Source organism: Sturnira hondurensis, unplaced genomic scaffold (genome assembly GCF_014824575.4).
Source record: "Sturnira hondurensis isolate 20B ecotype Veracruz unplaced genomic scaffold, ASM1482457v3 Scaffold0005543, whole genome shotgun sequence".
Lineage (NCBI taxonomy): Eukaryota > Metazoa > Chordata > Mammalia > Chiroptera > Phyllostomidae > Sturnira > Sturnira hondurensis.
This window is the reverse complement of record NW_028078174.1, coordinates 1-121,248: the sequence shown is the minus strand read 5'-3', so window position 1 is coordinate 121,248 and position 121,248 is coordinate 1. Positions and strand designations below refer to the sequence as shown.

Sequence of the window (121,248 nt, the reverse complement as noted above, 5' to 3'; positions counted from 1 at the left end):
CCAGCATGGGGTGGGCTGGGAGCTGTCTTGCAGGACTGGGTGGGGAGCGGGCTTCCAGGGACAGACCCCCTTCAAGAGACCTTTGGTCCTTTCACTCAGAATGCTTTTCAGAAGATTTTGTTCACTTGGGCAGAGTCAGTGGGGGCCTCAGATAGTGTGTCCTCTGTGGGTGGTCCATCCACCACTGGGTAAGTCATGTGGTCCACGGGGTCCCTGACCAGGGCTAGAAGACGCTTTCAGGACCTCTGGGATGGGGCTGTCCTTCTCGTCTGTGTGGTCAGCTCCCGAGAGGTCTTGGAGTCAGAGTCTAAGTGACCGGCTCAGGGATGGTGATGGGGAGGGGGAAATTGTTCCTTCAAAACCTAGTATTGCTTTTCCTTTTGCTCTTTATGCTGCTGTGAGTCAGACTCCCCTGGGTCCATGGGCATTACCAGGTTATCCTGACCTAGGACCCCTCACTGCCCTGGGGGACTGTGGGAGACACAGTGGCCTTGCTAGATGCGGCCAGCCTTCAGGACCTCCTGGCCGTGTGGACATGTGAGGTGGGTCCCACCCACCTGTTTGTCTCTGGACCAGGGTCCAACTGCTTTGTGCTCAAGTATGGAGAGAGACAGGACATTCTGCAGGGTGTCCTACCCCTCAGATAAGTAGACACAGAGAATTCCATCTGGCTGTCCTCACATGTCTCTGTGCCCTTTCCTGGGAGTCCAGGGAGGCTTCCTCAGCAGTGAGAAGTGCAGAGAAAGAGTCCAGGTGTGGAGGCTGTGGGAGCTGCAGGGCCAGGCTGAGAGGGACGGGCCGAGGAGGAACCTGGGCTCAGGGCTTCTCCTGCCCCCTCACAGGAGCCCCTCCTGGGCTGGGGAGTGGAGACCTCTGCTTGGGACCCCCTCTCTGGGGGCTTGGTTGCAGAGTGGACAATGGGGTTGCAGTGGGGAGGGGTCCTGCTTTTCTCCTGGGGGTAGACCCTCAGCAGGCAGGGACAGTTTGCATCCTCTAGAGCAGGAGGCTTGTTCAGCCTGGGGGTGTGAGAGTCAGGAGGGAAGGAGGGAAGACTCATCCTGGATCCCTGAGCAAGTCTGAGTTTGCACTGGGCCCTGCAATGGGGAGCTGTGGCTGACTGGTAGTGAAGCCTGGGGGTGCAGACCGAGGGGCCTGGAGGTGGGGAGGGCAGGGGCTGGGTGCTCGCAGGCAAGGGAGGATCTTTGCAGGAGATGAACACTGGTCCTTTCTGACTCCCAGGAACAACCCCTGAAATCACCTCCCCCCCCCCACAGGACCAGTCTCCCAGACAAGCACATTACCAGGGCGCTGGGCCAGGGCAGTGCTGGAAGGGTCGGGCCTGCCCAATAAAGAAGGAGCTCATGTCTCATAGACCCAGGGATTGGCTGATTCTTCCCCACCTGTCAGTGACCCCCTGTCCTCTGCTTCCAGCTCCTGCCTCCCAGAATTATAAGGTGGGGAACTCCGTCCGCATTGGCCTGGCTGTCGTGGTGTTGCTGATCCTGGTGGGGATTCTGGCAGAGGCTGGGCACAGCTGGCACAGGTGGCCACACGGACCACAGGGATGGGCACAAGGGAGCTCCTGCCAGAAAGATTAGTCCCCAGGTCCCCAGGAGGGGCCTCCCCCAGCACCCACTGATCCCACTGGAGCCCAAAGACCAAGAATCACGTCCATTCTGTGAATATCATGGTGCACCTGGTGAGGGTGCCCTGTGCTTAGAACTCTGTCCTCAGAAGTGTGCAGGAGCAGCGGGGACCTGCCCCCCTGTGTGGTCCGTCTTCTTCTCCCGGGTTTGGCTCCAGGTCTGACACTCACCCCACTCACAGCCCAGCCCCACTCCTGCCCAGGTCTCCTCCCTTCCCTCCTGGTTCTCAGTCAGGCCCCAGGTGCCTGCAGCCTCTGCCTCCCTCTTCCTCCTCCTGGAGCCCTGAGTTCTCACCTGCTTTCTTGGGACCAGACATATGCTGCTCAAGACTTTGGTCTCTCCCACACCTGTCACCTGTGGGACTGCACCTGCCCTGGGCCTCCGCCCACCCACCTCTGTCCCTGGAGTGGTCTCTGCCTCCTGCATCTGAATCCTCACTTCCTCCTGACTTGGATCGAAAACCCAGGGAAGGGACACCAGACAGAACCACAGTGAATATCAGTGCACACTCCTCAAGATGACTACTGCAGACATTATTTATAAAGGGGGGGGCACTGGACTCGCTGGGGGGGGGTCACTACATAAGGTGTGTGAATGTCTAACCCCTGTGCTGTACACTTGGAATAGCATACTGTACGTCCACTGTAACTGAGGAATAAATTAAACGTACTGATGTAAACACAGCAAGTGTGCAAGGCCCTGGAGGATGGGGAGCCCCTGGGCCCCCTGGTGGAGACGCAAAGTGGTGCAGCCTCTGAGCGGATCTGCAGGCTGTTCCTCAGAACTTGACAAGGAACCTCCATCCACCCAGCAGTCCCAGTCCGGGTTCAAGGGCAGGGAGGTGAGAACAGGGAGGTGAACACTTGTCCCTGCGCCCCCAGGACAGGGTGACTCGCAAAGGTCAAGGGCATCACAGGCTCCTGAGAGGTGGGGAAGGAGGCAGACACTGGGTCCCAGAGAGGCCTCCTGAGAAGGACCCACTGCCTTTGAAAACAAGGGAGGAAGTGGCCCGAGTCACAGCACACGGGGTCTCTAGACCTTGAAGGACAAGGGAGCGACCCTCCCCGGAGTCTCCAGGAGAGAAGGCAGCCCTGCACACATCTCAGGGTCAGCGGGTTCGCACTCCTGACTTTCTGGATCTCAAGATCACACATCCCCAGGCTGTGAACCTCCATGCCCATGCGCATTTATCACAGCAGTGCTCAGAGTCTCCGAAGCCTGGTCTCCGACTCTCTGGGGTCTCAGGACGCCCCCGAGCTTCTGGAAACTGGGGCAGGGGTTCCTGACAAGCCTCTGACCTCACCCCTGACACTTCACCCAAACTCGGCCTCCAGAGTTGAAGCCTAGCCTGGCACTCCGTGGGCGCAGGCGTGGGGGACGCAACTTGAATCTGACACGCCGGGTGGCTGCGCTGCACCCGCGCTGGATCCCCGAGCGTCTCGGACACAGGACAGGAGTCACCTGGTCTCCTGAGAGCAGGGGTGGGCAGGGACATTCCCGCCCTCCCCTGTCCCCTGAGGGACTGCACTGGGGGAGGGGCGGCTCCCTTGGCTCTCCCTGGGGCTCCTCCTCTCCAGGGAAGCGCAGCCCCCTCTCTGCTGGGATCCGAGCCAGTTTTGGGGAGGAAGGGGCTGTCCTCCAGGGCAGGCGTGCTGCCTGCAAGGTGCCTGCGTCCTTCTGGGAGCTGGGCCTCCTCCCTGTGAGGTGCTGCTCATGCCCTGGACCTGTTCTCGGAAGGTCCTTTCCCCCTGCACTTTCTGAGACATCCTTGCTCTCCTTAGATGGGCCCCGCCCTGCTCTGGAGATGGACAGGGAGCCCAGGCCCTTCTATGCTCCTGCCCTGGACAAGGGGCCCTCACACTCTCGGGTCCCTTTCATTTGGAACAATATTTAGAAAGCGTGACCTGCAGTTACGTGAAGTCAGGGCTACTGGGGTTTTGTCGTGTATGGACCCCTTAGTATCAGGGAAGACGCACCGTGTCCATCCACACAGGTGTTTCCCCCTGCGGTAAGGGTACAGGTTCATTTATGCTGGACCCTCATTTGAAAACCCACTTCCTAGCAACTTCATAGATTTTCCTTTTTTTTCTGGGTTCACCATGTAACTGTGGTGAATGAATATCAGTAAGCTCATATTTCTTTATATTTCTGTCAGAGTGTGATAGTTTTTCTTTTATGACTTTATTGTGTCTGGAATACATAGAGTGTTTTCAGGTTTCAGATGTTAGAGCTGCAAAAATAGTTCACTCGGAGACGAACACTTGATTCCCTCCCTTTTCCCTTGTCCCTCCGCACATCGGAGGGGAGGATTCTTGTTAGTTTCTGGTTTGCAGAATGAAATAAATGGTATGTGAAAAATAGGTAAACAGACACAAGATCATATTTTACTTACTTCATCGTTGTTAAAATTTTTATTTATTCATTTTCAGAGAGAGGGTTAATGAGGGAGAAAGATAAAGAGAACCATCAATATGTGGTTGCCTCTCACACGCCCCCTACTGGGGACCTGGCCTGCAACCCAGGCTTGTGCCCTGACTGGGAACTGAACCAGCGACCTCTTGCTTCACAGGTGGGCACCCAATCTCCTGAGCCACACCAGCCAGGGCCATGTGTATCTTCTTGATCCATTGATGGGCACGTAGGCTGACTTCTTAACTTGGCTCCTATGAATAACGCTGCGATAAACATGGCAGGAGTTTTATCTGTTGAGTGTCCTGTTTTCATTTCCTTTGGATGTACACCCCGAAGTGCATTGCTGAATGCTAGGATTGGAGCATATTTTTAATTCTTTGAGCGTCCTCCATACTGTTTTCCACAGAGTCAGGAAACATGACAGGTAATCCCCACACCTGCTCTTGACAAGTGGCAGCCTTTCTGCCTTAAACACAAGGCTCAGGAGAGTGCTGTTATCTGGGCACCATTTAGGGAACAGAGACCATCAGCATCCCGCCCTCCCCTCCCCAGCACTCACGGGAGGGCCGCTAAGGGCTCTTGTCTTCCAACTGGGGGAAGGAAGGTCTAGGAGACACGTTTTACCTGTTTCCCACGAGTGAGAGGAGAGGCCACAGGGCCGTCACGTTTCTCTCCTGCCACAGGGAATGCAGCCCAGGCCGTCCCCAGCTCCAGGACACCACATGGGTGTGACGTCAAAGCCACTTCCCTCCTCACGTTCCCATAAAGGCAGCGTTGGGTGCAACGCGATAGAAGAACCAACAGCTCCTTGGAAAACAAAGACCACAGGCCTCACGACAGCTTGAACTCCCAATGGTGCTTCATTCCGCAGGAACTGTGTTGGAGCTCGGCCTCCATGCCCCTCCCCAAGAGGACGGATGTTGGGAAGAAAAAGGAAGCAGCCGGGGGCTGTCCCCAAACAAAAGGGGAGAGAAGTGGACTCTGCCCATCACTTCCCCTTCCCCAAACCAGTCCTGGGTCTTCTGCATAACTGAGCTTCTGTGTCATTTTAAATTAAAAACATTTACTTCAGTTAAAAATCACCCATGAACTGGAAGGATAACGCACATAAGTACATGTTTACTGATCTCCCCTTGCTTTTCCTGCTCAGTGAGGACAGAGAGCACAGGTTTGGGATGGGGCGGCGCTGCCCAGGGGGCAGAAGGAGTCCCCGGGGAGGATTCGGGAATTGTCTAGACACTTCCTCATGTCCCGGTTCATCGGTTCCACCCTCGGGAAAGCCACGGAGGCCCTGACTGGTGCAGCTCAGTGAGATGGGTGTCGTCCCGCAAACCAGAGAACCTCATGTTCCAGTCTCCATGCTAGAGTTGAAGGCTGGGTCCCCGTGTGGGGACGTGTAGGAGGCAAATGATGCATGTTTCTCTCACATATCCATGTTTCTCACCCTCTTTCCTCCCCTATGCCTCTCTCTAAAAATAAATAAAATCTTTAAAAAGACCCACAAACAAACAGGCACAGAGGAGACATTGCCAAAGTACAAGTCCTCTTCCCCCTTGCTGACCTGATAATCTAGCTGGTCTTTAACCTCAGGAAACCCCGAGGCCACCATGAAGCTGAGACTGAAGCTTCTGGAAGAAGATCATTCCCTAGAGAGCGCTCTGGGGTCCTGCAGACAGGCCACCTAGTGACCCCGTTTCTGCTGAGTGAGCCCCGCACATGGGTGCAGCACCCACCAGTCTCTTTCAGTGTCTCACACGTGACGTGCCCGACCTTGACTGAGGACGGTCTGGAATTAGCTCTTCCCCTTTGCATGGGGCCATGGATGTGGCAACCCCGGGAAAACCCCTGACCCACACTTCCTGGCCACGGCCCCAGCTGCAGGCTCCATCCTTCACCATCCAGCTCCAGGGCGGTGCAGGCTGCAGGGTGGCCATGGGCGTCCGTCCCAGCTCCCTCCTGGTCCTGGGTGAGTGCTGGAATGGAGGGGCAACATCTCCAGACAGAGGGGGTGATAGCCTGGGAGGTGTCTTCACCCTTTTTGAGTCCTGACTCCAGCCCAGCAGGTTCCTACTCCCTCCTGCTGGTCTGATGCCTCAGCTCTGGCCCCGACCCAAGTCTGGGCATGGAAGGTTGAGACCTGGGAATGGGAATAGGTTCCAACTGAGGACCTGTTTGGGAGAGGGGACTGGGGCTTCACTGAAACTCAGAGCCAGAAGAAGGTCTGTGCTCAGAGGTGAAGCTGAGGAGGGAGCTGGACTCTCGGGGGCTGAGCCCTGCCTCCATCAGGGCCCCTGACTGCAGCCCCTGGGGGTGGGGGGAGGCGGGTGCTGGGCGTTTTTCTCACCACAGCTTCTCCCCCAGGGCTCTGCCTGGGCCAGGCCGTCCACACGCAGGAGGGTGAGTCTACCGTTTTCAATTCAATTTTTCATGAATGTTGTGTTTTTTGACCAAGTATTAATGTTTCTTAGAGTCCTCTGATGGCTCATCTTCAGCTCAGACGAGAGTCAGGCCCTTCTCTCTCCGTCTGGAGGGGTATGTTCTCACGCTGTCTGACCCGCTGATCTGGGGAGACCCAGCCTTTCCTGCACTTCCTCAAACCCTATGTCCTGCTCCCTTCACCCGTCCCCTCCCTGACTGACATCTCCTCTCCCTGGGCTTGGCAGTCCACACTTGGCCTTCCGGTATCAGCTCAGCGCCCCTTCCCTCTGACCCTCAGAGGAGGTCAGTTGTCAGTCATCTGCCCTGAGACTCTTACACTCACAGGGGCTGCCTGTCACCCACCTCGCGTGGCTGTGGGGTTGCCCGACCCCTTCATCTGCTTCTCTGCTCCCTCTACCTTCCAGTCGAGGAGGCAGGTGACTGTGTGTGTGAGTCTGGTGTTTGTGGGGCCAGTGGCCCATGGAGCGCCTCTGTAGATGGAGAGGAACTGGGATGTGGATGAAAGAATAAGCTAGGTGCTGACCCAGGGAATGAGAGGGGAACCTTGATCAGCGTCTGCCTCTCTCAGGCTTGTGTGACCTGGGTGCCATCTTCCTGTTTCAGGGATAGCAGCCCTCTCCTCCCCCCTCCCCAGCCACGTGGGACACAGGGGGCTTCAGGACCCTCAATACAAGACAAGTAGAACAGGCTGCAAGGAAGTTACAGAATGCCCTGGGAACAGAGGTTAGTGCTGCTCAGAGGATTGCCCTGGAGACAGGAATCCCCACCCACTGGGGTCATGTGACCAGGTCTGGGCGGAGCCTCCCCCCAACCCCCCCCCCCCTTCCGAGAACTTCCAGTGGAGCTCTGCAGTCCCCCTTGGTCCCCACGGTGTCACCCAGCCCAGGTCAGGTCCGGGCCAGGTCACTCCCACATCTCAGACGCCTGCTTTCCTGTCCCCACACGTGACGCATCACCCTCACCTTCTGCCCCATCCCACAGTCTCTGTGCCCTAGACAGCAGCCGTCAGCAGGGGGATGTGCCCAGGACCCCTGTCTGCTTTGACCCTTCCCCTGTCACCCTGAGAAAAGCCCAGCTCGTGAGCAGGAATCCCTGTGAGGATTCACAGTCACTTGGAGTGGTTGTCGGGGGTGGTGTTTGGGGAATAGAGGGTGGGAGGGTCTGAATTGGGTGGTGGGGGTGGTTGCACAACTGTGCAAGTTTGTTCAAAGCACAGAAGTGAACCCAGAAAACAGGGGGCTGTGATACCTGGGGACTTCCTCCTGAGTGATCCTGAGATCTGCTGTGCTCCCTCCCAGGGGCCCTGTCCAAACCCTGCATCTGGGTCGAGCCGGGCCCTGTGGTCCGCCGGGGCCGGCCTGTGACCATCGTGTGCCGGGGCCCAGCTCGGGCTGACACATTCCGTCTGGAGGTCAAGAATAGAGCAAAGGATCATAAGGATGAGACAAATGTGTCTCAGTGTGGTGCTCACTGGGTAGAGGCCAGATTTCACCTCAAAGCAGGGAATGAGTTGTCTGCTGGGCATTATTTCTGCCGCTATCTCAGTGGGCGCAGCTGGTCTCAGCCCAGTAAGATCCTGCAGCTGAAGGTGACAGACGAGGACGTCTCCACTCCACCCTCAGGTTTGCCCCCGGTCCCTGCACCCTGTCCCCACCTTTGTTATCTGTCTCAGGCTCCCTGTCCTACTTCTGGCCCCCAGCCCTGTGGCTCCCCTGCCCCTCTGCACTCCTGTCCCTCGGTCTTCACACCTGACTGAGGGCCCTGGAGCCCTGGGCCCTTCCTGACACCACCATGGCCTAGAGACTGAGCCCGGCATTGTTGTGGACACAGAGCTGCCCCTGCAGGGCTGGGTGGGGTGTGGCCTCCCAGAGGTCAGGTGGGGACAGACCCTTCTGAGGAGACAGGTGTCACACCCCACAGGATGGGGTGTTACTGTCTTTTTCTGCACCAGACTTGGTGGGGCCCCAGGAAATGTGTCCTGTAGACTTCATGAAACTCATGTGCTCCAGGGGGCCACGACCAGGGCTGGATGCTGCTTTGCAGACTTTGGGGCTCGAAGCTGTGCTTCCCCAGTGTGCTCAGGCCTGAGATGTCCTGCACTCAGAGTCCATCGGGGACACTCGGGCCCCTTCATGTGCTCCTGGGTTTCACAGGAGCCATCATTCCATGCTGACCCTGGGGTCACGAGCAGCACGGTGGTGGGAGGTGAGAGGAGGACCACTTCCCCTCAGCAGAACAGAGCAGGGGGCTCTCCCTGACTCCTGCCCCCATTTCTCAGGAATGGGAGGGGTCATCTGGGACTGAGTGATGGACTGATGTGGCCTGTGGGTGGACGATCAGGGTGAGGAGGGGTCAGGCTGAGTGGGACAGATCTCAGGTAACCCCCACAGAACATCAACCTTATCCTGCCCTGCTCACAGGATCCACCGGAGTCGTCACCTCCACCCTCCTCACACCCACAAAGCCCCCCTCCACAGCTGGTGAGTAGAGACCGCAGCCTGGAGGGGTTTCGGGGGGCTCTGTGCTGGGGATCAGGCTCTGGGGTCCAGCCCTCTGCCCTGGGCTTAGAGAGTCAGAGGAAGACAAATACCACGCGGTCTCACTTCTATGTGGAGTCTGATGAACAACATAATGTAACAAATGAAATAGAAACGGAAGCACAGATACAGAGAACAGAATGTCAGCTGTCAGAGGGGAGGGGGTTGGGGACGGGGTGAACAAGGTGAAGGATTATTTTTTAAATTTTTGTATATGTGTATATACACACGTACACATATCTGTATTTGACACATAGACACATTTATTTCACTTAAATATCAATGGATTCAATCAGATGCGTGGGTACCAATTTGGACAGGACTGACCTATGGTATCTCCATCCGCACAGAACGTTCCAACAGCAGAGCAGCACAGGAGGGAACAGGTGAGGGTCCCAGAGCCAGAGAGACCCCCTGGGTGAGGGGCAGGGACACTCAGAGCCTCCTGGGCGCAGCTCTGGCCTTTGACAAGTGTCCTCCTGATGCCTCACTCCTAGGACACACACAGACAAATTCCCCAGACACTAAGGCCAGCACTGAGTGATGGGGTCAGAGGGCCATGGACCTGGAGCTGGCCTCCTGAGGGGAGGGAGAAAGAATGGGCTTTGGTATCCCTCACATTCCAGCTCCACCATCTTCCTGTGACAGAGGATGTCCCCACTCAGGACCCCGGTTTTGTAAAATAGGGGTGATGGTCCCTGTGTGGCAGGATTATGAGGCACGTGAGAGATTATCAGTGTGGGTGTGAACATGCCAAGCACCCAGCACAGGCATGGTATGCAGTAGGTGCTCAGTAAATGCACGCTGCTGACACCTTGGTTCCATCTCCCCTGCTCTCCCAGGCCTGTCCACAGACCATCTTTATATTGTTGTTGGGATCTGTGTGGCTTCTCTGCTTTGTCTCCTCCTCCTGGCCCTGCTCTTAGTCCACCGCCAACATCAGAAAAAACAGGGTAGGTCTCAGGGTCAGGGCGGGGTGAGGTGAGAAGGTATTTGGGGTGCTGGGAAGACAGCCTCCCTCCTCATTCACACCCCTGACTGTCCTCAGGGCCCCCCAGCAGCAAGGGCGAGGAGCCGAGGCCCCAGGAGAGGTGAGGCTTCCCTGGGGAGGACTGGGAACCGTCTCCCCATTCTCTGCCTCCAGGTGGCCCCCTTGCTCACCTGTTCTTCCTCCTCAGGCTCAGCCCCACAGTTGACATCACAGAGAGCCCAGCAGGTAAAGGGACAAAGACGGGGGCCTCTTGGGAGAAGGGAAAGGGCATTCAGTGCCATTCTGGAGGCAGTGGGGGTGGGAGGGTGTCTGGGAACATTATAGGCTGCTGTAGAGGAGGAGGGTATGAACTCTGACCCTGTGAACTCTCAGGCACATTTGGCTTCAAAGGTCCCCCCCCAGCCAAGGACTGACCACTGTTCTCTCCCCTCCAGATGTGGCCACCACAGTGGGAGCATTTCCTGAGGAAAACAGGGAGACACACAGTCCAGTGAGTCCTTGTATTTGCCACTGGTTTCTGGGTAACAGCACCCCCACCTTAACGGCTTCACAAAATCATCCCAGCATCCTGGGTGAGGATTTGGAAGCAGATCGAATGTGCTGGGTGGTGCTGGCTCAGGGACCCTCACGAGGTTGCTGTGCAGATGACCAGGGCTGCATCCAGCTGAAGGTTTGCCAGGGCTCGGTGGTCCACTTGTAGGGTGGGACCCCCGCAGGGCTGGGGGCGGGAGGCCTCAGCGCATCTGCAGGCACGTGGGCCCGTCCACGGCAGCAGCCTCCCCAGAGGGAGAGATCCCAGAGTGGATGGGTCCAAGCCGCAGGGTCTTTTGTGGCCCCTCCTTGGAGGTGACAGGCCCCCACTGGTGCCATATTCTGTGGGTCACACAGACCCACTCTGACTCTGTGTGGAAGGAGGCTACCAGTGGAGATTCTGGAGGTGGCATCACAGGGGCCACGTGGAGGCTGGCTGCCCAGTCTTTCCTTCCCACAGCCCCCACCCCTCTGCCTGGGCCACACTCACTTAGCCTGGGTCTGTCCCTCAGAGCCCTGCTGCAGAGGACCCCCAGGAGGTGACCTACGCCCAGCTGGACCAGCGGGCCCTCACACGGGGAGCAGCTCGAGCTGAGACCCCACAACCCACGGAGCCCACAGCCGAGTCCAGCATGTATGCAGCCCTCCCCAGACACTGACGTCAGGACCACCTGGCCTCTGCACCTCAGGACGCAGGGTGCCACTCTTGCAGAGGCCGGAAGTGGCCACTTGGGGGACTTCCCTATTAATCTATCTCCTTCCTGAAAGTCATCTACACGTTTCTCCTGGAGGCAAGACCTGGACTTCGGGGATCCCTACTCAAGATGCAGGAGGTTTATTATCCAAGAGGCCCCTCCTACAATGAACCAGCTTGGTGAAGCGCACTTGTAACAGTTGTATCCAGAGACCCAGCTACTGGCACCTGGCTGTTTCCAGAGACCCAACTAGTGTCCAGCAGTTTCCAGACACCCATCCAATGTTGCCCAGCTGGTGTCTGCAGACCCAGTTTATGGGGTCAAACTGGCTGCCCCATCGAGTTAAAAGGAGTCTCTACCCTGATGACCACTAGGGGGCGAGAGCGTGTTGTTTGGATTAATTCAGCTCTTTTTTTTTTTTTTTTGAATAGGAAAAAAAAAAGAAAGTTGCATACCTGGTACAGTCCTGGAATATAAAATGTTATTCTATATTAAAAGAATATTTTAAAACTTCAACCAAAACTCAGCCAGGTTTTGTAAGAGTGTAGTTGCTACTTCGTTCCTGTGAAACATCAGCATACTGAATCCTGGGTCAGACCCTCCCTAGTACCTGCAGTCTTTCCTCTGTTTTGTTGTTTAAAAACTAGGGACTGAAACACTCCCTAAGCTGCCCAAGGTCGGCTACCTCTGACCCCAGGAGAGGAAAACATCTCAGTGGGCAGGTTTCAGTCCTGGCTCAGAGAGGGTGGGTGTCCAGCCTTCCTCCTCACTTTTAAATTGTGCTGATTTTAATGTGCCTTTTCCACCCACGGTTAATTTAGCTCCAGAATTGTGCTTTTCAGTTCTCTATTTTTGTCTTTATTTTCTTGGGGTTCCATCATATATTGAGTTTGTACCTTTCCATCTCTTTATTGTTTTTGATCTATTAGTGCGTTAGTCTGGGTTCTCCAGGGACACAGAACCAGTAGGTTCTGGTTTATACATCACCTGGAGATACAGGAGTGTAAGGATGGATCCAGTACAGCAACAGGCTCACAGGTAACAGCACCTGCAAGCCCCACCAGCTGCTGTCTGCACACTGGACACTCAGGAGAGATGGTGCTGTAATTCTGACCACAGGCGCTGGGTTCGCTACACACAGGGACGCCAACCTCGGTGGCCACACCACCCTGAATCCACAGGTTCACCTCCTGGGTTCTTCCCCAGGGCAGAGCCCGTGGTCTGAACCTTCTGTTTTTGGAGGTGCTGGGTGACCGGGGCTGGGGAACATGGGGCCCTGGGCAGGGGGGTTGAGGCCAAGGATCCCAATGCACAGGGGCCTTGGTGTCCAGAGGGAGGGCGCACTCCCAGAGCCCGATGCTCTTCTCCCTGAGCAGCAGTGACCACGGGACTGGGTGCCCCTGGGCTGAGCTCCAGGTCTGGGGAGAGCTGCAGGTCTGTGCCCTTGGAGAGGCTGAGCCACACCTGGTGGATGAGGACGGGACAGCCAGCATTGCAGATGCATCCTCTGTCTCCATCAGAGCTCACCTGGCTGACCCAGGACCATGAGGAAGTCCCTTCCCGATGACCCCAGCTCTGCCTGGTAGACCGCCTGCCTGGTGCTGCGGCCCAGCAGCCCCTCCCTGGTCTGTGACCCTGAGAAGTCTCAGGTCTCTCCCTCCAGCTCCTGATTCTGCTCTGCCTCCTCCTCATTGGACCGGGCCCTCCTCTGTAAGGTCATGATGATATGACTCCGCATCGTGAGGGGCAGAGGCTAGGAGTCCCCCTTCTCTCCACACAGGGCCTGTGATCTGTGCCATAAGTGGACCCAGAGACGCCCACAGCATCCAGTTAAAAATCGAGCCCCTGACCCATGTGGTTCTTTGCAAACAGAACCTTCCATGAAGCCCCGCCCACCCACCTTTGGACAATGTATCTGTCTCTGTAGTGCATTTGCTTCCTTAGACTGAGGGGCTTTTAGTTCAGAGAGAACCCAGCCAGCTGGGAGGCAGGTGTGTGCCAAGCACAGTCCAGGGTCACAGGAAAGAGCAGGGCACAGAGACAGGGGCATCGTGACTCAGCAGTGTGCCACCTGCCCTGGAGAGCATGTGGGGGGTACACTGAGTGTTCTTCTAGTGTGACACTCTCCTCTGTGTCCCACCCCAGTAATAACGTGAAGGGCTCAAGAGAGTCGTCTGGTTCACCTTCTGCACGTGGGAAACCAAAGTGTTTGCATAAGTGTGTTGTTGGGCACAGTCAGGCTGTGGGACCTGAAGCCAAGCCAATAAAAACAGAGAAGACAGTGAGAGGCTGGTGAGGGTCCCCAATTCCACCACCCTCCTGGACTTTGCTGAGTTGGGAACCAGGGGCAGAACCCCAGGGACAAAGGGGTGGCATTCTGGGAGGGGTCCTGACTCTAGTCCAGGACCTCCTGGGCCCTGGGAGAGAGACACTCAACAGGCCCCGCCCACTCCGGGGCACCTGGGCCTGAGCCTCGAGGAGAGGGACTAGGTCTCCTCATCTGATCTAGGCCCTCGGAAGGGCAGGTCCCATGGAGAAAGGCAGTGGGGTGTCTGGGGGGGTGGTGCCTGGGATCTTGAGTGAAATTCACTGCAGAGGGAGGAAGCTGCTCCCTGGGAGTCACGTGGATGAGGGTGGTTTGGAGGTTACAGTGGAGACGAAGGGTTTCCCTGCAGCACACTGACCTTGACCCCCAGTTAAGGGGACTGAGCAGTGGACATTTTTACCCTGGGCCTTCCCTTGCCGCGCTCTGCCTGTGCTGGGCCATCCACACCCAGGAGAGGAGTCATTTTTACACCTCTAGCCTCTGTCACCCCAAGAGCAGCTCTGACTGGAGTTCTGTGGGTTCCGGGAGGGACTGAACCGTGGTTACCCCAATAAATGTCCCTCCAGAGTCTCTCCTGATGGCTGCAAACACCACCAGTCGTCAGCACTGGTCTCCAGACCCCTCAGAGCCAATAAATGCAAAACTGGACCCCTGGTTCTCGCCCACTCACACCTGACTCCTCATCAGTCTGCTCCTGTTTTCTCAGTGAGGGTGCAAGTCCAGGACCAGGTAACACAGTCACCCTTGGGTCTCCAAATGTCCTCCTCATGTCCCTCCATCCCAGATCCCTGCTGGTGTCCCTCCACGTGTCCTCACGTGGACCCACGTCCCTGCTGGGCACTGAGTCCCCAACCTGACCTCCCTCACCCCTGATCCACAGCAGCTCCTGGGGTCTCCAGGGGACTGTCCCTGCCACCTTTGACCTGTCCTGTCCCGCAGGGGAAGGTAGAGAAAATATTGATGACTTTCCTTTCCACCTGAAACCCTCAACCTCTGGCTGGATTGCAGGCACACCAGATCCCTTATCCGCGTGTGTGTCCTCTGGCCGTGTCCATCTCCAGCCGCCTCCTGCCCTGCTCTGTCCAACTCTCTGATCTCCAGACACGTTGGGGTTCTCTTGTCTTTAATTGAAAAGATGCATTAAAAATATGCACACAAGGACCATAATTGAAGAGAAAAAGCAAGAAAGTGGGCGTTTTTTTCGCAGCTGGATACATTCCATGGCACAGCGGCTGAGTCTGGAATTTCATCTCTGAGGCGCCGTCTCTCTCAGATGCTGCCTTACACCAGTCACCTGTCGTTCTGCCAGGGGTCTGGTCCTGCCCCTAAGAAGATGCAGGAAGCACTCTTTCCTTTAGAGGCAGCCCCACTGTTGCCACCTGAGGTCAGGCACAGGAATGTGGGGACACAGGAAACAGGGCCCCAAAGCCACAGTGGGTGGCGTGTCCTGAGGAGGAAGTGCTACCAGGGGAGAGCCCCTCCCTCAGAGGACGCTGTCCCAGAGCCCAGGGCGAACTGCTGCTGAGGGTCCTGCTGTGTATGGGGGAGGCCTCTGCCAAGCGCTCACCGGTCAGGGGGCTGGCTGGGCGGGGAGGTGACAGGTCAGGCAGGAGGTGGCACAGGGAGCCGACAGAGAAGCCACTGGCGTGGGTCATTTGAGGGAGTGTCGGGGGTGCTCTGGTGGCGGTTCTCTGTCTGCCCAACAGAAAGGGAAGTTTGGGCGCTTGCTATCGGGGGTACTAGGCAGGTTTACTGTGTTCACGGGGCCTGATGAGAAAGGGGATCAGGGAGACGCCCCTCTTCTCTGTCAAAGTGACTGTCAGGAAGCATCACGGGGGAACCCCGCACCTGCTATGGACCAGGCGTGTCCTTTCTCCAAGGCTCACCAGAGTTCTGTCTTCTCAGCATCATTCAGAGAACAGAGACCATCCAGCGTCCCGCCCTCCCCTCCCCAGCACACACGCAAGAGGGGCTCTAAGGTCTCTTGTCCTCAAAGGGGGTGCAGGAAGGTCTAGGTGACCAGGGGAACCTGTGTGCACCTCTGCCAGCACTGACCAGAGACAGCGCCCGAGATCTGGGGCCACAGTCAACACCCAGCCCCGGTGGGCACCGCCATCGGCCTCTGCTGCAGCCCCACCAGGGTTCTGGGCCGGGAACAGCCCTGATGCTGTTCCCTGGACCCTGGGCGTTGGCACAGCCTCCGGCACCCAGCAGGGCTCCGGTCTCTCTGTGTGTCTCACGTATTGTGCTCAACCCGCACTCAGGACCCTCTGCACTGGAGCTTCCCCTTTGCAGGAGGACTTTGGTGTAGCAACTCCCGGAAAACCCCTGACCCACACTTCCTGAGCATTGTGCAGGCTGCAGGCTCTGTCCTTCACCAGCCTCCTCCAGGACGGTGCAGCCTGCAGGTCTGCCCATGGGCCCCCGTCCCAGCTCCCTCCTGGTCCTGGGCGAGTGATGGAATGGAGGGATAATGTCCCGGGACAGAGCGGGTGGGAGCCTGGGGAGGCGTCTGCATCCCTCTTCACTCCTGACTCCAGCCCAGGAGACTCCTGGTCCCTCCTGGGGGTCTGACCCCTCAGCTCTGGCCCCAACCCAACTCTGACCATGGAAGGTTGAGTCCCAGAAGTGGGTACCTGGGAGTGGGGACAGGTTCAGACTGAGGACCTGTTTGGGAGAGGGGACTGGGGCTTCACTGAAACTCAGAGCCAGAAGAAGGTCTGTGCTCAGAGGTGAAGCTGAGGAGGGAGCTGGACTCTCGGGGGCTGAGCCCTGCCTCCATCAGGGCCCCTGACTGCAGCCCCCGGGGGTGGGGGGAGGCGGGCGCTGGGCGTTTTTCTCACCACAGCTTCTCCCCCAGGGCTCTGCCTGGGCCAGGCCGTCCACACGCAGGAGGGTGAGTCTACCATTTTAGATTCCATTTTCCATGAATGTTGTGTTTTCTGGCAAAGTATTAACATTCATTCCAGTCCCCTGACGGCTCATCTCCAGCTCAGACTGGACCCAGGCCCCTGTCTCTGTCTGGGTGGGTCTGTTCTCACGCTGTCTGACCCGCTCATGTGCGGAGACGCCACCTGCTCTTCACTTCCACACACACCTTTGTCCCGCTCTCTGCACCTCCTCCCAGGCTGACTCTCCTCTCGCTCGGCTGGGCTGGTTCACACTTGGCCTTTGGGTCTCAGCTCAGTGTCCCTTCCCTCTGACCCTCAGAGGAGGTCAGTTGTCGGTCATCTTCCCAAGCCTCTCACACTCACAGGGGCTGCCTGTCACCCACGGCCCGTGACTGTGGGTTTGCACGACCCCTTCATCTGGTTCTCTGCTCCCTCTTCCTTCCAGTGAAGGAGGCAGGCGACTGTGTGTGTGAGTCTCGTGTTTGTGGGGCCAGTGGCACAGGGGCGCCTCTGTAGGTGGAGAAGAACTGGCATGTGGAAGAAAGAATGAGCCAGGGAGTGACCAAGTGACCGAGTGACGAGCCCGGGCCAGTGTTTGCCTCTGTGGGAGATCTGGTGCCATGCGTGCCATCGTCCTGTTTCAGGGCCAGGTGCCCTCTCTTCCCCCCTCCCAGCCACGTGGCACACATGGGGTTTCAGGACCCTCAATACTAGAAATGGGAACAGGCTGCAGGGAAGGTAGAGAATGCAGTGGGAACAGAGCTGAGTGCTGCTCAGAGGATGGCCCTGGAGATGAGAATCCCCACCCTCTGGGGTCATGTGACCAGATCTGGGCGGAGCTCCATCCCCCCTGGACTTCCAGGGGAGCTCTGCAGTGTCACCCAGCTGCCCTTCCGACCCGCCTCATGTCACTCCCACATCTCAGGCTCTTGCTTCCCTGTCCCCACACGTGACCCATCATCCTCACCCTTTGTCCCCCTCCCAGGTCTCTTCCCCCTAGAAAGTAGCCATGGGCAGAGAAACATTCCCAGGACCTCACCCTACACTGACCCCTCCTGTGTCACCCTGAGAAAAGCCCAACATGGGACCAGAACTTGGGGTCCTGTGTCAGGGGGGTCAGTCTGCAGTGATGGGGATTCTCAGTCCCCTGGAGTGGATGTGGGGGGTGGTGTTTGGGGAAAGGATGGTGGGAGGTTCTAAAGTGGGTTGTGGGGATGGTTGCACAACTCTGCATGTTTGTTAAAAGCATGGAAGTGAACCCAGAAAACAGGGACTGTGAATGTGGTGACATCCTCCTGAGGGACCCTGAGATCTGCTCTGCTTCCTCCCAGCGGTCCTGCCCAAACCGTCCATCAAGGCAGAGCCGGGCCCTGTGGTCCGCCGGGGCCAGCCTGTGACCATCGTGTGCCGAGGCCCAGCTGGGGCTGAGCTCTTCCGTCTGGTGGAGCAGAAAAGATCTTTCCTTTGGGGTCAGGGACGCGTGTCTCAGAATGGTTCACAGGGGACCCAGGCCACATTCCACATTCACTCAGTGAATGATAGCACTGCTGGGAGCTACTTCTGCCTTTATCACAAAGGGCCCCTCTGGTCTGAGCGCAGTGAGATCCTGGAACTGAAGGTGGCAGACGAGGAGGTCTCCACTCCACCCTCAGGTTTGTCCCTGGTCCCTGCACCCTGCCCCCAGCTGGGTCCTCTGTGCCCGTCTCCCTGCCCTTCTGCTGGCCCCCAGCCCTGTGGCTCCTCTGCCCCTCTGCACTCCTGTCCCTTGGACTTCACACTCAACTCAGGACTCTGGAGCCCTGGTCCCCTCTGGACACCAAGGTGGCCTGGACACTGAGCCCCAGCATGGGGTGGGCTGGGAGCTGTCTTGCAGGACTGGGTGGGGAGTGGGCTTCCAGGGACAGACCCCCTTCAAGAGACCTTTGGTCCTTTCACTCAGAATGGTTTTCAGAAGATTTTGTTCACTTGGGCAGAGTCAGTGGGGGCCTCAGATAGTGTGTCATCTGAGGGTGATCCATCCACCACTGGGCAAGTCTTGTGGTCCATGGGGTCCCTGACCAGGGCTAGAAGACGCTTTCAGGAGCTCTGGGATGGGGCTGTCCTTCCCGCCTGTGTGGTCAGCTCCGGAGAGGTCTTGGAGTCAGAGTCTAAGTGACCAGCTCAGGGATGGTGACGAGGAGGGGGGAATTGTTCCTTCAAAACCTGGAATTGTCTCTCCCTTCGCTCTTTATGCATCTGTGAGTCAGACTCCCCTGGGTCCGTGGGCAGGTCCAGTTCATCCTGACCTATGACCCCTCACTGCCATAGGGGACTGTGGGGGACAAAGTGGCCTTGCTAGATGCGGCCAGCCTTCAGGACCTCCTGGCCCTGTGGCCAGGTGAGGTGGGTCCCACCCAACCTGTTTGTCTCTGGACCAGGGTCCAACTGCTTTAGCTCAAGTGTGGAGAGTGACAGAACATTCTGAGGGATGTCAAGGCCCTCAAACATGTAGAAGCAAGAATTCCATTCTGGTGTCCTCACATGTCCCTCTTCCCTCTCTGGAGAGACCAGGGGCGTCCTCAGTACTGAGAGGGACAGAGAAAGAGGCTGGGTGCGGAGGCTGTGGGAGCTGCAGGGCCAGGCTGAGAGGGACGGGCCGAGGAGGAACCTGGGCTCAGGGCTTCTCCTGCCCCCTCACTGGAGCCCATAGAGAGCTTAGTCACCCCATTAGGAGCCCCTTTGGGATTGGAAAGTGGAGACCTCAGCATTGGGGACTCCTCTGTTGGGCTCTGCTGGGGAGTGGACAATGGGGTGGCAGTGAGGACGGGTCCTGGTTCTCTCTTAGTGGGTGGACCCTCAGCAGGCAGGGGCATCTTGCATCCTCTAGAGCAAGAGGCCTGTTCAGCCTGGGGGTGTGAGAGTGAGGAGGGAAGACTCACCCTGGATCCCTGAGCAAGTCTGAGTTTGCACTGGGCCCTGCACTGGGGAGCTGTGGTCGACTGGTAGTGAAGCCTGGGGGTGCAGACCGAGGGGCTCCGAGGTGGGGAGGGCAGGGGCTGGGTGCTCCCAGGGAAGGGAGGGTCTGTGCAGGAGAGAAACACTGGTCCTTTCTCACTCTCAGGAACAACCCCTGAAGTCACCCCCCCACTCACAGAAGTCACTCTGGTACCCACAGAAGTCACTCTGGTGCCCACAGAAGTCACTCTGGTGCCCACAGAAGGGGGCTCCCAAACAGGTAAGTCACCAGGGGACAGTCCCCAGGCGGGAGGTGCTCAAACAGACAAATCCTGTCCAATGGAGAAGGAGCTCCTGTCTCATAGGCCCTGGGATTGGCTGATTCTTGCCCACCTGTCAGTGATCCCCTGTCCTCTTCTTCCAGCTCCTGCCTCCCAGAATTACACGGTGGGGAACTGTGTCCGAATCAGCCTGGCTGGTGTGGTGTTGCTGATGCTGGTGGGGATTCTGGCAGAGGCTGGGCACAGCTGGCACAGGTGGCCACACGTACCACAGGGATGGACACAAGGAAGCTCCTGACAGAGAAATTAGATTCCAAACCCCCAGGAGGGTCCTTGCCCAGGGCCCCAGGCTCCCACTGGAGTCCAAGGGACCAAGAATCATGTATGTCCATTCTGTGAATTTCATGGTGCGCCTGGTGAGGGTGCCCTGTGCCTGGGACTCTGTCCTCAGAAGTGTGCAGGAGCAGCGGGGACCTGGCCTCCTGTGTGGTCCGTCTCCTTCTCCAGGGTTTGGCTCCAGGTCTGACACTCACCCCACTCACAGCCCAGCCCCACTGCTGCCCAGGTCTCCTCCCTTCTCTCCTGGATCTCAGTCAGGCCCCAGGTGCCTGCAGCCTCTGCCTCCCTCTTCCTCCTCCTGGAGCCCTGAGTTCTCACCTGCTTTCTTGGGACCGGACATATGCTGCTCAGGACTTTGGTCTCTCCCACACCTGTCACCTGTGGGACTGCACCTGCCCCGGGCCTCCGCCCACCCACCTCTGTCCTTGGAGTGGTCTCTGCCTCCTGCATCTGAATCCTCACTTCCCACCTGACTTGGATCGAAAACCCAGGGAAGGGACACCAGACAGAACCACAGTGAATATCACCGCACACTCCTCAGGAGGACTACTGCAGACATTATTTATAAAGGGGGGGCACTAGACCTACTGAGGGGTCACTTCATAATGTCTAACCCCCGTGCTGTACAGTTAGAATAGTATACTGTACGTCCACTGTAAGGGAGGAATAAATTAAACGTACTGATGTGAACACAGCAAGTGTGCAAGGCCCTGGAGGATCGGGAGCCCCTGGGCCCCCTGGTGGAGACGGAAAGTGGTGCAGCCTCTGAGCGGATCTGCAGGCTGTTCCTCAGAACCTGACAGGGAACTTCCGTCCACCCAGCAGCCCCAGTCTAAGTTCAAGGGCAGGGAGGTGAGAGCAGGGACCTGGATATTTGTCCCTGTGCCCTCAGGACAGGTGACTCACAAAGGTCAAGGGCATCACAGGCTCTTCAGAGGAGGAGGAAGCAGACACTGGGTCCCAGAGACGCTCCTGAGAAGGACCCGCTGGTTTTGAAGAGAAGAGAAGAAGGGATCACGTGTCACAGAACGCGGGGTCTCTAGAGGCTGGAAGACGAGGGAGCGACCCTCCCCGGAGCCTCCAGGAGAGAAGGCAGCCCTGCACACTCCTCAAGGTCAGCGGGTTCGCACTCCCACCTCCTGGTACGCTAGATCACACTTCCCCGGACTGTGAGCCACCACGCTGGCGCGCATTTGTTCCAACAGCGCGCGGAGTCTCAGGAGCCTGGTGTCCGACTCTTTGGGGTCTCAGGACGCCCCGCAGTTTCTTGAAACTGGGACAGAGGTTACCAACAAGCCTCTGACCTCACCCCTGACACTTCACCCAAACTCGGCCCCCAGAGTCAACAGCTCAGCGGGTCACGCCCTGGGTCCCCCTGCGTCTGGAGACGCGGCTGGGTTCTGAGACGCTGCGTGTTTGGTTGCGCTGCACCCGCGCTGTGTCCCTATGCGGCTGCCACGCCAGACAGGACCAGGGCCAGTCACCTGGTCTCTTGAGAGCAGGGGTGGGCAGGGACACTCCCTTCCTCTCCTGTCCCTACAGGGACTGCACGCGGGGAGGGCCGGCTCCCTGGGCTCTCGCTGGGGCTCCTCCTCTCCAGGGAAGCGCCGCCCCATCTCTGCTCAGGGTCTGAGCCAGTCTGGGGAGGAAGGGGCTCCTTCAGGGCAGACGCCACTGCCTGAAAGGCGCCTGCGTCCTGCGGGGAGCTGGGCCCCCTCCCTGCGACATGCCGCTCAGCTCACCAGAGTTGTCTGTGGAAGGTCCTTTCCAGTTACGCTTTCTGAGACATCCTCGCTCTCCTTGGCAGGGCCCCGTTGTCACTCTGTGTAGACGGGTAGGGACCCTGGGCCCATCTGTGCTCCTGCCCTGGACAGGAGGGTTCCCGAGGTTCCTGGACCGAGGTTCCCCCTCGGTCTCGGGTTCTTTTAATAGGAACAGTATTTAGAAAGCGTGACCTGGGGTTACGTGAAGTCAGGGCTACTGGGGTTTTGTCGTGTATGGACCCCTTAGTATCAGGGAAGACGCACCGAGTCCATCCACACAGGTGTTTCCCACCTGGGGTAAGGGTACAGGTTCATTTATGTTGGACCCTCATTTGAAAGCCCAATTTCTAGGAAATTCATAGATTTCCTTTTCGTTTGTTTGTTTCATTGTGTAGCTGTGGTGATTGGATATCAATAACTCGTATTTATTTTTATTTCTTTTTAGTTATGTCAGAGTGTGATATTTTTTCTTTTATGACTTTATTGTGTCTGGAATACGTAGAATGTTTTCAGGTTTCAGATGTTAGAGCTGCAAAAATAGTTCACTCGGAGACGAACACTTGATTCCCTCCCTTTTCCCTTGTCCCTCCGCACTTCGGAGGGGAGGATTTTTGTTAGTTTCTGGTTTGCAGAATGAAATAAATAGTATGTGAAAAATAGGTAAACAGACACAAGATCATATTTTACTTACTTCATCGTTGTTAAAATTTTTATTTATTCATTTTCAGAGAGAGGGTTAATGAGGGAGAAAGGTAAAGAAAAACATCAATGTGTGGTTGCCTCTCACGCCCCCTACTGGGGACCTGGCCTACAACCCAGGCTTGTGCCCTGACTGGGAACTGAACCAGCGACCTCTTGCTTCACAAGTGGGCACCCAATCTCCTGAGCCACACCAGCCAGGGCCATGTGTATCTTCTTGATCCATTGATGGACACTTAGGCTGACTCCTTAACTTGGCTCTTATGAATAACGCTGCAATAAACATGGCAGGAGTTTTATCTGTTGAGTGTCCTGTTTTCATTTCCTTTGGATGTACACCCCGAAGTACATTGCTGAATGCTAGGATTGGTGCATATTTTTAATTTTTGAGGGTCCTCCATACTGTTTTCCACAGAGTCAGGAAACATGACAGGTAATCCCCACACCTGCTCTTGACAAATCTCGGCCTTTCTGCCTTAAACACAAGGCTCACCAGAGTGCTGTAATCTGGGCACCATTTAGGGAACAGAGACTATCAGCATCCTGCCCTCCCCTCCCCACACTCACGGGAGGGCCGCTAAGGGCTCTTGTCTTCCAACTGGGGGAAGGAAGGTCTAGGAGACAGGTTTTACCTGTTTCCCACGAGTGAGAGGAGAGGCCACAGGGCCAGCACGTTTCTCTCCTGCCACAGGGAATGCAGCCCAGGCTGTCCCCAGCTCCAGGACACCACATGGGGTGTGACTTCAAAGCCACTTCCCTCCTCACGTTCCCATAAAGGCAGGGTTGGGTGCAACGCGATGGGAGAACCAACAGCTCCTTGGAAAACAAAAGACCACACGCCTCACGACAGCTTGAACTCCCAATGCTGCTTCATTCCCGTAGGAACTGTGTTGGAGCTCGGCCTCCAGACTCCCTCCCCAAGAGGATGGATGCTGGGAAGAAAAAGGGAAGTAGCCGGGGGCTGTCCCCAAGCAAAAGGGGAGAGAAGTGGACCCCGCCCATCAGTTCCCCTTCCCCAAACCTCTCCCATGACCTCTCGGTACCTGTGAGCTTCTGGGTCTTTTTAAATTATATTTATTTTATTAAGAAATAAATGGGGGGCAGGGCTGGGAATATAAGACAGAAAACTGTACTCGAACAAGAATTAAATTTAAAAAAAAGAAATAATCAAGGAACTGGAAAAATGGCAGGTATAAACACGTGTTTACTGATCTCCCTTTGCTTTCATGCTCAGTGAGGGCAGAAAGCACAGGTTTGCTGTGGGGCGGGGCTGCCCAGGGGGCGGGGCTGCCCAGGGGGCGGGGCTGCCAAGGGGGCTGAATGAGTCCTTGGGGAGGATGTGGGAATTGTCTAGACACTCCCTCATCTCCTCGTTTATCGGTTCCATCCCCAGGGAAAAGGGTGGAAAACAAACCAACAAAAAAACAGACAGGCACAGAGGAGAGATTCCCAAAGTACAAGTTTTGGCCCCCTTGCTGACCTAAAAAATCTAGCTGGTCTTTAACCTCAGGGGACCCGGAGGCCACCATGAAGCTGAGACTGAAGCTTCAGAATGAAGATCATTCCCTAGAGAGCGCTCTGGGGTCCTGCAGGCAGGCCCCCTAGTGACCCCGGTTCTGCTGAGTGAGCCCCGCACATGGGTGCAGCACCCACCAGTCTCTTTCAGTTTCTCACAGGTGACGTGCCCGACCTTGACTGAGGACGGTCTGGAATTAGCTCTTCCCCTTTGCATGGGGCCATGGAGGTGGCCACCCCGGGAAAACCCCTGACCCACACTCCCTGAGCACGGTGCAGGCTGCAGGCTCGGTCCTCCACTCTCCACCTTCTCCACCTCCACTCTCCACGGTGCAGGCTGCTGATCTGGGCATGGACCCCCGTCCCAGCTCAATCCTGGTCCTGGGTGAGTCCTGGAAGGGAGGGATAACGTCCTGGGACAGAGGGGATGGGAGCCTGGGGAGGCATCTTCATCCTTTTTGAGTCCTGACTCCAGCCCAGGAGACTCATGGTCCTTCTGAAGGGTCTGACCCCTCAGCTCTGGACCCAACCCAACTCTGACCATGGAAGGCTCAGTCCCAGAAAGGGTACCTGGGAGTGGGAACAGGTTCAGACTGAGGACCTGTTTGGGAGAGGGGACTGGGGCTTCACTGAAACTCAGAGCCAGAAGAAGGGCTGTGCTCAGAGGTGAAGCTGAGGAGGGAGCTGGACTCTCGGGGGCTGAGCCCTGCCTCCATCAGGGCCCCTGACTGCAGCCCCCGGGGGTGGGGTGGGGGGAGGCCGGGTGCTGGGCGTTTTTCTCACCACAGCTTCTCCCCCAGGGCTCTGCCTGGGCCAGGCCGTCCACACGCAGAACAGTAAGTCTACCTTTTTAGACTCAATTTTTTTAGATATGTTGTGCTTTCTGGCAAAGTATTAGTATTCCTTTGAGTCCTCTGATGGCTCATCTTCAGCTCAGACGAGAGTCAGGCCCTTGTCTCTCCATCTGGAGGGGTCTGTTCTCACGCTGTCTGACCCGCTGATCTGGGGAGACACAGCCTTTCCTGCACTTCCTCAAACCCTATGTCCTGCTCCCTTCACCCGTCCCCTCCCTGACTGACATCTCCTCTCCCTGGGCTTGGCAGTCCACACTTGGACTTCAGGTCTCAGCTCAGCGCCCCTTCCCTCTGACCCTCAGAGGAGGTCAGTTGTCAATCATTTGCCCTGAGACTCTCACACTCACAGGGGGTGCCTGTCACCCACCGCGCATGGCTGTGGGTTTGCACGACCCCTTCACCTGGTTCTCTGCTCCCTCTTCCTTCCAGTCAAGGAGGCAGGCGACTGTGTCTGTGAGTCTCATGTTTGTGGGGCCAGTGGCACATGGGGCGCCTCTGTAGGTGGAGAAGAACTGGCATGTGGATGAAAGAATGAGCCAGGGAGTGACCGAGTGACGAGCCCGGGCCAGCATTTGCCTCTGTGGGGGTCTGGTGCCATGCGTGCCATCTTCCTGTTTCAGGGATAGCAGCCCTCTCCTCCCCCCTCCCCAGCCACGTGGCACACATGGGGTTTCAGGACCCTCAATACTAGAAATGGGAACAGGCTGCATGGAAGGTAGAGAATGCAGTGGGAACAGAGCTGAGTGCTGCTCAGAGGATGGCCCTGGAGATGAGAATCCCCACCCTCTGGGGTCATGTGACCAGATCTGGGCGGAGCTCCATCCCCCCTGGACTTCCAGGGGAGCTCTGCAGTGTCACCCAGCTGCCCTTCCGACCCGCCTCATGTCACTCCCACATCTCAGGCTCTTGCTTCCCTGTCCCCACACGTGACCCATCATCCTCACCCTTTGTCCCCCTCCCAGGTCTCTTCCCCCTAGAAAGTAGCCATGGGCAGAGAAACATTCCCAGGACCTCACCCTACACTGACCCCTCCTGTGTCACCCTGAGAAAAGCCCAACATGGGACCAGAACTTGGGGTCCTGTGTCAGGGGGGTCAGTCTGCAGTGATGGGGATTCTCAGTCCCCTGGAGTGGATGTGGGGGGTGGTGTTTGGGGAAAGGATGGCGGGAGGTTCTAAAGTGGGTCGTGGGGATGGTTGCACAACTCTGCATGTTTGTTAAAAGCATGGAAGTGAACCCAGAAAACTGTGGGTTCACAGTTCAGAGGGACAGTGAGGTGTGGTTACTTCCTCCTCTCGGACCCCGAGAACTGCTCTACTTCCTTCCAGGGGCCCTGCCCAAACCCTCCATCAGGGTTGAACTGGATCCCATCATCTGCCCGGGACGGCCTGCGACTATCGTGTGCCGGGGCCCAGCCTGGGCGGACACATTCCGTCTGGTGGAGAAGGGGAATATATCTGCTTATAGGGAGGAGAAATTTCCTTCTCAACACGGCTCAGAGCGGGCAGAGGCCAAATTCTGCATCGAGGCAGTGAGTGGCGTCACGGCCAGGAGTTACTTCTGCTTCTACAGCAAAGGGTTCAGTTGGTCTGAGCCCAGTGAGCCCCTGGAGCTGAAGGTGACAGATGAGGACGTCTCCCCTCCACCCTCAGGTTTGCCCCAGGTCCCTGCACCCTGTCCCCACCCATGTCCTCTGTCCCAAGCTCCCTGCCCTCCTGCTGGCCCCCAGCCCTGTCATTCTCCTGCCCCTCTGCACTCCTGTCCGTTGGACTTCACACCTGGCTCAGGACTCTGGAATCCTGGTTTCATCTGGACAATACAGTGGTCTGGGAACTGAGCCCCAGCATGGGGCAGCCTTTGAGCTGTCTTGCAGGGTTACAGAGAGTGGACTTTCAGGACAGACCCCCTTCAAGGGACCTTTGGTCCTTTCATTCAGAATGGTTTTCAGCCGATTGTCTTCACCTGGGCAGACTCTGTGGGGCCTCAGGCAATGTGTCCCCTGTAAGTGGTCCATCCACCACTGGACTCCTGGAGTCCCTGAGCAGGGCTAGAGGTGCTTGGGGGTCCTCTGGGATGAGGCTATCCTTCCCTATTGTGTGGCCAGCTCCCGAGAGGTCCTGGAGTCCAGTTCAAGTGACAGGCTCAGGGAGTGGGGCAAGGAGGGAGGACTTGTTCCTTCAAAACCTGGAACTGTCTCTCCCTTCGCTCTTCATGGCGCTGTCAGACTCCCCTGGGTCCGTGGGCAGGTCCAGTTGATCCTGACCTATGACCCTCACTGCCCTGGGGGATTGTGGGAGACACAGTGTCCTTGCTAGGTGCAGCCAGCCTTCACGACTTCCTGGCCATGTGGCCAGGTGAGGTGGGTCCCACCCACCTGTTTGTCTCTGGACCAGGGTCCAACTGCTTTGTGCTCAAGTATGGAGAGTAACAAGACATTCTGCAGGGTGTCCTGCCCCTCAGATATGTAGAAGCAGAGAATTCCATCCAGCTGTTTTCACATTTGCCTGTCCCCATTCCTGGGAGTCCAGGGGCGTCCTCTGTACTGAGAAGGGCAGAGAAAGAGGCTGGGTGTGGAGGCTGTGGGAGCTGCAGGGCCAGGCTGAGAGGGACGGGCTGAGGAGGAACCTGGGCTCAGGGCTTCTCCTGCCCCCTCACTGGAGCCCCTCTGGGGCTGGGGAGTGGAGACCTCAGCCTGCGGACTCCTCTCTGGGGGCTCTGCTGGGGAGTGGACACTCGGGTGGCAGTGGGGAGGGGTCCTGCTTTTCTCCTGGGGGGTAGACACTCAGCAGGCAGGGACATCTTGCATCTTCACCTGCAAGAGGCCTGTTCAGCCTGGGGGTGTGAGAGTGAGGAGGGGAGACTCACCCTGGATCCCTGAGCAAGTCTGAGTTTGCACTGGGCCCTGCACTGGGGAGCTGTGGTCGCTGGTAGTGAAGTCTGGGGGTGCAGACCGAGGGGCCCCGAGGTGGGGAGGGCAGGGGCTGGGTGCTCCCAGGGAAGGGAGGGTCTGTGATGGAGACAAACACTGGTCCTTTCTCACTCTCAGGAACAACCCCTGAAGTCACCCCCCCACTCACAGAAGTCACTCTGGTACCCACAGAAGTCACTCTGGTACCCACAGAAGGGGGCTCCCAGACACGTAAGTCACCAGGGGAGAGTCGCCAGGGGGAAGGTGCTCAAACAGACAAGTCCTGTCCAATGGAGAAGGAACTCCTGTCTCATAGGCTCTGGGATTGGCTGATTCTTCCCCACCTGTCAGTGATCCCCTGTCCTCTGCTTCCAGCCCCTACCTCCCAGAATTACATGGTGGGGAACTGTGTCCGCATCGGCCTGGCTGGCGTGGTGTTGCTGATCCTGGTGGGGATTCTGGCAGAGGCTGGGCACAGCCGGTACAGGTGGCCACATGGACCACAGGGATGGACACAAGGGAGCTCCTGACAGAGAAATTAGATTCTAAACCCCCAGGAGGGGCCTCCCCTAGGGCCCGAGGCTCACACTGGAGCCCAAGAGACGCAGAGCCATGCCTCCTGCATCTGTCCCCTTGGTCTCAGGTGACTTGGATCGAAAGTCCAGGAAAGGGACTCGACCAAAACCACAGTAAATATCAGTGCACATTCCTCAGGACGACTATTGATGAAATTATTTTAAAGGGGGGGGGCACTAGAGTCACGGGGGGGTCACATCATAAGGTGTGTAAATATCTAATCCCCGTGCTGTACACTTGGAATAGTATACTGTACATCCACTGTAACTGAGGAATAAATTAAACGTACTAACATAAACACAGCCAGTGTGCAAGGCCCTGGAGGATCGGGAGCCCCTGGGCCCCCTGGTGGAGAAGCAAAGTGGTGCAGCCTCTGAGCAGATCTGCAGCCTGTTCCTCAGAACTTGGCAGGGAACCTCCGTCCACCCAGCAGCCCCAGTCTGGGTTCAAGGGCAGGGAGGTGAAAGCAGGGACCTGGACACTTGTCCCTGTGCCCCCAGGACAGGGTGACTCACACAGGTCAAGGTCACAGGCTCCTCAGAAGAGGAGGAAGCAGACACCGGGTCCCCAGTGTCACCTCCTGAGAAGGACCCGCTGGCTTTGAAGACAAGGGAAGAGGAGGATGTGTGTCACAGAACGCGGGGTCTCTAGAGGCTGGAAGACAAGGGAGGGACGCTCCCCGGAGCCTCCAGGAGAGAAGGCAGCCTTGCACATACCTCAAGGTCAGCAGGTTAAGACTCCGGACCTCCAGGACCCCGAGATCACACGTCCCTGGTCTGTGAGCCACCACGCTGGTTCGCATTTGTCACAGCAGCAGGCGGAGTCTCTGGAGTCTGGCCTCGGACTCTTTGGGGTCTGAGGACGTTCCCCACCCCCCGCCCGAGCTTCCAAAGATCTGGGCAGAGGTTTCTGACAAGCCTCTGACCTCACCCCTGACACTTCACCCAAACTGGGCCACCAGAGTCGGAAGCCCAGCGGGTCACCCTGTGGGCTCCATTGTCGGGGGGGGGGGGCGGGGGAGGGGGGACGCAGCTTGATTCTGAGATGCCCTGTGTGTGGCTGCACTGCACCCGCGCTGTGTCCCTGTGCGGCTGCCACGCCAGACAGGACCAGGGCCAGTCACCTGGTCTCTTGAGAGCAGGGGTGGGCAGGGACACTCCCGTCCTCTCCTGTCCCTACAGGGACTGCACGCGGGGAGGGGCGGCTCCCTGGGCTCTCGCTGGGGCTCCTCCTCTCCAGGGAAGCGCCGCCCCCTCTCTGCTCAGAGTCGGAGCCAGTCTGGGGAGGAAGGGGCTCCTCCAGGGCAGGCGCCACTGCCTGAAAGGCGCCTGCGTCCTGCTGGGAGCTGGGCCCCCTCCCTGCGACATGCTGCTCAGCTCACCAGAATTGTCTGAGGAAGGTCCTTTCCAGCTGCGCTTTCTGAGACATCCTCCCTGTCCTTGGCAGGGCCCCGTTGTCACTCTGTGTAGATGGATAGGGACCCTGGGCCCATCTGTGCTCCTGCCCTGGACAAGGTTCCCCCTCGGTCTTGGGTTCTTTTAATAGGAACAGTATTTAGAAAGCGTGACCTGGGGTTACGTGAAGTCAGGGCTACTGGGGTTTTGTCGTGTATGGACCCCTTAGTATCAGGGAAGACGCACCGAGTCCATCCACACAGGTGTTTCCCACCTGGGGTAAGGGTACAGGTTCATTTATGCTGGACCCTCATTTGAAAACCCAATTTCTAGGAAATTCGCAGATTTTCTTTTTGTTTGTTTGTTTCATTGTGTAGCTGTGGTGATTGGATATCAATAACTCGTATTTATTTGTACTTGTTTATATTCATGTCACAGTGTGTTTTTTCATCTTTTTGACTCCATTGTGTCTTGAATATGTAGAATATTTTCAGGTTCCTGAAGTTCCAGCCTCCTAGAATGGTGCACCCAGAGACGAACTTTGAATCTCTCCCCTGCACTTTTTACCTGCAGGTATCAGAAGTGTGCATGGGGTAAACTAACTATTTATGTTTGTTAGTTTCTGGTTTTCAGAAAGAAAAAAAGCATGTGAGAAGCATGTAAACAGACACATCATCTTATTTTATCTACTTTCTCATTTTTTAAGAATTAATTAATTTATTTTTAGAGAGACGGGAAGGGAAGGAGAGAGATAAACATCAATGTGTGGTTGCCTCTTGCACGCCCCCTACTGGGGACCTGGCCTGCAACCCAGGCATGTGCCCTGACTGGGAATCGAACTGGCAACCCTTTGGTTCACAAGTGGGCACTCAGTCCACTGAGCTACACCTGCCAGGGCACAGATTTTATTTTTAAATATATGCACCCTAACACTTAGTTGGTTTTTCAACTCTCTAAAGGGTTCGATTATTTATCTCTTGAACTGTTACTAAGTTTCATTTTCACTTCTTTCCTTTTAACTGTTAATACATGTAATATTTGTCCTAATTCTGGTCTCCAGGTATCTCGAATCTCTTCTTCTGGTCTCTGTGCACTGCATCCTAGAAATTTCCTCAACATCATACTCTGCTTTCATCAATGTTTCTTCAGCTTAAAATGTTTCTTCTACTCTTTGATGGAATTAATGTTTTGAATGCGTTCATTCTGTTGCTTTGTTCACCTCTAAACTTTTTTAACTCCTTTTAAAAGATTTTGTTTATTTATCTTTAGAGGGGAAGGAAAAGAGGGAGGGAGAGAAATACCAATGTATGGTTGCTTCTTGTGCATCCCCTGCTGGGAACTGGCCTGCAACCCAGGCCTGTGCCCTGACCAGGAATCGAACCGCGATCCTTTGCTTCGCAGGCCCGTGCTCAATCCACTGAGCTACACCAGCGAGGGTAGGATTTATGTTTTGAATGTGTTAATTCTGTTGCGTTGTTCACCTCTAAAATTTCTAAATCTTCTCAACCCTCTCCTATTCTTCTGTAATATAATTCACCGTATTGCCTGAAACATTTCATATCCCTCTTTATTTTTACAGATATTTAAACATGCTTAAGTTAAATTTCCTCTCATGTTTCCTACTGGCTTTCTTCCATTGCTGGAGACAGTCCCCAGTGTCAGTAGACGGCGTCCATAGCTCTGTCTGTCACCATTAGGACGTCTCCACTGCCCACTCTTGTAGGAAGTCTCTCTCTCACACACCTGGTCTCCCCTGGGTTCTCCAGGGCTGTCCTGGGAGTGAGGCTGAGCAGGGGCCCCGTGGCGTCCACTCCCTCAGACTCAGCACCTACTGAGCCTTATGTTAGGCAGGGATGGATAACGCTGACCTCATTCTCAGGTGGGGGACACCCAATCATGTTATCAAAAAAAAAAAAAACAGCAAAAAGTCTGTTTCCCACACACCCCCGGGGAAAATGACTCAGGGCTAACGTGGGGTGTGTCAGGGAGCAGGGCCGGCCCTGTGCCTGCCCACAAACACAAGGTCACGGGGCCACAGCATCCTGCCTTCACCCAAAACCCTGCCCCCTTCCTGGGAGAACGCGGGGTCCCTGGCCCCCTTCTGCCGGAGTGGGAACCTCCATTCTGGGACCCCTGATGGCTCTGGGCACTGGCTGCTACTCAGCTCTGTTCTCTGTTCTTTCTGTTCTTTCTTGTGGTTTCCTGACTATCTGGGCAACTTTCACTTCTCTTTTCCAGAAAGTGGACTATTTGTTTCTTCATGTGTCAGAAGTGTCGTCAGTACCACTTCAGGAATTTGTAGCAGACTGGGCCTCCGAGGTGGGCACGGTACATATTTATCTGCACTGTGGAGGCCGACGCCAGGAGCCTCTCCTGTCTGCACCTGGTCTGCGGGGGAGCCCTGACCGAGACCTTCCCCAGAACCAGGAACCGGGACACTGGCAGCCGCTCTGGGGAATTCGAGCCAGTGTGACCCAAACAAGGAAACAGACAAGACATTATTATCTGGGCCTCACAGGCAGCTGACGAGAGGTGAATATTTACACAACGGTCATCTTTTTCTTAAAAAATTAACCTCTAATGCCCTGGCCGGGTAGTTCAGTGGGTTAGAGCATTATCCTGATATGTCAAGGTTGTGGGTCCAATCCCTGGTCAGGGATCAAACAACAAGCAACCAATGAATGCATCAATAAGTGGAACAACAAGTCAATCTCCCTCTCTCTCCCTTTTTCTCTCTCTCTCTCCCTACGTTCCCCAGCCCCACCCACACTGAAATCAATAGATAAATTAAACATTTTAAAAACAACCCTCTAATCCAGATAAAAGGCCCCTGAAGCTTACAGGCAGGACCACAGGAAGAGGAAGAGAACCCTGCCCGAGGCGCAAGGGGCACTGAGGAGCCAAATGACTCAGAGTCTTGTTTCCAGGACGGTGAGGTGGACGGTATTGAAAAAAAAAAAAAGGCAGACGGAGAGAGAGAAAGAAAAGACAGTTCATGAATGGGGCTGGGATAGGAAGAAAACCACACTCTGGGGCCAGGGGAAGAGACGTGCGTCCTTCCCTCACTTCCCCACGTCTGTCCTTTGTGCTCATTGTCACAGTGACACTCGCCTGCACTGCACAGTGAGGAGGGGACCGTGTCTCTGCTGAGCTGAGCTCGGCAGGCACGGGGACCCCCCTCTTCCTGAAGTGTCTTCAGGGCCTGAGTGCCCACTGCTCATGGGGAAGACCCACAGGGAGGGTGTGATGGCCCAAGTGGAGGAGGAAGGAGACCCCATGGGGGAACCTCTGACCTGGAAGGTCGGGCCCTGGGTCACCTCACCTGCAAGGGGCGGCTCAGGAGGCTCTTGCGCAGTCTGCTGCTGGATCCTGGAAACAAAAACCAGGCTTCTGGGAAGACACTGTTCCTCTTCTTGAGGGGCTGCTGACGTGACAACCCTGTGACAAGTAGGGCCGGCCTCCCAGTGGCCACACCCTGTGAGTCTGTCCACCCCGAGGAGTCCGTGGTCTCTTCCTTCTGCACAGCCAGAATCAGAGAGGAGACGCCATGCCCCCCACCCTCGAGGCCCTGCTCTGCCTCGGTGAGATGTGAGGGGGGAGGGGAAGCCCTGCTCTGTCAGGACCCCAGGGCTCAGGAGGCTCCTGGGGAGGAGGGCTCTGCTCAGGACTCAGGGCAAATCTCTCACAGGGCCTCTCTTGCAGGGCTGAGCCTGGGCCTGAGGACCACAGTGCAGGCAGGTGAGTCTGTCCCTAGGGCTCCAGGGTATCACTCCCCACTGGGGACATGAGGCTGTCCCCTTTGGGGATGAAGAAGGGCAGTTCTGGGAAGAGAGATGAAGGACATCTGAGATGTTGGGGGCTGGGAGCTGGGCACTGGGGGTGGAAATATCTTGTGACCCAGCCTCTGACTCCTTCCAGGGACCCTCCCCAAACCTACCCTCTGGGCTGAGCCAGGCCCTGTTAACCCCTGGGGGAGCCCTGTGACCATTTGGTGTCAGGGGATCCTGAAGGCCCAGGAGTTCCGCCTGCATAAAGAGGGAATCTCAGCGTCCTGGTACAGACAGGAGCCACTGGCTCCCGGGAACAAGGCCAAGTTCTCCATCACACAGATGACAGAGCCCACTGCAGGGAGATATCAGTGTTCCTATCTCAGCCAAGGTGTCTGGTCAGAGCGCAGTGACCCCCTGGACCTGGTGGTGACAGGTGAGGGGACACTCAGGGGTCCCAGCCTCAGGCTCTGCCCTCAGGAAGGGGGATGCTCTCAGGGGGTCTCCTCCTCACAGTCCAGCCCTGGGGGACATGAGGGAGGTATGAGCCCCATTTAACATGCTGTCCCCTCCTCTCCTAGGATTTTCCTACTACTACAGACCCAGCCTCTCAGCCCTGCCCAGCCCTGTGGTGACCTCAGGAGGGACTGCCACTCTCAGCTGTCACTCCTATGAGGGATTTGGCCTGTTTGTTTTGATTAAGGAAGGAGAAGACAGGCTCTCCTGGACCCAGAACTCACAGCGAGACCCCAGTGGGCAGGTCCAGGCCCTGTTCCCTGTGGGTCCCATGATACCCAGACAGAAAGGGACTTTCAGATGCTATGGCTATTATAGGAACAGACCCCACACGTGGTCACCACCCAGTGACCCCCTGGAGCTCCTGGTCTCAGGTAGGGAGCCCCAGTCCTGACATCTCCATGTCCTTGTTTTGGTTAAGGGTGTTGCCCAGAATAGCCCCAATGTAGGACCAGAGAGAGGGGAAGTCCATCCATTCGGGGACCCCGCCCTTCAGAGGGATGGGGCACAAAGGGCCCTTCCCTGCCCCTTCATCTTGCCCATCACTGGATTCCCCAGGTACGTGGAGGGAGGACCTTGCTAGGGACCCACGGCAGACACAGAAGGTGAATGGAAGCAAATCAAACATCTCTTGGTGGGGAGGGGTGCTGTACCCATGACCCTTCTCCTGTCTTTTTCCCAGGACCCCCTGTCGTCTCCAGGCCCCCACCCCCAGGGCACGTCTCCACAGCTGGTGAGTCAAGGGGTCTTCTTTGCTCGGAGGGAGCACAGACCAGCCCAGGGCAGGTTCTGAGTCACTCGGGGGGCTCTCACGTCCCTCAGAAACTCAAGGAAGGCCTTGTGTCCTGGGGAGGCTGGCAGGTGAGTGGAGATGAAGTAGTGAGTCAGGAGTTGAATCGCAGGGGTCTGCAGACTCTGAGGCTGGAAGGTGAGGGGTGCCCTGGTCACAGCAGAGGGAGAAGTAGGGACCAGCCTGGGGTAAGCGCAGTTGGGGTGAAGTAGGGAGCCAGCAGCCCCCACCCCTCACCTCCTTGTCCTTGACTTAGGGTGTCTGGGGTGGGATGCACTTGAGTGTGGTCTCAGTGCTCCCTCAGACGGTGATTTTGGACCGGTCCCTTTCCAACTAAGCCTCCGTTTCTCCCTGTGCCACAGAAGAGAATCCTGTCTCAGACCTCGAAAGACACCACACTTCTGACCCTGCAGGTACCGTGATGGTCTGAAAAAGTAAATAGCAGGCAGTGTCCGGTGTTTGGGGCGTTAGGGACAAACAGGGCCATACACCAGGGTGGCATCTTGAGTGCTTTCCAATCTCCCTGTGGTGCTCAGCCTATTCTTACTGGAGGAAAACCAACAAACTCAAACCCAAACCCACAAGGGCTTGGAAGCCAGGCTCTACGGAGTATCCATCCTAACTCTGCTGCTTCCTGGCTGTGGGGCCTGGGATGAGCCACATGACCTCTCTGAGTCCCAGTGTCATTGTCTGTGAAAGGTGGCTCCTGCCAGCCCCCCTCACAGGTCTGCTAAGAGATTTAGGGGAGCCCCCAGCATGGGGAGGGTGCTCGGTCAATAGCAGCTCCACCCTCCTATCCCCTCCCAGAAATACACTCAGAAACATTCACGGGGGCCCCACATGGGAGTGTGGGGTCTGCAGAACACAGGACAGACCTTCGCTGGATGTAGGGATGGGCGTGGTCACAGAGGTCACTGCACACAGACCCTGGCTCTGAGTGGTCCCATTTAGGTCCCCCACAGCCTCTGATGGGTTGGTGAGCAGGGGGGACAGTGGAGAGATATATCCAGCTCTAGGTAAAGGACAGGGCTGGGGCACCCCTGGGGACCAGGGGACAGGCCGTTCCAATCAGGGGAGCAGCCCCGAGGACCCAAAGCCGGTGTCTCTCTGGTGGGGCAATGTGAACAGAGCACAAGAGAGGCCACAGTCCTGGGTTCATATCTGAGCTCTGCCACTTCCCAGCTAGATGACCTGGGACACCCAACAGATCTCGCTGAGCCCCGGTTTCTGTGTCTGTAAAACCAGTGGAGGGGGGACTGGCATTCACATTTGGCTTGATTGTTATGAGGGTTAGAGGCGATTAATCCACAGACCCCCCCCCACATGCCCAGCACACAGTTGGTGCTCATTTAACTGGCATCGTTGGTTCATCTATGACATCGTTGTGTCCAAGGTCTTCAAAAGTACCAGAAAATTTTGATCGGGGTCTCTGTGACCTTCGTCCTGCTGTTCTGCTTCCTCCTCCTCCTCCTCTTCTTCCTCAAGCACCAGAAGGAACGCAGAAAGTCAGGTGAGCAGAAGATGGGGAGACCTGGTCTACCTGGTCTGCACGAGAGGTGTGACCTTCCTCTAAAGACCTGGGAAGTGGCTTCCTAGGCCAAAATATGGCTCAAAAAAAAAAAAAAAACCAACAATGTTCGCATTTGAAATTTATTCCTAATTCATCAACCATTTCTAGAAATCTCTTTCTATCTCAACTTCCTTCATAATCTTCTTGGGACGGGGATCTGAGATTCCCACGGAAGCCTGGTGGTGATGAGAGGCTCCTGTGTGGCGGTGGCAGGGGTGTACCCAGAACCTGAAGGACCATGCTGGCGAGGCGGAGGGGAGCCACGAGGAGGTGTCATTGTCATCCTGCGGGCAAGAGCAGTGGGGTGTGGGCAAGGCGCTGAGGAATAGGGGTGGAGGTTGAGGTAGCTGGGAATTCCATTGTTTCAGAAAATATCTCGATACATGGGGTTAAATGCGCACGAAGTATTTAAACCGGTGCAGAGGCAGTTAGTTGGCTAGGACACATTGAGGTGTTTGGTTGGAAATGAAAGCGTCAGGATCGTTTCCCTAGTCAGTGTGGCTCCATTGGTTGGAATATCATCCCATAAGCTGAAAGGTTATGGGTTCAATTCCCCATCAGGGTACATACCCGGGTTGCATGTTCGATTCCCCTCTCTGGGAGCGTACAAGAAGCCCAACCCAATCGATGTTTCTCTCTTTCTTTCTTTCTCTCCCCTCCTCTCACTTACCCTATCTCTCTCTCTAAAAAGCAAAAATGTCAGTATTGATATTTTTCTCTCTCTTTTTCTTTAAAAGAAAAAAATGTCAGTATTGTTACCAAACACAGGTTTGGCGGCCTGTTGTGATAAAAGCAAAGACTTGTGAGACTGGTGGAAAGGAAAGAGATTTATTGATGTGCTGGGGACCCAAAAAGATGGCAGACGCCTGTCCTAAAAAAAAAAATCTTAACATCTCTGTTTAAGCCAGTAGCTTTTCTAAGTGTGTGTGGGGCAGGGGGCAGTGGGTATGCAGAGACACTGTTTTGTGGGTTCCGACAAAGATCTTGGCGTCAACCTGTCAGTATCAGTCGAATTCCTGTGGCCGACCAACACCTTCCAGGGCAGGAATGGAAACTGCTGGTCCCTGGGATATAGTAAAATGGAGTCTAAAATAGAGGTTGTAAACAAAGAAAAAAAAGTGTGTTCCTCTTTTTGTTCTAACAGACTCGTTAGTTTATTGCTTAGTACATGTAATTCTGGTTAGGACAATATTGCATAAAGATCATATGCTTTCCATTGTCTGTTACAGTACAACCTCAATAAAAATAAGTACACAGCCCTCACCGGTGTAACTCAGGGTGCTGGGTGTCACCCTGCAAACCAAGGGGTCGCCATTTCAATTCCTGGTCAGGGCACGTGCTTAGGTTGCCAGATCCTCAGTTGGAGGTATGCAAGAGGCAACCAATTAGTATTTCTCTCCCTCTCTTTCTCCTTCCCTTTCCCTCTATCTAAAAATAAATAGATAAAATCTCTATATAAATATACATCAATTGGTATAGAAGTAGTTACAGGTATGTTTGTACTGTGGGTACCAGCTCAGACCAAGACACAGTGCCACAGCCCACTAGAAATAAGCACACCTATTACCCTCATCTTGGTGTCTGCATACCATCCTCTATGAGAATGAGGGAATGAGGGACTTAATAAGAACAGACTTAGACTTTTGAAAATATTCTTTCAGGCTCATAAAAACTTGTTTAAATCAACCATGCACGTTTTGCGTGCTACCATTTAATTTTGTTTTCGTCGAATTCCCACTGGACCCCGGGGTGGGGATTGGGGGGATCCTAGCTGCTGAGATCTTAAGGCAGCCCGGGGGGGGGGGGTGGGTTCTGGGGTAGTTTAGAAACTAATGTCTAACTCTTTGCAGGTGCTCCAGACCCTGAAGTTAAGACCACAGCACTGCAGAAAAGGTAGTTTCTTCTCCCAAACCTCCCTAGACCTCTCCTCCACCTAAAGGTAGGTCCTTCACTGCTGCCTAACACTCCTGTTCTCCTTGTTCAGCTCCAGCTCCGTGGCTCCTGTTCAAGGGGAGAACCTGTGCAATCAGAGAGGAGGTGAGGCCTTGGTGGGACACGGGGGCAGGAGAAGTGGTCAGGAAGGGTTCCGGGCTTAGGGGGGAGCAAGCACGAGAATCCTAAATCCGTGTGGACCCCAGCACATTCCTGCTCCTCGATGAACTTCAGTCTCCCCACCTAAGATCAGGAAAGGTGCGTAGGATCAAAGGATTCCAGGGATCTTGCCATGAGACAGAATATTATCTTTCTCTAGGTTCTTCCACAAGGGATTTCCAACCTGAGGAGGAAGAAGTGATGGACAATGAGGTAAGACCCTTGCCCTGTCCGGGGCACCCACCACAGGCTTGTTAATAAGATAAATTCTGAGGATGCTCCTCCCCACGCCTGTCGCTCAGTTTTCAGCATCCCCTGACTGTGCCCATCCTCCTGAAAGAGACATGGTCCAACTGCTGGAACACCACTCCTCAGTGGGTGTTCCTGGTAGCACGTGGGCCCCTTCTTCTCGGTTCCCCTACTTGCTTCTCTTTGACTCTCAGTCATCCATATCTCGTGATGGTCGTGCTTCCGTGGATAGTTGTACAGTTTGTGCCCAATAAGCCTTGTAGGGTTTGACACCCTACTGGTGGTATCTGACTGGTTGGTGTTCCTTTTCTTTCCTTTTTTTTAAATCCTCCTCTGAGGACACCTTTTCATTGTTTCAGAGAGAGTGGAAGGGAGAGAGAAAGAGGGAGAGGAAGGAGGAGGAGAATGAGAAAGAGAGCGAGAGAGGAACATCAGTTGGTTGCCTTCTCCCATGTACCCCAACTGAGGATGGAACCCAAACCCTTCTGTCTATAGGATGACAACCCAGTTAACGGAGCCACACTGGCCAGGGCCCAGCATACCTTTTCTGGTTCACACGAAGCCCCCTGTAGACTAGAGTTCCTTTATCTCTGCTTTCTCCCTTTCCTGCAAGTCTTGTGGGTTGAGGTGCATTGGTCTCCTACTCCCATAGGAAGCCCGCTGACTATCTCGTTCACCTCCCCTTGAGACAACTCTGTATTTTACGCTGCAAAATGTCTTGAATCCCAGATGTAGCCGGACCCTCTCTATGTTCATAAATCCACAGTTATTTCCAGCTCTGTCCTCTTATCTGAGCCCCAGCCTCAAACAAAGACGATAGAGCCATCTCTGTTATCTGTCCAGCAGTCATTTCAACATCACAGGAACAACTCTTAAGTCTCCCCCAAAGAGTTGCTTCTCCAACTCTTATCAGAAGAGGGGGGCCCTGGCTGGTGTGACTCTGTGGACTGAGTGCAGGCTGTGAACCAAAGGGTCGCCAGTTCGACTCCCAGTCAGGTCACATGCCTGGGTTGCAGGCTATGTCCCCAGTGGGGGCCACATGAGAGGCAATCACACACTGATATTTCCCTTTCTCCTTCCCTTCCCCTCTCTCTAAAAATAAATAAATAAAAATATTTTTAAAAGAGGGGCAAGTGGAGCAAGGAGAGAAGTTCCACCCTCTCGTGTCTCAACCCCTCCTCCCCCACAGAGCCCTAACTACACAAACCCCAGGGAGTGACGTGTGCCCAGATGAACCACTCAGGGGTCAGGCAGAGGGGCCACCCTGCCTTCTGCCCTGTCTGTGGAATTGCTGGACGCCAAGGACAGACAGCTGGGAGAAGGCAGGCAGATGGCAGTCATGTGGATCGTTTCTGCTCCCAGTGCCCTGGCTTCCCCCCCCCACCCCCACCTGATCATACAGCTGTCTCTCTACCTCCTCCAGGATACTCCATCTGAAGACCCCCAGGATGTGACCTACGCCCAGCTGAACCGCAAGACCCTCAAAAGAGCAGCAAATGCACCCCGTTTCTCCCCGTCAGAGGAGACCCCAGATGAGCCCAGTGTGTACGCTGCTCTGGCCGTCCACTAGCCCAAGACCCAAGTGAGGACCCAGACCCCACACTTCAGGGAGGGGGCCTTCAGGGACCCCAGATGGCACAGAGGCTGTCTCCTTGGGCAGTCAGCTACTGACCCCAAGTCTGAGGTTGTTCTGTAAGCAAGCAAGATACCATGAGACCTTAGAAGTCACCTCGCTCTGCAGAGGAAGATAACTATAAACTCTGTATTTTTATTTGTTCTTTTTCAATATATTTTATTGATTATGCTATTACAGTTGTTCCATTTTTCTCCCCTTTATTCCCTTCCCCCCTGAACACCCCAAATTCATGTCCTTTTCCCATGCACAATACATTCCTTTCAACTCTACAGTGCCCCACATTTCCACTCATTCCAGCATCAACTCTCGAGTCTAAAGTTCAAAGTCTTGTCGGCATGTTGTCTACATCAGACACCGGTGAGACTGGGGATAGGACTCATTTTAAGGCGCAATTCCTCTGTAGTTGTGAACCTGCGACCCAGACAATTTATGTGCTTCTGACAAGGCAAGGCTGCGGCAGGCATGGGAGAGACATTCCTATTCCAACAGGGAGAAATCAGAAAGACAGGGAATCCAGGCACGTTCAACATCTCTCAAGGCAACATTAGTTAAATCTTTCTTTCCTCTCTTTTGGGTTCAATTTCTTTGTTTTTTAAAAAAATACTCTTGGTCAGTCACCATTGACCTTCAATAGTGTTTTACGTCAGTTTCAGGGGTACAGCATCGTGGTTAGATCTGATGTTCTGTCCACCAGTCATTCTGGGGTGACAGTGTTACCTCCATGGCTCAGCTCGGTGGCCTAGCACTTTCATGTCCCTGTGAGGACCCCACTCCCAAGGCTTCGAGGGGAGACCACCTGCCCTGTTGAATCCAAGGAGGTCAGTGGGGCAGCCCTGACAAACTGAACTGCCTTTGGGGTCTTTCTTTCCTTTCCTTGAGGAATAATAGCACACATTCGAGGACAGGTTACTGTATCACCCCAGCCTGTCGTGTCCGAGAGGTGTTTCCGTTCCAACAATCCCATCATCTCTTCACTGACTGACAGCCCATCCCTACCTGTGCTGCGCTCTCCCAAATTCACTCCCCTTTGTAGCCACATGCGCAGCCAAGGATTTTCCAGCTCATTAACTTCTGGGTCCATCGGCATGACTGTTCGTTCTTCAATTCGCCTCTCTCCTCTCAAATGTTACTACCAGTATGTCACACGTCAACCTTTTGCTTAAGAATGTGATGCTTTATGCTTTCCACATTCTGCCTTCTAGAAGCATTAGAAGACAATACAGCCACATTCTTTACCACTGTATAATGAAAATAGCCTTTTCCCCATTGTCTAATACCTTATTGGCCATTTTGTCTGAAGACTCACTGAAATGGGTATTACCACCCATATTTCTATCGAACCAACATTCTGTTCGCCTCATCATGTATTCTCTGAGAAGGTGGAGACTTTTTCTCCATATCTCCTCTTTTCTTTCTGAGCCCCCATCAGAATCACCACTAATGTCCATATATCCACCAGCAGTCCATAATACAGCACCTAGAATTTTTCTAGCATGCACACGTCCCATTACCGGTTCCAAAGCTGCTTCCCAGTCTTGGTATTGGGTATTACCAACTTCTGTATTATTCTGCTCAGGCTTCTGTAACAAAACGTCATAGACCAAGGGGTTCAAGCAACGCATACTAGTTTACAGCTCTGGAGAGCAGAAGTCCCAGATCGATTCTGGAGACAGAAAGGTTGGTGTGTGGCAGGGTCTCTCCCTGGGCTTGTGGATGGCCCTGCTTCCTGTGCACTTCCATGGGTGTGACAACAAAGAGGGCCAGAATGAGCTATCTGGTTTCTCTTCTTATGAAGAAGCTGGTCTTATCCAATCAGAGCTCTACCCTTATGACCTTATTTAACCTACTGCTTAGAGACCCCACTTCCAAATGACAGCCACTCTGGGAGTTAGGGCTTCCGCATATGAATTGGCCAGGACGTTAGCAGTTAGTCCATCGCATCAATAAAGCCAAAAGTGTTCATTCATGAATATTCTTTTTTAATATATTTTATTGATTATGCTACTGCAGTTGTCCCATTTACCCAGTTTTTCCCACCCACCCTGCACATCCCCTTCCACTCACATTTCTCCACTTTAGTTCATGTCCATTGGCTAGTACATGGAAGTTCTGTGGCTTCTACATTTCCTATGCCATTCTTCACCTCCCCCCATCTATTTTGTACCGACCATTTATGCTTCTAATTCTCTGCACCTTTCCTCCCCTTTTCCCCCTCTTGCTCTCCAGCTCATAACCCTCCATGTGATCTCCATTTCTGTGATTCTGGCCTGTTCTAGTTCATTCATTTTTTTAAGGCCCAGTTGTTGATAATTATGAGTTTAAAAATGTATAAATTTCTGGAACAATGGACAAAAAAATAGAGATATAGTACCAAGGACCAATATCAGTTGTGGAATGAGACATCACTATAGATCCCATGGACATTTCTAGTGTCAACTTCAGTATAAGAGGCAAACTGAGGCATGCTCTAATGGTGAAAAATTGGCTCTGGCTGGTGTCGCTCCGTGGATTGAGCGTGGGCTGTGAACCAAAGGGTAGCTGGTTCAATTCCCAGTCAGGGCACATGCCTGGGTTGCAGGCCAGGTCTCAGTGGGGGCCTCATGAGAGGCAACCTCACAGTGATGTTTCTCTAACTCTCTCCTTCCCTCTCCTCTTTGTAAAAATAAATAAATAAAATCCTAAGAACATAAATTTAAAGGGAAATTGAGTTCGTTTGTGAATAGCAGAAGAACTGCAAATTGAGACATGCAAACTGTAGTGTGCTACAGGCGAGGTCACTGAGAATTTGGGACATGCTACATTAATGGGCCGAAAATGTAAGGAAGGAATGAGAAGATTCACTTCAAGCAGCAACTTTATTGTCTTCAGAATGGGGAGAAGTTCTTGGTGGTGGTTCATTGGTTGAGGGTAGTTTCAGTTTTCTGTACATCACAAATTTATGGGAAATCACTCTTTCAGTCTTTACATTGAGTTTGCCCAAGAACCCATATGTACAACTTCCTGTTTTATATCCTCCAGTTCTATTTTAGAGTAAAATCTTTTCACAATAAACATAAGTACACTTTATGAAAAACCTTACCCAATTTAGATAAAGGACTAATATCCAAATTTTTCCCTGGAATAGATTGATGTAGTCCCATTTGTCCATCTTTTTTGTATGTTTCCCCTGCTATGAGAAATGTCTGAGATTTTACCGTCTATGTTTTCTTCTAGGATTTTTATGCTTTCGAGTCTAACATTTAACTCTTTAATCAATGTTGAGTTTATTCTTGTGTATGTTGTAAGAAGGTGGTCCAGCTTCATTTTTCTTTCTGCATCTGTCCAATTTTCCCCAAACCATCATATATTCTTGCCTCCTATGTCAAATATTAATTGATCAAAAAGGCATGGGTTTACTTCTGGGATCGCTCTTCTGTTCCATTGGTCTGTGTGTCTGTTCTTATGCCAGTACCATGCTGTGTTGATTACTACAGCTTTGAAGTATAGTTTGATTTCAGGTAGTGTGGTTTCTCCAATTTTGTTCTTTCTCAAGATTGCTGTGGCTCATTTGGGTCATCTGTGATCCCATAAAAATTTTTGGAATATTTGTTCTAGTTGTTTGAAATACACCATAGGTATCTCGACAGGCATTGTATCACGCCAACGAGCACAGTCTTTTACAGACTACGGGCCCCCACTGGGGCCCAGTCATCAATTGCCTTTTACCCCTCCTAGTTCCCCTCTTCTTGATGTAAAAGAAGCCTGAACTCTGTACTTTCTGAAAACAAATTTGAGGTATGATTAGATCTTCCACTGCATCTGTGGGCACCTTCTCAATGGATAAACCTTCCCTTTCTCCAAAAAATAATAATAGTTAATAGAGAATCTGAATCATCATTGAACTACCAAAACTTTACAACTGAAAATTGAAATCAGTGTACAAAATTCATTCCTGGTCCGTCAACATACGCAAGGAGATCTTCCAAACAAGTCTGGGACAGGAGAAACTCATTTTACAGATATTTCTCTGGACTAACACATTTACATAGGTTGGCACGAAAACCTGAAAAGGATATTTCAAGACCAGAACACCATACCAGAGTTTCCACATGAACTTGGATGCCAAATAACTGACAAACACGGAGGAGAAAGAGGAGGTGAGTGGCATTCCTGGCACTGAACTTCGGGGGTCTATTGGGAAGAGAACTTCTCCAATGACACAGTGTCTGGGAGGCACTGTGTTCTGGGACATGGATGATAGGTGGGGACTCCAGGACCAGAGGGAGCGTGGAAAACTGAAGGTGTCTGTACTTGAGATGACACGGAACTCCATCCAGGCAAGAGATGTGCTCCTGAAGACAAAGCGAAGACCAACACAGCGGCTGCTGGTGGCAAACCAAACCAAACCAAACCGGAGTCCCCTGGGGAAAAGTAGCTTGTGGCAGGTCAGTGTGGCCGGCCTCTGCCACATCCCAAAGCAGCCCTCCTCCTGACACAATTGGACACAGAATCCATGGAATGCTCTAGCCCTCGAAGGTTCAAATTTGTTGAAATGTAAATAAATACGCCAAAGTCCTCTCTTACCTTAAAAAAGAAGGAAGACAACATCTGATCCTGATGTTCCTGCTCCATTCACACAGGTAGGCAGAGAGGGCACGAGTATTTAAGGAAGATGAATTTGCCTCTGCAAGTCAAAGGTCGAGCCCAAAGCCAGGACACCAGGAGGACCACTGTGCCCGTGGAACAAGGGGCCTTGAGAGCAAGAACGACTCAGAGGTTTGCTCTGAGAGAGAAGAGGGTAGATGCTATTGCTAAGATAAAAGAGAAGTTTATGGAAAACATGAAATTGGAAAAAAAAAAGCCCGGATGCTTGGGCCATAAAACAGATGCATTTCCTTCCTCATTTCCCTGAGTTTCCCCTTCATGCTCATTATCACAGTGACACTCGCCTGCACTGCACAGTGAGGAGGGGACTGTGTCTCTGCTGAGCTGAGCTCTGCAGCACAGGGACCCCGTCTTCCTGAAGCATCTGTAGGGCCTGGGTGACGACTGAGCCTGGGGAGGAACCACAGAATGGCCCTAATGGTCAGGCTGAGGGGAAAGGAGACCCTGTTGGGGAGGCTCTGACCTGGAAGGACATGCCCTGGGTCACCTCACCTGCAAGGGGCATCTCAGGAGGCTGCAGATCAATTTCCTGTTTGATCCTGGAAACAACACCCAGGCTGCTGAGAAGGGCAGACACTGTTCCTCTTCTTGTGGGGCTCCTGATGTGACATCACCAAGACAAGTAGGGACAGCCTCCCAGTGGCCACACCCAGTCTGTCTCCCTGTTCTGAGAACTCTGTGGTCTCTTCCTTCTGCTCAGCCAGAACAAGAGAGGAGACGCCATGCCCCTCACTCTCAGGGTCCTTCTCTGCCTTGGTGAGATGTGAGGGGGGAGGGGAAGCCCTGCTCTGTGAGGGCCTCAGGGCTCAGGAGGCTCCTGGGGAGGAGGGCTCTGCTCAGGACTCAGGGCAAATTGTTCACAGGGCCTCTCTTGCAGGGGTGAGCCTCGGCCTGAGGACCCCAATGCAGACAGGTGAGTCTGTCCCCAGAGCTCCCCAGTGTCACTCCCCACTGGGGACATGAGACTGTCTCCTTTGGGGATGAAGAAGGGCAGTTCTGGGAAGAGAGATGAAGGACATCTGAGATGTTGGGGGCTGGGAGCTGGGCACTGGGGGTGGAAATGTCTTGTGACCCAGCCTCTGATTCCTTCCAGAGACACCCCCCAAACCCTCTCTCTGGGCTGAGCCAGGCCCTGTTAACCCCTGGGGGAGCCCTGTGACCATTTGGTGTCAGGGGATCCTGAAGGCCCAGGAGTTCCGCCTGCATAAAGAGGGAACCTCAGGGTCCTGGGACAGACAGGAGCCACTGGATCCTGGGAACAAGGCCATGTTCCCCATCACACAGATGACAGAGCTCACTGCAGGGAGATATCAGTGTTCCTATCTCAGCCAAGGTGTCTGGTCAGAGCACAGTGACCCCCTGGACCTGGTGGTGACAGGTGAGGGGAAACCAGGGTCCCAGCCTCAGGCTCTGCCCTCAGGAAGGGGGATGCTCTAGGGGGTCTCCCCCTCACAGCCCAGCCCTGGTGGACATGAGGGAGGTGTGAGCCCCATTTAACATGCTGTCCCCTCCTCTCCTAGGAGTCTACAGCAAACCCAGCCTCTCAGCCCTGCCCAGCTCTGTGGTGACCTCAGGAGGGACTGTGACTCTCAGATGTCACTCAGACCAGGGATTTGGCATGTTTGTTTTGACTAAGGAAGGAGAAGACAGGCTCTCCTGGACCCTGGAGTCACAGCGAGACCCCAGTGGGCAGGTCCAGGCCCTGTTCCCTGTGGGCCCCATGATACCCAGACAGAGAGGGACTTTCAGATGCTATGGCTGTTACAGAAACACCCCCTGGGTGTGGTCACCACCCAGTGACCCCCTGGAACTCCTGGTCTCAGGTGAGTCCCATTCTTGTCCCATCTATGGTTTGAGGTTCCACACAGGTTACTGGGGTCCTTGCTGGGAGGGGAGCACTTGTGAGAGGTGGGGTGAGGGGAGCACAGGGGCTCGTAGGCCAGAGTCACAGACCAGCCATGGAGATTGAGTCCCTCAGAGGATGTAATGCCCCTCAGATGTTCAAGGTCAGGCTACAGTGCCAGGGCTCTGGGTGTCAGCAGAGAGATTTCAGGAGAACCACGGGGCTCCAGGGTCTCTGATGGTTTGCCTTTCAGCCCAGCCCACTGAGGCCTGTGGAGGAAGGGGTAAGGGAGGCAGGTGACAGATGAGGTGGTCATGGCAGAGGGTGACGTTGGGGGTCCAGCTGCACAGAGGAGCAGCCTGGCTCACGTCAGCAGAAGGCAGATGCCACCCTCTGCTCCCCAACCTGGGCTTATGGCCTGTGTGTGGAAAGCATTGGCAGAGGCTCAGAGTGCCCCCTGGGGTCAAGATTTCATCCAGTTTCTGGCCCCAGAGCTCCTGGTCTGGGGTGAGCTGACCCTGCCCCTCTCCTCTCTGAGCTGCAAGGTCACCTGGGGGCCCTGTCCCCAGGAAAGTCTAGGGCACAACGGGACTGACAGGTGGCTCCACTGAGAAGATCATCCTGTGAGAGGTGGAAGCAGGTGGGCATCTCCCACCTTTTGGACATCCTCACTCTGTAGCTCAAACAGGACTGAGCAAGGGCAGGTGACGGGCTTGTTCGAGGGTGACACAAAGAGGCAAGTGAGAGTGGACTGGAGTCACAGGCCAGAGTCCCAGCCCACTGCCTTCAGGTGTCTCCATCTCAGAACCAGAGCAGTGCTGCTGCCCAGAGGCTCCCACCACAGGCAGGGCCCCCAGGAGGCAGGGCCCCCAGGAGACAGGGCAGAGTGTGTGTGCACTCAGCTGCCCAGGGAGGGGAGCTCTGAGGATCGTTCCCCACCTGGGTGAGGGTTGGCTGCCTTCCAGGACCCGCAGGGGCATGTGCATTTCTGACTTTCTGGGGCACCTGACGAGGGGCTGCTCCAAGACCTGCTCCTGGTCCCGCCCTCTCTGGGATGGTCCTGCTTGTCCCAGTAACTGGGGCCTTGTACAGCTGAAACAGCTGAGGGACACAGGGGTGTGGGGCAGCTGGTACCTCCAGCTGGGGCCTCAGCTGAGCAAGCAGAAAGCTCGATATCAAGGAGACTGGGAGGATTTGGAAATTCCCATGGAGGGTGTCAATGTTTTAGCTTCCACACAGAATCTGAGGGATATTCCCCCAAAGGCTAGGCCTCTGAGTACTTTGCTTGGTGCCAGTTTGCAGAATTTGGTGTCCAGGTCTGGCTTCTAATGCAAAGGAGGTAGCTGGACTGTGGGGGAACAGAGGCCAGGAAGGTTGGAGAGAGATCAGACAGACTCTCCTCTGGCCCCTCATCCCAGAGACACTTAGTGGAACACGCTGACCTGAATGGCGTTTTCTGAACCTTCTCAGAGAAGGATGGGAGGTGGCTTGAGTTAAGGTGGAGCTTCTGTGGGTGATGGTGGCATCCCCACTTGAAACTCTCCTCTGGGGAGAAGTGTCCCCACCTGTGGCTCACCTGGAGGGCTCTAGCACTCAGTGCTCACCTGAGACTCAGGTTGGGTTGGGGGGCCATGGATGGATTAGGAGGCACTGAGGGTTCTCGCCCAGATTCGGTGTGAAGTTCATGTCTGCTGCGTCTACTTCTACCCAACCTCTCTATTATAGCATGTTCTCTGAGAAATTTAATGCAATGCTCCCATATATAAATTTAAGTTATAAACATTTCTGACTTTACAAAGGTAAATCTTCTCCTATTTTAACTGTGATTATATTAAATTTATCCCTTTCTTGTGGACAGTAACCTTTTAACCTGGCACCTGTGTTTCAGTAGATTGAGTGCCAGCCTCCAAATCAAATGGTAGCTGGTTTGAATCCCAGTCAGAGCACATGCCTGGGTTGTGGGTCATTCTCCATAGGGGGCGCTCCAGAGGAAACCACACATGATGTTTTTCTGCCTGTCTTTTCATTTCTATAATAAATAAATAAGTAAGTTTGAAAATAAAAGTAACATTTTATTAAAGGAAGTTTTTTAAAATAAAAGTGGTTTACAAGTTTGTTTTAGGCTTCAGATACATTTTGATGTTTTTTTCATGAAATGGTCTATACATAGAGCTGAAGAATTATTCGAGCACCCCACACATGTGTGTGTGCGTAGATGAGCCCCACCCATGGACCCTGAGTCCTCAGCTTCTGAGTAAATAACAGCTCTCATCTCCAGAGGAGTGAGCTTGGATGGTCCAGTCTCCCACTGTGAACAGGGAGATGACAAGGACATCCCCTGTTCTGTAATGAGAGACCACATTTCTCACCAAACCTGAATTCTCAGGGCAAAGACAACCTATGTCCCAAAGGGCCTCAGGACCAAAGTCTACACTCAGAAGTCCCCAGGAGACTGACAGGGCCCATGGCCGCAGACAGCATTCCCATAGCAGAGAAAGGATTTGAGAAGAGGCTGGAAACAGTCACATCATGAGGAGCAGGAGAGTTTTGAGGACATTTGGCTTGAACGGGATCAACACCTCACACACCCACTTCTTCATGTTTTTCAAGGAGCAGCCGACACCACCACCCCATCACACAACAGCTTGGATAGCACGAGAGGTGAGTAGGAGGGTCCTCAGTTGTGGGGCTGGTGCAGAGGGTCCTGTCTGTCAGGGGGAGACAGGTGTGTATCTCATCAACTAGCACAATGCTTTTCGGACTGTGGGCCCCCACTGGGGCCCAGATGTCTTCAGTCATCAGTCACCTTTTGCCCCTCTGGTTCCCCTCTCCTGGAGGTAAAAGAAGCCTGAACTCTGTACTTCCTTAAGACAAGTTTGAGGTACGATTAAATCTCCCACCTTCTCTGTGGGCACTATCTCAATGGATAAACCTTCCCTTTCTCCAAAAATAATAATAGTTAATAGGGCATCTGAATCATCATTGAACTACCAAAAATTTACAACTGAAAATTGAAATCATTGTACAAAATTAACTTCTGGTCCGTCAACATACGCAATGAGATCTTCCAAACAAGTTTGGGACAGTAGAAACTCATTTTACAGATATTTCTCTGGACTAACACATTTACATAGGCTAGCACAAAAATCTGAAAAGGATATTTCAAGACCAGAACACCATACCAGAGTTTCCACATGAACTTGGATGCCAAATAACTGACAAACACAGAGGAGAAAAAGGAGGTGAGTGGCATTCCTGGCACTGACTTCGGGGGCCCATTGGGAAGACAACTTCTCGACTGACACAGTGTCTGGGAGGCACTGTGTTCTGGGACATGGATGCCGGTGATAGGTGGGGACTCCAGGACCAAAGGAGCATGAAAAACTGAAGGTGTTTGTACTTGAGATGACAGGGAACTCCATCTAGGCAAGAGATGTGCTCCTGAAGACAAAACAAAGACCAACACAGCGCTCTGGGCACACCCCAGAGTGCCCCCTGGGGTGAAGATTTCATCCAGTTTTTGGCCCCAGAGCTCCTGGTCTGGGGTGAGCTGACCCTGCCCCTCTCCTCTCTGAGCTGCAAGGTCACCTGGGGGCCCTGTGCCCAGGAAAGTCTAGGACACAACAGAACTGACAGGTGGCTCCACTGAGAAGATCATCCTGTGAGAGGTGGAAGCAGGTGGGCATCTCCCACCTTTTGGACATCCTCACTCTGCGGCTCAAACAGGACTGAGCAAGGGCAGGTGAGGGCCTTGTTCGAGGGTGACACAAAGAGGCAAGTGAGAGTGGACTGGAGTCACAGGCCAGAGTCCCAGCCCACTGCCTTCAGGTGTCTCCATCTCAGAACCAGAGCAGTGCTGCTGCCCAGAGGCACCCGCCACAGGCAGGGCCCCCAGGAGGCAGGGCCCCCAGGAGACAGGGCAGAGTGTGTGTGCACTCAGCTGCCCAGGGAGGGGAGCTCTGAGGATCGTTCCCCACCTGGGTGAGGGGGGGCTGCCTTCCAGGACCCGCAGGGGCATGTGCATTTCTGACTTTCTGGGGCACCTGACGAGGGGCTGCTCCAAGACCTGCTCCTTGTCCCGCCGTCTCTGGGATGGTCCTGCTGGTCCCAGTAACTGGGACCTTGTACAGCTGAAACAGGTGAGGGGGACAGGGGTGTGGGGCAGCTGGGACCTCCAGCTGGAGACTCAGCTGAGCAAGCAGAAAGCTTGATATCTAGGAGACTGGGAGGATTTCGAAATTCCCATGGAGGGTGTCAATGTTTTAGCCTCCAAACAGAATCTGTGGGATTTTCCACCAAAAGCCTAGGCCTCTGAGTAGTTTGCTTGGTGCCAGTTTGCAGATTTTGGTGTCCAGGCCTGGCTTCTAATACTAGGGAGCCAGCTGGACTATGGAGGAGGAGACACCAGGAGGGTTGGAGAGAGAATAGACAGACTCTTTTCTGGCCCCTTATTCCAAAGACCCTTAGTGGAAGCCACTGACCTATATGGGGGTCCCTGAACCCTCTCAGAGCAGAAGAAGAGGTGGCTTGGGCCAGGGTGGGGCTGCTGTGAGTGACGGTGGCATCCCCACTTGACACTGTCCTCTGGGGAGAGGTGTTCCCACCTGTGGGCATCAGTGTGCAGGCCCCTGGGCTCACCTGAAGGGCTCTTGCACTCAGTGCTCACCTGAGACTCAGGTTGGGTGTGGGAGGCTGTGCATGGCTCAGGAGGCACCGAGGGTGCCTGACCAGATTCGCTGTGAAATTCGTATTTTCTTTTTATATTTCTGCTCACACCTCTCTAGTATAGCATGTTCTCTGAGAAATTTAAAGCAATGCTTCCATATATAAATTTAAGTTATTAGCATTTCTGACTTTAAAAAGATAATAGACTCCTATTTTGACTGTGATTATATTAAATTTACCCCTTTACCATTTGACATGGCCCCTGCAGGTCAGTAGATTGAGTGCCAGCCTGCAAATCAAATGGTACCTGGTTTGATTCCGAGTCAGGGCACTCGCCTGGGTTGTGGGTCGGGTCCCCAGTAGGAGGCGCTCAAGGGGCAACCACACATTGATGGTTTTCTCCCTCTTTCCATTTCTAAGATAAATAAAATATTTGTAAAGAAAAGTAACATTTTATTAAAAGGAAGTTTTTTAAATAAAAACTAAAGTTGCTTTACACGTTTTCCTTTAGACTTCAGATACATTTTGAAGTTTTTTTCAGAAAATTGTTTATACATACAGCTCAAGAATTTTTGGAGTACCTTGTACACATGAGTGTCTATAGGTGAGACTAACCCATGGACCCTGAGTCCTCAGCTGCTGAGTAAATAAAAGCTCTCATCTCCAGAGGAGTGAGCGTGGGTGGTCCAGTCTCCCACTGTGAACAGGGAGATGACAAGACCATCTTCTGTTCTCTAATGAGATACCACATGTCTCACCAAACCTGAATTCTCAGGGCAAAGACAACCTATGTCCCAAAGGGCCTCAGGACCAAAGTCTACACTCAGAAGTCCCCAGGAGACTGGCAGAGAGCATAACACCAAACAGGATGCCCATAGAAGAGAGAGGGTTTACAAAGGGGCTGGAAACAGTTACATCAGGGGGAACGGGAGAGTTTTCAGGACACTTGGTTTGAGAGGGAATGACTCCTCACACACCCACTTCTTTATGGTTTTGAAGGAGCAGCCGACACCACCACCCCCTCCCCCAACAGCTCAGACCACGTGAGTGGTGAGTAGGAGAGTCCTCCCTTGTAGGGCTGGTGCAGAGGGTCCTGTCTGTCAGGGGGAGACTGGTGTGCTGGGTGGGCATCCTGGATCCAAGGCCGGCTGTCTCTGCTGTGACCTCTGTGACATCTTTGTCCACATTTCCCAGCTTCCCACCCCCAGGACTACACAGTGGAGAATCTCATCCGCATGGGCGTGGCTCTGCTGGTCCTGGTGGTCCTCGGGGTGCTGCTGTTTCAGGCTGGAGACAGCGAGAGAATGGCCCAGGCTGCCACCGGGACCTGAACACAGAGGTAACAGAGCACCGTGCAGAGTGGGAGAGCCTTGGCCTGGTGCCCAGAAGGTTCTGGAAGATAACCTGGGGCAGGCTGCAGGACCTGTCTGCAGCTCACTGCAGGGGGAGGACGCCTTGCTCATACTCAGGGGGAAAATGTCTGGACCCTTGTGCCATTAAATGCAGCCCATCTCCTCCTGACCATTGTTGAATCATGTAACCCCTACCTACCCTTTTTCATTTCAGTTAAATTAGCATTGACCTCGTGTGACATGGTCACGTCCACAACTCCCAACACTTTCATTAAACACGTTCTTCCCTAGGTCTCATTACACCTGCCTGGATGTTCCTAAGGAGATCCCATCCACTCAGTTCACAGCCTGCAATCTACTTTAATAAAGCAGTGCGCTGGCATCACAGGGGTTTACCTCACAAGAGATAAATCCAAAATGATGCCACAACAGCCACTAAGGACCCCACCTGCCTTCACTTTTCCCCAGATGGCACCTGGGGACTTTCCTCAGAACCTCCTGACATGGAGTCAAGAGTTTTTTTTTCTCTACATTGGAAGATATTGACATTGCTTTGTTGGAGAGACAGAAGAGAGAAAGAGAAACAGCGTTGGGAGAAACGAACATTGATTGGTTGCCCCATACATGCCTGGACAGGTGATTGAACTTGCAATGTAGGTATGTGCCCTGATCGGGGATTGGAAACCACAAAGTTTTGGTTATGGGATGATGCTCCAACCAATGCAGCCACACCAGCCTGGGGGAAGTCAATATGCGTTTGTTTGGAGGGATTGCACTGCCTGGGAAAACTCACTGTTAAAACCACAGTGCAGTATCCAGATAATGTATTAGAGAATTGTACATTGAGATCTCTATGATTCTATTGCTCATGTCGTCCCAGTGAATTCCCCTTAATAAAACACTGGTTCTTGGCATTTTCCCATTGCGGGTATCCATGGTCCCCTCGTGGCCAGGTTCAAGGTGCCCCTGAGAGGTCCTGATGCAGAGCTGGGGTGTGAAACACACACTGACTGTCACAGGCAGTACGAGCCAATGGGGGGCACCAGTGACACCAGTTAGCCCCACAGTGTGCCTCCGCTGCCTGCCCTTTCATGATTAGTTCTCCCTCAGTGTTGTGGCACCATTTCTGTGAAAGCACAAGACCACAGTCCGAAAGCATGCAGACACGGTGCCCAGGGGGAAACCCTTCTATCCCTTCAGGGAGGGAACAGTGAGCAGATGGAATTCTAATGCATCCCGTGTAGGAGTGCAAGTTAGAGTCACCCATTGAGTGGATACATTACACTCACCCACGTAGAGACACACAGCTGTACCTTTGAGTACCCGCCTTGCAGAACATTGTACATGGGCATCATTCACAAAGACATTGATTAGGGCTCGGGTACTACTGGTTTGAGAGTTTTCATGGAAGTGTGAAGTGTGAGGCAAGAGAGGCCACTTGTGTGGAAAACTCACTGGAAACAGCTTGGGTGAGATGGCAAGTTGGGTGAGGTGGGCACTGGCTGGGACTCCTGAAGTCCTCGTCTCACTCAGCCACAGTCCCCACTGGTTTTCCCAGCCAGAAGTTATGGGAACTTTCTTCCTTGGCTCTGGAACCCTGGGTTGGGGTGCCCTGTGTGGGGCTGGGTCCCCCGGCTCCTCAGGGGGGACCTCTGCAACAGAGCTTTGCCTCCTGACGCCTGTCTTCCACACGGGTGTGTGGGACCAGCCCGTTTCGTGTGTCCGAGTCTCCATGTGGCTTCTTCTTCATACCCTCAGTTGTGAGACTGCTGTTGACCTAGAATTCAGGAAGTTCTGGGTGATGGTTTTCCTGTAGTTTAGCAGTAATTCTCTTGATTGGGACTCTCTGTGATTCCTGGATTTGTGTGATTATTTTCTCTCCTCAAATTAGGGAAGTTTTCCATCACTACTTTTTCAAATCCCTTGTTGTTCTTCCTCTCCTTCTGGTATCCCTATTATTCGGATATTATTACGGTTCATATTGTTTTGCATTTCTCTTAATCCCTCTTCATTCTTTCTGAGCCTCTTTTCCTTTTCTTGCTCTTTCTGTGAGTTTTTTTCTACTTTGTCCTCCCACTCGCTGATCCTATCTTCTGCCTGATTGATCCTGCTTTTTATTCCTTCTACTATGTTTTTCAGTTCGGAAATTGGATTCTTCATTTCCTCTTGGCCTTTGCTGATGTTTTCTGTTTCCTTTTTCATGTTGGTATAGTTTGCAGAGAGTTCACTGTAGCTCCCCTGTAGTTTCTGGTAGCTCGTTGTGAGCTCTTTGAATTTCCTGATAACCAGTGCTTTGAATTCAATATCTGATAGTTGACTTGCCTCTCTTTCATCTAACATTCTTTCTGAGACTTCCTCCTTTCCTTTCATTTGGGGATTGTTTCTTTGTCTTCCCATTGTTTGTGAGGCTCTTTTTGTTAGCCTCGGCTTCTTAAATTGATCTGTTCTGACTCCCTAGGTCTATGGTGTGAACTTCCCTGGTCGAATACCTGTGAAATTCAGTGGTGCAGTCTCCTGCGTGTATCTTGGTGTTCTCTGCTTCCACCTACTCTATTGTTTGTGTGTGTGTGTGATCAGTTGGAGGGGGAGGCAACATGGTTTATGACAGCAGAGGAGTATTTTATGATATTTACAGTCACAGCTGGTAGAGAAGAGATAGAAGATATATATAGGCTCTGTGTAGTGTTAACCATAATCTTCAACCCAACTTGCCACAAGAAAGGATGGACTAAAGATAAGTCTCTTGTTGGGGAGGGAAGGCTTGTGAGTTGGATCTGGAAAACAATGAGGTTGTGGGTGGTCAGATTTTGAGGTAAAGTGAGAGTAAAGAATAGTAACTAGGTATAATGTATGAGCAAATAGAGTTAATCGCTCCAGTAATAGAATTCAGGAACCTGTAAAGTGGGCTAAGATCCAACTGTGAAGTATTTACAGTTGTATAGAACAGCTATTCTTTACAATAATATTAGAGCAACAATCATAGGACAGATTCTATGAGACCTGTCTGAATGGGGGGTATAGAACTTTGTGTAGTGTGCCAAAGGAAAACAAGTGGCGTGAAGTATAGAAAATTAGCAATACACTGTGGAGAAGAAAACAGGGGAAACCTGTCAAATAATGCAATATAACCAGCCAAGACTAAGAAGCCTATGGAGAAAGAGGAGGAATACAAGGATACTATTAAAATAGAAAAGAAGTGAGAATAATGAAAATAATAATAATACAAATATGCAGCAACTTGAGGCTTCTCTGCTATAGCAAAGTGAAATTTGTCTCTCTCCTCTACTGTTGGGGTGCCCCTCTTTGGGTCCCACTCTGGCCTCTTCACAGTTCCCCGTTGTTTGTGTTTCTTGTGGGTAAAAGAAAACAAAGCAAGAAACAAAAATAGGCAGGAGAAGGGAGGAAAAGGCGATAAGCTTGGAAAGAAAGGAAGAAGGACTAAAACAGGAAAAGAGAAAGGAGAGGGGAAAAGTATTGAGAGATAAAACAATAATAACATTAAAAAGATGTAAGATTACTAAAAAAAAGTTACTGAAGAATTCAAAAAAACACCAAAAAAAAATCCCTTGTTGTTTTCAAACTGTCCAAACCGTTTTTTCTGGCTGCAGCAGGCTGTGGGTTTATGGGTGCAGTCTTTCTGAGAGTGCTCTGCCAAGAGCTAGCCCTCTCCCCAGTTCTCCACGAAGGGGGTCTAGGTTCTTTTCAGAGCACCTTCCCTGGGGGTCCTCTCTGTGGACTGGGGTGCAGGCACGCAGGCCAGCCAGGCTGCCTGACTGGGGTGCGGGCACCCACGGGAACCCCGCCAGGCTGCCTGGGTCCTGTGGGATCTGGCACTGACCTTCCCAGTTCTGTGGCGGAATGCAAATGCTCCCCCCCACCCCCACCCCCGCCCCCGCCTCTGGGTGGCTACCAGGCTGGGTGGGAAGCAAGCCCAGCTGCCCTCGCAGGAGAACCTGCCCTCAGTCCACTTTCCAATAAAAGCTTCTCCAGAAAGCCTGCCTCTCAGCCCAGCCCAGCCAGACCTGTGATGACAATGCTCCTCTCAATTCTCCTGGGCTGGCGGGCTGGCCACCACAGACTCTGCAGTTGAACTCGGCCTTTTGTCCTTGTTACCCTCTCTGTGAACTCAGGCTGACAGGTCTCTCTTCCGTGTTGCCCAGCCTTGCTTAGACGGGGAGGGAGGGAGCCAGCTCTCTCCCAAGGACCCTGCAGCAGGCCCAAGGCTCCCACAGAGTCTGCCATAGACCCTCCAGGTGCTGGGGCTCCTGCAGAGTCCCTGGCAGATGACCCCGGCCCTAATCGCAGACTGGAACCTCCCTCCCTCCTGTAGTTTAGAAGTAATTCTGATGCAGTTGAAAAAGGCGCGTGTCTGTTATTGGTTTCTTTGTTTGCTCTTTTCTGATTGTTTATTTCCCTTGTCCTACAGATACATCCATGTAGCACATGACATGTCCTTCTTGTGTAAATAAGGTTGATTTCTCATTGCAGTTGACATCAAATATTAGATAAGTGTCTGAGTTACAACATGGACATCAAAATCTTCTTTTTTAATATTTTTTGCCACATTCCCACACTCTTGCATCTCAGTTTCTCCAGTTTGGTGTCAATGTTCTTCTAACTGAATTACATCACTTTCTGTCCCTTTCAACAGGTGTGAAAAATAGGAGCCATATCTAAAAATTTGCTGCTCTAGAAAGGCCTTATTTCAGTCTTATTTGGTTTATCAAGGAAGTAGGAAATACTTTTTTTGTTTCAATTAAAGTGTATGATTCAACTGGTCAGAGAGAAAAAACGTCCCCTGTGGTTAAGGCTCTCTCCCCAGAAATCTATTCTCGCTCCTGGAGATTCATTCACTGGGCGGAGTTGGGAGGAAACACAGGTCCCCACTTAGGAACTGGCCTGGCTGACACGTTCGCCTTCTCCCTTAAAGCAAAAGGGGCTCCGTGTACAATGTTCACTAACACTCTGCTCCTGGAAGGTGTGTCCCCACTGTCCTCTGCTGCCACTTTTTGCTATGAGGAGGTCTGATCCCAGCGAGCTTGTCACTATGGTGATGGGCACTTCTTCTAGGAAGTAATTTTGGGACTTGCTCGGACCCCATGCCAGTCCTCCACAATTTTCTTTTTCAGTTGAAATTCACATTTAAATCAAATCAACCATTTAAAAATATTTTTTATTGATTGATTTGAGAGGTGGGGCAGAGAGAGAGAGAGAGAGAGAGAAACATGGATTGTTGACCCACTTCCTGGTGCATCCATTGGTTGCTTGTTTGTGTGCCCTGACTGGGGATGAAGCCCACAACCTTGGACATTGGGATGATGCTCTAACCCACTGAGCGACCCAGACAGGGCCTAAAATGAACCATTTCTGATGTGTAAAATTGGGTGTAGGATATGTCCTTGGGTTTTTATTTCGCCTTCATTATCTTCCATAAGCACAAAAAGTCAAGATACAGATTTCATGTTTATATGCCTGCTCCCTAACACTAGATTGGTCTCTCTTCATCTCAGTAAAATGTGAAATTATTTATCTCTCGAGCTGTTACTAAATGTCACACTCACTTCCTTTCTTCCTGACACCAGAGATATGACGTCTGACCCCCTCACTCTAGTCCCTGAGGACATTCAGTCCTCATTTCTGGTCTCTCTAGGCTGCTTTCTGAACATTGCCTCTGTATTGTGCCCCACTGTCTAAATGGCCCTCAGCTCTGACTCGTCCTTGATGGGAAGAATTGTTTTCAAGTGTCCATTGATTGGGCTTTCTCATCTCTAAGGTTCCTAACCCATTAAGGTCATCTACTTAAAACAATTCATATTATTGGCTCAAAATTTGAATCCTCCCCTTATTTTTCAGGTATTTACATCTGATCATCTTCCATTGCTCTCATATTTTCCTTCTCACTCTGTTTCGCTGGGTGTGACAGTCCCCAGTTTCAGTAGACGGTGTCCATTGCACTGTCTGCTCCTGTTAGGATTTCTCCACTGTCTACTGTTGTAGAAGCCTCTCCACTCACACACCTGGTCTCCCGTAGATTCTCCAGGGTTGTGCTGGGAGTTAGGATGACCAGGGGCAGTATCAGATGCCCCTGCCCCAGGCCATTTACTCTCTCAGACTGAGCACCTTTTCAGTGTTCTGCCCAGCAGGGCTGGTACAATGAGAACCTGACACACACACCCAGGGGACAGACAATCCTGGGTGACATACTGGACTCAGTCTGTTTCAGAACACACAGGGGAGACTGTTCCCTGCTGACCATGAACTTGGGTGAGTGGGCAGAGACATCCCGGGCCCCACACAGAAACACTGGGTAGGGAGCAGACTTCAAGCCTTCACCTACACCTTGACCCCCGTCCTGTGAAGTCCTGGAGTCCCTCTCTGTTCACCTAGGGAGATCTCTTCCCTGTGACTAGTGGATGGTCCTGGTCACTGGCGGTCCCAATCTCTGTTCTCCACTGTGGTCCCCTCTCCATTTGGAAAACTTTCATTTCTCTTCCTACACTTGTCTGACCTACATACTTCAGAGCTCTTGTGAGTAGCTGGGCTTGGTATTCAGAGCAGACATGGTCTCGAGCGAGTCTAAGAGTCTTGCCTTGACCCTGGACACCTTGATCCTCTCATGTCCCAGCCCCTCACGTCCTCATCTGGTCTGGAAATGGAAGCCTCCCTGCCATGACCCAGCACCACTGACCCACAGCCACTGTGGGGACTGGGCTTTGGGACCACAGGATCCAGATGAGGAAACTGAGGCAGGGACTGGACATCACCACTCAAGGACACATGGACATTGGCTGAGGAGCATTTAAGTAAATATCTGCTGTAAGTAAAAATCAGGACTGTAACCCAGTCAATGTCCCCTGAAGCTTGAAGGCAGGACCACAGCACAAGGAGGAGGCATAAACCAGGAAATAAGAGGCACCGAGGGGCAGGGATCACTCAGAGACTTATCCCCAGGAAGGTGGGTGGACACTGTTGCTAAGAAAAAAGGAGAAGCTGGTGACGGTGGCTGTGATAGAAAGAAAACCACCCTCTGCAGCCAGGGGAAGGGGCGGGTGTCCTTCCCTCACTTCCCTGTGTCTGTCCTTGGTGCACATTGTCACAGTGACACTTGCCTGAACTGCACAGTGATAAGGACAACCCGTCTCTCCTGTTGTGAGCGCTGTAAGTACAAGGACCTCCTCTTCCCAACACACTTCCAGGGCCTGGATGAACACTGTCCATGGGAAAGACCCACAGGGAGGGGCTGAGAGTTGGGCAGAGGGGGAAGGGGACCTCACAGAGGAGGACCTGGAACACCATGGCCTGGGTCACCCCACTTGCAAGGGGCATCTCAGGAGGCTGTGGGTCTAATTCTTCCTCCTTCATAGGGTTACAGTTTCCTAAGGGGACACTGTCCTTTCTGACAGGTTGCTGATGTGACAACCACGTGAAAGGGACGGCCAACCTCCCAGTGACCACACCCTGTGAGTCTGTCCTATCCTGAAGAGTCCGTGGTCTCTTCGTTCTGCACAGCTGGGTTCACAGAGGAGACACCATGTCCCCCACCCTCAGGGCCCTGCTCTGCCTCGGTGAGATGTGAGGGGGGAGGGGAAGCCCTGCTCTGTCAGGACCCCAGGGCTCAGGAGGCTCCTGGGGAGGAGGGCTCTGCTCAGGACTCAGGGCAAATCTCTCACAGGGCCTCTCTTTCAGGGCTGAGCCTGGGCCTGAGGACCACAGTGCAGGCAGGTGAGTCTGTCCCCTGTGCCCCCAAGTGTCACTCCGCACTGGGGACATGAGGCTGTCCTCTTTGGGGATGAAGAAGGGCAGTTCTGGGAAGAGAGATGAAGGACATCTGAGATGTTGGGGACTGGGAGCTGGGCACTGGGGGTGGAAATGTCTTGTGACCCAGCCTCTGATTCCTTCCAGGGACTCCCCCCAAACCCATTCTCTGGGCTGAGCCAGGCCCTGTTAACCCCTGGGGGAGCCCTGTGACCATTTGGTGTCAGGGGATCCTGAAGGCCCAGGAGTTCCGCCTGCATAAAGAGAGAATCTCAGTGTCCTGGGACAGACAGATACGACTGGCTCCCGGGAACAAGGCCAAGATCTCCATCACACAGATGACAGAGCTCACTGCAGGGAGATATCAGTGTTTGTATCTCAGCCAAGGTGTCTGGTCAGAGCACAGTGACCCCCTGGAGCTGGTGGTGACAGGTGAGGGGACACTCAGGGGTCCCAGCCTCAGGCTCTGAGCTCAAGAAGGGGGATGCTCTCAGGGGGTCTCCCCCTCCCAGCCCAGTCCTGGGGGACATGAGGGAGGTGTGAGCCCCATTTAACAGGCTGTCCCCTCCTGTCCTAGGAGCCTACAGCAAACCCAGCCTCTCAGCCCTGCCCAGCCCTGTGGTGACCTCAGGAGGGACTGCCACTCTCAGCTGTCACTCCTATGAGGGATTTGGCCTGTTTGTTTTGACTAAGGAAGGAGAAGACAGGCTCTCCTGGACCCTGGACTCACAACTTCTCCCCAGTGGGCAGTTCCAGGCCCTGTTCCCAGTGGGTCCCATGATACCCAGACAGAGAGGGACTTTCAGATGCTATGGCTGTTACAGAAACATCTCCTCGGTGTGGTCACCACCCAGTGACCCCCTGGAACTCCTGGTCTCAGGTGAGTCCCATTCTTGTCCCATCTATGGTTTGAGGTGCCACACAGGTTATTGGGGTCCTTGCTGGGAGGGGAACACTTGTGAAACGTGGGGTGAGGGGAGCACAGGATCTCATGGGTCAGTGTCACTGACCAGCCATGGAGATTGAGTCCCTCTGAGGATGTATGCCCCTCAGATGTTCAAGGTCAGGCTACAGTGCCACGGCTCTGGGTGTCAGCAGGGAGAGACTTCGGGAGAACCACGGGGCTCCGGAATCTCTGATGGTTTGCCTTTCAGCCCAGCCCAGTGAGGCCTGTGGAGGAAGGGGTAAGGGAGGCACGTGACAGATGAGGTGGTCATGGCACAGGGTGATGTTGGGGGTCCAGCTCCAGAGAGGAGCAGGCTGGATCACGTCAGCAGAAGTCACATCCCAACCTGAGCTTATGGCCTGTGTGTGGAAAGCATTGGCAGAGGCTCAGAGTGCCCCCTGGGGTCAAGATTTCATCCAGTTTCTGGCCCCAGAGCTCCTGGTCTGGGGTGAGCTGACCCTGCCCCTCTCCTCTCTGAGCTGCAAGGTCACCTGGGGGCCCTGTCCCCAGGAAAGTCTAGGGCACAACGGGACTGACAGGTGGCTCCACTGAGAAGATCATCCTGTGAGAGGTGGAAGCAGGTGGTCGTCTCTCACCTTTTGGACATCCTCACTCTGCGGCTCAAATAGGACTGAGCAAGGGCAGGTGACAGGCTTGTTCGAGGGTGACACAAAGAGGCAAGTGAGAGTGGACTGGAGTCACAGGCCAGAGTCCCAGCCCACTGCCTTCAGGTGTCTGCATCTCAGAACCAGAGCAGTGCTGCTTCCCAGAGGCACCCGCCACAGGCAGGGCCCCCAGGAGGCAGGGCCCCCAGGAGACAGGGCAGAGTGTGTGTGCACTCAGCTGCCCAGGGAGGGGAGCTCTGAGGATCGTTCCCCACCTGGGTGAGGGTTGGCTGCCTTCCAGGACCCGCAGGGGCATGTGCATTTCTGACTTTCTGGGGCACCTGACGAGGGGCTGCTCCAAGACCTGCTCCTGGTCCCGCCCTCTCTGGGATGGTCCTGCTTGTCCCAGTAACTGGGGCCTTGTACAGCTGAAACAGCTGAGGGACACAGGGGTGTGGGGCAGCTGGTACCTCCAGCTGGGGCCTCAGCTGAGCAAGCAGAAAGCTCGATATCAAGGAGACTGGGAGGATTTGGAAATTCCCATGGAGGGTGTCAATGTTTTAGCTTCCACACAGAATCTGAGGGATATTCCCCCAAAGGCTAGGCCTCTGAGTACTTTGCTTGGTGCCAGTTTGCAGAATTTGGTGTCCAGGTCTGGCTTCTAATGCAAAGGAGGTAGCTGGACTGTGGGGGAACAGAGGCCAGGAAGGTTGGAGAGAGATCAGACAGACTCTCCTCTGGCCCCTCATCCCAGAGACACTTAGTGGAACACGCTGACCTGAATGGCGTTTTCTGAACCTTCTCAGAGAAGGATGGGAGGTGGCTTGAGTTAAGGTGGAGCTTCTGTGGGTGATGGTGGCATCCCCACTTGAAACTCTCCTCTGGGGAGAAGTGTCCCCACCTGTGGCTCACCTGGAGGGCTCTAGCACTCAGTGCTCACCTGAGACTCAGGTTGGGTTGGGGGGCCATGGATGGATTAGGAGGCACTGAGGGTTCTCGCCCAGATTCGGTGTGAAGTTCATGTCTGCTGCGTCTACTTCTACCCAACCTCTCTATTATAGCATGTTCTCTGAGAAATTTAATGCAATGCTCCCATATATAAATTTAAGTTATAAACATTTCTGACTTTACAAAGGTAAATCTTCTCCTATTTTAACTGTGATTATATTAAATTTATCCCTTTCTTGTGGACAGTAACCTTTTAACCTGGCACCTGTGTTTCAGTAGATTGAGTGCCAGCCTCCAAATCAAATGGTAGCTGGTTTGAATCCCAGTCAGAGCACATGCCTGGGTTGTGGGTCATTCTCCATAGGGGGCGCTCCAGAGGAAACCACACATGATGTTTTTCTGCCTGTCTTTTCATTTCTATAATAAATAAATAAGTAAGTTTGAAAATAAAAGTAACATTTTATTAAAGGAAGTTTTTTAAAATAAAAGTGGTTTACAAGTTTGTTTTAGGCTTCAGATACATTTTGATGTTTTTTTCATGAAATGGTCTATACATAGAGCTGAAGAATTATTCGAGCACCCCACACATGTGTGTGTGCGTAGATGAGCCCCACCCATGGACCCTGAGTCCTCAGCTTCTGAGTAAATAACAGCTCTCATCTCCAGAGGAGTGAGCTTGGATGGTCCAGTCTCCCACTGTGAACAGGGAGATGACAAGGACATCCCCTGTTCTGTAATGAGAGACCACATTTCTCACCAAACCTGAATTCTCAGGGCAAAGACAACCTATGTCCCAAAGGGCCTCAGGACCAAAGTCTACACTCAGAAGTCCCCAGGAGACTGACAGGGCCCATGGCCGCAGACAGCATTCCCATAGCAGAGAAAGGATTTGAGAAGAGGCTGGAAACAGTCACATCATGAGGAGCAGGAGAGTTTTGAGGACATTTGGCTTGAACGGGATCAACACCTCACACACCCACTTCTTCATGTTTTTCAAGGAGCAGCCGACACCACCACCCCATCACACAACAGCTTGGATAGCACGAGAGGTGAGTAGGAGGGTCCTCAGTTGTGGGGCTGATGCAGAGGGTCCTGTCTGTCAGGGGGAGACAGGTGTGTATCTCATCAACTAGCACAATGCTTTTCGGACTGTGGGCCCCCACTGGGGTCCAGATGTCTTCAGTCATCAGTCACCTTTTGCCCCTCTGGTTCCCCTCTCCTGGAGGTAAAAGAAGCCTGAACTCTGTACTTCCTTAAGACAAATTTGAGGTACGATTAAATCTCCCACCTTCTCTGTGGGCACTATCTCAATGGATAAACCTTCCCTTTCTCCAAAAAATAATAATAGTTAATAGAGCATCTGAATCATCATTGAACTACCAAAAATTTGCAACTGAAAATTGAAATCATTGCACAAAATTAACTTCTGATCCGTCAACATATGCAATGAGATCTTCCAAACAAGTCTGGGACAGGAGAAACTCATTTTACAGATATTTCTCTGGACTAACACATTTACATAGGCTAGCACGAAAACCTGAAAAGGATATTTCAAGACCAGAACACCATACCAGAGTTTCCACATGAACTTGGATGCCAAATAACTGACAAACACGGAGGAGAAAGAGGAGGTGAGTGGCATTCCTGGCACTGAACTTCGGGGGTCTATTGGGAAGAGAACTTCTCCAATGACACAGTGTCTGGGAGGCCCTGTGTTCTGGGACATGGATGATAGGTGGGGACTCCAGGACCAGAGGGAGCGTGGAAAACTGAAGGTGTTTGTACTTGAGATGACAGGGAACTCCATCCAGGCAAGAGATGTGCTCCTGAGGACAAATCGAAGACCAACACAGCGGCTGCTGGTGGCAAACCAAACCAAACCAAACCGGAGTCCCCTGGGGAAAAGTAGCTTGTGGCAGGTCAGTGTGGCCGGCCTCTGCCATATCCCAAAGCAGCCCTCCTCCTGACACAATTGGACACAGAATCCATGGAATGCTCTAGCCCTCGAAGGTTCAAATTTGTTGAAATGTAAATAAATAAGCCAAAGTCCTCTCTTACCTTCAAAAGAAGGAAGACAACATCTGATCCTGATGTTCCTGCTCCATTCACACAGGTAGGCAGAGAGGGCACGAGTATTTAAGGAAAGATGAATTTGCCTCTGCAAGTCAAAGGTGGAGCCCAAAGCCAGGACACCAGGAGGATGACTCTGCCCGTGGAACAAGGGGCCTTGAGAGCAAGAATGACTCAGAGGTTTGCTCTGAGAGAGAAGAGGGTAGATGCTATTGCTAAGATAAAAGAGAAGTTTATGGAAAACATGAAATTGGAAAAAAAAAAGCCTGGATGCTGGGGCCATAAAACAGATGCATTTTCTTCCTCATTTCCCTCAGTTTCCACTTTGTGCTCATTGTCACAGTGACACTCGCCTGCACTGCACAGTGAGGAGGGGACTGTGTCTCTGCTGAGCTGAGCTCTGCAGCACAGGAACCCCCGTGTTCCTAAAGTATCTGTAGGGCCTGGGTGACGACTGAGCCTGGGGAGGAACCACAGAATGTTGCTAATGGTCAGGCTGAGGGGAAAGGAGACAATGTTGGGGAGGCTGTGACCCGGAAGGACATGCCCTGGGTTACCTCACCTGCAAGGGGCAACTCAGGAGGCTGCAGATCAATTTCCTGCTTGATCCTGGAAACAACACCCAGGCTGCTGAGAAGGGCAGACACTGTTCCTCTTCTTGTGGGGCTCCTGATGTGACATCACCAAGACAAGTAGGGACAGCCTCTCAGTGGCCACACCCAGTCTGTCTCCCTGTTCTGAGAACTCTGTGGTCTCTTCCTTCTGCTCAGCCAGAACAAGAGAGGAGACTCCATGCCCCTCACTCTCACGGTCCTGCTCTGCCTTGGTGAGATGTGAGGGGGGAGGGGACACCCTGGTCTGTGAGGACCCCAGGGCTCAGGAGGCTCCTGGGGAGGAGGGCTCTGCTCAGGACTCAGGGCAAATCTCTCACAGGGACTCTCTTTCAGGGCTGAGCCTGGGCCTCAGGACCGCAGTGCATGCAGGTGAGTCTGTCCTCTGGGCTCCCAGGTTTCTATCCTCACTGGAGACAAGGGACCAACCTCCAGGAAGGCTGGAAAAAAGAACATATGTCTGACAGATGAGGGATATCAGGGATGGTCATGGGGTTGAGATATGGGGCCTGGGGGTGGAAATGTCTTGTGACCCAGCCTCTGATTCCTTCCAGAGACCCTGCCCAAACCCACCCTCTGGGCTGAGCCAGGCCCTGTTAACCCCTGGGGGAGCCCTGTGACCATTTGGTGTCAGGGGATCCTGAAGGCCCAGGAGTTCCGCCTGCAAAAAGAGGGAATCTCTGTACCCTGGGACAGACACGAGCCACTGGATCCCAGGAACAAGACCAAGTTCTCCATCACACAAATGACAGAGCTCACTGCAGGGAGATATCAGTGTTTGTATCTCAGCCAAGGTGTCTGGTCAGAGCACAGTGACCCCCTGGAGCTGGTGGTGACAGGTGAGAGGACACTCAGGGGTCCCTGCCTCAGGCTCTGCCCTTAAGAAGGGGGATGCTCTCCGGGGGTCTCCCCCTCACAGCCCAGTCCTGGGGGACATGAGGGAAGTGTGAGCCCTATTTAACATGCTGTCCCCTCCTGTCCTAGGAGTCTACAGCAAACCCAGCCTCTCAGCCCTGCCCAGCCCTGTGGTGACCTCAGGAGGGACTGCGACTCTCAGATGTCACTCAGACAAGGGATATGGCATGTTTGTTTTGACTAAGGAAGGAGAAGACAGGCTCTCCTGGACCCTGGACTCACAGCTTCTCCCCAGTGGGCAGTTCCAGGCCCTGTTCCCTGTGGGTCCCATGATACCCAGACAGAGTGGTACTTTCAGGTGCTATGGTTATTACAGGAACATCCCCTGGGTGTGGTCTCACCAAAGTGATGACCTGGAGCTTCTGGTCTCAGGTGAGTCCCATTCTTGTCCCATCCATGGTTTGAGGTACCACACAGATAATTGTGATCTTTGATGGGAGGGGAGCACTTGTGAGAGGTGGGGTGAGGGGAGCACAGGGGCTCGTAGGTCAGAGTCACAGACCAGCCATGGAGATTGAGTCCCTCTGAGGATGTAATGCCCCTCAGATGTTCAAGGTCAGGCTACAGCGCCAGGGCTCTGGGTGTCAGCAGAGAGATTTCAGGAGAACCACGGGGCTCCAGGGTCTCTGATGGTTTGCCTTTCAGCCCAGCCCACTGAGGCCTGTGGAGGAAGGGGTAAGGGAGGCAGGTGACAGGTGAGATGGTCATGGCAGAGGGTGATTTTGGGGTCCCAGCTGCACAGAGGAGCAGCCTGGATCACGTCAGCAGAAGGCAGATCCCACCCACTGCTACGCAACCTGGGCTGATGGCCTGTGTGTGGGATGCATTGGCAGAGGCTCAGAGTGCCCCCTGGGGTGAAGATTTCATCCAGTTTCTGGCCCCAGAGCTCCTGGTCTGGGGTGAGCTGACCCTGCCCCTCTCCTCTCTGAGCTGCAAGGTCACCTGGGGACCCTGTCCCCAGGAAAGTCTAGGGCACAATGGGACTGACAGGTGGCTCCACTGAGAAGGGTCATCCTGTGAGAGGTGGAAGCAGGTGGGCATCTCTCACCTTTTGGACATCCTCACTCTGTGGCTCAAACAGGACTGAGCAAGGGCAGGTGAGGGCCTTGTTCGAGGGTGACACAAAGAGGCAAGTGAGAGTGGACTGGAGTCACAGGCCAGAGTCCCAGCCCACTGCCTTCAGGTGTCTGCATCTCAGAACCAGAGCAGTGCTGCTGCCCAGAGGCACCCGCCACAGGCAGGGCCCCCAGGAGGAAGGGCCCCCAGGAGGCAGGGCCCCCAGGAGACAGGGCAGAGTGTGTGTGCACTCAGCTGCCCAGGGAGGGGAGCTCTGAGGATCGTTCCCCACCTGGGTGAGGGGGGGCTGCCTTCCAGGACCCGCAGGGGCATGTGCATTTCTGACTTTCTGGGGCACCTGACGAGGGGCTGCTCCAAGACCTGCTCCTGGTCCCGCCCTCTCTGGGATGGTCCTGCTTGTCCCAGTAACTGGGGCCTTGTACAGCTGAAACAGCTGAGGGACACAGGGGTGTGGGGCAGCTGGTACCTCCAGCTGGGGCCTCAGCTGAGCAAGCAGAAAGCTCGATATCAAGGAGACTGGGAGGATTTGGAAATTCCCATGGAGGGTGTCAATGTTTTAGCTTCCACACAGAATCTGTGGGATCTTCCACCAAAAGCCTAGGCCTATGAGCAATTTGCTTGTTGGCAGTTTGCAGATTTTGGTGTCCAGGCCTGGCTTCTAATACAAGGGAGCCAGCTGGACTATGGAGGAGGAGAGACCAGGAGGGTTGGAGAGAGAATAGACAGACTCTTTTCTGGCCCCTTATTCCAAAGACCCTTAGTGGAAGCCACTGACCTATATGGGGGTCCCTGAACCCTCTCAGAGCAGAAGAGGTGACTCGGGCCAAGGTGGGGCTGCTGTGAGTGACGGTGGCATCCCCACTTGACACTCTCCTCTGGGGAGAGGTGTCCCCACCTGTGGGCATCAGTGTGCAGGCCCCTGGGCTCACCTGAAGGGCTCTTGCACTCAGCGCTCACCTGAGACTCAGGTTGGGTGTGGGAGGCTGTGCATGGCTCAGGAGGCACTGAGGGTGCCTGACCAGATTCGCTGTGAAATTCGTATCTTCTTTTTATATTTCTGCTCACACCGCTCTATTATAGCATGTTCTCTGAGAAATTTAAAGCAATGCTTCCATATATAAATTTAAGTTATAAGCATTTCTGACTTTAAAAAGATAATAGACTCCTATTTTGACTGTGATTATATTAAATTTACCCCTTTACCATTTGACATGGCCCCTGCGGGTCAGTAGATTGAGTGCCAGCCTGCAAATCAAATGGTACCTGGTTTGATTCCCAATCAGGGCACTCGCCTGGGTTGTGGGTCGGGTCCCCAGTAGGAGGCGCTCAAGAGGCAACCACACATTGATGGTTTTCTCCCTCTTTCCATTTCTAAGATAAATAAATAAAATATTTGTAAAGAAAAGTAACATTTTATTAAAAGGAAGTTTTTTAAATAAAAACTAAAGGTGCTTTACACGTTTTCTTTTAGACTTCAGATACATTTTGAAGTTTTTTTCAGAAAATTGTTTATACATATAACTCAAGAATTTTGGGGGTACCTTGTACACATGAGTGTCTATAGGTGAGACTAACCCATGGACCCTGAGTCCTCAGCTGCTGAGTAAATAAAAGCTCTCATCTCCAGAGGAGTGAGCGTGGGTGGTTCAGTGTCCCGCTGTGAACAGGGAGATGACAAGGACATCCTCTGTTCTGTAATGAGAGACCACATGTCTCACCAAACCTGAATTCTCTGGGAAAATACAATCTATGTCCCAAAGGGCCTCAGGACCAAAGTCTACACTCAGAAGTCCCCAGGAGACTGGCAGAGAGCATAACACCAAACAGGACCCCCATAGCAGAGAGAGGGTTTACAAAGGGGCTGGAAACATTTACCTCAGGGGGAACGGGAGAGTTTTCAGGACACTTGGTTTGAGAGGGAATGACTCCTCACACACCCACTTCTTTATGGATTTGAAGGAGCAGCCGACACCACCCCCCCCTCCCACAACAGCTCAGACAACACGAGTGGTGAGTAGGAGAGTCCTCCCTTGTGGGGCTGGTGCAGAGGGTCCTGTCTGTCAGGGGGAGAGTGGTGTGCTGGGTGGGCATCCTGGATCCAATCCAAGGCTGGCTGTCTCTGCTGTGACCTCTGTGACATCTTTGTCCACATTTCCCAGCTTCCCACCCCCAGGACTACACAGTGGGGAATCTCATCCGCATGGGCGTGGCTCTGCTGGTCCTGGTGGTCCTCGGGGTGCTGCTGTTTCAGGCTGGAGACAGCGAGAGAATGGCCCAGGTTGCCACCAGGACCTGAACACAGAGGTAACAGAGCACCGTGCAGAGTGGGAGAGCCTTGGCGTTGTGCCCAGAACGTTCTGGAAAATAACCTGGGCAGGCTGCAGGACCTGTCTGCAGCTCACTGCAGGGGGAGGACGCCTTGCTCATACTCAGGGGGAAAAGGTCTGGACCCTTGTGCCATTAAATGCAGCCCATCTCCTCCTGACCATTGTTGAATCACGTAACCCCTACCTACCCTTTTTCATTTCAGTTAAATTAGCATTGATCCTACTTGGCATGGTCACGTCCACAACTCCCAACACTTTCATTAAACACGTTCTTCCCTAGGTCTCCTTACACCTGCCTGGATGTTCCTAATGGGAGCCCATCCACTCAGTTCACAGCCTGCAATCTACTTTAATAAAGCAGTGAGCTGGCATCACAGGGGTTCAGTTCACAAGAGATAAATCCAAAATGATGCCACAACAGCCACTAAGGACCCCACCTGCCTTCACTTTTCCCCAGATGGCACCTGGGGACTTTCCCCAGAACCTCCTGACATGGAGTCAAGACTTTTTCTTTCTCTACATTGGAAGATATTGACATTGCTTTGTTGGAGAGACAGAAGAGAGAAAGAGAAACAGCGTTGGGAGAAACGAACACTGATTGGTTGCCCCATACATGCCTGGACAGGTGACTGAACTTGCAATGTAGGTATGTGCCCTGATCGGGGATTGGAAACCACAAAGTTTTGGTTATGGGATGATGCTCCAACCAATGCAGCCACACCAGCCTGGGGGAAGTCAATATGTGTTTGTTTGGAGGGATTGCACTGCCTGGGAAAACCCACTGTTAAAACCACAGTGCAGTATCCAGATAATGTATTAGAGAATTGTACATTGAGATCTCTATGATTCTATTACTCATGTCGTCCCAGTGAATTCCCCTTAATAAAACACTGGTTCTTGGCATTTTCCCATTTCTGGTACCCATGGTCCCCTCGTGGCCAAGTTCAAGGTGCCCCTGAGAGGTCCTGATGCAGAGCTGGGGTGTGAAACACACACTGACTGTCACAGGCAGTACGAGCCAACGGGGGGCACCAGTGACACCAGTTAGCCCCACAGTGTGCCTCCGCTGCCTGCCCTTTCATGATTAGTTCTCCCTCAGTGTCGTGGCACCATTTCTGTGAAAGCACAAGACCACAGTCCCAACGCATGCAGACATGGTGCCCAGGGGGAAACCCTTCTATCCCTTCAGGGAGGGAACACTGAGCAGATGGAATTCTAATGCATCCCGTGTAGGAGTGCAAGTTAGAGTCACCCATTGAGTGGATACATTACACTCACCCACGTAGAGACACACAGCTGTACCTTTGAATACCCACCTTGGAGAACATTGTACATGGGCATCATTCACCAAGACATTGATTAGGGCTCGGGGAAGTGTGAAGTGTGAAGCAAGAGAGGCCACTTATGTGGAAAACACACTGGAAACAGCTTGGGTGAGATGGCAAGTTAGGTGAGGTGGGCACTGGCTGGGACTCCTGAAGTCCTCGTCTCACTCAGCCACAGTCCCCACTGGTTTTCCCAGCCAGAAGTTATGGGAACTTTCTTCCTTGGCTCTGGAACCCTGGGTTGCGGTGCCCTGTGTGGGGCTGGGTCCCCTGGCTCCTCAGGGGGGACCTCTGCAACAGAGCTCTGCCTCCTGACGCCTGTCTTCCACACAGGCGTGTGGGACCAGCCCGTTTTGTGTGTCCGAGTCTCCATGTGGCTTCTTCTTCATACCCTCATTTGTGAGACTGCTGTTCACCTAGAATTCAGGAAGTTCTGGGTGATGGTTTTCCTGTAGTTTAGAAGTAATTCTCTTGAATGGGACTCTCTGTGATTCCTAGGTTTGTGTGATTATTTTCTCTCCTCAAATTAGGGAAGTTTTCCATCACTACTTTTTCAAATAGGTTTTCTATCCGTTGTTCTTCTTCTTCTGCTTCTGGTATCCCTATTATTCGGATATTATTACGTTTCATATTGTCTTGCATTTCTCTTAATCCCTCTTCATTCTTTCTGAGTCTCTTTTCCTTTTCTTGCTCTTTCTGTGAGTTTTTTTTCTACTTTGTCCTCCCACTCGCTGATCCTATATTCTGCCTCATTGATCCTGCTTTTTATTCCTTCTACTCTGCTCTTCAGATCAGAAATTCTATTCTTCATTTCCTCTTGGCCTTTGCTGATGGTTTCTATTTCCTTTTTCATGTTGGTATAGTTTGCAGAGAGTTCACTGTAGCTCCCCTGTAGTCTCTGGTAGCTCAATGTGAGCTGTTTGAATTTTCCGATGACCAGTGCTTTGAATTCAGTATCTGATAGTTGACTTGCCTCTCTTTCATCTAACATCTTTCTGAGACACCTCCTTTTCATTCATTTGGGGATTGTTTCTTTGTCTTCCCATTGTTTGTCTTGCTCTTCTTGTTGGCCTCAGCTTCTTAAATTGATCTGTCTGACTCCCTAGGTGAATGGTGTGAACTTCTGTGGTCGAATACCTGTGAAATTCAGTGGTGCAGTCTCCTGCGTGAATCTTGGTGTTCTCCGCTTCCACCTACTCCTTTGTTTGTGTGTGTGTGATCAGTTGGAGGGGGAGGGAAAATGGTTTATGACAGCAGAGGAGTATTTTATGATATTTACAGTCACAGCCACGGTAGAGACGAGATAGAAGATATATATAGGCTCTGTGTAGTGTTAACCATAATCTTCAACCCAACTTGCCACAAGAAAAGATGGACTAAAGATAAGTCTCTTGTTGGGGAGGGAAGGCTTGTGAGTTGGATTTGGAAAGCAATGAGGTTGTGGGCGGTCAGATTTTGAGGTAAAGTGAGAGTAAATAGTAACTAGGTATAATGTAGGAGCAAATAGAGTTAATCGCTCCAGTAATAGAATTCAGGAATCTGTAAAGTGGGCTAAGATCCAACTGTGAAGTATTTACAGTTGTATAGAACAGCTATTCTTTACAATAATATTAGAGCAACAATCATAGGACAGACTCTATGGGATCTGTCTGAATGGGGGGTATAGAACTTTGGGTAGTGTGCCAAAGGAAAACAAGTGGCGTGAAGTATAGAAAATTAGCAATACACTGTGGAGAAGAAAACAAGGGAAACCTGTCAAATAATGCAATCTAACCAGCCAAGACTAAGAAGCCTATGCAGAAAGAGGAGGAATAGAAGGATACTATTAAAATAGAAAAGAAGTGAGAATAATGAAAATAATAATAATAATGATACAAATATGCAGCAACTTGAGGCTTCTCTGCTATAGCAAAGTGAAATTTGTCTCTCTGCCTCTACTGTTGGGGTGCCCCTCTTTGGGTCCCACTCTGGTCTTTTCACAGTTCCCAGTTGTTTGTGTTTCTTGTGGGTAAAAGAAAACGAAGCAAGAAACAAAAATAGGCAGGAGAAGGGAGGAAAAGGCGATAAGTTTGGAAAGAAAGGAAGAAGGACTAAAACAGGAAAAGAGAAGGGAGAGGGGAAAAGTATTGCAAGATAAAACAATAATAACATTAAAATGATATAAGATTACTAAAAAAAAAAAGGTTACTGAAGAATTAAAAAAAACACCAAAAAAAAAAATCTCTTCTTAGTTTCAAACTGTCCAAACCGTTTTTTCTGGCTGCAGCAGGCTGTGGGTTTATGGGTGCAGTCTTTCTGAGAGTGCTCTCCCAAGAGCTAGCCTCTCCCCAGTTCTCCACGAAGGGGGTCTAGGTTCTTTTCAGAGCACCTTCCCTGGGGGTCCTCTCTGTGGACTGAGGTGCAGGCACGCAGGCCAGCCAGGCTGCAGACTGGGGTGCGGGTGCCCACGTGACCCCGCGAGGCTGCCTGGGTCCTGTGGGACCTGGCACTGTCCTTCCCAGTTCTGTGGCGGAATGCAAATGCTACCCCCTACCCCTTGGTGGCTACCAGGCTGGCTGGGAAGCAAGCCCAGCTGCCCTCGCAGGAGAACCTGCCCTCAGTCCACTTTCCAATAAGCCCAGCCCAATCTCCAGCCAGACCAGTGATGACAATGCTCCTCTCAATTCCCCCCGGGCTGGCGGGCTGGCCACCACAGAGTCTGCAGTTGAGCTCGGCCTTTTGTCCTTGTTACCCTCTCTGTAAACTCAAGCAGACAGGTCTCTGACCTGTGTTGCCCAGCCTTGCTTAGATGGGGAGGGAGGGAGCCCGCTCTCTCCCAAGGCCCCTGCAGCAGGCCCAAGGCTCCCACAGAGTCTGCCATAGACCCTCCAGGTGCTGGGGCTCCTGAAGAGTCCCTGGGAAATGACCCCGGCCCTAATCGCAGACTGGGGCCTCTGGATTCCGACCGTGGTGGTTGCACTGAGGCCAATAGGTGCTGGCCCAGGGCGCCAGCCCACGCTGCTGCTCTTGTGTTTACTCAGGTCCCCAAGACCCGATCGACCTGCCGCTGTCTGGTCCCTCAGCATCCTTCACAATCTCTGGTGTCTTCATTTCATAAATGCTGGGGAACCATTGGTTGATTGCACTGTTCCTCAGTAGATCTGCCAGGATTTTCTCCCATGTATCCGGGAACTGGAATCCACTCCGTCCCACTCCGTGCCCATCTGCCCCCTCCCTCCTGTAGTTTAGAAGTAATTCTGATGCAGTTGAAAAAAGCGCCTGTGTGTTTTTGCTTTCTTTGTTTGCTCTTTTCTGATTGTTTATTTCCCTTGTCCTTCAGATACATCCATGTAGCACATGACATGTCCTTCTTTTGTAAATAAGGTTTATTTCTCATTGCAGTTGGCATCAAATATTAGATAAGTGTCTGAGTTACAACATGGACATCAAAATCTTCTTTTTTAATATTTTTTGCCACATTCCCACACTCTTGCATCTCAGTTTCTCCAGTTTGGTGTCAATGTTCTTCTAACTGAATTACATCACTTTCTGTCCCTTTCAACAGGTGTGAAAAATAGGAGCCATATCTAAAAACTTGCTGCTCTAGAAAGGCCTTATTTCAGTCTTATTTGGTTTATCAAGGAAGTAGGAGATACTTTTTTTGTTTCAATTAAAGTGTATGATTCAACTGGTCAGAGAGAAAAAACGTCCCCTGTGGTTAAGTCTCCCTCCCCAGAAATGTATTCTCGCTCCTGGAGATTCATTCACTGGGCGGAGTTGGGAGGAAACACAGGTCCCCACTTAGGAACTGGCCTGGCTGACACGTTCGCCTTCTCCCTTAAACTAAAAGGGGCTCCGTGTACAATGTTCACTAACACTCTGCTCCTGGAAGGTGTGTCCCCACTGTCCTCTGCTGCCACTTTTTGCTATGAGGAGGTCTGATCCCAGCGAGCTTGTCACTATGGTGATGGGCACTTCTTCTAGGAAGTAATTTTGGGACTTGCTCGGACCCCATGCCAGGGCTCCACAATTTTCTTTTGAGTTGAAATTCAATTTAAATCAAACCAACCATTTAAAAATATATTTTATTGATTGATTTGAGAGCTGGGGCAGAGAGAGGGAGAGAGAAACATGGATTGTTAACCCACTTCCTGGTGCATCCATTGGCTGCTTGTTTGTGTGCCCTGACTGGGGATGAAGCCCACAACCTTGGACATTGGGATGATGCTCTGACCCACTGAGCGACCCAGACAGGGCCTAAAATTAACCATTTCTGATGTGTAAAATTGGGTGTAGGATATGTCCTTGGGTTTTTATTTCGCCTTCATTATCTTCCGTAAGTACAAAAAGTCAAGATACAGATTTCATGTTTATATGCCTGCTCCCTAACACTAGATTGGTCTCTCTTCATCTCAGTAAAATGTGAAATTATTTATCTCTCCAGCTGTTACTAAATGACACACTCACTTCCTTTCTTCCTGACACCAGAGATATGACGTCTGACCCCCTCACTCTAGTCCCTGAGGACATTCCGTCCTCATTTCTGGTCTCTCTAGGCTGCTTTCTGAAAATTGCCTCTGTATTGTGCCCCACTGTCTAAATGGCCCTCAGCTCTGACTCGTCCTTGATGGGAAGAATTGTTTTCATGTGTCCATCGATTGGGCTTTCTCATCTCAAGGTTCCTAACTCATTAAGGTCAACTACTTAAAACAATTCATATTATTGGCTCAAAATTTGAATCCTCCCCTTATTTTTCAGGTATTTATGTCTGATCATCTTCCATTGCTCTCATATTTTCCTTCTCACTCTCTTTCGCTGGGTGTGACAGTCCCCAGTATCAGTAGACGGTGTCCATTGCACTGACTGCTCCTGTTAGGATTTCTCCACTGTCTACTGTTGTAGAAGCCTCTCCACTCACACACCTGGTCTCCTGTAGATTCTCCAGGGCTCTGCTGGGAGTTAGGATGACCAGGGGCTGTATCAGATGCCTCTGTCCCAGGCCATTTACCCTCTCAGACTGAGCACCTTTTCAGTGTTCTGCCCACCAGGGCTGGTATAATGAGAACCTGACACACACACCCGGGGGACAGACAATCCTGGGTGACATACTGGACTCAGTCTGTTTCAGAACACACAGGGGAGGCTGTTCCCTGCTGACCATGAACTTGGGTGAGTGGGCAGAGACATCCCGGGCCCCACACAGAAACACTGGGTAGGGAGCAGACTTCAAGCCTTCACCTACACCTTGACCCCCGTCCTGTGAAGTCCTGGGGTCCCTCTCTGTTCACCTAGGGAGATCTCTTCCCTGTGACTAGTGGATGGTCCTGGTCACTGGCGGTCACTCAGTCCCAGTCTCTGTTCTCCACTGTCGTCCCCTTTCCATTTGGAAAACTTTCATTTCTCTTCCTACACGTGTCTGACCTACATACTTCAGAGCTCTTGTGAGTAGCTGGGCTTGGTATTCAGAGCAGACATGGTCTCGAGCAAGTCTAAGAGTCTTGCCTTGACCCTGAACACCTTGATCCTCTCATGTCCCAGCCCCTCAAGTCCTCATCTGGTCTGGAAATGGAAGCCTCCCTGCCATGAACCAGCACCACTGACCCCCAGCCACTGTGGGGACTGGGCTTTGGGACCACAGGATCCAGATGAGGAAACTGAGGCAGGGACTGGATATGACCACTCAAGGACACATGGACATTGGCTGAGGAGCATTTAAGTAAATATCTGCTGTAAGTAAAAATCAGGACTGTAACCCAGTCAATGTCCCCTGAAGCTTGAAGGCAGGACCACAGCACAAGGAGGACGCATAATCCAGGAAACAAGAGGCACCGAGGGGCAGGGATCACTCAGAGACTTATCCCCAGGAAGGTGGGTGGACACTGTTGCTAAGAGAAAAGGAGAAGTCGGTGACGGTGGCTGTGATAGAAAGAAAACCACCCTCTGCAGCCAGGGGAAGGGGCGGGTGTCCTTCCCTCACTTCCCTGTGTCTGTCCTTGGTGCACATTGTCACAGTGACACTTGCCTGAACTGCACAGTGAGAAAGACAACACGTCTCTCCTGTTGTGAGCGCTGTAAGTACAAGGACCTCCTCTTCCCAACACACTTCCAGGGCCTGGATGAGCACTGTCCATGGGAAAGACCCACAGGGAGGGGCTGAGAGTTGGGCAGAGGGGGAAGGGGACCTCACGCGGGAAGACCTGCAACGCCATGGCCTGGGTCACCTCATTTGCAAGGGGCATCTCAGGAGGCTGTGGGTCTAATTCTTCCTCCTTCATAGGGTTACAGTTTCCTAAGGGGACACTGTCCTTTCTGACAGGTTGCTGATGTGACAACCACGTGACAGGGACGGCCAACCTCCCAGTGACCACACCCTGTGAGTCTGTCCTATCCTGAAGAGTCCGTGGTCTCTTCCTTCTGCACAGCTGGGTTCACAGAGGAGACACCATGTCCCCCACCCTCACGGCCCTGCTCTGCCTTGGTGAGATGTCAGAGGGGAGGGGAAGCCCTGCCCTGTCAGGACCCCAGGGCTCAGGAGGCTCCTGGGGAGGAGGGCTCTGCTCAGGACTCAGGGCAAATCTCTCACAGGGACTCTCTTGCAGGGCTGAGCCTGGGCCTGAGGACCCCAGTGCAGGCAGGTGAGTCTGTCCCCAGGGCTCCCAGGTGTCACTCCCCACTGGGGACATGAGACTGTCTCCTTTGCGGATGAAGAAGGGCAGTTCTGGGAAGAGAGATGAAGGACATCTGAGATGTTGGGGGCTGGGAGCTGGGCACAGGGGGTGGAAATATCTTGTGACCCAGCCTCTGATTCCTTCCAGGGACCCTCCCAAAACCAACCCTCTGGGCTGAGCCAGGCCCTGTTAACCCCTGGGGGAGCCCTGTGACCATTTGGTGTCAGGGGATCCTGAAGGCCCAGGAGTTCCGCCTGTGTAAAGAGGGAACCTCAGCGTCCTGGGACAGACAAAAGCCACTGGATCCCGGGAATAAGGCCAAGTTCCCCATCGCAGAGATGACAGAGCCCACTGCAGGGAGATATCAGTGTTCCTATCTCAGCCAAGGTGTCTGGTCAGAGCACAGTGACCCCCTGGAGCTGGTGGTGACAGGTGAGAGGACGCCAGGGTGCCAGCCTCAGGCTCTGCCCTCAGGAAGGGGGATGCTCTCAGGGGGTCTCCCCCTCACAGCCCTGCCCTGGGGGACATGAGGGAGGTGTGAGCCCCATGTAACATGCTGCCTCCTCCTCTCCTAGGAGTCTACTACTACAGCAAACCCAGCCTCTCAGCCCTGCCCAGCCCTGTGGTGACCTCAGGAGGGACTGTGACTCTCAGATGTCACTCAGACAAGAGATTTCTCAAGTTTGTCCTGACTAAGGAAGTAGAAGACAGGCTCTCCTGGACCCTGGACTCACAGCAAGACCCTGGTGGGCAGGTCCAGGCCCTGTTCCCTGTGGGCCCCATGATACCCAGACAGAGAGGGACTTTCAGATGCTATGGCTACTACAGGTTAATGCCCCAGGTGTGGTCACCACCCAGTGACCCCCTGGAACTCCTGGTCTCAGGTGAGTCCCATTCTTGTCCCATCTATGGTTTGAGGTGCCACACAGGTTATTGGGGTCCTTGCTTGAGGGGAACACTTGTGAGAGGTGGGGTGAGGGGAGCACAGGGGCTCCTGTGTCAGTGTCACTGACCAGATTTAAAGATTGAGTCCCTCTGAGGGTGTAATGCCCCTCAGATGTTCAAGGTCAGGCTACAGTGCCAGGGCTCCGGGTGTCAGCAGAGAGATTTCAGGAGAACCACGGGGCTCCAGGGTCTCTGATGGTTTGCCTTTCAGCCCAGCCCACTGAGGCCTGTGGAGGAAGGGGTAAGGGAGGCAGGTGACAGATGAGGTGGTCATGGCAGAGGGTGACTTTGGGGGTCCAGCTGCACAGAGGAGCAGCCTGGCTCACGTCAGCAGAAGGCAGATGCCACCCTCTGCTCCCCAACCTGGGCTTATGGCCTGTGTGTGGGATGCATTGGCAGAGTCTCAGAGTGCCCCCTGGGGTGAAGATTTCATCCAGTTTCTGGCCCCAGAGCTCCTGGTCTGGGGTGAGCTGACCCTGCCCCTCTCCTCTCTGAGCTGCAAGGTCACCTGGGGGCCCTGTCCCCAGGAAAGTCTAGGGCACAACGGGACTGACAGGTGGCTCCACTGAGAAGGGTCATCCTGTGAGAGGTGGAAGCAGGTGGGCATCTCTCACCTTTTGGACATCCTCACTCTGTGGCTCAAACAGGACTGAGCAAGGGCAGGTGACGGCCTTGTTCGAGGGTGACACAAAGAGGCAAGTGAGAGTGGACTGGAGTCCCAGGCCACTGCCTTCAGGTGTCTCCATCTCAGAACCAGAGCAGCGCTGCTGCCCCGAGGCTCCCACCACAGGCAGGGCCCCCAGGAGGAAGGGCCCCCAGGAGACAGGGCAGAGTGTGTGTGCACTCAGCTGCCCAGGGAGGGGAGCTCTGAGGATGGTTCCCCACCTGGGTGAGGGGGGGCTGCCTTCCAGGACCCGCAGGGGCATGTGCATTTCTGACTCTCTGGGGCACCTGACAAGGGGCTGCTCCAAGACCTGCTCCTGGTCCCGCCCTCTCTGGGATGGTCCTGCTGGTCCCAGTAACTGGGACCTTGTACAGCTGAAACAGCTGAGGGGGACAGGGCTGTGGGGCAGCTGGTACCCCCATCCTGGGGACTCAGCTGAGCAAGCAGAAAGCTTGATATCAAGGAGACTGGGAGGATTTGGAAATTCCCATGGAGGGTGTCAATGTTTTAGCCTCCAAACAGAATCTGTGGGATTTTCCACCAAAAGCCTAGGCCTCTGAGTAGTTTGCTTGGTGCCAGTTTGCAGATTTTGGTGTCCAGGCCTGGCTTCTAATACTAGGGAGCCAGCTGGACTATGGAGGAGGAGACACCAGGAGGGTTGGAGAGAGAATAGACAGACTCTTTTCTGGCCTCTTATTTCAAAGACCCTTAGTGGAAGCCACTGACCTATATGGGGGTCCCTGAACCCTCTCAGAGCAGAAGAAGAGGTGGCTTGGGCCAAGGTGGGGCTGCTGTGAGTGACGGTGGCATCCCCACTTGACACTGTCCTCTGGGGAGAGGTGTCCCCACCTGTGGGCATCAGTGTGCAGGCCCCTGGGCTCACCTGAAGGGCTCTAGCACTCAGTGCTCACCTGAGACTCAGGTTGGGTATGGGAGGCTGTGCATGGCTCAGGAGGCACTGAGGGTGCCTGACCAGATTCGCTGTGAAATTCGTACCTTCTTTTATATTTCTGCTCACACCTCTCTAGTATAGCATGTTCTCTGAGAAATTTAAAGCAATGCTTCCATATATAAATTTAAGTTATAAGCATTTCTGACTTTAAAAAGATAATAGACTCCTATTTTGACTGTGATTATATTAAATTTACCCCTTTACCATTTGACATGGCCCCTGCGGGTCAGTAGATTGAGTGCCAGCCTGCAAATCAAATGGTACCTGGCTTGATTCCCAGTCAGGGCACTCGCCTGGGTTGTGGGTCGGGTCCCCAGTAGGAGGCGCTCAAGCGGCAACCACACATTGATGTGTCTCTCCCTCTTTACATTTCTAAGATAAATAAATAAAATATTTGTAAAGAAAAGTAACATTTTATTAAAAGGAAGTTTTTAAATAAAAACGAAAGTTGCTTTACACGTTTTCCTTTAGACTTCAGATACATTTTGAAGTTTTTTTCAGAAAATTGTTTATACATACAGCTCAAGAATTTTTGGAGTACCTTGTACACATGAGTGTCTATAGGTGAGACTAACCCATGGACCCTGAGTCCTCAGCTGCTGAAGAAATAAAAGCTCTCATCTCCAGAGGAGTGAGCGTGGGTGGTCCAGTCTCCCACTGTGAACAGGGAGATCACAAGGACATCCTCTGTTCTGTAGTGAGACACCACATGTCTCACCAAACCTGAATTCTCAGGGTAAAGACAACCTATGTCCCAAAGGGCCTCAGGACCAAAGTCTACACTCAGAAGTCCCCAGGAGACTGGCAGAGAGCATAACACCAAACAGGACCCCCATAGCAGAGAGAGGGTTTACAAAGGGGCTGGAAACAGTTACCTCAGGAGGAACGGGAGAGTTTTCAGGACACTTGGTTTGAGAGGGAATGACTCCTCACACACCCACTTCTTTATGGTTTTGAAGGAGCAGCCGACACCACCCCCCCCCTCCCGCAACAGCTCAGACAACACGAGTGGTGAGTAGGAGATTCCTCCCTTGTGGGGCTGGTGCAGAGGGTCCTGTCTGTCAGGGGGAGACTGGTGTGCTGGGTGGGCATCCTGGATCCAAGGCCGGCTGTCTCTGCTGTGACCTCTGTGACATCTTTGTCCACATTTCCCAGCTTCCCACCCCCAGGACTACACAGTGGGGAATCTCATCCGCATGGGCGTGGCTCTGCTGGTCCTGGTGGTCCTCGGGGTGCTGCTGTTTCAGGCTGGAGACAGCGAGAGAATGGCCCAGGCTGCCACCAGGACCTGAACACAGAGGTAGCAGAGCACCGTGCAGTGTGGGAGAGCCTTGGCGTCGTGCCCAGAAGGTTCTGGAAGATAACCTGGGGCAGGCTGCAGGACCTGTCTGCAGCTCACTGCAGGGGGAGGACGCCTTGCTCATACTCAGGGGGAAAATGTCTGGACCCTTGTGCCATTAAATGCAGCCCATCTCCTCCTGACCATTGTTGAATCATGTAACCCCTACCTACCCTTTTTCATTTCAGTTAAATTAGCATTGACCTCGTGTGACATGGTCACGTCCACAACTCCCAACACTTTCATTAAACACGTTCTTCCCTAGGTCTCCTTACACCTGCCTGGATGTTCCTAATGGGAGCCCATCCACTCAGTTCACAGCCTGCAATCTACTTTAATAAAGCAGTGAGCTGGCATCACAGGGGTTCAGCTCACAAGAGATAAATCCAAAATGATGCCACAACAGCCACTAAGGACCCCACCTGCCTTCACTTTTCCCCAGATGGCACCTGGGGACTTTCCTCAGAACCTCCTGACATGGAGTCAAGACTTTTTCTTTCTCTACATTGGAAGATATTGACATTGCTTTGTTGGAGAGACAGAAGAGAGAAAGAGAAACAGCGTTGGGAGAAACGAACATTGATTGGTTGCCCCATACATGCCTGGACAGGTGATTGAACTTGCAATGTAGGTATGTGCCCTGATCGGGGATTGGAAACCACAAAGTTTTCGTTATGGGATGATGCTCCAACCAATGCAGCCACACCAGCCTGGGGGAAGTCAATATGCGTTTGTTTGGAGGGATTGCACTGCCTGGGAAAACTCACTGTTAAAACCACAGTGCAGTATCCAGATAATGTATTAGAGAATTGTACATTGAGATCTCTATGATTCTATTGCTCATGTCGTCCCAGTGAATTCCCCTTAATAAAACACTGGTTCTTGGCATTTTCCCATTGCGGGTATCCATGGTCCCCTCGTGGCCAGGTTCAAGGTGCCCCTGAGAGGTCCTGATGCAGAGCTGGGGTGTGAAACACACACTGACTGTCACAGGCAGTACGAGCCAATGGGGGGCACCAGTGACACCAGTTAGCCCCACAGTGTGCCTCTGCTGCCTGCCCTTTCATGATTAGTTCTCCCTCAGTGTTCTGGCACCATTTCTGTGAAAACACAAGACCACAGTCCCAAAGCATGCAGACACAGTGCCCAGGGGAAAACCTTTCTATCCCTTCAGGGAGGGAACAGTGAGAAGATGGAATTCTAATGCATTCCGTGTAGGAGTGCAAGTTAGAGTCACCCATTGAGTGGATACATTACACTCACCCACGTAGAGACACACAGCTGTACCTTTGAGTACCCGCCTTGCAGAACATTGTACATGGGCATCATTCACAAAGACATTGATTAGGGCTCGGGTACTACTGGTTTGAGAGTTTTCATGGAAGTGTGAAGTGTGAGGCAAGAGAGGCCACTTGTGTGGAAAACTCACTGGAAACAGCTTGGGTGAGATGGCAAGTTGGGTGAGGTGGTCACTGGCTGGGACTCCTGAAGTCCTCGTCTCACTCAGCCAGAGTCCCCACTGGTTTTCCCAGCCAGAAGTTATGGGAACTTTTTTCCTTGGCTCTGGAACCCTGGGTTGGGGTGCCCTGTGTGGGGCTGGGTCCCCCGGCTCCTCAGGGGGGACCTCTGCAACAGAGCTTTGCCTCCTGACGCCTGTCTTCCACACGGGTGTGTGGGACCAGACCGTTTCGTGTGTCCGAGTCTCCATGTGGCTTCTTCTTCATACCCTCAGTTGTGAGACTGCTGTTCACCTAGAATTCAGGAAGTTCTGGGTGATGGTTTTCCTGTAGTTTTGCAGTAATTCTCTTGATTGGGACTCTCTGTGATTCCTGGATTTGTGTGATTATTTTCTCTCCTCAAATTAGGGAAGTTTTCCATCACTACTTTTTCAAATCCCTTGTTGTTCTTCCTCTCCTTCTGGTATCCCTATTATTCGGATATTATTACGGTTCATATTGTTTTGCATTTCTCTTAATCCCTCTTCATTCTTTCTGAGCCTCTTTTCCTTTTCTTGCTCTTTCTGTGAGTTTTTTTGTACTTTGTCCTCCCACTCGCTGATCCTATCTTCTGCCTGAGTGATCCTGCTTTTTATTCCTTCTACTATGTTTTTCAGTTCGGAAATTGGATTCTTCATTTCCTCTTGGCCTTAGCTGATGGTTTCTATTTCCTTTTTCATGTTGGTATAGTTTGCAGAGTTCACTGTAGCTCCCCTGTAGTCTCTGGTAGCTGGTTGTGAGCTCTTTGAATTTCCTGATAACCAGTGCTTTGAATTCAATATCTGATAGTTGACTTGCCTCTCTTTCATCTAACATTCTTTCTGAGACTTCCTCCTTTCTTTTCATTTGGAGATTGTTTCTTTGTCTTCCCATTGTTTGTGAGGCTCTTTTTGTTAGCCTCGGCTTCTTAAATTGATCTGTTCTGGCTCCCTAGGTGAATGGTGTGAACTTCCCTGGTCGAATACCTGTGAAATTCAGTGGTGCAGTCTCCTGCATGTATCTGGTGTTCTCCGCTTCTACCTACTCCTTTGTTTGTGTGTGTGTGTGATCAGTTGGAGGGGGAGGCAACATGGTTTATGACAGCAGAGGAGTATTTTATGATATTTACAGTCACAGCCACGGTAGAGAAGAGATAGAAGATATATATAGGCTCTATGTAGTGTTAACCATAATCTTCAACCCAACTTGCCACAAGAAAGGATGGACTAACGATAAGTCTCTTGTTGGGGAGGGAAGGCTTGTGAGTTGGATATGGAAAGCAATGAGGTTGTGGGTGGTCAGATTTTGAGGTAAAGTGAGAGTAAATAGTAAATAGGTATAATGTATGAGCAAATAGAGTTAATCACTCCAGTAATAGAATTCAGGAACCTGTAAAGTGGGCTAAGATCCAACTGTGAAGTATTTACAGTTGTATAGAACAGCTATTCTTTACAATAATATTAGAGCAACAATCATAGGACAGACTCTATAGGATCTGTCTGAATGGGGGGTATAGAACTTTGGGTAGTGTGCCAAAGGAAAACAAGTGGCGTGAAGTATAGAAAATTAGCAATACACTGTGGAGAAGAAAACAGGGGAAACCTGTCAAATAATGCAATCTAACCAGCCAAGACTAAGAAGCCTATGCAGAAAGAGGAGGAATACAAGGATACTATTAAAATAGAAAAGAAGTGAGAATAATGAAAATAATAATAATAATGATACAAATATGCAGCAACTTGAGGCTTCTCTGCTATAGCAAAGTGAAATTTGTCTCTCTGCCTCTACTGTTGGGGTGCCCCTCTTTGGGTCCCACTCTGGTCTTTTCACAGTTCCCAGTTGTTTGTGTTTCTTGTGGGTAAAAGAAAACAAAGCAAGAAACAAAAATAGGCAGGAGAAGGGAGGATAAAGCGATAAGTTTGGAAAGAAAGGAAGAAGGACTAAAACAGGAAAAGAGAAAGGAGAGGTGGAAAGTATTGAAAGATAAAACAATAATAACATTAAAATGATATAAGATTACTAAAAAAAAAGTTACTGAAGAATAAAAAAAAACACCAAAAAAAAAAAATCCCTTGTTAGTTTCAAACTGTCCAAACCATTTTTTCTGGCTGCAGCAGGCTGTGGGTTTATGGGTGCAGTCTTTCTGAGAGTGCTCTCCCAAGAGCTAGCCTCTCCCCAGTTCTCCACGAAGGGGGTCTAGGTTCTTTTCAGAGCACCTTCCCTTGGGGTCCTCTCTGTGGACTGGGGTGCAGGCACGCAGGCCAGCCAGGCTGCAGACTGGGGTGCGGGTGCCCACGTGACCCCGCGAGGCTGCCTGAGTCCTGTGGGACCTGGCACTGTCCTTCCCAGTTCTGTGGCGGAATGCAAATGCTACCCACCCCTCCCCCCCCCTTGGTGGCTACCAGGCTGGCTGGGAAGCAAGCCCAGCTGCCCTGGCAGGAGAACCTGCCCTAAGTCCACTTTCCAATAAGCCCAGCCCAATCTCCAGCCAGACCGGTGATGACAATGCTCCTCTCAATTCCCCCCGGGCTGGCGGGCTGGCCACCACAGAGTCTGCAGTTGAACTTGGCCTTTTGTCCTTGTTACCCTCTCTGTAAACTAGGGCAGACAGGTCTCTGACCTGTGTTGCCCAGCCTTGCTTAGACGGGGAGGGAGTGAGCCGGCTCTCTCCCAAGGCCTCTGCAGCAGGCCCAAGGCTCCCACAGAGTCTGCCATAGATCCACCAGGTGCTGGGGCTCCTGAAGAGTCCCTGGCAGATGACCCTGGCCCTAATCGCAGACTGGGGCCTCCCTCCCTCCTGTAGATTAGAAGTAATTCTGATGCAGTTGAAAACGGCGCGTGTCTGTTATTGGTTTCTTTGTTTGCTCTTTTCTGATTGTTTATTTCCCTTGTCCTTCAGATACATCCATGTAGCACATGACATGTCCTTCTTTTGTAAATAAGGTTGATTTCTCATTGCAGTTGACATCAAATATTAGATAAGTGTCTGAGTTACAACATGGACATCAAAATTTTACTTTTTAATATTTTTTGCCACATTCCCACACTGTTGCATCTCAGTTTCTCCAGTTTGGTGTCAATGTTCTTCTAACTGAATTACATCACTTTCTGTCCCCTTCAACAGGTGTGAAAAATAGGAGCCATATCTAAAAATTTGCTGCTCTAGAAAGGCCTTATTTCAGTCTTATTTGGTTTATCAAGGAAGTAGGAAATACTTTTTTTGTTTCAATTAAAGTGTATGATTCAACTGGTTAGAGAGAAAACACGTCCCCTGTGGTTAAGGCTCTCTCCCCAGAAATCTATTCTCGCTCCTGGAGATTCATTCACTGGGCGGAGTTGGGAGGAAACACAGGTCCCCACTTAGGAACTGGCCTGGCTGACACCTTCTACTTCTCCCTTAAAGTAAAAGGGGCTCCGTGTACAATCTTCACTAACACTCTGCTCCTGGAAGGTGTGTCCCCACTGTCCTCTGCTGCCACTCTTTGCTACGAGGAGGTCTGATCCCAGCGAGCTTGTCACTATGGTGATGGGCACTTCTTCTAGGAAGTAATTTTGGGACTTTCTAGGACCCCATGCCAGTCCTCCACAATTTTCTTTTTCAGTTGAAATTCACATTTAAATCAAGTCAACCATTTAAAAATATTTTTTATTGATTGATTTGAGAGGTGGGGCATAGAGAGAGAGAGAGAGAGAGAGAGAGAAACATGGATTGTTGACCCACTTCCTGGTGCATCCATTGGTTGCTTGTTTGTGTGCCCTGACTGGGGATGAAGCCCACAACCTTGGACATTGGGATGATGCTCTAACCCACTGAGCGACCCAGACAGGGCCTAAAATTAACCATTTCTGATGTGTAAAATTGGGTGTAGGATATGTCCTTGGGTTTTTATTTCACCTTCATTATCTTCCATAAGCACAGAAGGTCAAGATGCAGATTTCAGTTTGATACACCTGCTCCCTAACACTAGATTGGTCTCTCTTCATCTCAGTAAAATGTGAAATTATTTATCTCTCCAGCTGTTACTAAATGTCACACTCACTTCCTTTCTTTCTGACACCAGAGATATGACATCTACCCTCCTCACTCTAGTCCCCGAGGACATTCCGTCCCCATTTCTGGTCTCTCTAGGCTGCTTTCTGAAAATTGCCTCTGTATTGTGCTCCACTGTCTGAATGGCCCTCCAGCTCTGGCTCTTCCTTGATGGGAAGAATTGTTTTCATGTGTCCATCGATTGGGCTTTCTCATCTCAAGGTTCCTAACTCATTACAGTCATCTACTTAAAACAATTCATATTATTGGCTCAAAATTTGAATCCTCCCCTTATTTTTCAGGTATTTATGTCTGATCATCTTCCATTGCTCTCATATTTTCCTTCTCACTCTCTTTCGTTGGGTGTGACAGTTCCCAGTATCAGTAGACGGTGTCCATTGCACTGTCTGCTCCTGTTAGGATTTCTCCACTGTCCACTGTTGTAGAAGCCTCTCCACTCACACACCTGGTCTCCCGTAGATTCTCCAGGGCTCTGCTGGGAGTTAGGATGACCAGGGGCTGTATCAGATGCCCCTGCCTCATGCCATTTACTCTCTCAGACTGAGCACCTTTTCAGTGTTCTGCCCACCAGGGCTGGTACAATGAGAACCTGACACACACCCAGGGGACAGACAATCGTGGGTGACATACTGGACTCAGTCTGTTTCAGAGCACACAGGGGAGACTGTTCACTGCTGACCATGAACTTGGGTGAGTGGGCAGAGACATCCCGGGCCCCACACAGAAACACTGGGTAGGGAGCAGACTTCAAGCCTTCACCTACACCTTGACCCCCGTCCTGTGAAGTCCTGGGATCCCTCTCTGTTCACCTAGGGAGATCTCTTCCCTGTGACTAGTGGATGGTCCTGGTCACTGGTGATCACTCAGTCCCAGTCTCTGTTCTCCACTGTGGTCCCCTCTCCATTTGGAAAACTTTCATTTCTCTTCCTACACATGTCTGACCTACATACTTCAGAGCTCTTGTGAGTAGCTGGGCTTGGTATTCAGAGCAGACATGGTCTCGAGCAAGTCTAAGAGTCTTGCCTTGACCCTGGACACCTTGATCCTCTCATGTCCCAGCCCCTCAAGTCCTCATCTGGTCTGGAAATGGAAGCCTCCCTGCCATGACCCAGCACCACTGACCCACAGCCACTGTGGGGACTGGGCTTTGGGACCACAGGATCCAGATGAGGAAACTGAGGCAGGGACTGGATGTTACCACTCAAGGACACATGGACATTGGATGAGGAGCATTTAAGTACATATCTGCTGTAAGTAAAAATCAGGACTGTAACCCAATCAATGTCCCCTGAAGCTTGAAGGCAGGACCACAGCACAAGGAGGAGGCGTAATCCAGGAAACAAGAGGCACCGAGGGGCAGGGATCACTCAGAGACCTATCTCCGGGAAGGTGGGTGGACACTGTTGCTAAGAAAAAAGGAGAAGTCGGTGATGGTGGCTGTGATAGAAAGAAAACCACACTCTGCAGCCAGGGGAAGGGGCGGGTGTCCTTCCCTCACTTCCCTGTGTCTGTCCTTGGTGCACATTGTCACAGTGACACTTGCCTGAACTGCACAGTGAGAAGGACAACACGTCTCTCCTGTTGTGAGCGCTGTAAGTACAAGGACCTCCTCTTCCCAACACACTTCCAGGGCCTGGATGAACACTGTCCATGGGAAAGACCCACAGGGAGGGGCTGAGAGTTGGGCAGAGGGGGAAGGGGACCTCACGGGGGAGGACCTGGGAGGCCATGGCCTGGGTCACCTCATTTGCAAGGGGCATCTCAGGAGGCTGTGGGTCTAATTCTTCCTCCTTCATAGGGTTACAGTTACGTAAGGGGACACTGTCCTTTCTGACAGGTTGCTGATTTGACAACTACGAGAAAGGGACGGCACACCTCCCAGTGACCACACCCTGTGAGTCTGTCCTACCCTGAAGAGTCCGTGGTCTCTTCCTTCTGCACAGCTGGGTTCACAGAGGAGACACCATGTCCCCCACCCTCACGGCCCTGCTCTGCCTCGGTGAGATGTGAGGGGGGAGGGGAAGCCCTGCTCTGTGAGGACCCCAGGGCTCAGGAGGCTCCTGTGGAGGAGGACTCTGCTCAGGACTCGGCAAATCTCTCACAGGGACTCTCTTGCAGGGCTGAGCCTGGGCGTGAGGACCCCAGTGCAGGCAGGTGAGTCTGTCCCCAGGGCTCCCAGGTGTCACTCCCCACTGGGGACATGAGACTGTCTCCTTTGGGGATGAAGAAGGGCAGTTCTGGGAAGAGAGATGAAGGACATCTGAGATGTTGGGGGCTGGGAGCTGGGCACAGGGGGTGGAAATGTCTTGTGACCCAGCCTCTGACTCCTTCCAGGGACCCTCCCCAAACCCACCCTCTGGGCTGAGCCAGGCCCTGTTAACCCCTGGGGGAGCCCTGTGACCATTTGGTGTCAGGGGATCCTGAAGGCCCAGGAGTTCCTCCTACATAAAGAGGGAACCTCAGCGTCCTGGGACAGACAGGAGCCACTGGATCCTGAGAACAAGGCCAAGTTCTCCATCCCACAGATGACAGAGCACACTTCAGGGAGATATCAGTGCTCCTATCTCATCCAAGGTGTCTGGTCAGAGCACAGTGACCCCCTGGAGCTGGTGGTGACAGGTGAGAGGACGCCAGGGTGCCAGCCTCAGGCTCTGCCCTCAGGAAGGGGGATGCTCTCAGGGGGTCTCCCCCTCACAGCCCTGCCCTGGGGGACATGAGGGAGGTGTGAGCCCCATGTAACATGCTGCCTCCTCCTCTCCTAGGAGTCTACTACTACAGCAAACCCAGCCTCTCAGCCCTGCCCAGCCCTGTGGTGACCTCAGGAGGGACTGTGACTCTCAGATGTCACTCAGAGGAGGGATTTGGCATGTTTGTTTTGATTAAGGAAGGAGAAGACAGGCTCTCCTGGACCCTGGACTCACAGCGAGACCCCAGTGGGCAGGTCCAGGCCCTGTTCCCTGTGGGCCCCATGATACCCAGACAGAGAGGGACTTTCAGATGCTATGGCTACTACAGGTTAATGCCCCAGGTGTGGTCACCACCCAGTGACCCCCTGGAACTCCTGGTCTCAGGTGAGTCCCATTCTTGTCCCATCTATGGTTTGAGGTGCCACACAGGTTATTGGGGTCCTTGCTGGGTGGGGAGCACTTGTGAGACGTGGGGTGAAGGGAGCACAGGGGGTCCTGGGACAGTGTCACTGACCAGACTTAAAGAGTCAGTCCCTCTGAGGATGTAATGCCCCTCAGATGTTCAAGTCAGGCTACAGTGCCAGGGCTCTGGGTGTCAGCAGAGAGAATTCAGGAGAACCACGGGGCTCCAGGGTCTCTGATGGTTTGCCTTTCAGCCCAGCCCACTGAGGCCTGTGGAGGAAGGGGTAAGGGAGGCAGGTGACAGGTGAGGTGGTCATGGCACAGGGTGATGTTGGGGGTCCAGCTGCACAGAGGAGCAGCCTGGATCACGTCAGCAGAAGTCACATCCCACCCTCTGCTACCCAACCTGGGCTTCTGGCCTGTGTGTGGGATGCATTGGCAGAGGCTCAGAGTGCCCCCTGGGGTGAAGATTTCATCCAGTTTCTGGCCCCAGAGCTCCTGGTCTGGGGTGAGCTGACCCTGCCCCTCTCCTCTCTGAGCTGCAAGGTCACCTGGGGGCCCTGTCCCCAGGAAAGTCTAGGGCACAATGGGACTGACAGGTGGCTCCACTGAGAAGGGTCATCCTGTGAGAGGTGGAAGCAGGTGGGCATCTCTCACCTTTTGGACATCCTCACTCTGTGGCTCAAATAGGACTGAGCAAGGGCAGGTGGCGGGCTTGTTCGAGGGTGACACAAAGAGGCAAGTGAGAGTGGACTGGAGTCACAGGCCAGAGTCCCATGTTCGAGGGTGACACAAAGAGGCAAGTGAGAGTGGACTGGAGTCACAGGCCAGAGTCCCAGCCCACTGCCTTCAGGTGTCTCCATCTCAGAACCAGAGCAGCGCTGCTGCCCAGAGGCACCCGCCACAGGCAGGGCCCCCAGGAGGCAGGGCCCCTAGGAGACAGGGCAGAGTGTGTGTGCACTCAGCTGCCCAGGGAGGGGAGCTCTGAGGATCGTTCCCCACCTGGGTGAGGGGGGGCTGCCTTCCAGGACCCGCAGGGGCATGTGCATTTCTGACTTTCTGGGGCACCTGACGAGGGGCTGCTCCAAGACCTGCTCCTTGTCCCGCCCTCTCTGGGATGGGCTTGCTTGTCCCAGTAACTGGGACCTTGTACAGCTGAAACAGGTGAGGGGGACAGGGGTGTGGGGCAGCTGGGACCTCCAGCTGGGGACTCAGCTGAGCAAGCTGAAAGCTTGATATCTAGGAGACTGGGAGGATTTGGAAATTTCCATGGAGGGTGTCAACTGTTCCCACTTCCGCACAGAATCTGTGTGATCTTCCACCAAAAACGTAGCCCTCTGAGTACTTTGCTTGGTGCCAGTTTGCAGAATTTGGTGTCCAGGTCTGGTTTCTAATCCAAGGGAAATAGCTGGACTATGGAGGAGCAGAGGCCAGGAGGGTTGGAGAAGGAAGAGACAGACTCTCCTCTGGCCCCGCATTTCCAGAGACAATGGAAGCCACTGACCTGTGTGGGGGTCCCTAAACCTTCTCAGAGCAGGACAAGAGGTGGCTCTGGCCAAGGCGGAGCTTCTGTGGGTGAAGGTGGAGTCCCCCTTCTCCTATGTGGAGAAGTACCCGCACTTGTGGGCATCACTGTGCAGGCCCCTGGGCTCACCTGGTGGCCTCTAGCCCTCAGTGCTTACCTGAGACTCAGGTTGGCTCTGGGGGGACCATGCATGGCTCAGGAGGCACTCGGGTTTCCTGCCCAGATTTGGTGTGAAATTTATGTCTGCTGTCTCTATTTCTACCCACACCTCTCTATTATAGCGTGTTCTCTGAGAAATTTAAAGCAATGCTTCCACATAGAAATTTAAGTTATAAACATTCTGACTTTAAAAAGATAATAGACTCCTATTTGAACTATGGTTCGGTTAAATTTATCCCTTTCTTGTGGACAGTATAACATTTCAACCAGACCACTGTGTTTCAGTAGATTGAGTGCGAGCCTCCAAATCAAATGGTAGCTGGTTTGAATCCCAGTCAGAGCACATGCCTGGGTTGTGGGTCATTTTCCATAGGGGGCGCTCAAGAGGAAACCACACATGATGTTTTTCTTCCTCTCTTTTCACTTCTATAATAAATAAATAAGTAAGTTTGAAAATAAAAGTAACATTTTATTAAAGGAAGTTTTTTAAAAATAAAGGTGCTTTACAAGATTTGTTTTAGACTTCAGATACATTTTGAAGTGTTTTTCATGCAATTGTCTATAGATAGAGCTCAAGAATTTTTGGAGTGCCTTGTACACGTGTGTGTGTGTATAGGTGAGACTAACCCATGGACCCTGAGTCCTCAGCTGCTGAAGAAATAAAAGCTCTCATCTCCAGAGGAGTGAGCTTGGTGGTCCAGTCTCCCACTGTGAACAGGGAGATCACAAGGACATCCTCTGTTCTGTAATGAGAGACCACATTTCTCACCAAACCTGAATTCTCAGGGCAAAGACAATCTGTGTCCCAAAGGGCCTCAGGACCAAAGTCTACACTCAGAAGTCCCCAGGAGACTGGCAGAGAGCATAACACCAAACAGGATGCCCATAGCAGAGAGAGGGTTTACAAAGGGGCTGGAAACAGTTACATCAGGAGGAACAGGAGAGTTTTCAGGACACTTGGTTTGAGAGGGATCAACTCTTCGTGAACCCACTTTTTTATGGTTTTGAAGGAGCAGCCGACACCACCACCCCCTCCCACAACAGCTCAGACAACGTGGGTGGTGAGTAGGAGAGTCCTCCGTTGTGGGGCTGGTGCAGAGGGTCCTGTCTGTCAGGGGGAGACTGGTGTGCTGGGTGGGCATCCTGGATCCAAGGCTGGCTGTCTCTGCTGTGACCTCTGTGACATCTTTGTCCACATTTCCTAGCCTCCCACCCCCAGGACTACACAGTGGGGAATCTCATCCGCGTGGGCGTGGCTCTGCTGGTCCTGGTGGTCCTCGGGGTGCTGCTGTTTCAGGCTGGAGACAGCGAGAGAAGGGCCCAGGCTGCCACCAGGACCTGAACACAGAGGTAGCAGAGCACCGTGCAGAGTGGGAGAGCCTTGGCGTCGTGCCCAGAAGGTTCTGGAAGATAACCTGGGGCAGGCTGCAGGACCTGTCTGCAGCTCACTGCAGGGGGAGGCGTCATTGCTCATATTCAGGACAATTCTGGACCCCTCAGCTTTTAAGTGCAGCCCTTCTCCTCCCAACCATTGTTGAATCATGTGACCAGTTTCTTCCTTTTCCGTTTGAGTTAACTTAGCATTGATCCCGCTTGGCATGGTCACGTCCACACCTCCCTACACTTTCAGAAAACTTGTTCTTCTTTACGACTAATTACATCTGCCTTGGTGTTTGTGTGAAGTGCACATCCACTCAGTTCACAGCATGCAATGTACTTTAATAAATTAATGAGCAGGCATCACAGAGATTCAGCTCACACAAGAGATAAATCCAAAATGATGCCATAACAGCCACTAAGGACCCCACCTGCCTTCACCTTTCCTCACATGGCACCTGTGGACTTCCCCAGGAACCTCCTCACTCGGGGTCAAGACTTTTTTTTATCCACACCGGAGAATATTTACATTGTGTGTTGACTACATTCCAGTGAATTCTGTATTTTCAAAGGTTCAAACCTATCTTATGTGATTTTTACCTCATTAACAAGAAATCAGGTCAATGGCCACGGTTCCCTGTGGATTTTTTTTTAAATTTAGAAGTGGCCCCACGTCCCCAGGCATTTTCATGGGAGGTGGGACTCCCACCAGGTCCGAGATGCCCTCAGTGCCCAGGGCTCAGCCTCAGCCCCTGGTGGGATTCCCACCCTCACTCCTGAGTGTGCTGAGTCCAGGATCCAGGACGAGCAGCGTCCTTCCTGTCTCCCCTCAGTCTGGGCTCACCTGCCATTCAACCCAGGATGCCCTGTAGCTTCTGATGCCCCCTGAGGGCTTGGGGGATACATGTCCTGCTTCCAGGTAGCCCTTCCTCATTCAAGTCTCTCATGCCAGTGTCTTAATAAGGCCCAGAAATGACACAGATGGAGCCTCCTCAGGTCTCAGGCTCTGCTGACCCTCACAACCCCCGTGAGAGCTGAGCTTCCACCCTTGTCTGCAATGAGGGCAAAGGGAGACGGGACGGGACCGGCTCCAAACAAACAGTCAATAATGCTTCCCCTTGTCTTAGCTGCAAACCTGTGAACTGTCTGCAAATGGTGCTTTTGCCCAGCACATGGAGATGGAGTGACCAGTGTCAGATGCAGGGCTACCCTCACAGAGCAGGGCAGTGAGGAGGCAGACGTGCTCAGGGGCCTGGGTGGGACAGATGGAGAGAAGGTCGCCTGCTCACAGAGATGAGGAAGTCAGAGAGGGGAAGTGGGGGGGAGAGTCCAAACCACACACCAACCAGGAGAGTGGGTGGCTCTTGCAGTGGGTCAGGTGACCATGTTGTAATCCTTCCCCAGGCCTCCAGCCCCTCAGTGGGTGGTCAGTCCTGACACAGCTCCATTGGCTTCCCAGGCCACCCAGGCAGAGCACAGATGTGCCCTCAGCTCTTTCTTCTCTTCCCCCCACATGATTAACGCACCCACAGCTCTGACCCTGAGACCCTGTTTGTGGGATGCACTTCCCCTCCACAGTCATACTCACATGAAGACCCAGGACATTGTGTGGGTGTGACGTCATCAGCCTCCTCTCTGGTTCCCTGAGGACCCTCACTCCCAGCTGAGGGGTTTCACTCCCATGCACCTGAACTTGCCTGTCACAGACCCTCCCTGCACAAAGTCTTGCCACAGGTCCCCACCTCACTCCAGACCAGCCAAGTGGGGGCACCTGCTGGTCCATGTCATTGGAGGTGAGGCTGAGCTGACCTCTCCACCCCAAGCAGAGCCAACTGGTCCTACAAAGCAGCCCCTTCCCAGTGCCCACCTCCCCTCCACAGACTAACACACCTGGGTCATGGCCACACTGGGCCTGTCATGGGCACCCCCTGAGCCCATCAGAACAGAGCACACTCTACACACCTCCTAGACCAAAATAATGACAGGGAAATGTTCCCACATTTTCTCCCTCAGCATCCATGATGTTTGTGTTTGGGAATGTGTGTTGGGTTTCGGGAGAAATTCTCACAAACCACATGGAGTACTGATCAGCTCATTACCTCCGTGTTAGATGAGGGCTGGAGTTTTATCCCAGTTTAGCATCCAGTCCTCACTCCTGCAGCCTATTCCCACAGAACACCATCTTCACAAAGCAGCAACCTGCTCACACATTCCTTTACTGAAAAGTGTTCCCTTACCTGAAAGATCAATCCCTGCAGGGAGCAGGGGCCCCAGGGAGCAGGGGCCCAGCACAGCCTGGTGACTCACAGCTCTGACAATAATCAGCCTCCTCCTGGTCAAGTGTCCTCTGACCCTCCTTTGCTGATGCCTCGTGGGTCCTGGACCCTCCCTTACCTGCAGGTCCCCACACTCTATGGCATCCACTCATATGAGATCTCTCTGTGCCCATTTTTCTCCTTCTCTGAAACTTACCAACACAACACCCACATCATCTATTGCCTACATATTTGTACTGTCCGATGTCACTAACCAGCACTGGGTGTGTCCAGGGGAGGAGTCATTCACCTTCCCTAATGAACTTCATGCCTGGACAGGGCACCTGCTCAGTAAACCCCGCTTGGTTGCTGGGATAGACCCTCTGTTCTCACTCCCGTGACCTGGGGCTCAGCCCACATTACAGGTTTGGATTCACACCTGTACTCACCCTCCATCTCTGGTCCACCTTCATATAGGACATTTTTCTCTTTCATTTTCCACATTCACTGACTATGTACATCTTTGGATCAGACAACAATCTGTTTTCAATGACTGATTAAAAGGATAAACACCAGGACTAGTTTGGATGAATGGACACAGACAACGCAGTGGTGGTCACCAGGGGAAAGGGTCAGAGTGAGACACAGGAGGGTGAAGAGAGCAAAATATATGATGAGGAGAGATTGGATTTCGGAAGAACACGGTGCCATATACAGATAATGTATCATAGAACTGTGTGCTTGAAATTTCTGTAATATTTTTAGAATGTCATTTATTATTTCTTAGAGAGGGGAAGGGAGGGAGAGAAACATCAGTGTGTGGTGGCATCTCACATGCCCCCCACTGGGAACCTGGCCCCCAACCCAGGCACATGCCCCGACTGGGAATCGATCTAGCGACCCTTGGTTCACAGGCCCACACTCAGTCCACTGACCTACACCAGGCAGGCCTGAGTTCATATTTACATACATGTCCCCTGTTACTTAGCTGGTCTTCCTCATCTGTGTAAAATGGTCAATAATAGTTCTCTGGAGCTGTCACTAAATGTCATGGTCACTTCTTTCCTTCTGACACCATAGAAATGACATTGGCCCTCCTCACTCCAGTCCCCAGGTACCTTCAGTCCTCACATCAGGTGTCCCTGTGCTGCATTCTGGAAGTTTCCTCAACATTGTGCTCCACTGTCATAACGGGCCCATCAGCTGGGTCTCATCCTTGATGGGAAGAATAGTCTTAGTGTCTCCATTCTATCAGGTTGATCATCTCCCAGATTTCTAACTCCAGACACTGTAAAACAGTGTCTGTAAAACAACTCAAATTCCTGGCTCAAATATTGAATCCTTTCTTCCATTTTCAGATATTTCCATGCAATTATCTGAAATTGCACTCATATTTCCTACTCGCTCTCTTTCATTTCGTGTGACAGTCCCCAGTGTCAGTAGACAGTGTCCCTAGCTCTGTCTGTCATCATTAGGATTTCTCCACTGTCCACTCTGGTAGGAGTCTCTCCCCTCACACATGTGGTCTCCCTCAGATTCTCCAGGGCTGTCCCGGGAGTCAGGCTGACCAGGGGCTGTGGCAGCGGCCCCTGCCCCATGAAATCCATCCTCACACTCAGCACCTGCTCAATGTTCTGCCCACCAGGGCTGGTCCATGGGAACCTCACACACACACATGAGACAGACACCCATGGCTGACATACAGGACTCTGTCTGCTTCAGGACACACAGGGCAGACGGCTCACTGCTGACCATGAACTTGGGGAGTGGGCAGAGTCATCTCAGACCAGGCACACAACCACAGGGCAGGGACCACACTTCCAGCCTTCCCCTGCCCCCTGACCCCCTTCCTGTGAGGTCCTGGAGTCCCTTTCCTTTTACTCAGGGGGAGGGAACCATGTCCCTAGGACCCGGGGATAGTCCCGAGCACTACGGCCACTCAGTTGCAGTCTCTCTTCTCCACTGCGGTTCCTTCTCCATTTGGGAACTTTCATTTCTCTTTCCTGCACGTGTCTGACCTACAAACTTTAGAGCTGTTGTGAGTAGCTGTGCTTGGTGTTCACAGCAGACATGGTCTCGAATGGGTTCTGCAATTCTGCCCTTGACCCTGGACACCTTGATCCTCTCATGTCCCAGCCCCTCACGTCCTCATCTGGTCTGGAAATGGAAGTCTCCCTCTGTGAACCAGCACCACGGACCCCCACCCTCTGTGGGGACTGGGGTTTGGGACGACAGGATCCAGATGAGGAGACTGAGGCTCAGAGATAGGACATTAGCACACAGATCACGTGAGCAATGGTTGATGGTTATTTAAGTAAGTATCTGCCGTAAGTAAAAATCGGGACTATAAGCCAAATCAATATTCTGTGAAGCTTCAAGGCAGGACCACAGCATGAGGAGGAGGCCTGTAGCAGGAAACACGGGGCCCTGAGGGAGCAGGGGTCACTCAGAGACTTGTCCCCACAAAGGTGGGTGGGTGGTGTTGCTAAGAAAAACAAGAAGTCGGTGAGGATGACTGGGATAGAAAGAAAAGCTCACTCTGGGCCAGAGGAAGGAACACGTTCCCTCCCATATTTCTCTGTTTCCCCTTTGTGCTGTGTCACGGTGACACTCGCCTGAACTGCACAGTGAGGAGGGGACCGTGTCTCTGCTGAGCTGAACACTGCAGAGACATCTCCAGGACCTGCTGACCACTGTCCATGGGGAGGACCCACAGGGAGGGGTTGATAGTTGGGCTGAGGAGGAAGGGGACCTCATGGAGGAGGACCTGGGAGGCCATGGCCTGGGTCACCCCACTTGCAAGGGGCATCTCAGGAGGCTGAGGATTCATTTCTTCCTCCATCATGGGAACAAGGGCCGGACGCCTGAGGAGACACTGTCCCCTTCCTGAGGGGCTGGTGATGTGGCAACCTCGTGACAGGGATGTCCAGCCTCCCAGAGACCACGCCCCGTGAGTCTGTCCACCCCGAGGAGTCCGTGGTCTCTTCCTTCTGCACAGCTGGGTTCAGAGAGGAGACACCATGACTCTCAGCCTCACAGCCCTGCTCTGCCTCGGTGAGATGTCAGAGGGGAGGGGACACCCTGCCCTGTCAGGACCCCAGGGCTCAGGAGGCTCCTGGGGAGGAGGGCTCTGCTCAGGACTCAGGGCAAATCTCTCACAGGGCCTCTCTTGCAGGGCTGAGCATGGGCCTGAAGACCCCAGTTCAGGCGGGTGAGTCTGTCCCCAGGGCTCCCAGGACCCTCTCTGCATACAGAACAAGGGGCCTCCCCATCAGGCACCTGGGAATGAAGAACAGTTCAGGATTAATGGACAGGGGACATCAGGAAAAGTCCTGGGGCTGCAATCTGGGGACTGGGGCAGATATGTCTTGTGACTCAATCTGTGATTCCTTCCAGGAGCCCTTCCCAAACCCACCCTCTGGGCTGAGCCAGAACCTGTGATCCCCTGGGGGAACTCAGTGACCATTTGGTGTCAGGGGGCCTTGCAGGCCCAGGAGTTCCGTCTGTATAAAGAGGGAAGTCCAACACTCTGGGACAAACCAAAGATATTGGATCCCGGGAACAAGGCCATGTTCCCCATCACACAGGTGACAGACAACACTGCAGGGAGATATCAGTGCTCCTATCTCAGCCAAGGTGTCTGGTCAGAGCGCAGTGACCCCCTGGAGCTGGTGGTGACAGGTGAGGGGACACCAGGGTCCCAGCCTCAGGCTCTGCCCTCAGGAAGGGGGATGCTCTTAGGGGATCTCCCCCTCACAGCCCAGCCCTGGGGGACATGAGGGAGGTGTGACCCCTTTTAACATGCTACCTCCTTCTCTCCTAGGAATCTACAGCAAACCCAGCCTCTCAGCCCTGCCCAGCCCTGTTGTGACCTCAGGAGGGACTGCCACTCTCAGCTGTCACTCCTATGAGGGATTTAGCACATTTGTTCTGACTAAGGAAGGAGACGACAGACTCTCCTGGACCCTGGATGCAAAGCGTCAACCCAGTGGGCAGTTCCAGGCCCTGTTCCCTGTAGGTCCCATGATACCCAGACAGAGAGGGACTTTCAGATGCTATGGCTGCTATAGGAACACCCTACAGGTGTGGTCACGGCCCAGTGACCCCCTGGAACTCCTGGTCTCAGGTGAGTCCCATTCTTGTCCCATCTATGGTTTGAGGTGCCACACAGGTTATTGGGGTCCTTGCTGGGAAGGGAGCTCTTGTGAGAGGTGGGGTGAGGGGAGCACAGGATCTCCTGGGTCAGTGTCACTGCCCAGACTTAAAGATTGAGTCCCTCTGAGGATGTAATGCCCCTCAGATGTTCAAGGTCAGGCTACAGTGCCAGGGCTCTGGGTGTCAGTAGAGAGATTTCAGGAGAACCACGGGGCTCCAGAGTCTCTGATGGTTTGCCTTTCAGCACAGCCCACTGAGGCCTGTGGAGGAAGGGGTAAGGGAGGCAGGTGACAGGTGAGGTGGTCATGGCAGAGGGTGACGTTGGGGGCCCAGCTGAACAGAGGGGCAGCCTGGCTCACGTCAGCAGAAGGCAGATCCCACCCTCTGCTACCCAACCTGGGCTTATGGCCTGTGTGTGGGGTCCAATGGCAGAGGCTCAGAGTGCCCCCTGGGGTGAAGATTTCATCCAGTTTCTGGCCCCAGAGCTCCTGGTCTGGGGTGAGCTGACCCTGCCCCTCTCCTCTCTGAGCTGCAAGGTCACCTGGGGGCCCTGTGCCCAGGAAAGTCTAGGGCACAATGGGACTGACAGGTGGCTCCACAGAAAAAGGTCATCCTGTGAGAGGTGGAAGCAGGTGGGCATCTCTCACCCCTGGGACGTCCTCACTCTGCAGGCTCACACAGGGCTGCGTATAGGAGAGTGACAGCCTTGCTAGATGGTGACACAAAGAGGCAAGTGAGAGTGGACTGGAGTCACAGGTCAGAGTCCCAGCCCACTGCCTCAGGTGTCTCCACCTGTGAACAGGGAGATGACAAGACCATCCTCTGTTCTGTAATGAGACACCACATGTCTCACCAAACCTGAATTCTCAGGGCAAAGACAACCTATGTCCCAAAGGGCCTCAGGACCAAAGGCTACACTCAGAAGTCCCCAAGAGACTGGCAGAGAGCATAACACCAAACAGGACCCCCATAGCAGAGAGAGGGTTTACAAAGGGGCTGGAAACAGTTACCTCAGGAGGAACGGGAGAGTTTTCAGGACACTTGGTTTGAGAGGGAATGACTCCTCACACACCCACTTCTTTATGGATTTGAAGGAGCAGCCAACACCACCACCCCCTCCCACAACAGCTCAGACAACACGAGTGGTGAGTAGGAGAGTGTGGGGCTGGTGCAGAAGATCCTGTCTGTCAGGGGGAGACTGGTGTGCTGGGTGGGCATCCTGGATCCAAGGCTGGCTGTGTCTGCTGTGACCTCTGTGACGTCTTTGTCCACATTTCCCAGCTTCCCACCCCCAGGACTACACAGTGGGGAATCTCATCCGCATGGGCGTGGCTCTGCTGGTCCTGGTGGTCCTCGGGGTGCTGCTGTTTCAGGCTGGAGACAGCGAGAGAATGGCCCAGGCTGCCACCAGGACCTGAACACAGAGGTAGCAGAGCACTGTGCAGAGTGGGAGAGCCTTGGCGTCGTGCCCAGAAGGTTCTGGAAGATAACCTGGAGCAGGCTGCATGACCTGTCTGCAGCTCACTGCAGGGGGAGGGGTCATTGCTCATACTCAGGGCAATTCTGGACCCTTCGGCTTTTAAATGCAGCCCTTCTCTGGACTGGAAAGAAGTATTCCAAGTCATGAAGTCCTAAAACCTACAGCCAAGATTGCTTTATCCAGCAAAGCTTTCATTTAGAATGGAAGGACAGATAAAGTGCTTCTCAGATAAGGTCAAGTTCAAGGAGTTCATCATCACCAAGCTCTTATTATATGAAAAGCTAAAGGGACTTATATAAGAAAAAGAAGATGAAAAATATTAACAGTGAAAGGACAGCAAACACACAGTTAATAACAAGCACACCTAAAACAAAAGCAAACCAAGAGGACAGCTAGATCAGGAGTGGAACCATAGAAATGAAGAACACATGGAGGGTTAGAAACAGGGGGGTGGGAGGGGGAGAAGGGGGGAGAAGGCACAGAAAATAGCATAGATGGTAGGTAGAAAATAGGGGGGAGGGCGAGAATAGTGGGGGAAATATAGAATCTAAAGAACTTGAGACACGTGGTTATAAACTAAGTGGGGGAGAAGGGTGGAGGAGGGAGTGTGCGGGTGGAGGGGAATGAAGGGGGGGAATAGAACAACTGTAATGGTATAATCAATAAAATATATTTTATAAATAAATAAATAAATAAATAAATAAATAAATAAATAAATGCAGCCCTTCTCCTCCCAACCATTGTTGAGTCATGTAATCTTTTCCCACCTTTTTCTATTTTGGTTAAATTAGCATTGATCCTACTTGGCATGGTCACGTCCAGACCTCCCTACACTTTCAGAAAACTTGTTCTTCTTTACAACAAATTACACCTGCCTGGATGTTCCTAAGGAGATCCCAACCACTCAGTTCACAGCCTGCAATCTACTTTAATAAAGCAGTGAGCTGGCATCACAGGGGTTCAGTTCACAAGAGATAAATCCAAAATGATGCCACAACAGCCACTAAGGACCCCACCTGCCTTCACCTTTCCCCAGATGGCACCTGGGGACTTTCCCCAGAACCTCCTCACATGGAGTCAAGACTTTTTTCCTCTTCATTGGAAGATATTGACATTGCTTTGTTGGAGAGACAGAAGAGAGAAAGAGAAACAGCGTTGTGAGAAACGAACATTGATTGGTCGCCCCATACATGCCTGGACAGGTGATTGAACTTGCAGTCTAGGTATGTGCCCGGACAGGGAACGAAAACAACAAAGTTTTGGTTATGGGATGATGCTCCAACCAATGCAGACACTCCAGCCTCGGGGAAATCAATATGTGTTGGTTTGAAGGGATTGCCTGGGAAACCCCACTGTTAAAACCACAGTGCAGTATCCAGATAATGTATTAGAGAATTGTACATTGAGATCTCTATGATTCTATTGCTCATGTCGTCCCAGTGAATTCCCCTTAATAAAACACTGGTTCTCAGCATTTTCCCATTTCTGGTATCCATGGTCCCCTCGTGGCCAAGTTCAAGGTGTCCCTGAGAGGTCCTGATGCAGAGCTGGGGTGTGAAACACACACTGACTCTCACAGGCAGTACGAGCCAATGGGGGGCACCAGTGACACCAGTTAGCCCCACAGTGTGCCTCCGCTGCCTGCCCTTTCATGATTAGTTCTCCCTCAGTGTCGTGGCACCATTTCTGTGAAAACACAAGACCACAGTCCCAACGCATGCAGACACGGTGCCCAGGGGAAAACCCTTCTATCCCTTCAGGGAGGGAACACTGAGCAGATGGAATTCTAATGCATCCCGTGTAGGAGTGCAAGTTAGAGTCACCCATTGAGTGGATACATTACACTCACCCACGTAGAGACACACAGCTGTACCTTTGAATACCCACCTTGGAGAATATTGTACATGGGCATCACTCACAAAGACACTGATGAGGGTTCGTGTACTACTGGTTTGAGTGTTTTCAGGGAAGTGTGAAGCGTGAGGCAACAGAGCCCATTCGTATGGAAAAGCCACAACGGAAAGCTTGGGGGGGCTTACAAGCTGTTTGTGGTGGGGTCTCAGGGAGTCACCAGGGTGGAAGGAAGAATGTTAGACAGGTAGATAGACGCTCAGCTAGGACACCTGCCTGCCAGCTGTGTGTAGGGAGGGCTCATGGAAGGAACCGTATCCCGTGTCACTACTTCTGTTGGCAGAGACCTGCCCCCTACCTCTTGCCCTGAGGTCAGACAACTCAGTTCATCCTTGTGTGTCCCTGGTTTCTTTCAAGCTGCTGCCCCAGGGCCGGAGCTCAGAGAAAGTGAGTCTGAGTAAGTCTACATGTGGGTCCAGTAAGTGGAACTGCCTGAGACTTAAGCAGCCCTCAGACTCAGTAGCTCTTCCTCCTGACTTCAGTCTGCCACATGCGGGTGTGGGACCAGCCCACTTCAGGTCTCTGAGTCTCCAGGTGGCTTCTTCTTTAATCCTTAGTTGTGAGACTCCTGTTCACCTCGAATGCAGAAAGTTCTGGATGACGGTTTTTCTATAGGTTAGTAGTAATTCTGGTGAGGTTGAAAAAACTGTGTGTCATTTTTATTTTGTTTTGATGTTTTGTGATTGTTTATTTCCCTTGTCCTTCCAATACATCCATGTAGCACATGGCCTCCTTTCCTTCTTTTATAATAAGTTTTATTTTTCAGACTTCCAGCCAGAATGGAGGTGTAGGTAGAAATACTGTACTTCCTCAGGCAACGCAGTTTAAGGACAACAAAGATTTGGAAACAAAAACACAACCAAAACAGGCAGAAAATTGAACTGTACCAAAGTCCAACAACAAGGAACCATTCATCCAGACCGGTAAGAGGGGCAAAGTCGACAGCTGGCGGAGAGGGGTTGCAGCAGGAAAAAGCTGTCAGATACATTGGCTGTCAGACTGACACAGGCCTGCCGTCAGTGGTTGGCAGATCCCAGGGATGGGGTGCCAACAGGCTGATCCAGTGAGGGCGCGAGGTGGCTGGCTGACCAAAGACACACATTCACGCACAGATAAACCAGGCAAAAAACGAGTGGTGAGACAACCATGCAACCCAGGGCCCCAATGATGAAAATTAAAGCCTAAAAGCACCGATTGGAAAAACTTTCAGGGGTTGAGGTGCCGGGAGACGCTTCCAGCCTCACAGGAGAGTTCATTGCAGAGACAAACAGGTCTCAGGTCGCAATTACTACTAAACTCTAGAATGTACACAAGCCCACCCATCCGGGAACCAGCACCAGAAGGGCCCAATTTGCTTGTGGGAAGTGGCAGACGAGACCAAAGTACAAGAGAGAGCAGAACAAACACCATTGCTCCCTCCTTGACCCCACCCCCAGTCAAAACCCAACAACTGGGTTGACCTGCCCTGGTGAACACCTAAGCTTTCGTCCTTCCTGTGTAACAGGTGTGAACAGAACAAAACATTATGGCTTAAGAGAAGAACAGCTCAAAGCCCCAGAGCCAATACTTCTAAGCGATCAAGACATAGCAAACCTATCAGATGCACAGTTCAAACCACTGGTTATCAGGATGCTCACAGAACTGGTAGATTTTAGTTGCAAATTGGATGAAAAAATGAAGGCTACACTAAATGTAGTGAAGCAAAATGCACGGGGAACCAATTGTGTTGGAAACAAAACTGGGGCTCAAATCAAGGGAGTGGACCAGAAGGAAAAAAGAAACAACCAAACAGAAAAGAATGAAGAAACAAGAATTCAAAACAATGAGGAGAGGCTTAGGAACCTCCAGGACATCTTTAAATGTTCCAACATCTGAAATATAGGGGTACCACAAGGAGAAGAGGAACAGCCACAAGTGGAAAATGTACTTGCACAAATAATAAAGGAGAACTTCCCCAATATGGTAAAGAAAGTAGACTTCCAGGAAGTCAAGGAAGCTCAGAGAGTGCCAAAGAAGGTGGACCCAAGGACGAACACACCAAGGCACATCATAATTACATTAGCCAAAATTCAGATGAAGGAGAGAATTCTAGAAGTAGATAAGAGATATTTCTCTGCAAGAGATAAAGGGACAGTCACCTACAAAGGAGTACCCATCAGACTGTCAGCGGATTTCTCAAAAGAGACCTTACAGGCAAGAAGGGGCTGGAAAGAAGTATTCCAAGTCATGAAATCCCAAGACCCACATCCAAGACTGCTCTATCCAGCAAAGCTTTCATTTAGAATGGAATGGCAGATAAAGTGCTTCTCAGATAAAGTCAAGTTCAAGGAGTTCATCATCACCAAGCCCTTATTATATAAAATGTTAAAGGGACTTATCTAAGAAAAAGAAGATAAAAAATATGAACAGTGAAAGGACAGCAAACTCACAGTTATTAACAACCACACCTAAAACAAAAGCAAACTAAGAGGACAGCTAGATCAGGAGCGGAACCATAGAAATGGAGATCACAAGGAGGGTTAGCAACAGGGGAGTGGGAGCAGGAGAAGGGGGGAGAAGATACAAATAAGTAGCATAGACGGTGGGTAGAAAATTGACAGGGGGAAGGCAAGAATAGTAGGGAAATGTAGAAGCTAAAGAACTTGTGACACATGGACATGAACTAAAGGGGGGGAATGGGAAGGAGGGGGTGTGTAGGGTGGAGGGGAATGAACAAGGGAAATAAGACAACAGTAATGGCAAAATTAATAAAATATACTTAAAAATAAGTTTTATTTTCTCAATAAAGTTGACATCAAATATATAAGTTTCTGGGTCACCACATAGATTAAAAATATGTTTTTGGATTTTTTGGCCTTTTTTCCTCACTCTTGCATCTCACTTCATCCAGTTTGGTGTCATTGTTCTTCTAACTGAATTAAATGACTTTCTATTCCTTTCACCAAGTGTGAAAATGTGAAAATATCTAAAAACTTGCTTCTCTGGAAAAGCCTTGTTTCAGGCTCATTTGCTTTATAAAGGAAATAGGAACACATTCTTATTTTAATTAAAGTGTGTGATTCAACTCCTCAGAGAGAAAACACATCCCCTGTGGTTAAGGCTCCCTGAAGGGAAATCTGTTCTCTCTCCTGGATACACAGCCTCACTGGGCAGGGTTGGGAGGACACACAGGTTCCTGCTTAGGGACTGGCCCGACTGACACGTTCACCTTCTCCCTTAAACCTAATGAGCCCCATTAGGGGTTCATTGTACACACAAGATTGTGTACAGTCTTCACTAACGCTCTGCTGCTGGAAGGTGTGTCCCCACTGTCCTCTGCTGTCACTCTTTGCTATGAGGAGGTCTGATCCCAGCGAGCTTGTCACTATGGTGATGGGCACTTCTTCTAGGAAGCAATTTTGGGACTTGCTAGGACCCCATGCCAGGGCTCCACAATTTTCTTTTGGAGTTGAAATTCACATTTAAATCAAATCAACCATTTAAAAATATATTTTATTGATTGGTTTGAGAGGTGGGGCAGAGAGAGGGAGAGAGAAACATGGATTGTTGACCCACTTCCTGGTGCATCCATTGGCTGCTTGTTTGTGTGCCCTGACTGGGGATGAAGCCCACAGCCTTGGATATTGGGATGATGCTCTAACCCACTGAGCGACCCAGACAGGGCCTAAAATTAACCATTTCTGATGTGTAAAATTGGGTGTAGGATATGTTCTTGGGTTTTTATTTCACCTTCATTATCTTCGATAAGCACAAAAAGTCAAGATGCAGATTTCAGTTTGATACACCTGCTCCCTAACACTAGATTGGTCTCTCTTCATCTTGGTAAATATGGGATTATTCACATCTCCAGCTGTTACTAAATGTCACGCTCACTTCCTTTCTTTCTGACACCAGAGATATGACGTCTACCCTCTTTACTCTAGTCCCCAAATACCTTCAGTAATTACTTCTGGTCTCTCTAGGCTGCATTCTAGAAATTGCCTCTGTATTGTGCTCCACTGTCTAAATGGCCCTCCAGCCCTGTCTCATCCTTGATGGGAAGAATTATTTCTATGTGTCCATCGTTGGGCTTTCTCATCTCTAAGGTTCCTAACTCATTACAGTCATCTACATAAAACAATGCATATTATTTGCTCAAAATTTGAATTCTCCCTTTATTTTTCAGGTACGTACACATGGTCATCTTCCATTGCTCTCATACTTTCCTTCTCACTCTCTATCATTGGGTGTGACAGTCCCCAGTGTCAGTAGATGGTGCCCATAGCTCTGTCTGTCATCACTAGGATTTCTCCACTGTCCACTCTGGTAGGAGTCTCTGCCCTCACACACCTGGTCTCCCACAGATTCTCAGGGGCTGTCCTGAAAGTCAGGCTGACCAGGGGCTGTGGCAGCTGCCCCTGCCTCATGCCTTGCACCCTCTCAGACTCAGCACCTGCTCAGCGTTCTGCCCTCCAGGGCTGTTACAATGAGAACCTCACACACACACATGAGACAGACACCCAGGGCTGACATACTGGACTCAGTCTGTTTCCGGACACACAAGGCAAACTGCTCACTGCTGACCATGAACTTGGGCGAGTGGCGAGACATCCCAGAGGCCCACACAGAAACACAGGGCAGGGACCACACTTCCAGCCTTCCCCTGCTCCCTGACTCCTCTTCCTGTGAGGACCTGGGACCCTCCTCTGTCCACTCAGCTGGAAAGCCCCTTCCTATGACCCTTGAATGGTCCCGGTCATAGGAGGCCTCTCACTTTCAGTCTCTGTTCTCCACTGTGGTTCCCTCCTTGTGGGAAACTTTCATTTCTCATTTCTGCACATGTGTGAGCTTACATACTTTAGAGCTATTGTGAGTAGCTTTACTTGGTTGGTATTCAGAGCAGACAACGTCTGGTGTGGATGAAACAATCCTGCCCTTGACCCTGGACACCTTGATCCTCTCATGTCCCAGCCCCTCACGTCCTCTTCTGGTCTGGAAATGGAAGTCTCCCTGCCACGAACCAGCACCACTGACCCCCAGCCTCTGTGGGGACTGGGCTTTGGGACAACAGGATCCAGATGAGGAGACTGAGGCAGGGACTGGACATCACCACTCAAGGACACATGGACATAGGATGAGGAGCATTTAAATAAGTATCTGCTGAAGGAGAAATCAGGACTCTAACCCAAATCAATGTTTCCCGAAGCTTGAAGAAAGGACCACAGCACAAGGAGGAGGTTAGAACCAGGAAACAAGGGCCCTGAGGGTACAGGGGTCACTCAGAGACTTGTCCCCAGGAAGGTGAGTGGATGCTGTTGTTAAGAAAAAATGAGAAATCGGTGAGGGTGGCTGGGATAGCAAAAAAGCCACACTCTGGGGCCAGGGAAAGTTACGTGTGTCCTTCTCTCATTTTGCTGTGTCTGTCCTTGGTGCTCATTGTCACAGTGACACTCACCTGAACTGCACAGTGAGGAGGGGACTGTGTCTCTGATGAGCTGAGCTCTGCAGGCACAGGGACCCCCATCTTTCTGAAGCATCTGCAGAGCCTGGATGACCCTGTCCATGGGGAGGACCCACTAAGGAGATGCTGATGCCATACTAAGGGGGAACGGGACCCCGTGAGACAGACTCTGATCTGGAAAAACGTGCCCTGGGTCACCTCACCTGCAAGGGGCATCTCAGGAAAAGTAGAGTGGGATTGTCCTTCATGAGAATGAGAGTCGGACCCTTGGGGGGACACTATCCCTTTTCCTGAGGGGCTGCTGATGTGACAGCCCTGTGACAGTGACAGTCAGCCTCCCGGTGACCACATTCTGCATCTATCCACCGTAGGACACTGAGTTGTCTTTCTCCTGCACAGCTGAGTTCACAGAGGAGACACCATGCCCCCCACCCTCACGGCCCTGCTCTGCCTCGGTGAGATGTGAGGGGGGAGGGGAAGCCCTGCTCTGTCAGGACCCCAGGGCTCAGGAGGCTCCTGGGGAGGAGGGCTCTGCTCAGGACTCAGGGCAAATCTCTCACAGGGGCTCTCTTGCAGGGCTGAGCCTGGGCCTGAGGACTCCAGTGCAGGCAGGTGAGTCTGTCCCCATGGCTCCCAGGTGTCATTCCCCACTGGGGACATGAGGGCTTCCCCTAGGAAGTTGGGGATGATGAACAGCAGTTCTGGGAAGAGAGATGAGGGACATCTGAGATGTTGGGGGGCCGGGAGCTGGGCACTGGGGTAGGTAATGTTCGGACTCAGCCCTTCATTTCTTTCAGGGACCCTCCACAAACCAACCCTCTGGCCTGAGCCAAGCTCTGTAATCCCCTGGGGGAGCTCAGTGACCATTTGGTGTCAAGGGATCCTGGAGGCTAAGGACTACCGTCTGTATAAAGAGGGGATCTCAAAGCCTTGGGATAGGCAGAAGCCACTGGATCCTGGGAACAAAGCCAAGTTCTCCATCACCTACACAACAGAGTACTCTGCAGGGAGATATTACTGCTCCTATCTCAGCTCCACTGGCTGGTCAGAGCTCAGTGACCCTCTGGACCTGGTGGTGACAGGTGAGGGGACACTCAGGGGTCCCAGCCTCAGGCTCTGCCCTCAGGAAGGGGGATGCTCTCAGGGGGTCTCCCCCTCACAGCCCAGCCCTGGGGGACATGAGGGAGGTGTGAGCCCCATTTAACATTCTGCCTCCTCCTCTCCTAGGAGCCTACAACAAACCCAGCCTCTCAGCCCTGCCCAGCCCTGTGGTGACCTCAGGAGGGAATGTGACCCTCTTGTGTGACTCGAGGGAAGAATTTGACAGGTTCATTCTGACCAGTGAAGGAAAAGGCAGGATCTCCTGGACCCTGGACTCACAGCGATACCCAACTGGGAAGGTGCAAGCCCTGTTCCCTGTGGGCCCCGTGACTGCCAACCACAGATGGAGGTTCAGATGCTACGGTTGTTACGGGAAGACACCCCACGTGTGGTCAGAGCCCAGTGACTCCCTGGAGCTCCTGGTCGCAGGTAAAGAAGTCTTAAACTGGACCTATCCACAGTTTAGGCACTAGACAGGTTCCTGGGGTCTTTATTAGACGGGGAGCCCCATGTGAAAGGTGGGGTGAGGGGGGCACAAGGGCTCCTGGACCAGAGACACAGAGAGAGACAGGGGGGCCTGGGGGCCAGGCCAGGAGGACAGTTCATGGGAGGAGGAGCCCTGTCACGCCCATCTGGTCCCTGCAGGTGGCTCAGGGACGCCCTCCCTCTTGACCCAGCAGGGCCCCATTGTGGCCTCTGGACAGAAGCTGACCCTCCAGTGTTGCTGTGACATTGGCTGTGACAGATTTGCTCTGTCCTAGGAAGGGGGACAGGACCTCCCCCAGAGCTCTGTCCTGCAGCCCCAGGCTGGGCTGCCTCTGGCCAACTTCCCCATATCAGAGAAGGAGAAAAATGGAGCACAGAGAGACTCCATATGGGTGGACGCCATGGGATGTGGGGACCTGACAGGGGGGGACCTTCTCTGACACTGTGAGCAATTCACACGGGGGCCAGTACAGGTGCTATGGTGGACAGCCTCTCCTCCAAGTGGTTGGTCCCCAGTGACCCCCTGGACATCCTGGTGGCAATCCTAGATCCCATGGGTTCAGTCAGGGACCCAGGGTCNACCTATCCACAGTTTAGGCACTAGACAGGTTCCTGGGGTCTTTATTAGACGGGGAGCCCCATGTGAAAGGTGGGGTGAGGGGGGCACAAGGGCTCCTGGACCAGAGACACAGAGAGAGACAGGGGGGCCTGGGGGCCAGGCCAGGAGGACAGTTCATGGGAGGAGGAGCCCTGTCACGCCCATCTGGTCCCTGCAGGTGGCTCAGGGACGCCCTCCCTCTTGACCCAGCAGGGCCCCATTGTGGCCTCTGGACAGAAGCTGACCCTCCAGTGTTGCTGTGACATTGGCTGTGACAGATTTGCTCTGTCCTAGGAAGGGGGACAGGACCTCCCCCAGAGCTCTGTCCTGCAGCCCCAGGCTGGGCTGCCTCTGGCCAACTTCCCCATATCAGAGAAGGAGAAAAATGGAGCACAGAGAGACTCCATACGGGTGGACGCCATGGGATGTGGGGACCTGCAGGTCCCCTGACAGAGGGGGACCTTCTCTGACACTGTGAGCAATTCACACGGGGGCCAGTACAGGTGCTATGGTGGACAGCCTCTCCTCCAAGTGGTTGGCCCCCAGTGACCCCCTGGACATCCTGGTGGCAATCCTAGATCCCATGGGTTCAGTCAGGGACCCAGGGTCTGCTCAGGCCCTGCTGGGGGTCGGAGATAGTGATGGCCAGGATAAGGGGTGATGGGTCCCCAGGGAAAGAGACAGAGAAATAGGTGATGGGAGGGGGAGGGGGAGACTCAGAGAAAACAGAGACAGACAGAGAGGAGGGTCCTCAGAGAGGGGCCTGGTGACTCTCAGGTCAGAACATGGTGGGCAGCAGCCCCTCACCTGCCCCCCTCTCTCTAGGATGGTCCTCTGACAGACCCTCCCTCTCGGTGCAGCCGGGCCCCACAGTGGCGTCAGGAGAGAATGTGACCCTGGTGTGTCAGTCACAGAGCTGGAGGGACACTTTCTTTCTGACAAAGGAGGGGGCAGCCAATCCCCCGTTGCGTCTAAGATCACAGTTCCGAGCTCAGCAGCACCAGGCAGAGTTCTCCATGGGTCCTGTGACCTCGGCCCACGGGGGCACCTACAGGTGCTACAGCACAAACCACAGCAGCCCCTACCTGCTGTCACAGCCCAGCGACCCCCTGGAGCTCCTGGTCTCAGGTAAGACCCTTGACCTCGTCCTGTCTGTGCTCCCTCCTCTCTGGGCCCTGTCCCTAGAAGATTCAGGAGCAGAGATATATGAGGAATGTAGAGGTTCCACAGAGGGGGTCCAGCTGCTGAGAAGTGGAAACAGACCGGGCCTCCCACCCCTGAGCCCCCTGTTCTGAATCTCAGCAGAGAGAAAGAGCAAGGAGGGAGGAGGGAGGGGTGTGAGAAGTGAGGAGAAAGGTGATTAGACTGAGCAGAGAGGACAGATGCCCCCCCGCCCACTTACCTTCTGCAGCTTCATCTCAGAGTCTGAGCCCCTGGGGTCCCCCCTCCCCTGGGAGCTCAGCTCTGCAGGCCTCTGGGCTCACCTGGAGCCTCCAGCACTCAGTGCTCACCTGAGAGTGAGGAGGGGCTGTGCCAGGCTCAGGAGGAGCTGGGGGCTCCCGCCCACGCTGAGGGCTCCCCTGTCTGCTCCGTGGTTCTGGGGGCCCCTGTCTGTTCCTGCTCCTTTCTGAGGACTTTTGGGCAGCGCTGCAGTGTACAGAGCAGCAGTTTAATTGACAGTATATGTGATCAACGTTCAAATGTCTATAATGCTGTTCCTAGTTTCATAGGGAAGGCTAAATCCAGACATCTGTTGGAGAAAATAGCTTATTATTACTATGAAATCTTTGTATTACACACATTTCAAATGAGGTTTTAGCGAACTTCAGAAGCACTTGATAGATATTTGTAAAACTGAGAAAATGTATAGCTGACTTTCAGAACCGCATATCTAAGAATGTAATTTGTATGTAAGCGGTCTGATTCCTTCATACAGTCTAAATAGTAGCAAGTACCCCTGGGAAAGCTATTGGTTAGGGCATATTTATTTCCTCACCACTATAACTTCCTAAAATTCTCTCCCTTTGGGTTGTTTTTCAGTTGCCCTCTCTGAAACACTGAGAAAATTATAATAAGCACAAGTCAAAGGTCACATCACTTATTGTACGCTGTATACCTATTTTTCCCACTGCAGATTCCACATGATGAAATGACCAAGTAAAATGGTCCGAGCTTTACCTCTGAAAAAGTTTCACTCATAACCCAAATTATTTCAAGGCAAACTCATTAAGATGTTTGTATTTTATATGGAATGCACTATGCACCTTTATGTTTCAATATGGTTTCTGATTTCCTTAGGATTTTATCGGGAATGGGTTTTTTTTTTTACTGACAGATACACACATTTCCTAAAAATTACCTTTTCCCTCTATTCATAACCACAGGAAACACATTCTAAAGGCTTCCTGCTTTCAACCACTTGGATATCAATGCAAATGAGTAACATTTATTTTTCCATGTGCATTTTCTGAATGGTGTGAGCTGATATTTGGAATTTTTCCGTGGATCTTTGGAATTAGAATATAAGTGAATAACGTTTTTACATCTTGTTTTCCATACCAAGATGGGGAAGCAGATGCCCGTAATTTCCCACATTTGGTTCTCACAAAACACCACAACTTGGGGCAACTTCTCTGTTCCTCGAACTGTGAAAACCACAACTGTGAGATCCCTTGGTTGGTGGCGTCAATAAGCAGTGTGTGGAGGGCGTGGTTTGGGGTAAAAATCACATGGTTAGCTGTCCATCCATGAAATCCTGCCACACTTCCTAGGGTTTGTCCGAAAGGAGAGAGAAAGTGACAGGTCTGCCCCTTCGGGCCCCTCACTGGACCTCTGACTCCGTGTTCCCAGGCCCCGAGGCCCAGCCCCCCTTCTCCTCTGCCCCCTCCCTCCATCCCACAGAGGAGACTTCATTCCCCATCAAAGACCAGGCTAGACCCTTCTGGGGACCTGCCTCCTTATCACCTGTTCATCTCAAGTCTCTTTCTCTGTCTCCCTCTATTTCCGTACACGCACACATAATAAATATTGGTACAGCACACATCTATATAGGCATAGATGATGATATATAACTTAGTATTCATCTAAGAGTGGACATGTGTGTAACTCTATGTACAGACTCATTCTATACGACATTTTATACTACACTCCATAAAATGCACCTAGACAGGGTGGGACAAAAGGAAGTTTAAAGTTGTTTGTGGAAAAAAAATCATACAATAATTAATACTAGTAACAAAATGAATAACTATTTCATGAATTCACAACTGTGAACCCTGTATTTTCCCTAATATTGATAGTCAATGTATGCATCTGCAATATACCTACCAATATTCATCCACATGCTCATGTTTTTCATCTGGTAACTCTACCTACCATGGTAGGTTTCGTCATCATAAAAAATGAACTAAGGAAAGAATGAATAGATGAAAATTGCCAGAGAATGATTCAACAGCAGACCCCAGAGAGTGGGGGGAAGGACACGCTGCCCCAGACGTTCACCCCTTTGTGCACCTGCCACTCAGGAGCCCCTGACACCACCCCTCCTCCGTGGACTGGGGCCCCCACATGAGGAGAATGTGGGATGTCTAAATTGTTCCTGAACTGAGAGCATTTTTTTCCCACTACTCGGGAGCTCCTGGGCACAGCTCGCTCTTGCCATGGTGGCTGGGAGCCAGAACTGGAGTCAGGTGTCCCAGGGACGCTGACATCAAGGAGAGGGGAGGTCCAGGGGGGACACCAGAGTCCTGGAGATTTGGGGCTGCCTGACCAGGCTGACCTCTGACTCCACATTTTGCAGCCTTCCAAGCCAAAGACTACACAATGGAGAACCTGATCTGCGTGGGAGTGGCTGGATCGGTCCTGGTGGTCCTCGGGGTGCTGCTGCTTCAGGCTCGAGACAGCGAGAGAATGGCCCAGGCGGCAGCCAGGGCGTGAACAGAGGGGACAGGGCACCATTCAGAGGGGGGAGCCATGGGGCCCGTCTGATGGCCCAGGAGGAGGTGAAGGACAGTCTGACCACAGGTGGGGAAACTGCTGATGTGTCCAGGGGAGCAGATCTGGCAGACGAGATTTGGGGGCAGGAAATGTGAGCCATGTTCCTGTGGAGACCCCTCCTCCTTCCCACTGTGGAGCTGCCCCTCCTCATCCTCACTGACTCCCCTTGACTGTCCTTCTGTTCTCCCCCTGTGACAGGAGGGGCCGCCCCACATGGCTGGTCTGGGTTCCCAGCCACACACCCCTTCATGCTGGATCCCACTCACACAAACAAATGTGGTGTCTTCATAACCCGGGAGGGTTTTTAAGCCATAAAAACAAAGTACCGACACCTGCTACCTGGTGGGGGAACGTCAACAGTCTGCAGCTGAGTGACAGGAGCCACACAGAAAAGATCACGTCTTCTGTGACTGCGTTTGTGTGAAGTGTCCAGGAGGAGGACACCCACAGAGACGGGAGTCAGGTGGGCTGGTCGGGGGCTGACGAGGAGCAGAGATGGGAGCCTGAAGGCTTTGTGGAATTTGGAGGCAGGGTCATACAAATTTCTTATTAAAACAACATAAAAGTGGTGGTTCAGACACTGTGTGTTGACTACATTTTCATAAATTCTGTATTTTAAAAGGATCAGATCTATGTTACATGAATTTACATCATTAGAAAGAAATGCAAGTGTATGGCCATGGTTCCCTGTGGATCCTTTTGGCCTTAGAAGTGGTCAGGTCCCCAGGCATTTTCATGGGAGGTGGGACTCCCACCAGGTCCGAGGTGCCCTCAGTGCCCAGGGCTCAGGCTCAGCCCCTGGTGGAATTCCCACCCTCACTCCTGAGTGTGGTGAGTCCAGGATCCAGGACGAGCAGCATCCTTCCTGTCTCCCCTCAGTCTGGGCTCACCTGCCATTCAACCCAGGATGCCCTGTAGATAATGATGCCCCCTGAGGGCCTGGGGGATATGTATTTGGCTTCCGGGTAGCCCTTCCTCCTTCAAGTCTCTCCCGTCTGCATCTTAATCAGGGCCAGAAACAGCTGGGGCCTCTCCACGTCTCAGGCTCTGCTGACCCTCACAACCCCCGTGAGAGCTGAGCTTCCAGCCTTGTCTGCAATGAGGGCAAAGGGAGAGGGAAGTGACTGGCTCAGAATGCATGGCCAATTATGTTTCCCCTCGCCTTAGATTAAAATCCCTGAATTGTCTGCAACTGCTGCTACTGCCCAGCACATGGAGACGGAGTGACCAGGGTCAGCTGCAGGGTTACCCTCACAGAGCAGGGCAGTGAGGAGGCAGACGTGCTCAGGGGCCTGGATGGGACAGATGGAGAGAAGGTCTCCTGCTCACAGAGATGAGGAAGTCAGAGAGGGGAAGTGGGACGGAGAGTCCAAACCACACACCAACCAGGAGAGTGGGTGGCTCTTGCAGTGGGTCAGGTGACCATGTTGTAATCCTTCCCCAGGCCTCCAGCCCCTCAGTGGGTGGTCAGTCCTCACACAGCTCCATTGGCTTCCCAGGCCACCCAGGCAGAGCACAGATGTGCCCTCAGCTCTTTCTTCTCTTCCCCCCACATGATTAACGCACCCACAGCTCTGACCCTGAGACCCTGTTTGTGGGATGCACTTCCCCTCCACAGTCACACTCACATGAAGACCCAGGACATTGTGTGGGTGTGACGTCATCAGCCTCCTCTCTGGTCCCCCGAGGACCCTCACTCCCAGCTGAGGGGTTTCACTCCCATGCACCTGAACTTACCTGTCACAGACCCTCCCTGCACAAAGTCTTGCCACAGGTCCCCACCTCACTCCAGCCCAGCCAAGTGGGGGCACCTGCTGGTCCATGTCATTGGAGATGAGGCTGAGCTGACCTCTCCACCCCAAGCAGAGCCAACTGGTCCTACAAAGCAGACCCTTCCCAGTGCCCACCTCCCCTCCCCAGACTCATGGCCACACTGGGCCTGTCATGGGCACCCCCTGAGCCCATCAGAACAGAACACACTCTACACACCTCCTAGACCAATATAATGACAGGGAAATGTCCCCACATTTTCTCGCTCAACTTCAATGGTATTTGTGTTCTGGGATGTGTGTTGGGTTTCGGGAGAAATTCTCATAAACCACACAGAGTACTGATCAGCTCATTACCTCGTGTTAGATGAGGGCTGGAGTTTTATCCCAGTTTATCATCCAGTCCTCACTCCTGCAGCCTATTCCCACAGAACGTCATCTTCACAAAGCAGCAACCTGCTCACTCATTCCTTTACTGAAAAGTGTTCCCGTTCCTGAAAGATCAAACCCAGGAGTCCCTGCAGGGAGCAGGGGCCCCAGGGAGCAGGGGCCCAGCACAGCCTGGTGACTCACAGCTCTGCCAATAATCAGCCTCTTCCTGGTCAAGGGTCCTCTGACCCTCCTGTGCTGACCCCTGGTGTGTCTGATCCCTCCCTCACCTGCAGGTCCCCACACTCCATGGCGTCCACCTGTTATGGAGTCTCTCTGTGCTCCATTTTCCTCCTCCTCTGAAACTTACCAACACAACATCCACATCATCCATTGCCTACATATTTGTACTGTCTGGTGTCACTAACCAGCCCTGGGTGTGCCCAGGGGAGGAGTCGGTCACCTTCCCCTGTGAACTTGATGCCTAGATTGGGCACCTGCTCAGGAAATGTTGGACAGTTTCCGGGATGGAGAAAGGCCGGAAGGAACATTGCGTTTATGTTGTCTCGGGAAAAGGAAGTGAATTGCCCACGGTTACATGGGTTGTAAAACAGGCAGAATCAGAAGTATGACAGGAACTGGGCTGCTCCTGTGTCCTGCCCAGCGTCCTCTGCCCTCATGTTCCAGGACAGGTGCCACCCTCCGGATCTGGGTGCCACATGAGGTGGGTGCAGGACGTGTGGGGTCTGCTGACTCGGATCTGGTCTCCATGGTGCCAGAACCTGCTGTCTCCTGCACCACCCCTCAGGGAGGGCAGGTGGCGGCTGAGGAAGAAACTGTGACTTGTTACACAAAGCCGGGACCTTGGTACACCCCGTGTGTCCATCTGTCCTGCAAAACTCAGGGACATTTTATGTCATCTGCACCCCTAGGAACCCTGGCAGACAGCGTCATGACCCTGACCTTCATTGCTCTTCTCTGTCTGGGTGAGTTCTGGGGAAAAGAGAGGATGGGGGCTTCTGCACCCCCAGATCCAGGACCCAGGAGGCTCAGTGGGGGCAGAGACTCTAAGGAGAGAAGGTATCAGCTCAGCAGGGGCCCAGAGCAGGCCTGGAGCTTCTGTGTGTGGGGGGTGAAGGAAAATCTCACAGGGCCTCTCTTCCAGGGCTGTGTCGGGGCCTATTGCACCAGGTCCAGGCAGGTGAGTCCTCCCCCCAGAGATCCTGCTTCAGCACAATGATGCCCCTGGGCAGCTGGGGGACACACACTGGGTCTGGGCTGATGGTGACCAGTGTGGGAGGGGCCTTGGAGTGACAGCCGGGGAAACTGAGGGGATAAGTTCCCCCCCCCCGACCCTGCAGATCTGATTCCTTTCCAGCAGTTCTCTCCAAACCCTCCATCTGGGCTGACCCAGGCCACAGGGTCAGACAGGGGAGCCCTGTGACCATCTGGTGTCAGGGTTCTCTTCAGGCGGATGGCTACATTCTGTATAAAGAGAGGAGTTCTGAGCCCTTGGATGTGAGGATCCCACAGGCCTCCAGCAACAAGACCGGGTTTCTCATTCAGTCCGTGAGCTCACAGCACACAGGGCTGTACCAGTGTGCATACAGCACTGGGGACAGGCTGTCTAAGAGGAGTGAGCCCCTGTTCCTGATGGTGACAGGTAAGGGGGACCCGGGTCTCCTCCCCACTGTGGGCTCCTCCTCAGAGGGTGGAGGGGACAGAGTGTGGCTTTAGGGGGGGCTTCACCCCTCACAGCACAAACCTGGGAAAGATGGGGTGACAGTCCCCTCTAACTCAGATCCTCCTTCTCCCTCAGGAGAGCACAGCGCACCCTCCCTCTCAGCCCATCCAGGCCCCATGGTGGCCTCAGGAAGGAGAATGTCCCTCTTGTGCAGCTCAGAGTCCACATGGGACACTTTCCACTTGCTGAAGGAGGGAGGGGCTGAGCCCCCCCGACAAAGAAAATCGGAATTGAAGTACTATGCTACAAGGTGGTGGCAGGCTGTCTTCCCTGTGGGCCCTGTGAACTCCTCCCATGGAGGGATCTACAGATGCTATGGTTCCAACAGTTCTGACCCCAATGTTTGGTCACAGCTCAGTAGCCCTCTGCACCTGGACGTCACAGGTGAGGTGGTCCACACTTGGCTTCAATTCTTTCCTGTGCCCCAAACAATTGATCTAAGCTTGTGCCTAGTAAAGCCCTGGGGGATATTGGGGTCAGTGACAGAGGTTTACTGGGGACAGAACAATAGGGAGACTTAAGGAGGACAAGTGAGAGCTCTCCCTACAGCCCCAGTGGGTGGGGAGTGTGTGTCCCCTGGGTGACAATGACCTTCTCCCCAGGTGTGTACAGGGAGCCCTCCCTCTCGGCCCAGCCAGGCCCCCTGCTGCTGCCTGGAGACAGCCTGACCCTCCAGTGTCACTCAGAGCCTGGCTTAGACAAATTCGCTCTGACCAAGGATAAGGGGCCCACACCCCCGCAGCGTCTCCAGGGGCAGCACAGCCCCAGCTTCCCCCTGGGCCCTGTGGACCTCACCCACGGGGGCCGGTACAGGTGCTACAGTGGACACAACCTCTCCTATGTGTGGTCGGCCCCCAGCGCCCCCCTGGACATCCTGATTGCAGGTGAGGAGCCTGCCCTGCCTCATCCTGACTGTCTGCTCAGTGCCAGGCCCGGTGGTCAAAGTGGTGGTGATGGGGTCCAGGTCAGGGTCCTTGATGAGAAGCTGAGGGGGGCTGAGGTTTAGGGGAGGGAGGGAAAGGCATAGAAATAAAAGTTGCTCACCAGATGCATGAGAGAAACTGACAGGAGTCACAGACAGTGTCCCTGGGGAAGGACAGGGTCCCTCAGCTCAGGGACAAGAACATGGGGGGAGGGGTGACCCTCTGCACATCACAGCCCTCTTCTCCCCAGGAAAGTACAGGAAACCCTCCCTCTCAGCCCAGCCAGGGCCCTCAGTGCCCTGGGGAGCAAACGTGACCCTGCAGTGTCGATCTGAGGTCAGGGCTGACACCTTCCACCTGCACAGGGAGGGGTCCCTGGACCCTCCCCAGCAGCTTCGTCTGCAGGACACAGCGGCCCCCTCTCAGGCCAACTTCACCATCAGCACTGTGACCTGGGGCCACCATGGGACCTACAGGTGCTACAGCTCACACAGCTCCTCCCCCTTCCAGCTGTCACAGCCCAGTGACCCCCTGGAGCTCCTGGTCTCAGGTGAGAGACCCCCACCCCAGGTCCACTGAGGGAGCAGACTCCATCCCAGGACAGCTCTGGGCTGGGATGGGAAGGAGGGTGAAACAGTGAGGTTGGCAATGGGGGGATCCCACCCCACAGAGACGGAGACAATGGGGGGTCCCCACCCTCTCCGTGCCTCACCCCATTGCGGGTCTGTTCAGTGGTGGTGTGTGGACAGAGGACACTAAAGTGTGTGAAGGGACAACCTTTGGGGGACATGTATTGGACTATGGGAGACAGGAGGAGGCAGGCCCACCCACAGCCTCCCCTGTTCCTGTGTCATGCAGCAGCTGGGGTCTGGAGACCCTCCTCCACACAGACAAACTTCATGTCTGCTGGGTAGCAGAGTCCTCATAGCCCAGAGGAGACATAGACTCCACCAGGCTTCTGCTATTTCTCACTTTATATTTCAGCACAGCACATAGTTCCAGAAGGCCTTATTCCTACAGTCCTAGGGATAAAGGTGGAGACATAAGGAAGGGGCCTCATGTCTCAACAGGCAGTGAGGTCACTGGGTCCCATGTGATCAGCAGGGAGGAAATGATGAAGGGGAAGATGCCCAGCTCAGAGGGGGAGAAAAGAGCAGGGGCCACACCTGGCTCTGTCCTTGGTGCTGATTCTAGGCCCCTGAGTCATCCTGGCACCCGTGAAATCAGGCCCACATGGGAGAAAGAGTCAGGGGGGCCCCTTATGGGTCAGGGTGAGTGGGGGTCCCCTTGAAGAGTAAGCTGAAGTGGAGCTGGCTCGGCCCCTCAAAGTGAATCCCAGTGACAAAATCCTACCTGTATCTGGGAC

General features: G+C 52.7%; 6 protein-coding genes across 10 annotated transcripts; all 6 read left to right on the top strand.

Annotated features, from left to right (window-relative positions):
- The first annotated feature begins 5,876 nt into the window (after nucleotides 1–5,876).
- LOC118987930 (leukocyte-associated immunoglobulin-like receptor 1) lies at nucleotides 5,877–11,597 on the top strand. Its single transcript, XM_037047272.1, has 10 exons — nucleotides 5,877–6,024; nucleotides 6,420–6,455; nucleotides 7,101–7,220; nucleotides 7,796–8,119; nucleotides 8,918–8,977; nucleotides 9,877–9,987; nucleotides 10,083–10,125; nucleotides 10,213–10,250; nucleotides 10,460–10,515; nucleotides 11,069–11,597. Exons 1-10 carry the CDS (start codon nucleotides 5,877–5,879, stop codon nucleotides 11,213–11,215), a joined length of 1,083 nt encoding a protein of 360 aa, XP_036903167.1. The 3' UTR covers nucleotides 11,216–11,597.
- Nucleotides 11,598–24,286: 12,689 nt separating this feature from the next.
- On the top strand, nucleotides 24,287–28,628 carry LOC118987928 (leukocyte-associated immunoglobulin-like receptor 2). The gene is made up of 5 exons (XM_037047270.1): nucleotides 24,287–24,384; nucleotides 24,800–24,835; nucleotides 26,181–26,504; nucleotides 27,899–27,991; nucleotides 28,136–28,628. Exons 1-5 carry the CDS (start codon nucleotides 24,351–24,353, stop codon nucleotides 28,288–28,290), a joined length of 642 nt encoding a protein of 213 aa, XP_036903165.1. The 5' UTR covers nucleotides 24,287–24,350; the 3' UTR covers nucleotides 28,291–28,628.
- A 4,649-nt stretch (nucleotides 28,629–33,277) lies between these two features.
- On the top strand, nucleotides 33,278–40,917 carry LOC118987933 (leukocyte immunoglobulin-like receptor subfamily A member 5). Its single transcript, XM_037047275.1, has 11 exons — nucleotides 33,278–33,311; nucleotides 33,433–33,468; nucleotides 33,649–33,933; nucleotides 34,079–34,387; nucleotides 34,696–34,746; nucleotides 35,166–35,216; nucleotides 36,197–36,313; nucleotides 38,224–38,266; nucleotides 38,358–38,410; nucleotides 38,625–38,677; nucleotides 40,137–40,917. The coding sequence occupies exons 1-11, from the start codon at nucleotides 33,278–33,280 to the stop codon at nucleotides 40,281–40,283; spliced, it is 1,179 nt and encodes a 392-aa protein (XP_036903170.1). The 3' UTR covers nucleotides 40,284–40,917.
- A 19,409-nt stretch (nucleotides 40,918–60,326) lies between these two features.
- LOC118987927 (leukocyte immunoglobulin-like receptor subfamily A member 6) lies at nucleotides 60,327–121,007 on the top strand. The gene is given in 11 exon segments (XM_037047269.1): nucleotides 60,327–60,418; nucleotides 60,540–60,575; nucleotides 60,756–61,040; nucleotides 61,186–61,488; nucleotides 66,343–66,627; nucleotides 66,773–67,075; nucleotides 110,643–110,835; nucleotides 110,924–110,964; nucleotides 111,585–111,687; nucleotides 111,923–112,209; nucleotides 120,615–121,007. Coding segments are annotated over 11 exon segments (2,052 nt in total). The 5' UTR covers nucleotides 60,327–60,384; the 3' UTR covers nucleotides 120,797–121,007.
- Nucleotides 76,954–120,476, top strand: LOC118987925 (leukocyte immunoglobulin-like receptor subfamily A member 5). Of its 4 annotated transcripts, XM_037047261.1 has the most exons (6): nucleotides 76,954–77,140; nucleotides 98,881–98,964; nucleotides 109,473–109,508; nucleotides 109,694–109,978; nucleotides 119,562–119,843; nucleotides 120,133–120,476. In XM_037047261.1, the coding sequence occupies exons 2-6, from the start codon at nucleotides 98,931–98,933 to the stop codon at nucleotides 120,459–120,461; spliced, it is 966 nt and encodes a 321-aa protein (XP_036903156.1). In that variant the 5' UTR covers nucleotides 76,954–77,140; nucleotides 98,881–98,930; the 3' UTR covers nucleotides 120,462–120,476. The 4 variants fall into 4 exon arrangements, with proteins under 4 accessions (XP_036903156.1, XP_036903158.1, XP_036903159.1 ...); XM_037047263.1 differs by lacking the exons at nucleotides 76,954–77,140; nucleotides 98,881–98,964; nucleotides 119,562–119,843; nucleotides 120,133–120,476 and adding exons at nucleotides 109,112–109,351; nucleotides 110,124–110,426; nucleotides 114,881–115,656; XM_037047264.1 differs by lacking the exons at nucleotides 76,954–77,140; nucleotides 98,881–98,964; nucleotides 109,473–109,508; nucleotides 109,694–109,978 and adding exons at nucleotides 117,819–117,940; nucleotides 118,114–118,201; nucleotides 118,381–118,416.
- Nucleotides 77,403–101,712, top strand: LOC118987926 (leukocyte immunoglobulin-like receptor subfamily A member 5). 2 transcript variants are annotated; one of them, XM_037047267.1, is made up of 9 exons: nucleotides 77,420–77,482; nucleotides 77,728–77,889; nucleotides 89,624–89,659; nucleotides 89,840–90,124; nucleotides 90,271–90,576; nucleotides 99,307–99,591; nucleotides 99,734–100,036; nucleotides 101,160–101,210; nucleotides 101,347–101,700. In XM_037047267.1, the coding sequence occupies exons 2-9, from the start codon at nucleotides 77,856–77,858 to the stop codon at nucleotides 101,481–101,483; spliced, it is 1,437 nt and encodes a 478-aa protein (XP_036903162.1). In that variant the 5' UTR covers nucleotides 77,420–77,482; nucleotides 77,728–77,855; the 3' UTR covers nucleotides 101,484–101,700. The 2 variants fall into 2 exon arrangements, with proteins under 2 accessions (XP_036903161.1, XP_036903162.1); XM_037047266.1 differs by lacking the exons at nucleotides 89,840–90,124; nucleotides 90,271–90,576 and having other exon boundaries at nucleotides 77,403–77,482; nucleotides 101,347–101,712.
- Nucleotides 121,008–121,248: the final 241 nt, after the last annotated feature.

Excerpts from the sequence above, each read along its gene's own strand:
- LOC118987930 (XM_037047272.1), top strand. The coding sequence starts at position 5,877 with ATGGATGTGGCAACCCCGGGAAAACCCCTGACCCACACTTCCTGGCCA. Across the intron at positions 6,456-7,100 it reads GGCCGTCCACACGCAGGAGG|GGATAGCAGCCCTCTCCTCC; the intron begins GTGAGTCTACCG and ends TTCCTGTTTCAG. Across the intron at positions 8,120-8,917 it reads CGTCTCCACTCCACCCTCAG|GATCCACCGGAGTCGTCACC; the intron begins GTTTGCCCCCGG and ends CCCTGCTCACAG.
- LOC118987928 (XM_037047270.1), top strand. The coding sequence starts at position 24,351 with ATGGACCCCCGTCCCAGCTCAATCCTGGTCCTGG. Across the intron at positions 24,385-24,799 it reads CAGCTCAATCCTGGTCCTGG|GGCTCTGCCTGGGCCAGGCC; the intron begins GTGAGTCCTGGA and ends CTTCTCCCCCAG. Across the intron at positions 26,505-27,898 it reads CGTCTCCCCTCCACCCTCAG|GAACAACCCCTGAAGTCACC; the intron begins GTTTGCCCCAGG and ends TCTCACTCTCAG.
- LOC118987933 (XM_037047275.1), top strand. The coding sequence starts at position 33,278 with ATGCCCCCCACCCTCGAGGCCCTGCTCTGCCTCG. Across the intron at positions 33,469-33,648 it reads GAGGACCACAGTGCAGGCAG|GGACCCTCCCCAAACCTACC; the intron begins GTGAGTCTGTCC and ends GACTCCTTCCAG. Across the intron at positions 34,747-35,165 it reads AGGGCACGTCTCCACAGCTG|AAGAGAATCCTGTCTCAGAC; the intron begins GTGAGTCAAGGG and ends CCTGTGCCACAG.
- LOC118987926 (XM_037047267.1), top strand. The coding sequence starts at position 77,856 with ATGTCCCCCACCCTCACGGCCCTGCTCTGCCTTG. Across the intron at positions 90,577-99,306 it reads CCTGGAACTCCTGGTCTCAG|GAGCCCTTCCCAAACCCACC; the intron begins GTGAGTCCCATT and ends GATTCCTTCCAG. Across the intron at positions 101,211-101,346 it reads CAGCTCAGACAACACGAGTG|CTTCCCACCCCCAGGACTAC; the intron begins GTGAGTAGGAGA and ends CACATTTCCCAG.
- LOC118987925 (XM_037047261.1), top strand. The coding sequence starts at position 98,931 with ATGACTCTCAGCCTCACAGCCCTGCTCTGCCTCG. Across the intron at positions 98,965-109,472 it reads CACAGCCCTGCTCTGCCTCG|GGCTGAGCCTGGGCCTGAGG; the intron begins GTGAGATGTCAG and ends GCTCTCTTGCAG. Across the intron at positions 119,844-120,132 it reads CCTGGACATCCTGATTGCAG|GAAAGTACAGGAAACCCTCC; the intron begins GTGAGGAGCCTG and ends TCTTCTCCCCAG.